General features: G+C 43.0%; 1 long non-coding RNA gene across 2 annotated transcripts; it reads left to right on the top strand.

Annotated features, from left to right (window-relative positions):
- The first annotated feature begins 42966 nt into the window (after positions 1-42966).
- LOC106149487 lies at positions 42967-82689 on the top strand. Of its 2 annotated transcripts, none has more exons than XR_001235709.1 (3): positions 42967-43061; positions 46707-46846; positions 82289-82689. It is a non-coding gene; the product is annotated as an uncharacterized LOC106149487 (long non-coding RNA). The 2 variants fall into 2 exon arrangements; XR_001235708.1 differs by lacking the exon at positions 82289-82689 and adding an exon at positions 65107-65228.
- The last annotated feature ends 44045 nt before the right edge of the window (positions 82690-126734 follow it).

Genomic DNA, 126734 nt, shown 5'->3' with positions numbered 1-126734 from the left:
TGGTTTTTCTCCGGTACCGGGAACCGAACTCACGACCTTGCGCTTGCCAGGCAGGCGCTTTTGCCGCTGAGCTAAATCCCCAGCCCCTCCTCCTGCTTCTTGCCACCAAACACTTAAACATGCATTCTGTGCACCAGGCAGTGGGTGGAGCCTGTTACACACGTTGCTGTTCTTCATCCCATGAAGCCTGAATGAAAAGTGCCGCTGGTACTGCTCATATAGATGATGAGGCTGTGGATGGACCCGGAGAGGCCCAGTACCTTCCCCCAGGACACCGAATAGATAAGCGCGGGGAGATGGAGACCTGACCACAAGACCAGAAAGTTTTCAAGGAGAAACATTGTGCAGAATATTACATGTCATCAGAGCACAGAGCCCTAGAGCCTTAAACGTATTATTTCAATATTATCTTCCATTTGGATCTCCTAAGGGTGTTCTCCTGTTCTTCTTTGTGAGGGTGTGCGGACAGAGGCAGACGTCCTGCTCCGATCCCAAGGTGTCCTGTGACTCCTTGGTGTGGAGCGGGAGTCACTGCAGGGACAGGGTCTGCAGAGCTGCTCCGGCTCCCTCCCTGCCTGCCCCATGCCCCCAGGAACTCTGCAAAGAATTTGCTTCTACCGCTCTGTCAATTTTCTCGGCCAGAAAAATGTTCCACCATGCATCTTTTGTTCTTTTTTCTGAGGCAGCTGTGGAGTTATAATTTACTGGCATGTAGAGAAAAGTGGATTTTTTTCATTGCAATTCCATTTTCCCCCTCCTTTGGGATTCTTGGAAAAACCTGATTAAAATGTCAGCCAGAAGAATGGCTGGTGATTCTTTAAAAGGACTGATTAAACTAGGATGACCCAAAGCACGAACAGGGGAAGAAAACTCTACGGGGATCTGAGTACAGAACTTCCTAGTTACTGGAGTATGGAGAAAAAAACAAGAAAGCAAGAAGAGGTTTTGATACAGAGGAAGGGTGACATTAAAATTATTATGATTAACATTAGTAATAATAGATGCCGCTTAAGTAATGCCTGACTCAAGCTCTGTACTGAACTCTTGTTTTATTGTCTCTAATATTCAAACTCGTCAGAATAGGTAGGACTGTTCTATTAGCCACAAGACACGAATTGGTCTCTTTTCCATTGCCAGTAACACAGTACCACAGACTGGCTGAGTTATAAAGAGAGGAGGGTTGTTCGGCCCAAGGTGGTTCTGAAGGTACAAAGTCTAGGTGCCATTGTATCTGGTGACCATGGTCTTGTTGCCAAGGCCCTAAGGTGGCGCAGAACATCCATGGCAAGAAACCCACCCTGATGACCTTACCTCATCCTAATAGCCTCACAAAGGCACCACCTGTAAACACCACAGTTGGGTTAAATTTCTACCCTCTAACTACCTCACCGTGAGGGTTGAGTCTCAACACAGGAGCACTGGAGGGACACATGCAAAACAGATCTAAATGACAGCATGAGCTTGAGGAGCGCCCCTCCCTTCATGTGGCCATGGCCTGTTCTCTGGGGTCTGGAGGTCATGCTGCAGGTGGATGCAGGGCCCGTAAGAGAGGGCAGATCAGTGCCACCCCAGGACAGGGCTGGGCAGGCCTGGAGGGTTCATTCCTCTACCTGGGACTTCAGCATGGACCTTCTGTGCTTTCCTGGCCATGGGCCCTTTGGTCCTAATCTCATAGTTGCTTCCCAGATCTCTTGCTAATTGTTTCCCACTTAACACTTTCCCTCTGAAGAGCAGCTGTGTAGAAATGCATGCATAGAATCCTTTGGCTCTCTGTAGAAAGGGAGACTTATTGACTTAGATGCAGTGTGTTAATGTTGCGTTATCTGAGAGTTGCTTTCTAGGTGTTGGACAATCCAGTGGGGTAGGTGTGGGGGTATAAAGTGGGACCACAGCATTTGGCCTCCTTAGCTCCCCCGAGGTTATCCATAGCCTACGCTGCACCCCATGCTACAGCATGGCAGGGAGGCCTATGGGACAGGCAGCCTGGGCTATTTAGCTGACTTGGGCCAGGCCTAGAGAGGGACCAACCCTACTAGCTTTCTTTCTACCTCCTTCCCTTCCTCCTTTTCTTCCTTCTATCATTCAAGACTCAGTATGGGTTAAACCGCAAGAATCTTGTCTTCCTTGATGCCAAATATACTCATTGTTTTTATGCATGAAGAACCATATTTTGTTACTCTTTATCCTGTTCTGCAGTAATAATCCTACTTGCTCATAGATTGTCGGCTACCGGTGGGTACCTGCAGCTTCCCTTTCCTGTGCCTGCCTTCCCTGCACCCCATCTTCACCCTGGTACAGATTACAATGCCAGCCATGCAGAGGTGCTCAGAGTATACTACTGAAAGACTGTGAAAGTCTCTCTTAAAAAAAAGAAAATCTTTGTTTTATTGTGCTCAGTTCTATAATAAAGCATACATTTTAGAAAATGAAGAACTGGTCCATTGCTGGAGATGATGATGTAGGTTAGGGAGCACAGAAGAGAAAATACCAGGAAGCAGATCAGTGACCTCAGGGACCATTGTCCAGCCCAATGTTGGGGCATTCCCTTAAAAAAATCCCCTGAGATGTCCCCACAATGGGGACGGGGTGGGATGGACAGATGGCAAGAATGGGCACCCAGAAGTCTTAGTTGTGGTGCAGCTGTGGGCTCCTTTCCAGAAACTGACTGCGTATTGGCAACAGGAGGCCAGTGTACAGTACCTGAAAAACCCAAGACTTAAAACCTCTCCTTTGTTCAGAAAGGACAGATTTCTGTTTTGTTTTTGTTTTGTCTTTTTGAGACAGGGTCTCGCTATGCAGTTCAGGCTGGCCTTGAGCTCACTTTGTAGCCCAGGGTGGTCTCAAATTCACAATGGTCCTCTTGCCTCAGCCTCCCGAGTGCTGGGATTACAGGCATGGGCCACCATGCCCAGTTTAAGGACAGATTTCTGTAAAAGCTCAGGGAGAAACCTGCCTCTCTTGGTTTTCAATAAAAATGCTATATTTGGAATTCCTATAGGATCCTATCCCTGGAATGGGATAGACCACCTTCTCTGCCCTGAAATTTTAGTTCCAGGGAGCAGAAGACTGACCACTTGTCTTAGTTACTTTCTTGTTGCTGGGACAAAACACTTGACACTGACAAGTTAAAGGAGAGGTATATTTCAGCTTATGGTTGTAGAGGTGTCAGTCCATGGTCAGTTGGTTCCAAGGCAGAGAGGCATGGCAAAACGACATGGCAGTGGAGAGACAGTCCATGGCATGGCAGGCAGGAAGCAGTGAGATGTCCTTCTCCTTTCCCTTTTTATTGGATCCAGGCTGCAAGCCTATTGACTGGTGCCACTCACACCCAGGGTCGGTCTCCCCTCCTTGGTTAAGTCCATCATCCACAGCTAGAACTATGCCAGACCAATCAGTAGACACCAGTCAGTATCACACACCAATGATCCAGTCACTCTCAAAAGCCCCTCATATGAGCGACGAGGCTTTGGGGAGAACATCTAGATACAAGCCATAACACCACTCTTGGTGCCTAACAGCCAGTGACCTTTGGGTCTCCAGACTATCATACAACTAAAACTATCACCTTCCAGGGCAGGGTGGAATAGGGCAGGAAATAACTGGCCTTTCCTGTAAATATTAGATTTAATAGAGAGTAGAATCTGAGGCTCTGTCCCCTGGGGCCTGCCATTTGCTTATTACTGTAAACAATAAGAGCAACAGTAATAAATAAAGAAATAAAGCCTTAATCAAAATATTTTGTTCCCTGGAGGGCAGTGGCAGTACTAATTTGTGTAGAACCTAGAACATGTATTCTTTTCTTTTTGGTGTTTGCTCAAGTACTCTTTCCGTCTCCTTATCATATATAAATCAAGATACTCCATAGAAGAAATCCCAACTATCAGTCATTCTCTTCCTCTTTATAATCTTCCCATGTTTTTGTTTTAAAGTCTACCCTGAAGGGAAGAATTGAAACTAATTTTAAGCAGACTCTTTAATGCAAAAATATACACAAGGGAACAAAGGGCAAGAATTTAAATTACGTGAGATGATGAAAATTTTTTCCAGATAATAGTTATTTGATAACACTCCTTGTCCTGAAGTTTCTCATTTGCAATTAAATGTGTGCTGCTTTTTTGTATTCAAAAGAAAATATTTCCAAATAGGCTCATGGGGTTTAAAAGATTCATGTTAGAAATGAAAATCAAACAAAAAATACTCCCTCAAAACACCAGCTACCAGAGTTAACACAGGGTATGGGGTGCATGATCTTGGTTCCTTAAACACGTGCTGACCTCTGGGAGTGCAGTTTAAAGGGTCTTACCATTTTGTCCTAATATCTCTGTGCTGGTTCGCAGGATTATGGCATTTCAGGATTGGTGGGAGCTTGGGTTAATAACAAGTCCATTTAAATATCTAGTGATTGAATCTTCTCTTCTGTATGTTTACCAAAAGGTCACTGGGCCTGTGTTTGAATCCCTCCAGGGCTGAGGAGTATACTACCCCTTCTGGTATCTCATTTCACCATCAGACAGCTCTACAGGAAGTTCCATAAGCTGAACAGAAATCAGTTCAAGTACTTTTATTGAGTGCATACTACATCCCATATATTTCTAAAGGTTTGGGAAATGGTCGTGAACAAATAGACTGAAGGCCTTGTGCCAGAGTGGTTGCAGCTGGGGTGTAGAGGGCAACATGGTGAGGTACGAGGTAGGAAAGGGCACGGGAGTGGTGCCACTTGGGGACACTGGGTTTTTACTATGAATGAGACGGGAGTCCTGGGAGGATGCCGAGCTGGGATTTGACTTCTGTTTTAAATGCTTTGCTTGCAAACAGACTGCCCAGGGGGATGAGCGGATTTCAGAGGAGACTCTTGAGCAGCAAGAAGATCATCTCACACCCGTTTCCCTGGATTCTTCTCCTCCTCACTCTGCGCCTCTCCGCGGACGATTGTGTCTGTCCCCCGAGCCTGCTCCTGAACTGGTCCCCGTCTCCTCTTTCTTCTTGCTGACCTGTGCTTATCAGAGCAACATCCAGGCCTGGAAATTCCTTGCTGTTTTTCAGGCCAGGAAATAAATTTCCATAGCTGAGAAGTGGTGTAGGGCTGCCGGGACGAAGGAAATAGAAGCCACAAGACAAAGTGAGCCCCGGGTGCCAAAGGTGCACAGAGCGGACGTTGCTTTGGTTTTCATGGGCAGTACGGAGCAGTGGATAAGAATTCGGGCTTCTGGATCGGTTTGCCTTCTTGTTCTGCCTATCACTCGTGTGACTTTGGGTGAATCACTCAGTCTTGCTGGGCTGTGTTTTTCCTAGCCATAAAATGGTGACAATCAAGCACTAATTTTATGAGGCCATTATTAGATGCAATACTGTATGCAAACCTTTTGGCTTGGAGCCTTACACAGAGTTGGCTCTTGGTAAATATTGGCTGTCATTTTGAAATATAAATTTATATATTGTCACAAAAATGAAATACGGTGTGTTCATTTGCGCTGCAAAGGATATTAAAGGATTTCTTTAGCAACAATTTCTACAGCGTCCTTGTGATATGCCCTAAGTGACTGAATTCCGGTTTGCATACTGTGTGTGAGCAGTATGACCTGCATGAAGCTTGGTTTACCCGTGTGATGCCCGCAAGGAGATGTCCCACATGACGGTAAGAAAGCATTGCACGTTTCCTGTCTACATGCAGATGCTGTGATAAACACGCCCACTCCCTCCACCTCTCCTTTCCCTCTCCCCTTCTTTCTCTCTGTCTCTCTCCTCGCAGACTCTGGACCATTGCAGTCTCAGCACTGGGTGATAATTTTTGAAAAGTCTTGTGGATAAGCCTCTCCTACTAGAAGTGATGCACTCTATTTTATTTGAATCAAAACCTGTAATAAATCAAAATACTTGTGTCTTGTATGTAAAGGACTTGAAAAGACCAGAAGCATTCAGTGTTATAGACAACCACAGGTTAGGAAGAGACCAGCGGCCATCCCTGTTCAACACTCCCTTTTCTTTCACAGCTATGCACTGTGGCTTACTGGGGAATGACCTGGAAGGGCCCTCAGCATGTAAGTGGGGCCTCGGGTTTCCTGTCCATGATTCTTTCTGCAGCTCAGGTTCCTGCTAAGGATTGGATTAAATCCAATGTTTTAGATTTGAAAAACTCAGGGCATGAGACTTTGCCTTCCCATGGTAATCTACCCCAGTAAGGGGGTTTTCCTTAAACATGGTTCAGTTCCCCTGGGAATAATTTTAGTACTCAAACTCAGGCCTGTTGCAGAACTGCCATGGTGCTGGAACATTCTAGACATGACCGAGAAGAGAAGACAGTGCAGAACACATCTCGTTTATTCCTCCTCTCGCCCCTACTTGAACTCCAAGTCTCCTTTCTTCCCGCGCTCTCCTCCTCTATTCAGTGCCTCTCCCAGTAGAATGGGAGTCCCAGGAGGGCCAAGACCTTTGTCTGTTTCACACCCTGGTGTAGGACAAGTGCCTGGCACAAAACAAGAGCTAAGTGGGTGCTTGCTGAGGGCGGAACCCTTTGACTGAGGGAGGGCTGACTGTGTGCCAGGTTCTCTTGGGGGGCCCCTGGGATTAAATTCAGAATTTAACAGGGTTTACAGTTATCCTGTCTTTCTCTGGCAGCATCAGAGGAAATCTTCCAATTAAAGAGCAGTCAGTTTCTCTCTCTAACCCTGACATCATTCGCTCCACTGTGCCCGCCCCGCCTTACCGTAGCACCACGGGCCACACACGAGTGTGAATGCACACTCACACACTTCGGGACCAGTCTGAAACAATTTGAAGCACTTATGTTTTCTTCTGTTTTCCACATACCTATTTCACACTGCTTTGCCTGGTACCTGAAATCTCCAACAATGGACTGATTCGCTGGGGTGAGGAGCATCTGTCATAGACCTATTTCAGATGACAGATCTTTCAACCAGAGACTCCAAGCATTCACTATTAGCAATACCAATACCTTTGCATTGTACTGCTTCTTCAGGTCAGTGATAGAAAAGAACAGAACATATGGGAGTGAAATGGGCATAAAACAGCTACACTGGGCAAGGAGAGAGGAGAGAAGGCTGAGAATGTCCTAGAACACTGCTACCTAAAGGGTGATTCAGGGATGGCTTCTGACTCTTCACGTGGTGAAGCAGCTTCAGGGTTACTTCTTAGTTAAGGTAAAAAAAAAATTTTTTTTTAATTACGACTTTCTAGTTGAAGGAAGCAGCGTTCTGATTTTCTCCTTAGTGCAAGCTCCTTATTTCATGACTCTGTGGCAAGCAGCTCATGGGCTGGGCATGTCACACAGCACCAGTCTAGAGGATGGGTGTGTTGCTTACTTTTCTCTTCTTGCTGAGACAAAATACCCAATGCCCAAAATGAAGGAAGGAAAAGTGTATTTAGCCCACAGTCTGTGGGGGTTTCAGTCCATAATCAGCTGGCTCCAAGGCAGGGTGGCATGGCACAAGGGCAACCGTTCCAGGTGGCAGAAGATAGCAAAAGCAGCAAGTCCAAAAAGGGGAAGAACAAGCCTCTTTTCCTCCCTTACCTTATAAGCAGGCTGCCCCCACCCAGCGGGCATGTAGTGCTCATATAATCTCCATGCCCTTCTTTTGCACAGGCTCAGGGTGATACAAAGTAAGATCCCTGGCCGCCTGCTGAGTCACCTAGTTAACCTTCTAAACTTCTCAAGTTGACGCAATGAACAACATCCCACAACAGGAAGGGCATGTCCTTTTCACCCCAGGATGCAGAACTGCTGAGTCACTTAGCCAAGCCTCTAGACTCCTCAATTTCACACAATGTATCAACCATAACAATGGGCCAGGCTGCCAGGCGGTCATAGGAGGACCAGTGAGAAAAGCCCCAGGCGATAGGGCAGCCTGAAGATTCTGCTCCTGGTCATGGAAAGAAACCACAGCGGAGCTCAAATCAGCTTCACGCACAACTGTAGCTAAAGACAGGCTTGACTTGAGGTTTTCTTTTTAAAAAATAAATTTTTTTGTTTGTATTTGCTGCAGCATCTTAGCAGATGCGAGCCGCACATGTCACTGAGCATCAGTGTGGTGCGTGGGAAGAACCAGGAGTCGGATCTGAAAGCGTTCAGGTCCATGGTTGCATTTAGGACCAGGTGATCTCAGGCAGTTCACTCCTCTGTCCCTTCGTGTGTAGACATCTGAATGGCAGAAGATACGGTGTGAAATTTTGTACAGCAGTTAGGTGTGGATCACACCTGAAAGCAGAGTTCTGGGTGCAGAGAGGCTTTCTCGAATAAGCAGCATCAGTGGTGTTTGCTCTCACAGTATCTCTCATACTCGCCCCAACAGCTCTGTGAGGAGGGCGCCATCGTAAGCCCGTTTCGTAGAGGAGGAAACGGGCTTCAGAGAGAAACCTGGAGAAGAAGTTAAATGCTCAGAGTTGGAGCTGAAACCAAGACGACACAGACGGGAAGAACGCGCGAAGGTGGTGCCCGCCACGGTCCCCAGCGCCTTCCTGGCTGCGCTTATGGCGGCGGAGTTGGCTGTGGGGCAGAGACTGCAGGAGCGCAGTCGTTCAGCCTCCACTGAGTGGACTGCAAAGCTGACCTGGGTAGGAAGATTCCAGCACAAATTTTAATATGGAAAAGAAAAAAAAAAAAGAAAAGTGAAAAAGGCAAGGTCCCTTTGGAAAGCTCCACAAAGGTCAGAGGGATTAAGCAAAACCTGGGAAATGTTCATTGTAAGTGAAGTAAGGAATAACGGGGGAGAAACTCCCGGGACTGCTTGTGTGATAGACGTGTGGCGCGTTCGCCTTTTCTCCTGCTTTGCTGCGAATGTGATTCCGAGAAGCGAGTTGGCAGGAGAAGGGGAAGCACCATGAAGCTGTATTCTGGAAGTGGGCCGATTATCTGTAAATGTTGTTTTACAGTGTCAGACTCATCCAAGTCACCAACTCAAGGTGCCTTGAAAAGATCAAGTAGATAAGGGGTGGCTAAAATTGATGGCTTACACGACTGTGGAAAATGGGTGCTCCTGGGGGCGTTTGCTTTCCGTGTTCTGTATAATTTAGACAAACTACTAACTCACTCTGGAGGACAAACTTAATTTTTAGTTTCCTTCGAAATGAAAATTAACCTTGAGGTAAATTCTTAGAATTTCTCAAGTAGAAATTAAAACCCTAGCACACGTTAGATAACTTTCCCAGAAAAAAATGATTGCACGCACTGTATAGTTTAAACATTTGATGCTACTTGAGTCAGAGAGGTTTACAAACTTCTCCACTGCTGGACTTCTCAGGGCCTCTAAGGTGCAGGTGCGGGCTCTGGGCTTTCCAGAGGGCGTGGACAGCACATTATCTGAACGTGCAACCTGCCCAGGACTTGTGCCCCGGCACTGAACACTTTCAGACATCTCACGAGAGTAGTGTTCTCTGGAATACAGTTTAGGAAATATTGATCCGCTCCAGCCCTCTTTATTTTATAGTTTAGGAAATCGAGTTTCGCAGACTTTATGGACTCTCCATTCAATATTTTATTCTTGTGTCTGCCTATGAGGTGTGATGGAGGGTAACACAATTATAAGTTTGTGAACACAGAGATACTGCTTGGTGTGATGAGCGTTACCTCCACCGTGGAATCCTGAAGTGCGTTTACCTGGAGTGTCTCCTGAGGCCTCCACTCAAAACATTTCCCAGCTTCTGGTGTATTTCCTCCCTCAGGTTTCCAGGCCTGCTGCACAACACGGTCGCCTGAGGGTTGTGGAGCGACAGCTGAGTGTGCTTTTGTGGCAGAAGGAGCACGAGGTTAGGTAGCAGTAACACTTTGGTTCTGTTACTCTGTACTGAGCACCACCAAGTTAAATGATTTTTTTTTTACAGTGCTGGGGATTGAACCCAGTGCCTTCTGCTGGCTGCGCAAGTGCTGTACCATTGAACAACTTCCCCAGCCCTGTGCTATTATTTTATTTTGAGCCAGGGTCTTATTAAGTTGTTCAGGCTGACCTCAAACTTGTGATCCTCCTGCCTCAGCCTCCTGAATAGCTAGGATTACAGGCATGTGCCATTGTGCCCAGTTGTATTGTTTAAACTCTGAGGATATCTTCACCTTGGTCATTAGAATAGGTCCCTCTTGGATTAAAGAAGATAATGTATATGGACGTCCTTTATAGGAGACTGTCTAGTTGGGTAGTCGCTGGAACTTGAGTACTTGGCTTTCAATGCTGCTGTTTATAAGCTTTTATACCTTGAGAAAATTATTATTGTTATTATTATGATTTTGAGGCACGGTCTCCCTATGTAGTTTAGGCTGGCCTTGGACTCACTATGTAGCCCAGCCTGGCCTTGAACTTGTGGCAATCCTCCTGCCCCAACCTCCCAAGTGCTGGGATCACAGGCGTGCACCACCACATCTGCAGAGAAAGTTATTGTAGTTGCTTTACTTTTAAAATGGGAATGTGTTGTGCTTTGGATTTTGAGTGTTCCCAAAGGCTCATGTGTTAAAGGGGTGTCTCTCAGCCTGTGCTGTGGGGGGGCGTGGCCTAGCGGGAGGTCTCTGGGTTGTTGGAGGTGTGACCATGAAGGGGATTGTGGGAGGGCAGTCTCTTCCTCTCTTCCTTTCTCTCTCTCGTTCTCTGGCCGTGAGGTAAGCGATTTGGTGTCACCACACACTGATGCCATACATGCTGTATCACCCAAAGCAACAGGGCTGACCAAACAGGGCTGAAAGTTCTAAAGCTGTGGGCCAAAAGAAACCCACTCTGTTTATGAGCTGATTAGCTCAGGTATTCGTTATAGTGATGGAAGCTGACAAACACCAAAGGTAGGTGTTACCACCTTCTAGGGTTGTGAGGGTGAATAAAACATGATTTGTACAGTGCTTGGAGGAACCTGACACATGGAGGATGTTTGGAAGTGCTACTCACTCTGAAACTTTCAGTTCCACAGCGGTTCCCTCTGGAGAGAATTCTTGATTTGTAAGGGGAGTAGATGAGGAAGCAAAGCAAAGGAAAGATAATTAAGAGGACAATACTTAAGAACAATTTCTTGGATAAAAATATTGCGTAGAATATTCCAAGCTACATTGACCAAACCCGGATTAGCATGACTAACGCTTGCTATGAGCTATCTACAGGCATGCAATAATCTGACACAAACTTAGCAGCTGAAAACATCTCACTTATTATCTCGCAGTTTCTGTAGCTGGGAAGCTGCACCTTTGTTTGTCCTAAGATCGCAGAGTCCCAGCTGGGGTTGGGGTCTCTTTTGAATGTGTGGCTGAGGGAGGATTTGCTTCGGGGCTCATGGAGTGGTTGGCAGCATTCAGATGTTTGTGGACTGCGAACCCACGGCTTGTGTTTCTTGAGGCGGGCTGGCCAGCTGTAGGCTGCCCTCAGTTCCCGGCGAAGCTGCTTGCTTCCTTGGAGCCAGCAAGGACAGAGTCTCCCAGAGAAATGGGGTGCAATCCTTTGCCACCTGAGCATATACCTGGTGACACCATGTCGCATTGTCTTTGCAGAGTGCTGTTGCCACCCTTGAGGGCTTCCATCCAATGCAGGCAGTTTCCAAAAAGCAAACCCCTCTTCAAAGGACCCAGGTTTAGGCAGAATATTCTCCTGAAGGCACTTGTAAAAGATGATATTTTTAGGAGAAAAGCAGCTTTGTTGGAATACGTGTAATCTCTCAGGATGACCCCTTCTAGGGGACAATACTTGTTCCAACCAGAATTTACATTTTATGCTGTTTTGGGCCAGTTATATTTTTTTCATCATCAAATTTGATCTATACCAAAACTGGAAGGATTTTTCTATGACTTCTCATTATCGAATGAGATCTAAAAAGATAAACCTGCCTATATATAAATTTCCTTGGCTTTGTGTGTTTAGGATTATGAATTCACCGAATAATAACACAGGTATTCACTCCTCCTTGGCTGGGTAGGCTGGTGGGAGTGTGTTAAGTAGTTCCAGCCAGGGCTTCTGTTATAATCCAGTACAATCGCCAGGCTTTGTTGCTCAGTGTTGCACTGACCGTGTCAGGCTCAACCTCATGATAATGATCTCGATGACAATGTCACAGAAGGCATCACAAAGACACCAAATCTTGATAAACACCTCTTGGAAAAGTCTGAGGGTGTAAAGTCAGCTTAACTTTGAAGTTTAAGGTTGCCGTAAAACTGACAGATCGTAGGGTATAAAAATCTCTTAATTTAGCCTGATGCAGGCAGAGTTTCAGTTCAGCTTGAACTGGGGAATATGCGAGCACAGCTGGCCACATGAAAAATGGAAGTGAGCGGAAGGATCTTGGCGAGTTCCTACTCCACAGAAGTCGCAGTGAGCCAATAATAAATTCATTCAGATGCTCAGAGAATTCTGTGGAAGAAAATCTTCTGTGAAGATTTTTCAAGACTCTGATCCATTCCCCAGGACTTGCAGTCATGTTATTGATTCATTATTTTCACTGCGTTTGAAGCATTATTCATCTATGACTTCGGTTTGTGGTTGAGTTCTATGGAGAATAAAATCTGCAAAGTGTTTCTCCTTGAACTTCATTTTTCTTTCGATGTTCCTGATAGGACCAACAAAACCTGGAGAGTTTTTGTCACAAGCAAGTGTAGGCTTATTTGTATTGAAATCTGACAGGCTCGTCGCTGAAACTTTCAGAGAAGAGCACACTGGCTGCTGAAGTAAACTTACAAGTGAATCAGAGATTTCTTATAGATATCATTTTGGCAGATTCGTATTTTTTTAAAAATCACACTCCTGGAATAAGTCAGCCCAGGACTCCAAAAGAGAAAAACTCTACCACTACCTGTAACAACAGAGTTGAACAATAGATTTCATCCTCCCATTAGATTTTACTCCTGTGTCTGCCCTTCACTTGAGGCGTGACCTTGGGAAGTTCATTTAACCTCAGACTCAAATATCATATAAAGAGCTTTTAAGATATAGACTCACGGAACTCCTAGGGAGGCAGAGAGGTGGAAACCTTTTATAAACAGAGTGTCAAATTTCTAACCTCTGATCTTCTGGTATTTTTAAGGGATATCGGAGGTCACTTCGTGTTGATTCCCATGTGCAGGGGTGACAGAAAAAGAACAGGGATGATAAAAAGATGAACAGAGAGTCCCAAACTGGCAGAGGGAAAGTGTTATTGATAAATTGAGCCACTTTTACTGAGCGTTTTAAAGTGCAGGGCACATTGCCAGGTACCGCAGGGAGGGCGAGGAGGATTAAGACATAGTTTCTACCTTAAAAAGGCTCATAGGGAGGGAGAAAAGAAGAGCTGATAAAGAAATAAAACAACCTCAGGCAAGGCAGGGTATGACTGCTGCCACAGGAAGATTCAGACCAGGTGTTATTAAAGTTTACCCAGAATGATGGTATCTAGTTTGGGGAGGAGGGGGCCAGGAAAATCTTTCATGGAAAGGTGACATTTGAAACGGACCTTGGAAGATGGAGAGGAGCATCCCTGATGAGAATGGAGGGAAGGAATGGAGGGAGATGGATAAGGGACTGCTTGGAGGTGGGAAAACGTGCGCCTTGGGAATAAAAGTGAATAGTTCCATTTGGCTGGCCCGTGGGTAAGTGTGATGCGATAGCAGGGAATGGGCTCGTGACTTTATCAAGCGCAAGGTGAGGACAGTGCAGATGGGTTATATGATTGGGCGTTCTCACTGAGGCTGCACACCAGACCTCTGCTACAAACTCGCTTTCATCTTCATGCCAATGGGATGCGTCTTCAGGATACACGGGTCATTAAGCAGTGTCTCGTCTTCTGCACGGTGTAGCCGCACAACCTTTCTCTGTGTAATGCAACGCTTTCTTACTGCATTAGAGGAATGTCTAACATTTTCATTATCCAACAACATCAAGCACCGTCCAACATTCATGTTGAGACCAGCACTGAAAAGTCTTCAAGGCCTCTGTGTGGAGAAAACCACGCTCTTTAGCACACCCATTAGAAAATGGCCTCCTTCTCAAAGGGACCGTTTGCAAACCTGGCTAAAAAATGTAGTACTTCTTTATTTTTATCATCCTGGTAGCTATCACTTTCACAACCCTTTTGGACTTTGCTATCCTTTAAATATTTGTCTTGAACCCTTTTAGAGGGTTTTTGTTTTGTTTTATTTTGTTATTGAATTCCCTGCCCGCTGCCTGTGTGATCAGAGGTCACATAATAGCATGTGAGGAGTAAGTGATTTTTATTCAATTTGCCTCATCCTTTCCAATTGCAGGCATAACTCTCATGAATTATTTAAACACCTATTATCCTAGAGTGAGTCCCGTATTGCTTCAAGTATTCACAAAGAAGGCTCTCAAAGCTTCCCTAAAGGAATCATAGTTGGATTAGTTACTTTCCTGTTGCTGGGGCAAAGTACCAACACCCACAACTTCAATGAGGAAAGGCTTACTGAAGCTCATGGTTTCAGTGGATTCAGTCTGTGGCTGGCTGGCTTCAGGACAGAAATGGGATGGCAGAAGAGCATGCAGAGGAGAGCTGTTCATATATGGTAGGCAGGAAGCAGAAGGAGAAGGGAGGCTGGGGACTAGAATACAGCCTTCAGGGTCATGCCTCCAGCGACCCACTTCCAGCCAGGCCTTACCTCCGAACAGCACACTCGGCTGCTGAACTCATCCCTGGACAAATCCACGGATGAGTATAGTGCATCCCCACAGTGTAATCACCTTCCAAACACAGGAGACTTTTGGGCCATTTTATGCCCACAGAACAGTAAACAACAATACTCAGGGGCAGTAAGTGAAGGGAAGGGGTGGTAACAGTCGTGGGCCTGAAGAGTTGGACAAAGTCCAGAACTGAGGGTTCTGCAGGCTGGTGGTCTTAAGGTCAACTCTATCATCTAGGCTCAATGGTCTCTAACTCAAAGTAGTTTTCAAGGAGGCCGGTTCACTAGGGAGTGAAGCAAAAGTATAACAACAGCAATAACAACAACCATCGTAAACTCGGAGGTATGATAGACACTGTGAAATGATAGGAAACCAATGAAGAGTAAAGGGCTTCTGGGATGTGGGAAAAGAGAAGGGAAAGAAGGAGAAATTTTGTATGTATGTATATATAGGATAGTTAACATGGTTGTTCTTCTGTCTTCTATTTCTATGCTGAAAGAAACTGTCAATGAGTCTTTGGTTGACCAGTATTGCATGTTTATATCTGTTTTCACGAGAAGCCACTTTGAAGATATCAATATGTAATACAACCACCATTGTTAATTCCCTACCACTTTGTTTGTAACTCTGTATTGTCTGTATTGTGCTTGTCATATGTTGTAAAATGTTGTATGTCTGTTAATGTTTCCCTCCTTTTATCTTTAAAAAAAAAAAAAAAAAAAAAAAAAAAAAAAAAAAAAAAAAAAACCATCGTAACAAGAAACACTTGGCAGCTGTTTTTTTTTCACCAGGAACTACATTAATCTCGAAAACATCCCATGATATGTTCTTATTTTCATGTTTCCGATGAGGAAACTGAAGTATTGAGACATTCAATTACCAATTCAAGGTCACATGGTAAGTGGTAGAGTGGACATGGGACAGGCAACATGGCCCCCAAGTTTAGTGTTGATCTTTGGCTGGAGAGCTGGCGTGATAAACATGGAGTAGATCTCCAGGGAGCATGTTGTGTCGTTGGCGGTGGGTGCTGCAGGGCTGTGCCCAGATCTCTTGCTTCCCCAGCTCCTGGGAGAGTTGGCAGCTGATGGCTCTCAGCTGAGTCCTTCTCTGTGCCTTGTGCTTGGCGGAAGAATGCCACCTCAAATAAGGGCATACTCCGTCCCATACTCTAGAACAGCTGGGATCTAAGGACATATCTGCGGCGAGAGTAGGGTATGAAGCTCTGGTCCTCTTGCCTGAAAACCGGACAGCTTTACAAGGCCATCTCCTGAGCCTGGTCACACTTTCTTCCCTCCTCTGCAGGTGTGGAGGCTGAAGACATCTGCTGCTATCCATGCCCAGCTTGGACCTCCAGCGTGGTAGAAAGCGCCTAGCTTCAGAGAGACTTGGCTTTCTGTCCTGGCTCTAACCCTTCCTCCCCGAGCATATATCTTGGGTAAATCACATGACCTTCCCTAGCTTCAGTTTTTTCATCTGTTAGGTGGAAATGGTATTCTGGGGTGATTGCTTGTACAGAATCCATTGTCCCCCACTTGGCACAGGCCAGGTCTGACACGTGACCTGGCATGCGGTATCTGCAGGAGCTCAGGAAAGGCAGGAGCCAAGAGGTTCTCTGGTGGAGGGTCACTGGGGCAAGTGCTTAGAAGGCGTTTGGCCTAAGGGGCGCTCCTAGCCCTCATCAGTGTGAGAACCACAGCCACAACTGTCAGTCAAATAGTGGCGCTTGCTGGTTTGCTTTGTGGGAAATTTCTAGGCTGGTTATGTGCTAACACTGTCATACACTTTTACAGATCTATTTTGATGTTCCTGTATATAAGCATATAGGAGCTGGGTATGGTGCACATCTATAATAATTGCAGATGCTTTAGGGGCTGAGGCACGACAACTGTTGTGAGTTCAGGGCCAGCCTGGCTTATACTGAGAGACTCTGTCTCAAAAAACAAAACAAGTCAAAATAAACAAAACTCATACTGAGTGGGCCTGCTCTTTGGTCAAACACACAGCTCTGGAGGGCCATGGAGACTGACCACAGCCGAGTGGATTTCACGAGGGCGGTGCTCTCTGCCAGTCACCTGCTGTGGACATGGGCACAATCAGCTCGGGAGAAGTGGAGCGCTTGAGAGGAGGAGCTTGTGCGCACTGCTCTCTCTGTGTGTGTGTGTGTGTGTGTGTGTGTGTGAACCCAGGGCCTTCACACTGAGCTACATCCCCATTTTAAAAAATTTTTATTTTGAGATGGGGTTTTGCTAAATTGCTAAGGTGCCCAGGCTGGGCTCAAATTTGTGATCCTCTTGCCTCGGCCTCCCAGGGTGCTATGATTACAGATGTGCACCATCGCACCTGGCTCCTTTGCATTTATCGTCTCCCTGCAGATGCTGTTTTGTATTTATGTTGCATGGCGCTGGTGGGATGTGTGTTGGTGTTCCTTTGCATGCCAATTTCCCTTAAAAAACTACTTATCTGACTAAATTGTGTTACAAACTACAATTTTAAAAAAAGCCTTCTTATCTTCCTGTTGTCCTCTTTCTGGAAGCAGGATGACCAGGAGATTTTAGCACCTGTCTGGAGCTCAATTCCCTGGGTGAAAAGAATTGTGCCCCTTCTTATATACTTGCTAATTATTAAAAGGGAGCTTGGTCAGCTGAGCTTGTAGTAAGAAGCCTGTCTTGCATTCTTGGTCGAGCCAGCTCACAGAAGCTTACGGTCCCCCGGGACGGTCATGGGCAGCAGAACCAGTTTGGCAGGTGCTTCTTCCTGCCTTTGCTTTCTGAGGATAGAATTCAAGCTATTTAACCAGAGGTCAGGAGAGTGGATGCTTACTTGGATAATGAACAAGTCTGCTGTGCTAAGCATCTGCAGAGCTTAGCTGCTGGGTCAGGGCAGACCGGGCCACGGCTGCAGCAGAAAGGAGAGGGGCGGTAGGGAGGGATTGCACTGATTATCTCACTGTCTTCCTACCCGGGTAGCTTGTGCCCACATATTAGCAATGAGAAACATCAGGATTCTCAGGAAAGTGTTGTTATGAAAAAGCTCACGGGGGTTCCTGGCTTGTCCTTCCCCATGCCCAGCTGTGAGAATCCCTATGAGAGCAAGTGAACTCTATATAGGATTGGAGGCCCTTTCTCCACTCTGCAGCTGGCTTGTCATGACCAAAGAATACAGACTATGGTGTGGAATGGGGAAAGCTATGGGAGAGAGGTGGATGGTCAAAGTATAGAAGTGACATGAGGAATCAGAAGACACATTTCCCTATATCTTGCTGCCCTATGCTAAGGTGCCTTGGGGGAGTGTGCCTCAACCTCAGCATGACTGACATTGAGCCCGGATGAATCTTTGTTGTTGGGGGCTTCCCTCTGTGTCATGGGGTGTTTAGCAGAATCCCTGGCCTGTACATAAAGAATGGCAAAATTCTTCCCCTCAGCTTGGTCAAAACCCTTAAAAATGTTTCCAGACACCATTCGAGGATCTATGCTTTTAATACCTTCATATATTCACATCTTTTGTTTGTGAGTCAAACGTTTTTGTTTTTGGCATATGATAATGTTAAAACATTTAATAATATTCCTACTTAGGTTAACATCATCTCTCCATGTAGTTACTTTATTTTTATTAGTCATTAAAGTATTACAAACTACTACTCAACAGAGTAATTGACGAGACATCCTATTTCTTCCCTTCTCTTTGATGAGGACTCTATTAGAAGGATTTTCTAGGTGATTGTAGCGGTTGATTAATTGTATCAACTTGAGAAGTTTAGAAGCTTAACTAAGTTGGCTCAGCATTTCTTCACCCTAGGGTGTAGAGGACCTGCTCTAGGGCAGCTGTCTGCACTCTAGGGTATAGAGGGCCCACCTGGCTTGTTGCCTGAATGATCTTTGCCTTCAGCTTAGATGTTGTCTCCTGGCTTCTAGTGCGGAATCTTTAGCTTCCACCTAGGATCCTTCCATCACAGACCCATCTGCCTCCTAACACTGGACACACTATGGCTAACCATCATAAGCTGACCTTGCAATTTCTTATACATTTGTATATCTTGTGTTATATCTGTTTCTCTAATAAAACCCTGACTGATACAGTGATGCAACTGGTCAGCCTCCTGGATGCAGATTAAAGCGGAGTGTTGCAATAGTAAGTTCCGTGATGAATTTCACAACTTATTAATAAATAAGCATCAATAGCAACAATCTGCGTCAGCACTGCTCGGGTGTAGGGCGATCAGACAAGTGCCCAGGGGCAGCATTTTCAGCGCGGACTCAGCCTCGTGTCAGCCCGCCCCAGTTCCCTGTCCTGCTCTGGATGGGGTTTTCTTCCCTCCTTCCAAACAACGTGGGCTGGGAAATGCAAAGTGCTTTACCCTAAACAAAACAAAACAGAGGAAAAGGAAGCCACTGGGAAAATAATAATAATAAAGTGACAGATTCCCAAGCTCTTGGACGCTGACCTTTCCAGTGAGCTCGGTCACCATCTCCTCCACACAGGGCCATTGAAAGCTGGTCAGCAGGAGGGCCCTGGCTGGCCGCAGGGATGCACAGACCCCCTCCGAGAGAACCGAAAGCCTTTGTGTCCAGGGAACAAACAGTGGTTAGCCTCTCAGCACTTAACTGCCGCAGCAAGGTGAAGGTTACTGGAGGAAGCTGAGCACAGTACTGCCGGCCTCGCCTGCGAAGGCCCCGTTATCAAGGCTGTTTGGTTAGCAGACAATGTCGCTCTTTTCTGAGGGGCGCTATTCTTCCTCCTGTCGTTCTTCCTTCCTTATCATGCGTACTCATTTCTGGGCACTCCTTTCCTCTGTGTATATGTGTGTGCACGTCCTCCCAGCACACACCAGTGTGCACACACACAGTCCGTGTTTCCTGTCCCCACACCAGGGAGATGGCGGAGGGCCCCACTTCTCCACAGGTCCTGTGTGTGCGAGATGGACCCTGCCGTATCAAATATCTTATCAGGACAGCTCAGCTACCAAAGAGCAAGACTTTGAAAGGATCTTTCAAAATTTCCTTTTAAATAGGACCGTTTCTCTCTGTGATGACAGTGTTCCACACCTTCCTCAGAAAAATTTGAATTTAAGGGGTTGGGGATTTCGCTCAGTGGCACGGTGCCTGCCTGGCAAGCGTGAGGTCGCGAGTTCGATTCCCGGTACCGGCAAAAAACAAAAAACAAAAAAAAGGAAAAATTTGAATTTAAACAAAAGGAAGTGGAAAGTAAGAAGAGGGAAGGGGGTGAGTGGTGGCTTATATGACAGAGAGAGACAGAGAGAGAGAGAAAGAGGGAGACAGAGAAAGAGGGAGACAGAGAATGAGAGAGACAGAGACACAAAGAGACACAGAGACGATGCCTGTTTTTCCCACAGAAAGCTGGCTCCCAGCATGCTCTGCTCAACTCCGCGTGGTACCCACTACGGTGTTTTGCAGTTGGCAGAGTTAAAGGCCCTGGAAGGCCTGCTTGCATCTTTTCTCCCTCTGTTATCCACACAGAGCCTAATGTGAAGTAAGAGCTCTATGCATTTTTGTTGACTGTTAAATGTTTTTATTTTAAGTTGTTACTTAAAATATGCTAATGAATGAAGAGGACTGGCCAGCAGCCAGGGGACCCTAGAATGCCATAGGTGATGATATTGCCACCCCTTGGGCTCTGACGGACCTGCGAGGTCTAAAAGTGGCAGAGCCGGGAGGCAAGCCCCTTCCTTTGCATCCTCATCCTTTTCTAATTATCATTTATAATCTCAAATCTTTCTGCTTAAGGTTTCTCAGAACAGTCTAACAATGCTTAATCATTTAAAATCAGTCTTGTCCCTTAACCTTTCAGGACCATTTGAACAGGAAGACAACACATCTTTATGTTTATGTATTTCCCCCCTTTTATTAGAATATGTTTATGACACGTAGTAAGGACATTCCTTATGAGGAAGCGGTACATAAAAAAATCACACTTGAGCCTTTTTTACATCCCCTTGACCTCCTCCCTCTCCTGTCTCCCACATCTCCAGGTCCCCTTCCATCCCCAATTCCTCTTTGTCCTTGGTCCGAAGCCCTGGCAATGTATCTTTTTCATTCTGGGGGGCCAAAGGTACAAGCAAACCAACAGACACGAGATACCCAGCCCATCACCTGGCTCTTCCAGGTCAGAGCACCTAGGCTCTAGATGCTGCTATTCACAGGTGAACCCAATGTTCAGTGACCGGGAACCTGGCTCTGAAATGTGTACCATTCCTTCACGGTGTTATTTCCAGAGTCCTTGTTCCCTGAGCTCAATTTGAGGTTCTTGCTCTTTGTGAAAATGCCACGCCATCACAAAACCTCCATCACTTTCTATCTGGCTGATAAATTATTACTATTAATACATGGATACTTTTTTTGAAAATCAACACATATTTATTCCAATATTTATTCTCCTCTTTTTCATTTAATAGCAGTTTTGGCTATTCATAAAAAGACCACACTGCCCTGCCTCCTTTGTAGCCCATGTGACTTGGTCTTGGCCAATAGGATGTGAGAGGAAGTAGTATGTGTAAATTTGGATTATGCCTTTAAAAGGAAAGAAATCTATCTACCTTTTCCTTTCCCTCCTACCTACTCCTGGAAACTCACTATACCAACAGCAATACAGAAACAAACTTTTCTGAGAAACAAACTTGGAGAGTTTGTGAGATAGGGAAACAAACTTTTTCTTTATTTTTTTGAGACAGTCTCAAACCTGCCTTAGCCTCCCAAATGTGGGGATTACAGATGTGCACCACCATACCTGACTATGAAATGTCTATCTTAGGCAAGCCCCTGTAGTTTTGTCCTTTGTTATAGAAGCTCAATTAATGCAACAAGGCTGACGAGTATAAACTAAAACTTTGGAATTTCTGCACCTTGTGTCCTCTGTTTATTGTCTATGGCATAACACACACAGAGGTCCTTCGGCCTGGGACCAAGTCTTATACCTTTTTTCTCATTTTGCAGGTTTGGCAGTGTAGCCACACTAAAACAGAAAAAGGAGGCACACGGGTTCTTATTTAAAGACACCCGTGTGAGCAAAGGGAAAGAATCACAGCACAGCACCGACCCTGCCGCTCACTCACGAGTATCGGTGTTCTCTTTTCCGGAGCACGCGGTAGGGTTGCATTTCCCAGTCTTCCCCGCAGGCAGCTGGGGGCACAGGATGGAGTTCTTTGATTCATTCTGTTAGATCAATAAACCTTCAAATCTTCTCGCCAGCCTTCATGTTGTTTGCCACTCTAAGTTTTTTGTTTTTTACTTCCTTCCTCACCCAGACTGACTTCCCTCGGGTCTCCCGGAATTGGTGCCCTCAGAATCGGCTTCACGCCTGCCCTGCACTGAGAGACCATTTTCCCTGCTCCCTCTAACCTAATCACAGTATTCCACCCATGTCCAGCATTCATCTCACAGGCCGTGTGTGGAGGAAACTGTGGATTCACAGAAGTAAGGCCATGCTACTACGCGTGCTTTCTGCCTCAGATTAATTCTTCCCTTGTTGCTTTCTGTGGTGGTGTTTTTTTGTTTGTTTGTTTGTTTGTTTTTTTGGATTTTTTCCAGTACCAGGAATCGAACTCACGACCTTGTGCTTGCCAGGCAGGCGCTGTGCCGCTGAGCTAAATCCCCAGCCCTCTGTGGTGGTGTTTTCATATACCTATTTCCAGCCTGCCTCGTCTGTGTGCCACATTTTGGGGGATGTATGCCTGAAAGAGCACAGGAATATCTTTTATGACATTCTGTTTTCTCTGACAGCATAATGCCAGCTGTGATCTTTGTTCTTGTGTGTTCTGCAGTGGTTCTTAGAGTGGGCGCATTTGTGCATTTCTAGCTCGGATGTCCCCTTCCATTGTCCGAAGCCTATTATAGCTTGCCTGTGGCAGTGGAGCTGAAACTCAAACATGTAAACACAACAGTGGGTGCTCCTTAGTAGGACAGCACTTGCGAAACTTGCAGCCTACGCGTGGTCCTAGAAGCTTACTTCTTTGTACAATAAAGGAGCCACATGTAAGGCGGTACTCCTAGTGATGCCCCATATATGGTTCTGAATGTTAGATGATTGTAACATAACTCCTTTAGCGCAAGGTTTGCCTAGATGTAGCTTAATTTTGTCAGAGAGTGGATCTTCTTAACTTGCTGTTAACAACAAAAAAAAAATCTCAATTTCTCCGTGTGGCTCAGATCAATTCTAGCTGCACTTTGGTTTCCAGACCACGCCCACTACATTCCCTTCATGCTCCTCTATTCACGATTGCTGGAATGTGCTCTGTATCAGTTAGGGAAATACAAGCTCATGTAACAAGTAGACCCCAAAATGCATAGTCATTCAACACTATCACTGTTGATGGAGCTGTGCAAAGTCAGTGGTTCTGATGGGTAAGACAGTTCTGCTCCCTGAGGTCAGTCAGAGAATCAGACTGATGCAGGCTCTGACACTGCAGCCCCTAGCGTTGCTCTGGTTGTCCTTTTCCAGCCAGAGAGGGCAGAGGGCTCACAGGATCCATGGGGCAGCTTTCTGGGACCAGGTTAATTCTCAAGGCAGGGAGTGAGCACTTCCATTGATGGGACTGGATCAGTTACCCTGAGAATAGGGTGTTGTAAGTTATGGTGACACCTCATGTTTTCTTCTCCTGCAGATATATACTGGCCTTTTATTTTTCTGTCATATTCTGATGGAGCAAAGGGCCCCGGCCCCCAGCTTGGACTTCAAGCTTTCAGCACTGTGCATCAAAATAAACCTCTAGTCTTTATGAATCACCCAGTCTCCAACATTCTGTGATAGCAACAGAAAGCAGGCTGAGACAGCCACACACCCTTCTAGGACTCTGTCCTTCTACTCACCAGCTTTACTAGCATACTTAATTTTGAAGATCCAGCTCAAAGCAGCCTCCGGGTCCCAGGCTCACAGCTGCACTGACTTTCTTCCTCAGCTTCCACTTGGAACCTGCTAGACCTGCTAATCAATTCTACCTGTGGGCTGGGGGCCTTCTTGACTTTACTTACTCAACTGTAAGCCCCCTTAGCACACCCTGGGAAGAAGCAGAGGCACACAGTCATGTGGGTCTGGGCTCAAATCAACTTTGCTATGGTTTAGCTATGAGACCCTGATCAAATCACTCCTTCTTCTCATTTTCCTCATTTTAAGAACCATGGTGGTACTGCATAAGGTAGTGAGGGTGAAGTATTATATACAAGATTCCCAGTGGGATCTTGTATATAATAGGTGCTCAATAAATGCTAATGTTGCTGCTTTTTGCCTCTTCCACAGTGATTTTCCCCTTTTTTGGTATTTTTTTTTCTTAAAAATGTATCTGAATGGAGCTCTCAGCTCCACGCCTGTATAACAGCAGAGGCCCAAGTCCAGAGTGTAAACGCCCAGAATAGTCTGCAGCAGAGTGCAGTGCAGAAGGAGCCGCTTGGAATGGCGTCAGGACTGTGACTGTACAGACGCGCACTAGCTCTGGGGCGCTCGCCCCGCTAACAAATTCTGTGAACTTCAGCCAAGCTGGCAGCTCCTCAGACAACCTCTGAGAATTTCTTTATACCAAGCAATAGCTGCTTCACTGCAGATAAGGCCAGAGGCACAAGGCAGGGTTCAAGCCAGGCTGTCACCAAGTGACCCACTTCAGCCTTCTCCAAAAGCTGCTGGGGCACCAGCGTGAGAAGAGACTGGGAAACTGGGTACCACAAGACTGGCCTCAAATATGGCTTGAAATGTCACAGAGGATTTCGCCTTGTCTAGATTTATTCTGATGCCCGCACCTGTTCAGGCGCTTTGGAAGTAACACACTAGCCTTGGGCCCCCTGCTGGGAGAAGGTGGGGAAAGGAGTCCACAGACCAGGCCGTGTGCACTTCTCACTGGGCTGCTGTTGTTCTTGCATCCCCAAGCACCCCCAGTTACCAGTGTACCACAGGGGCATGTGGCCCGGCGTAAGGAGCTGTGTGGCACAGGGATCGGGAGCGGAACCTTGGGGCCAGACCACGGGGTGTGAATGGCATCCTCACAGCCATTTGTTCAGCTTTGAGGTGTAACTGACAGAATTTTTTGTATTTAATATGTACCGTGTGATGTTTTCATATACATCGTGAAACTGTTAGCACAGTCAAGCTAATTGACAGGTCCATCCCTTCATATAGTTACGTGTGTGTGTGTGTGTGTGTGTGTACCTAAGATGTACTCTCTTATGTGGCTGAGATTACAGGCGTGCGCCACCGCACCTAGCGAAAACCCACTCTCTGCACACCTAGCTAAAACCCCCCACACCTAGCAAAAACCCTTAAAACTCTTAACAAATTGCAAGTGTACAGTACGTTGCTGTTAACTATGGCCATCATGCTATATATTAGGTCTCTAGAATTTATTCAGCCGGCCTGAAGGTTTGTACCCTAACTTCTTTTCATTTCCCCCATACTCAGCTCCTAGTAGCCACCAATGTAGTCTTCGTTTCTGTGACTTTGATCTTTTAAATATTCTACATGTTGAGATCATGCAGTGTTTATCTTTCTGTGTTTGGCTTATTAATATAATATTATCCTATCGCATTAATGTTATTGAACCTGATTCCAAGATTTCCTTCTGTTTTAAGTTTTAATAATATACCACTGTACGCATACGCTGAATTTTCTTTACCTTTGTGCCCATCAGTAGACGCTGAGGTTGTTTCTATAGCTCGGCTTTTGTCCCTAGTGCTGCGGTAAGTAAGCTTGGGAGTGGAGATATCTCTGACGTACTTTTTCTTAGCTATGAATACCCGGATAGGATGACTGGATCACACGGTGGCTCCAGTTTAAACTTTTGAAGGAGGTTCTGCACTGTTTTTCCATATTTATGTCCCAATTTACCTCCCCACCAGTGGTGGACCAGGACTCCCCACCCCATCCTTGCCAAACCTCATCTTTTTGATAATAACTATTTTAACAGGTGTGAGATGATATTTTATCATGATTCAGATCTGCAAGTCCCAGACAATTAGTGATGTCAAGCACTTTCCATGTACTTATTGGCTATTTCTGTGTCTTTGGAAACAGACTTATTCAGGTCCTTACCCCATTTTAAAGTTACATGGTTTTTTCTATATTTTGATCTGAGCCCCTTATTGCAGACAGTTTACAGAAATTTTTTCCTGTGCAATGGTTCCAGTCACATAACTTCATGTTAGCAACTTACTCTGTGCTTTGACTTCCTCCTGTGGAAAGTGTGCCGGTGGCGATCAAGGTGTGCATTGAATAATATTCACATATAACGACCTGAGGAAAACAATCCTTCCTTTCCTTGCTATGCTCCAGGGCAGGACTTACTACACCCTGTGGAGATGGGAGACTACATTTCTCAGCTGTTACCAAGGTAGGGGCCAGAACCACCAGCTTGGTGGGTTGAATGTGCTTCTGTGTGCAGGTCAAAGTCAGATCTCAAGAAGGGCTTTGTGGCTGGGAGCAGAGGTCAGAGAGAATTCACCAAAAGGAGCCAGAGTCCAGCTTGACCAGGAAAACAGACTTCTGAGGTTTGGGGAAGAGGGCGACCAGGTGCAGGCTTGTGGTTGGAGAGCAAATCTGTCCTGTCCCACGGTTCTGGCAGCATCTTCTTGCCTGGGGAGAAACAGTGTTTGTTTCAGAGACACCTCAGAGTCCGAGAAGTCCTGTGTTGCCATCCCTTGATGGGGCTCCCCTAGGAGGGGAGGCCCCTCCCACATCTCAGGGACTGCTGAGGACCCCCAGGGCACTGAGGACAGGGGGACTGGCTTGTGGAGTGACAGGTGAGGTATGGTCTGAGGAGGCATGGACAGAGGACTCTGGGTTGTTTGAAGCAGACACCAAAGCAGTGCGGTATGGAGGGTACTTCTTAGGAACTGGCCCTGTGGGAGGAAGGGGGAAGTAACAGGACGAGGCAGACAGAGAAGTTAAACCTTGGTGCGGGCCCCGTCGACCTTTGGCCAGCCTCTTTGGGGCTCTGTATGTCGTGTGGCCACAGGTTATGGGGAGCGGGCTGAATTGTCGGGCCTTTATGGCCTTGGATGGGCCGCTCGAGGAAAGGGTGGCCTCAGTGATGTAGCTCTGCCTCAAATGGAGGTAAAGTCTGGAGGAACCAACACTGAGACAAGTCCTCCCTGAAGGGCATGTGGGTGGGCATCTCCGTGTCCACTACAGCTCTTAGAGCCACCGAGGGGTTTCTCAGAGATTCCGGGGATGGTGGGGGTAGGAGCTCCGTGCCACCTGGTGTGCCTACTTTAGCCAGTTGGACTTGGGAGTTGACCAAACGCATGCAGTCAATATAACATGACCTTGTTCATACCCACATCCTGGTGAGGCCTGGGGACAGTCAAGTTTTATATATTGATTGGACAGTTTAGAATAAAAATAACAGACATTATAAAAAAAGACCCTAAAATTCTATCCCCTCTAGTCACTTGCTCCCTTCTGGTTTTTTCACGGATGTGCCTACAACTCTGAGGGAGTCTAGTTTTATCTGCGGCAGACTAATTCAGGGTGTTAGCCCTGCTGGTCTAGACATGGTGTGGGCAAAGCGGCCTGGGGTAATGAGCGGCGTGGGGGAGCCGGCAGATGCGACGTACATCACCGTGATCCAGGGCCCTAAATAGAGAATCAGCTGCAGGAAATAAATATTCTTAGAGTTCTGATGAGGAGCTCCACCCCTCTTCTGAGAAATTCATCTTTATGATTAAGTGGTAGTGCTGCTAGCGAGAGCAATGTTCTTAGTATCCTGCGCTAGTCTGTTTCTCTGGAGTCATCCGCACAATTTCCCTGGGCTTGTAAGTTTTTGCATGTTTGCCTCATAGCAAGCAGCTGCATTTTGGGTTGATTATTTGCATTTTAAAAAATAGGCTGCTCGCGCTGCATTAAATTTTTATAGCTACTGTGTTCATTGATCAGATCACTATGTTAGCAGTTACTATTCCAGCTGTATATTTTAATTACACTTGAACAATCAGCCTTTCTTAGTCCTTGAGTAATTTTCAGAGTTTAATTTGTCCCTTTGTCTAATTCTGACTTAAATTATTTCATTAGTGTTGGCAGTCCTGTATTATACACCCTTCCTGGTCTTTTTAAATCAATTTCCTGGGGTTTTAATTATGCAGAGCAGTCAATAAAAGTTCATGCCAACAAAAGAACTATCGAAGCAAGTGATCATGAAGAATATATGCCCATGAGATATATTTTATTAATGAACAATCTTAACATTTATGCCAAAACATTAACTAATTAATTCCTACCATACCCCGGAAGAATGGTCAGCAATTTTGTTTTTCATTTAGCTAATGATAAACTGGCACAGAGAGTCACGCAAACTTTTGAAAGATGCGCAGCAAGTTAGAGGGGAATTATTAGGTGTGTTTGGCTCATAGCAACATCAAAATAAATGATTTACTTGAAAACAAGCAGAATGCATTTACTTCAGAGGTATAACGTTGTCTGAACTGTGGGCTACATTTCGCCCCAAACCTGCCTTCCTGGGATCTACACAGGTTATTGTTTAAAGTTGAATTCAAATCAATGCCTTTAAAGGGCCATGAGCTGTGCGGTTGTCTATCCCTGTCTAGATCCTTGGCTTGGCCTTCTGGATTCTATTAGGCACCAGTTTCTTCAGCTAGAGATTAAGATGCAGTGTACCGAAGTTGGAAGGTTTCCGTAAAATTACTTGTTGAGATCAGTGTAGAACCTTAGTTTCATGGGCCCAGTCCAGAAGGCTTTTTTCCATGACTCTGAGCAGCCTCCATAGATTTTCTTCAAAGAATTAAAGCAAGACAAGTATTTCATTACTTCTTTTTGGATTATGGAAATAAGTCCTTAGTGCTATAAGACAGATACCCAGAGCATAGCGGCAGTTTGCCGGTGCTTAAAAAGCATGTTGATTTAGCGTGGCATAGAGAATGCTGGCTGCAAGGGTAGAGGCACAGTCTCTGTCTCGTGTCACTAACCGGAAGCTATTTGGCTCCACGGGCTTCAGGTTCCTACGGGTATTGTACTAGATGAGCTCTCAGTTCCCCTCCAGCCTCAGGACCCTATGATTCTTTCATGAACTTCAATAAAAGCATACACAGGAGGCAGAGCAAGATAAGCCATTGGATTAAAATGCCACTGTGCCAGGCAACCTCGTGGAAGCAGTTTTGAAACTGAGCTTTAATGTCCTCGCTCACCTTCCCAGTGGGATAGGAATTTCAGAAGTTTACTGCCCAGGGAAGTGGCGACTGGTAAATATGCACATTAATACTTGAAAGATCCAGGAAGAAACTCAGTGGAAAATTCAGAGGTCTCTAGACTTTCTGATCTCTTTGGGGGAGGGTACTGCTAAGTCACCATGTGAACTAAGACCGTGAACCTCTGGAGGAAAAGGCTCCTTTTCATTCATCTTGGCTTTTTGAGTGCCTGGTGCATTGTCTGGTATGCAGCAAGTGTTTGATAAATTTTGAATGAATTTCAGTATTCAGAGAAGGATCGTGGAATCTTAGTGTGGGAATCTCAGTGCTTTGCTAATGGCAGAAGTCCTCCCAGTGGTATCTGGAAACAGATGTTCAGCAGCTGCACTAATGTATCCAGGCATTCACTTCATGAATATTCCCTGAGTGTCTCCCATGCACCAGGAAGGAGGCTAGGAAACCATGGTGAACCCAGGGAGTTTTCTTGTCCAATTAACAGAGGCAGTCTAACCCTTCCTCCAGAGCTTCAGTGTGTACCGGATGGAAAAGTTAGTGTCTGGAAAAAAGGAATTAAAGAAAAATGTGAGCACGCAGGGGGAGTAACACTGCTGGAGGATAGGCCGGGCCTGGACACAGTCAGGAGTACAGTGTCGGGTATCTCCAGCCTCCATGAGTATCCCCTGCAGTGGAATCAAATCCATGCTATTTATTATCACATCTTCCACTCACAGATGCTTTGCTTCGGCCAAACAGAGCCTCTCAATACTTACGCACCGCATGTATTTTCTTCCTCTGGTTTTTCTTAGGTTTTTCTCTTGTTCTGTTTTATTTTATTTTTTGTCTTTTTGAGACAGGGTCTCGCTATGCAGTTCAGGCTGGCCTTGAGCTCACTTTGTAGCCCAGGCTGGCCTCGAACGCGCAGTGATCCTCCTGCCTCAGCCTCCCGAGTGCTGGGATTACAGGCGTGAGCCACCACGCCTGGCTTTCCCTTGTTTTGGAATTCCATTCCCACCGCCTAGACCCTTCACTCCTCGCTGACTGCGCCCTCCCTATCATTTAAGGCCCACCTACAGCTGCGTCCTCCACAAAGCATTCCTCATTCAGGGTGGTTCTCCAGCCCCTCACATCCTCCCGGCTGCAACTGCTGTCTTCCTACTTTAAGCTTCTATAGAACTTGATCTATGCTTCCTTTTCAGCCAGTGTCTGCTTTTAAATCGAATGTAATTATCATAGCCATTAAATGGTAATTACACTGGGCTAAGCTCCTTGGAAACAGTGTCCTTGTCTGTTATCTTTTTGAATCATCCACAGGCTAGGTTGAGTGTTTCGTAGTCAATGAGTATTAAATAAATAGGATAAACTGCTCCCAGAAAATACCAGATACAAACATCTAAACATGCCCATGGAAAACAGAGTCACCGTATAGGCCGACCTTAATAGAGTGTAACATTAAAAAAGAAAAAAAAAACCCACCTGTTTGGAATTCCAAAAACATTAGAAAAAGCAAATTCAATTATCAAGAAAGCAGTCTCTCAAAAATAAACAAGCAAATGAAATGCAAGCACAAAATTAAAAAGAATTTACATTCATAATGTACATGCAACTTCTTAAAACTGTCTTTTCCCATCGTTCTCTCTAAAACGCCTCACAGGCCTTCTCTGCCCCCACCGAGCACCCTGCACCCTGAGCACCCTGACCCTGGCTGGCTCTGAGGCTCCTGGGTCCTGGGCCCCAGTGCCTTTGCTCTTGCCAATGTCAGCATGGCCAGGCTCCCCACTTCCTCAGTTTCCCTCTCGTCCTTCCCCCATCAGGGTCACCAAAGCACAGGAGCTGATGGAGCCTGGCAAGCCAGGGTTCCTCAGGGTGACACGAGCTGGGAGTTCGGGGGCGGCCCCCTTCCTCATGAACGGAGGCTGTCACGGTGCATTTATTTTTATTTTTATTTTTTTTTTTTTTTTTTTGGTTTTTCTCCGGTACCGGGAACCGAACTCACGACCTTGCGCTTGCCAGGCAGGCGACGGTGCATTTAAATTCACCATCAAAACAGCCCCAGATGGGGTTTAAGGATGGATTTCCGAGGCAGGCTTGTCATCACTTCTTCACGGAAAAGGAGCATGTGAGTGGTTGCTCTGGGGTTGATGGCTCACAGTCTCCCCCAAGCCGGGCCCTTGACCAGTCTCAGAGCGAGGAAGGTGCGGCAGGGGTCAGGAAGAGGAAAGCTGGCCTTGGCACTGCTTGGCAGACGGCAGCTCCCCAGCTCTGAGGAGCCAGCGCCTCCTAAGCCATTTGTCCCTCGCGCTGACAGGAGGCTTCCCTCCCCTGGTAGGAGGTGACAGTAAGCATTTTTCAGCTCGTGCTTTCAAAATGTAACCAGTGTAGTGTTTTTTATTCCAGCGCTGCTTGGCTTGCTTCATTTGCTTTTATGACAGTGCGTGGGTACGATTAAATGACAATTTAATGTGTATAATAACTCATTTAAAGTTTCAGCTAGAGCCTGAATGAAGGTGATGGGGTTCCAGTGCATTTCTGAGCAAGCTGTAGAGTTTAAATCTAAGCCAGGGGGCAACTTAGAAAGATTTCTTATCTTGGCAGAAAAACAGTTTTAATTTCCGCAGTCTTTCTCTTCTCCTCAGCTCTTTGGTCCTGTACACATTTAGTTCTGAATCTCAATTGTGCAGGAAAAGAACCTGGGGATCTGGGCTTAATTTCTACCCAGTGTTTTAAAATTTCTTTGTGGTATTCAAAAGATATCTGAAAATTACCTCTGGGCGCCGAAACCTCTCTTGGCCCAAGGTTGAATGAACCAGCAACCGTCTGAGGGGCTCAGAGGTCGGGGACACAAACCACAGCTCTAGACTCCGTGTGCTCCCATCTCAGCAAGAGAATACACTTCGCCGCTCGTTTGCCTGTTTTGTGTCTTCTGAGGACGATCGGATGACTGACTTCTCCGCCATTACGGAGCGGTTGGTGCAGGAGAGCGGAGAATAGGAGATGCGTAGGTTTTCTGTTCTCAGCAGGGATCCCAGGCTAACCCCGGGAATTTGCCCTGAGTTTGCAAAGCTGATGGTGCGCTCCTTCACTGCCCGCTTCGTGACTGCTGTGGTCCCACCCGGGGCTCGTGGAGGGGAAGGGGCGCCTGGCCTCAGAGGTGTGTCTACTTCAAATGCACCCTGCACGTGAGAGCAGGCCGAAGGACCCCAGAGAAGCTTTTCCTAGGGCCGGAGCTCCTGGGTTTAAGACCTTAATAGTCTACTAGTGAACATTGTTGTTTGCGGATGAAAAGTCGTGGTTGTTTTCAGACTTTGACAAGGAAATTAACAGAGCACACCGTGTGACAGTTGATGTACAGAACTTCTGGCATTTCCATGGGTCCAGAGCTCAGCCAGGGCACTGGGTCCCCAGGAGGAAAGGCTGGTGGGGCTTCAGCGTGAGTGGAAGCAAAGCCCCCCACAGTTCGGAGCCATGTCTTTCCACCCTCCGCGCCCTCCATCCTGATTCTAGGATCCCTGAACTGTCTGTCCTCAGGAGCTGCTGCTAGCTTCCTTATCTTCTCTCAGCTGCATTTTAATTCCTAAGTGAGTCCTGGATGTGATTTGGAGCCCGCCTGTCATAACTACGTCCTGGTTTGACCAATTAGTAATTCCAGCGGAGCGATTTCAGCCCTCGCAGCAGGCTGTGTTTTCCTGCCAGGCAGAAGGGAGGAAGTCGGGTTTCCGAGGCTCATTTCCTTCCCCAGAGGGTATGTGAGCAAGCACAACCTGGAAGGTGCTGCGGGAGGGCTCCTGGTGGAGAGTGAGTGAGCAAAGACAAAGGCCACGTCTTTCTGCGGAAGCCTTTCAGCTCCAAGTGGAAATGGGTGTTTTAATTACACATCCTTTTTTGGTTTTGTTTACTTTGTTTTTCCCTACATGAAGAGGCAGTTAATTTCCACAAACACAGCAACCATATTTTGGAATGTCAAGTTTTACTTTGTTTGCATCTCAATGGCCATTTCCAAAATAGGGGCAAGGCGGCATAGTGGTGTGAACATTTTGAGAATAACAGGGTAGCCAGAGCAACAGTAGGGAACCACTTTATAGGGCAATCAGAGGGAGAGCTGAAATCACAACCTCTCATTTATCCACTGGTAATAATGCTGCAGGAATTACAGGGTGTTTTTCTCACAGGAGCATTTATTTCTATAGAACAGGACTAGATTTGAAAATGCATTTTGTGTTAGTAACCCCATTTCACCTGACTGGGAGACAAAGGACTTGAATACCACTTTTGTATTCGCTCGCTGCTGAGTGTACACAGTGTGATCAAAACATAAGTTGAATGTTTAAGTTAAAAAAATTACTACAGTAAAAGACACAGTGCCATTCATCTCCCTTAGGATATTACCCCTCACTTTGAATGTAATTATCCCATCATTCTTGCCACTTCTGAAGTAGCTCTTGACGTCCTCTTTCATGGGTATTTTCAGTTGCATGGTTGTGGCTGCCTTGATGTTCTGATTTGATTAAAAATGTTTACCTTTCATGGTCATCTTGACTTTGGGGAAGAGGCAGATGTCACGTGCCGCCAGGCCCGATGGATGAGGTGGACGAGGGCGTACGGTGGTGTTTTTATGAGCTGCCTTTCCACTGGATGGGGTTTGGTAGTGCATTCACTGTAATTCTGACCACAGCTTGTAAAGACACTCACGAAAGAGGACGTCCAGAACTGCTGCAGGGAGTGGCATGAATGATGGGATAATTGGGTCCAAAGTGGTTGGGAATGTTTTGAGAGGGATTAATGGCAATGCTTAATAATTTAAGCATTCACTGTATGTTTTGATCACCCCACCCTCGAGTTCTGTGTGCCCTCGCAGGTGGGGCAGGGTTAGGAGAGGGCAGGAGGAGTGTGAAAGCAGGTAGGTGGTGCCTGCTTTCCCAGTCCTCCGGCTCCTACTCCCATTTCTGTGTCCAATCCAGGCAATCAGAGCCCACCTGGTAGAAGAATGATGAAAAAAAAATCAAGGATCACAAGGGGGCCGTGATTCTTTGTCTTTATTGGTAGTGCCTAAATTTGACTTTGAAGGCTAAATTTCAACTCTTAAAAAAATCAACTTAATTTCAACCCTATCTTAGCAGAGTTAGCAGAATGTCACAGCTTAAATCAAGAGTATTTGCAGCGTGGCTTCAGGGCATGTGGAGCACTCTGGGGAGTCGTCAGTGCAGTGACTGAGATGGAATGCACAGGATGGACGCAAATCTAAGGAAAGGAGGGGGCGGGGCCAGGCAGGATGGAAGGGCGCTGGCTTAGTACAGAGGGTGCAGAAGGCCCTGGACAATGGAAAAATGGCTTCTAGACCAAGGATGCTTATTGTAAGGACAGAGTCTGCTGTTTGCTACCAGCAGAGTGGACAACAGGGAAGAGTGGGTGCTAAGCTGACGCAAAGGCAAGCAGAATCACCGAAATGGCACCCCGGCTTTGGCAGCAGGTTTGTTGACATTGACAGGCACTGATTGGGATCGTTTTCAGACTATCAGGCCCTGATCTCTGGTGGTCTAGGGCTTATGTGGGACAAGCAAGCAGAAAGGACAGAGGCAGAATGGCTTGTCAGGTGGGGACTGGTTCTTACAATATGCATCATAGTGAGAAGCTGTTTCTAAGAGACAGGAGCAACTAAATCTGGAGCAGGAGCTGCTACCTGGGCAACTAAGAAACTGAAGTATCCTGGCTGGAGGGGGGCGCTTTCTGCTGCACTCCAGCCTGTGCCTGAAGATGATGCCAGCCCCGAGGACAGGGTGCCTTCCCCCCTTTTCTTACTTTACAAAATGCTGCTCTGCCAAACTCTGCACGGAATACCTTTTTGCTTTTTGTCCCCAGGTCCTGGGTGTGCCGAGACCCTTGCGCACCCCGCCTGCCGTGAGTCCCATGGCACAGCCTGGGGCTGGCTCGAGGCCAGCGGGAAGGTTAATGGCAGTCCCTGTGGTCAGCTTGTCGTGTTAGCACCTGGAATTTGGTAAGCTGGCTGGTGAAGGATGTGCCTGAGCCGGGGAGGGCTCGGAGGAAGCAGGACACAGGGACGGACCTGGCACTGCTCTGCTCGGCCCTTTCTTTTGTCTGCAGATCTTCTGGTTATCTCCTGAAGCAGGGAAGCCACATTACAAAGAAAGGGGGAGTAAATTTCAGGAAAGTGATACTCTCGCACAAGAGAAATGTAATGTAAAATGGCCCCCAAAGTAAACGCGGAATGTGGAGTGTGTCTTTGGGCTGTCTTCAAGAAATGCGCTGCAATCCAGTTGCTACGGCTACGTAAGACTCATCTGATCCACAGGCCTTCTGTTCCACGGGGACTAAAACTGTTTTGTTTTCAAAGGGGAAAACGTATCTGTGTTTTCCCTCTTTGCTTTGTAAAATTGAATTGTGGAGAACTCATGAATAATAGAAAGAACACTAAGCGCTGTGAAATTAACACTGGCAGGAAGCAGAATTTCTAGAAGGGGAAAGTGCTGAAGGAAGGCTCCCTGTGCCGCCCCTCGGTCGGGGCCGGAAACAGGGACAGCTGAGCATGGGGAGGTGGAGTAAGTCTTGGAGGCCTGATGTGGCTCCTGCTTATCGCATGGTGCACATTTTCAAATGCTTTAAGTCAAATAGATTTTCTTTTCTCTTCTTTGAGAAAAGGTCTTGCTATATATTCCAGCCTGGCCTTGAACTGACTATAGATCCCAGGTTGGCCCCAAACTCACAGTGATCTTTCTGCCTCAGCCCCCTGAGTGCTGGCATTACAGGTTCTCTTATTTTGTGGAGAACATCAAGGGTGGGAGCTCTAGTGGTTGTAGTTCCACTGGAGACCGCGGGAGCAGCCATCTCATTTGCTAGTACTGACACCAACTAACTTTTACTGAACACTTACTATGTGCCGGGCAACTGTGATTTACGCGCCTCTCACGTCTTTGGTAGCTACTGCTATGGTTTGGTTGTGGTATGTCCCTCTCACATGGGCTCACCTATTGGAGGCTTGGCCCTTGGAGTGAGTGTTGAGGTGATGGGACATTTAAGGGGCGGGGCCTAGTGGCAGGCCTGTAGGTCATTGGTCCTTGCTTTTGGGGGAGTGGTTAATGAAGTTCCAGCGGGAACCCATTTTGGCTTCTGTCTAGCAACATGGTCCCTCCCCGTCATACACATCTCATCCTTGTGATGCCGTCCACCATAAGGAATGCACCCATGCTGGGCAAATACCAGCACATGTCCTTGCACCTCTTGAATGGTGAGGTTGTTTAGAGAGAATCTGTTTTCTTTATAAAGTCACCCAGTGTTAAGTATAGTAATGGTGTTAAGTATAGTAACCCAGTGTTAAGTATAGTATAGTACTCCCTGATGCAGTAGATACAGTGATATATCTACTTTATGGGTACAGAAATGGAGGGTAGGAAAGGCTGAGTAGGTAGCTAGTAAGATGGGGTTGGATATCTACCCCTGTCTGAATGACTCTGTTTGAAATCTTTTTTTAGGTCCTAATCATTGAGCCAGGGCCTTGCACATGCTAAGCTCGAGTTTAACGTAGCTCCCAGAGCTATGCTCCTGGCTCTGAATGACTGAATCTGTCAGCTTAACCCCCAGAGCGCTCCTTCCCCATGTGTCCCCTTGTCCCTAGTCTGCAGAGCCCTCCCGCCACTTCCTGCAGCGGCCCTGTGGCCCCTCTTCCATCTGCTTTTGCTGTCCCTCAGGCAGCGCCCTGTCTGGGGTGCCTTGCATCTCGTATCTCTCCAGGTTGCCTTGTGGTCACGTAGAAGAGGCTGGGGAAGGGGAGGTGCCCTGCAGAGTGGACTTCATGTGGATGAACAATCCTGTGGGCTATGTCCAGCCCGTAGCCACCACAGGATCTGGGGAAGTGCTTAAAATCTACAAAAAACTGCGCAAGGCGTGTGGTTGGCAAGGTGAGCCTGGAAGCAGACGTTCATTTGTGGATTGTTTACTGAGCACTTACTTTGCCAATCATGGGCTAAACGCTGTGTTTGAATCCCAGATTCACTACTTAGAGCTCCGGATCTTGGCGGATTTATCCAACCTCTTTAATGAGAAGAATAATAGTTACCTTTGGGCTGTTCTAAGTTAGGAGCTGGCACAAAGTAAGCGCTCAGTGCATGGCCTTATTAATAAAATTACAGAGGAGTGGTGTTTCTGGGCCAAAGCCTGCTTCCGTTGCTTCTCCTTAGGACTCGGCTTGCCAAGGTTTCAGCTGTCTGGTGTGCGGCCCGCTGAGGCCTGGGCAGTTAAGCTGAGCCATTAGCCTTGCAGAGGCCTCTTAGAGAGATAATGACTCAGCCCCAAGCAGTTCCTCATTCTCAGCATGGGGCCTACTCAGGTGGGACCCATTTCAGCCAGGGGCTTGTGCATCAGGCCATCAGATCCCTACCTGCTTCTTTACCTGTGGTAACTGCCTTCTCCTGACGGATAAGGAGTTTCCTGTCTATGACCAAAGGCATGGGTGGTTGCTTCAGAAATAGGGATCCATTTATTTTAAATAATGAAAAGAACCTCCACCTGTCCTTCTAGGCGTTAGTATCTCACCTCTGTGTAGTGCATAGTCTACCCCACGTTAGCACTTGAGGGTTCTCTGATGCCCTCAGTAACACTGCGCGGCTAATCGAATGTGATTCAGCTTATCGGTTTTCTATCAGCATTTACGGAGCATCTCACCCATCCACCTCCAGCCAGAGAAGAGTGTATATGCAGTAGGCCTGAGAAACCCTCCTTTCTGAAGCTGCTAAATCCGTTTGAAAATCAGCAGAGTTGGGTTTCCCTGGTGTGTCCTCTGAAACATAATGAAAGCCACTCTCTCTTTGCAGAAAAGAGTAAAAAGAACTTGAAACAGTGCTGTTTTTAAGAGTTTTTAATCTACAAAGCTGAATGCTTACTAAAAATAACTGCTTTAGGATGATCTGAGTTATTAGCAGGAAACACAGTGGGATCAGAACAGCTGAGTGAAGGTTAGACTCCATGAAAGAATTTCATTGTAAACCTTTTGTTTCAAAATGATGTAGACCGGTTAGAAGCTACAAAGAGGGCCCGTCCACCTTTCGCTAATGGTGCCACCTTAGCACCGATGTCAGCGTTGCATCGCTAAGAGTCGGGAGAGTATCCCAGAAGGTAGGTGTATGGCTGGGTCAGTGCAGACTCCGGCTCAGTGCGGACTCCAGCTCAGAGGCCTTTGTGCCCTCTATTGTGGCGGGGTGCTCTGGGCAGGGTCCTCTCCTCAGAGTCTCTGCGTGCGTGGCGGTCACCCCTCTTCCGTCTCCTTGCCCAATTCTGGCGTTCCTCAACGCCTTCCCCTGTCTCCTTTTTCATTTTTTGTACCGGTGTCCAGTTCATTCATTACCTCTTCCTGGGCTTAATCAGACTCTACATCTCCTTCTTTCCCTCAGGTAAGGCCTTTGACAGCGATAATTTTTTTCCAAATTGTTGACCGCTGAATCTTCAGGGGCTGGAAGTGTGCTCAGCACGCACTGGGCACTCAGCGTGTAGGTGCTGAATTGAGTGGGATCTTGGGTGGATTATTTAGTCTTTAATTTGTTAGGTTCCATTCTGGGTGTTCAGAGAGAACAACAAAAATAATATCCTCCCGTGTATCTGGACTTAAGGTTCTCAGACACTTTCGCATCTAAGTTGTTGAAAAGCAAGTATTAAAATATCCTGAGAGCAGCAAGAGTCTATTTGGGATTCCGAATAAGTCAAAATTTGGGGCTTGCTGTAAAGCCAACAGAAAGTAGAAATCTACATACCAAAAGAAATCTACATATAAATGAAAAACACATTAAATACCCAGATCAAAGGAGGAAAGGGGGCCTGGGAGGACAGAGCCGCGGGTCTGCAATCTCAACCTCTCCCCCAAGTCCCTTTCTGACCTGCAGGCAATTTGATAATGGCTGGGACTCATTCCTTTCCTTCTGGGGAAGATGACTTCCCCGGTCCCCACTTTATCATATTTTGTTGTTTTAGTCATTTGCTTTGAGGTCTTCGGGCTGCGGCTTGCTACTTGTAATGAGCGAAGGAAGGCACGCTGGCGCCTGTGAAACTTCCATTATTGTTAAAACTAATGCGGTGGCGCCGGGGCCCTCTCCTGGGGCTTCCCTATAGCCATTGCTTGTTATCCGGGATTTCAGTAAATATTCATAAATCTGCTATCATGGAAATTAAACAGAATGCCTCGAAATTACTTCGGGGGCATACGGGCCGGAGAGTGAACTCGGAGGATGCATTCCATTTGCCTGTTTGGAATGAAGCACGTGTTTTTTTGTCAGCAGACGACGACGTGCTCTACTCAGGAGGAGAACGCCAAGGAGCTCCGCGGAGGTCTTGGGGCGACCGTGCCCCGGGGGTGGCCGGCTCTCTCCATACTGGCGTTGCGCTTCTGCGGCTCTCATTAGTGAGAAGGGACTGCCGCCACCGACTGCACTTTAGACTACACTTCTCAAGACTGCAGTGACATCCCTTGCCTGTGAGCGGATTTTCTTCAGCCACTACACATTCACCGAGTGACTCCAGTGGGGGAGATGCCCTACATGTGAAAAAGCCCAGGAAGGCCCAGCTCCACCTGGAAAGAGGTGACAAACAAGGGGCTTCTGATGGGGCCCTTCTGCGGGACATACTTAACTGTCCGCTTGAGTCCTCCCTGCCCCGCCCCCTTTCATTGTCACTCTGTGCGCACATCTAGGTTCTGGGGTCAAGGGCAGGAAGATTCCAATGAATCTAGTAAATGCACGAAGCTGTCCTGAGCGGCAGTTTCTAGAGACAAACATCTGTTCTTGGAATCACTTAGAGGAGAGCTATGGTCTAGGAAATGAAATGCCTCAGCAGTATTTGCGGTTGTGGAAGATCAAGGTCAGGAGGGAAAAAGAACCCCGGAAGTTACTCTTGTCACTTATTTCAAAAGAGCTAATTCTTAGGGTTATTAGCTGCCTCAATTTACAACGTTATATACTCCTGAACACCAAATGCTCATTATCAAAAATTAAAGAAGCGTGGAACTGTGATTTGAGTTATGTTTTAGATAATAGACTTTGGAACACGCTTCCTGTTGTTAAGATTGACCCGACCTTATAATTAATAAAGTTGCTAGTGGGCACGGGATCCTAGGTGTAATACCTGCTCTCCCTGAGTACGAGGAAGGCAAGAAAAGCCTATGCTTTCATTGCCATTGTGGTGGTGGCCAAAACTGTACGGCAGGCAAAGCTAGGCTTTAGAGTCCACAGCCGCCACTCTGCTTGGACTCCACACATCCTAAGGTTTTAATGACGTGCTTTCTTAGAATCTCTCCCCAGGAAGAAAGCATAAGCATCCTTAGTTCAAAGGGCTGACGATACTTTAGTGGGTGTTGTTATGGTTTAGATCTAAAATGTCCCACAGCGAGTGTTCAGAGGTGGGGCTTTGGGCAGGTGACTGGGTCATGGGATCAGCGGGCTTGGTGGACTCATCCTTGGGTGAGATTATAGCTGACTGCGCGTTAGAAGATTGGGCCCGGTGGGCGGAGTGGTCACGGGGCTGTGCCTGTGGAGGGTCTCAGAGCCACACAGTCTATGCTATGTGCGCTTTGGTAGCTTGAGAGAAATAATGTAATGGATTTAAAGGAATTCAGAGAGAACTGTTCTAGTAGTGAATTTTTAGGCTTCTTCTATGTGTATGAGGGCTTGGGAGTTCAGTGGTGACATGCTGAGTCTGGAGTGAGGCTGGCTCACTGCAGTGACTCTAGCTGCTCTTCCTAGTGTTGTCTTTTCTTGTTCCAAGTTATGCTAAGAAAAAAACAAAACAAAAAACAATACAGAAAACCCCACACCAACCAACTAGCCAACCAGCAGACCAACCAACAGACCAAACGAAGCAACAGAACCTTCATTAAACATGGTCCTGTCACAACAGTTCTCTAATCAAGTATGCAGTTCCCTTTATATACTATCACGTTTGTCTGCTGTGGTCCTCTACCACACGTTTGTCTGCTGTGGTCCTCTACCCACACCTCTACCCACACATCTCCTTTACTCTTCTGGTGCCTTCGATTTTATTTTTCATGATCACATTTTCTGCAGTCCCCAGGACTTTATTCTTCAGTCAAATTCTTGCCCCATTGCAGACTTGCTTATGATGATTTCTGTGCTTCTTTCTTTCCTATTTCATCTCCAAAATGGTTTTTGTTTCCTGTCCTACCACAGGCCACAGGCCACAGACCACAGGCCACAGGCCACAGGCCACAGTCCACAAGCTTTTGCTTAACAAAATTTGGTTTACATTTTTTTGTTTTTTAGCAATTAGTGCTGAAGACTGAACTCAGACATGAACTCTACTACTAAGCTACTCCTCCAGCCTTAGTTTAGAATGTTCTGATCACATCTCTCGGGAAAGAGACTCACCAACCATTCCTAATCATTTTGGCAAGTATTTCTAACTGAAAAAACACTTTATTTCTAAATGAAAATCTTAACTTTACAGTTCAAACCTATTTGCTTTTTCCCCTTTCCTTCTTTTGCTTTCTTAGTTATGTTAGAAAGCTGTCCTCCTCTCCCACTTAAGGATGGGAGCTTTATAAACTTGCTGCCTGTTGTCTACTTTCTAAGACATCTACTCTTTAAAAAAATTATCTTCCAAGTGGATGTATTTTCTGACTTTTAGTTATTGTCTGCAACTTTCTCTTTCTAACAAACCCAGGTAGAAATACCACTTCCCACTGATTTTAAGACGCACCTTTCCTGTTGTATTTTAACATACTAAATTTCAACACTTAGCAGAATTCATCTAACAATTGATGATATCTTACCATTATCAGTGGCAATATTTTTTTTTTAATAAAGTGATCATCAAAAGGAAGATGTCTATCAAATGATCAAAAAAGGCAGGAGGAGTCCAAATAAAGGAGACTAAAGAGACACAACAATCAATGCAGCATGTGGTTTTCTTTCTTTTTTGGAGGAGATCCCAGAATTGGGAAAAAAGAAAAGCAAACAGAATAGCAATAAAAGAAAAAACAATTTTTTTGCTAACTAGGAGGAGCATGAACATAAACTCTAAATCTACATTAGTCTGTTCAGGGTGCCATAACAAAATACTGCACTGCAGACCTGTGGCTTAGACAAAAGAAGTTTATCCTGTAGTTCTGCAGGCTGGAAAGCCCAAGTTCAAGATTCTGCAGGATTTGGTTTTTTTGGGGGGATCTCTTCTTGGCTTGTAGACTGCTGCTTCCTTGCTGTGTCCTCAAATGGCCTCTTCACTGAGCTAAAGCCTTTGCACACGAGCGTTCATGTGTGCATGTGTGTGGGCAGGGTTATCAGCAAGAGAGAAAGAGGCAGCTGGACAAAGCTCTAGTGTCTCCTTATGAAAGGACACGAATCCTATCAGATCAGGGCCCCACTCTTGTCCTTCATTTAACCTTAACTACCTTCTCAAAGTCCAGCCTACAAAGACAGTGACAGGGAGTCAGGGCTTTAACACATGACTTTAAGGAGGAAAACACACGCTTTAGCCCACAGCAAACTATACATTAAGTACAACTGTAATATAATATTGACTTTCTCAGGTGTGGTAGTGATATTGTAGTTCTGCAGGAACTTGTTTTTGTTCTTTGGTGAACTTACCACAGTTTGGAAGTGTGATATCATGGTGTCTACCTGCAACTTATTTTCAATTTAGCAGAAAGGTATATTTGTATATATATTAACATATACATATATATGTACGTGCAGATGTGGCAACATTTTAATAATTGAAATGACCTAAAATGAATTTAAATAAAGGATAAGAATGTGCATCTTACCATAAGTTCAATTTTATGTTTGAAAATTTTCAAAATAAAAAGTTGGGGAAATAAATGAAAAAATAACGATGAACTCTTATCACTTAAAACATCTCAGAGCTGATGGCATTTGATAAATCTAACTAAAACAATTTTGTAAAATGTACTGTTGGCTTGCATTTGCTCCATTTGGACCCCAAGGTGTTGACCAAGACAGTCATATAAGATCTGCCAATTCAGATATTTCACTTGGAATGAGTTGTGCATTCTTGAACAAATAGCTGCTACATGTTCTATAATCATGAAAAATTGGACAATAGCAATACCCACTTCATATATTTGCCGTGAAAATTAGATGAGAATGTACACATCAATGTTCTGAGGTGTGTGGAGCTTAGTGACCAATAAGTATTAGTCAGCAGCATCACCATGGTCACTGTTGTGCTGGTCCTCTTTGTTTGAAAGGCAATAAACAATCCTTACAAGTTTAAGTGGAGAGATGAGATTGATTACAAGAGAGCCGAGGAAATTCAAAGCTAGGAACTGTAAGCAGGAGTCAGGGGAGAGCAAAGTCAGAACTGGACCCTGGCAGGACCTAAGGTAACCGGTCTGTGACCCCTCTCTCTCTGACACTTTCAGCTTCCCTCTCTGAGTTTGTTTTATTAATTCCTGTCCATAGATTAATTTTTTTCTGTTGTCTCATGCAGAGGTTGGGAGCAACATCTTTCTGACCCTGGGTCTGCGTGTCCCTCTGCTCACAAGACCAACAAGGTTTGGTTGGCGTTTGCAGTCACTTAGGGACCCATTCAGCACCCATTTCTCAAGTCCTGAGGGAAAACCTTGTCTAGTTTGGGCCGGGTGTCCGGATTGGTCAGTGGCTAGGGTGGGTGTCACCATGGTGTCTCTGCACCCCAGGAACCCTGGAGGAGGAGGAGGAGGCTGGGTGGGAGGAGGATCAGCCTGGAGGAGGAGGAGGAGGCAGAGGAAGAGGAGCAGGAGGAGGAGGAGGATACTCTGTCCCTGGGAGGGTGACAGTATACTTGCACACGCCTCCAGCCTCTGCTGTATGTCTTACTAGGGAGTGCTTCCTGCAGTCTGCTCTGTAGGATGCTTCTCCTTCCATGTCATTCCCTGTTCTCAGCACCACCAAACCCCTCAGGAGCCCAGCACTTGGTTTCTAGGAGGCCCCTGGAAGCGGGCTCATTCAGAGCAATAGGTGGCACATGGCAAAGCCTTAGTTATTAGAAGGAAGGAGGGCCAGGGACAAGGCTGGAAATGGAGATTTGGAAAGAGAAATGAGAGGACCTGTTAAGTTTAAAATCTGTGCTTTCTGGGAAACTTTGTGTTTTAACTATAATCACAGCTAAGCCTGTTTCTTTGCAATAAACTTTACTTGGATTCATGGACTCAGTGTTCATTAACATTCATGTGAAACTGCTGATTTTCCCCTTCTATTTTCACTAGCTCTGAGCTGCTTTTTGCAACTGTTTTCTTTCTCCTTAAAGAATTCTCTCATTAGAGCAGTTTCTGAGCTCAGTCTTCTGGGCGCCGTCACAGATAGAAAACCTTGCTCTCTCTGTTTGGACATTTTTCTAGCAGCCCCCCTTCCCTGGTTTCTCACTCTATAGGGCTGACTCAGGCAGGGGCTTCAAAGGACTCAGAGGCGAAGTGAACGGTAGACTCACAGAAATTTCCTAAAGATATTTTAAAACTAGGAAAAAGCGTTGGTAATATTTTTAAAAAGGTGAATAGTAATCCTTGAAAATGAATATTAGGAGTATCAGCCAGCCAAAGTCAAGAAATGCTCCCTGATGATAGATAAAAGCTCTTGAAGTAGTAATAATTAGGGTGCATTCATTCTTTTGGGGTGAAATTTTTAGGTCTTTTTATGATTTCAAAAGCGTAGGGATGGAATCTGTTAAACCAAATCCCTATTTGATGAAGGCAAGTGTACATCACATTTTCTTTATAACATGAATGTAAAAACTGTAAGTTATTTTGAGAAAGATATATGGTACATATGATTTAAGGCAGGCATTTTCTGAATTTCTGTGAACTCCCCAAATATCTCAGAAACAGTCACTATACATTTCAGGTGGTTTCACACACTGAGAAAATCACCCACCTGTAATCACACTTTTAATGAAAAACAGAGACTCCCTCAGACACCTTCAGAAAAAAGGAACTTACTGTGAAATACAAGAGTGTGTAGGGAAAGGAGCAGCAAACAAGAACAACAGAACTCTGGGAATGGATTCTGGGTAGTCTTTTTTATTGACCTCAAAAACTTATGTAGTGATTTTTTTTCATCCCCTCTCCAATTTACTGCCCTGCCATTCCAAACTAGTCAGTTATAGGCAACATGCCTGGCACGCACGGCCCAACATACATGCTCCTTGACTTATGATCGGATACATCCTGGTAAACCCAGGGTACACTGAAAACACTGGAAATTGAACCTGCATTTTAAAAGTAATTAATGTTATGAGTTATTAATTTTATTGAATGATTTTTGGGTAATAATTGCAGTACATCTATATAATGGGTAAAGAGCTAATCAGATAGTTAACATTTCTATCTCTTTAAACATTTTAAAATCAGTTTGATCAACATAATATTTATACATGCTTATGAAACACAGTATGACATCTCATGTATACTATGTATATTGGTTACATAGGGGTTATTAGTGTTTTTACCTCCTTATCAAAAACTTTGTTTTTGTTATTTTTTTTTAATTTTAAAAAGAATGGTAAAAAAAGATTGAGAAGCTCAATATTTCCTCCCTTCTAGTCATACAAAATATATAACAGGTTGTTGTGAACTGTAGTCACCCACTGCACTCCAGAATACAGTACTTCATCATTGGTCAGCAGTGCCATGAAAATCAAAACCACAGTGGCACAATGAAATATTATCATGCTCCAGTTAGAATGACTATTAAGAAAAAGACAAAACGCAAATGCCGATGAGGAATTAAAGAAAAGGGAACTCTTGTACATGATTAGTTAGAATATAAATTAGTATAGCCATTATGAAGGATAGTATGGAATTTTCTAAAAAAAGTAAAAATGAATCTATTGTATGATTCCGATATCCCACTTCATATATGCCCAAAAGAAATGTTATCAGCATATCAAATAGATACCTGCACCCTCATATTTATTGCTGCATTATTCAGAATAGCTAAGACATGGAATTAACCTAGAAGTTCATAAATGAGGAATGGATAAGAAAAATATGAGTAAGAAAATACATTATATATATATATATATATATATATATATATATATATATATTCAGCCATGTTTTGGTTAATGGAGGAAAGTTAAAGGAGGAAAGCTTTATTTGGCTCACAGTCTGTAGAGCTTTCAGTCCATAGTTGGCTGGCTCCAAGGCAGGGTAACATGGCAAAGGGGCATCGCAGAGGAGAAACAGTCCATGGCAGGGCAGGCAGAAGTCAGTGAAGCATCAAAGCAGCAAACCTTCCTTTCCCTTTTATCCCATCCAGGCTATAAGCCTTTTGGGTGGTGCCACCCACACCCAAGGTGGACCTTCCCATTATCCACACTATGCTAAACCAATCAGCAGACTAATTTAGTCATCTCACACCCTTAATCTAAATTCATACACCCTAGATCCAGCCACCTCCAAAAAGCCCTACTTATGAGCACATGAAACTTTGGGGGTTATCCCTAGATATAAGCCACAAAAAGCCACAAAAAAATATCCTATCATTAACTGGAGGACATTATATTAAGTGAAATAAGCCAGGCAGAATGACAAACATTGCATGTTCTCTCTCACATGTAGAAACTGGAAGAGTCAATCTGAATGTAGAGTGTGATTACCAGAGCCTGGGAAGGATGGTGGAGAAGTGACGTTGAGTCAGATAATGGGAACCAAAACACAGACGGAATGAAAATTCATTTTTCACTCCCCACCACTGAACACCATAACGTAGCAGCACAGTACACCATGGAGCACTAGCTGTCCACCCTCATGAGAGTTATGGTCTCCAGTATTACAAGAGAATACTAGACTGCCTATCAATAGCTGGGGGAAAGGTCAAAGTTCAACGTTCCAAGCATGGTTTCCACTGAATGCATAACACTTTTGCAATAGCACAAAGCCAAAAACAAACAAACAAAAAATCATAAAATGAACCACCTCAAGTTGGGGACCACTTATATTGTTTTCCTGTATTTATATTCCTTGTATCCTATTTTCTATCTCCTCCATTAGTAAAGAAACCATGATAGAACAGGAGTGAAATCGTGGGTGTCCTGGATGTGGCTTGTCTCAGTGCACGGGCAAATCTCAATCTATGAGATCAAAAGTGGAAAAGGAAAGAGCCCTGGATTCTACCTTATGGAAAGAATGAGGTAAGACTAAAAGCTTGCCCTGTTAGCACGATGAGGAAACATTACAGAACTCAAAGAAATGTGATTTGCTGGCTAGGAAATGGACAGATATTTTCCGTGGATCAAAGAGAACTGTCATCTGTGTCCTGGTTAAGTTTCCGTTGTTTGTATGTTCAGTTGCACTGAACGACCAACACTCCTTCAACCCCACATGAAAGAAAAAAAACAAGGAGATAAATGTCATAAATGACAAACTAGTCATCCATTCCATTCACTGTCATAAAGCCAGGGCTTGGGGTTCATTCACAGAGTAAACACCTGACCTTGGGCTCCTGAATTAGTGCACAGGTAGTATTCTTACTGCCAAAGACTGGCATATTAACAAACCTTTTCATTGGAAAGATGAGCACCCTTTAAAAGGAGGAATAAATAGTCTCTTGCTGGAGTTTAAGGGAGAGTGTGATCTTCATACTCTGTGTCCATCTATTCACTAACTGTCCTTATCAGGTATAATATATTCCTGTTGGTAGCCTGATTTAATTGGGCTTGTGGTAACTGATTCAATTGAGCACTTTAATTAGGTAATTATTTTGTTATAAGAGCCACTTTCCAGCATGCTAGAGAGAAGGAGTTTCCCATTTTTCTCAAGCTGAAAATGGAACCTAGATTCTTTTCTTTTATAACAAAGTGGAGTAAAAATGAACACCTAAAGAATTAGGCAGAGATTGCGCTGTGGAACCAAGAAAAATAAGCTTGACTTATGCAGTGATAGAGGTCAAGTGTGTTTTTGAGCAATGAAGATAGTATTGGTTTTTTCCCCAGACTGTGGGACCACTAGGTGTGTCCATGCTGTTCAGCCGAGCGATTACTTGTCTGCCTCAGTTCCCTCCATAAGTGTGCATTTTTTCTCAGACCCTATGTGTGTTAGCTAGCTTTTCCATTGCTGGGACACAATACTCAACACCCACAACTTAAAGAAAGCGAGGTTTAATTTAGCTCATGTTTTAAGGGGGTTCAGTCCATGGCTGACTGGCTCCAAGGCAGAAACATCATGGCAGAAGGACGTGACAGAGCAAAGCTGCTTAGTTCATGGCAGCTGGCAGGCAGAGTAGGGGAATAGTGCTGGAGAGAAAGGGGTGAGGGACCAAACACAGACCCAAGGCCATGCCCCCATGGGCCACCCAGACACACACACGTGTGCTCCTACCGGTCCCCAGCATGGATCCCAGAGCCATACTATGCAAGAAAACAACTTCTGGGAAGAGAAAGCAAGACAATAAAGAAATACTTTTGTCCCTTCATTCTGAGCAAATGTCCTTGGACCTAGGAATTTTTTCCCTAAGCAAATTTAATTAATTATCACCTGTTTTGAAAATTTATTATGAAAGTTAGTCATTTATTAACTTCAGTAAAAGGCTTTATCTGGAAAGAAGGCTCGGGCTTTGAAAATCCTTTCTGAGATGGCCCAGTTAGGATAAAAGCTTTCCTCTAATTCTCACATACTTGTGACATTCAACTTTACTATCTTTTGTTGGTTGGCAAGAGTGATTATAAATAATTTAAGGATACCTCAGATCAAACAAACAAATAATTAGAGTTGACATTAGGAAAGCCAACAAGACCCTAATTAATTTATTTGCTAATAGCTCTTCTCCACTGACAGACATTAGCCCAAATTGAGTTTTAAACTGTGACAAGGGCCACAAGATAAACATTTTCTTTCCCTAAACTCCTGATTCCCCGCCAGCCTCCCAGTCTTGCCATTCACCAGTCCTTGGGGGTTCAGGGTCTCTAACGGTTGAGGCTAATTCTGAATAGCTCCTATGTGAAACATAAGCTTCATCTAGAAGCTCTTTGCGGAATGGTCAATGTGATGACTGTGTTTTGTTTTAGAATTTTTCAGTTTTACCTTTTCTGCAAGGAAGGAAACATGGCTTAATTAAATCCTCATGGAAGCCAGGGCACGTGGTGAGTGAAACCTTCCCCAGTGGATGGTCAATAATGACAGTTCTGTTCTAGAAACCCAGGGGCCAGAGAAACCTGTAATCCAGTCCTCACTGTGTGACAAACTGCGCCAAGCCTAATGGCGCAAAACAACCAGCATTTTGTTATCTGTAACAACTTTGCGGGTTGGCTGAGCCCAGCCAGGTTTTTTTTTTTTTTTTCTGTTCCATTTGATGTCATCAGGGCTGTGACATCTGGAGCCTGGCAGGGCTGCAAACTCCAAACTGGAGCACATACAGGGGGCAGCAGCAGCTGGCCATCTGAGGGAGCTCCTGGGGGAATGACGGTGTCAGGTTTCCAGTTTGAGCCTTTTTTTCAGCGTTGAGGACTGAACCCAGGCCCTTTGCCCTGAGCTACAGCCTCAGCCCTTTTTAATTTTTTATCTTTTGTCTCACCAAGTCCCTGAGTTACCCAGGCTGGGCTTGAACTTGTGATCCTAATGCCTCAGCCTTCTAGACAGCTGGGACTGTAGGCATGTGCTACCATGCCTGGGCTATGGGGTTCTTACAGCACACTGGCTGGGTACAGGAGCAAGTGTTCTGCAGAGTGAGATGAGGAGGAACCCCATGTCTATCACACTCCTAGCAGTCACAGCACTTCCCTGGGCAGCCCTGAGTCAGTGTGGCTACACCAGGAAGCATGCGGAGGACCACCTTTGGCGACTGGGTACCACAAACATTTAAAGCGCTCGGGAAAGCTCTCCCTGTTGTTCTCTGTGACCTTCTTTCGTGGTACTGAAAGTGACCAGTTGGGCTCAGGGCTAAGTATTCTGGGCTGTCTCTTTAGGAACAGATTAGAGGTGAAAGCTGTTCTGAGAAGAAGCAATGTTACTACTCTTGAGTTTTGCTTTGTGTTAATCAGAGCCAACAGGTGGCCAGCTTCCCTCTCTCCAGGGAGCTTTTCTAGACATTTCCTCCCAGTTTATGATGGCTAGAGGAAGTCTCTGGCCAAGGGTGTGGGTTGGAATTCCAGCTCTTTCCATTACCTGCTGTGTGAATCTGGGCGAGAGAGTGGTCCTTTCACACCTTCATTTCCCCTTCTGCACGATGGAGCATCCATCTGAGCACACAGACTGTGACCAAGTTTTAGCCCAGTGTGTGGCATGGAAAGAGAGCTCAGAAGCCGGAGGTTACTGCTGCCCTGTCCTAGCAAGTGTGGGTGGAACCTAAGCATCCAGGAGCTGAGCTCAGAGTCTAGGATGCTGGCAGGTCACAGTCAGACAGGAGGGCATCTCCTAAGCCAATCCTCCGTCACTCAGGTGCAGATGTCACTGTGACACGTAGCCTCCCCTTTGTTCCTCTGGTGCTTGGGCCCTGTTTCGTGTCCATGCCATGAAGTTTGCTTCAGGTGCCAAAAGGGGCCGAAGTCGGAGAAGCCTGGGCAGCAGTGGGTGGAACCAGGCCAGGGACACAAGTAGCCAGATTCTGTCTCTGTGAGGACGTTAGGACATCAGAACCTCTTGGATGTGTGACCTGTGGGCTCTGAATTCTTTTAAATTATTTCACAGCTCCTGTATAGAAAATATGGGATAGTGGCTATTGTACACTGATCAGGAGTGCAGAGTGGCGATACTCGTGAACTGCGACACCCAGGGAGGCTAACTTGGGTGTTCCACGGCCTCTTGTCTCTAACATTCGTTGGGCGCAGGCTGCACTGTGTCTCAGTGCCCTGGGTTTCTTGTCTCCTCCAGCCTCATTGTTTCCACGTGCAGGGCCTTAGACAAACTCACTGGCCTCCTGTCCCACACATTATTCCTTTTTTATTTCTAATCCATACACGTCTGTAGTACACACGATTGTGTTCCTCGTGGGGAACTGGTATGTGCACATAACACATCTTAATTCTTTTTAACCCCCTTTCCCTGCCCCTTCTCCATCTCTTGGTCCCCTTCCCATTTGCAAAAGATCTACCACCCCATTTCCTATTACCTAGCTTTTATTTTGCTCATTATTTATATTTTGTGTTTCTTGTACAAGAGAAACCATGCTTTATTTAAGCTTGTGTGTCTGACTCATTTCACTTAACATTATGGTCCCAAGGTACTTCCATTTTCCCAAAGATGACTCAAATTTATCCTTCTTAATGGCAGAGTAGGACTTCATTGTGTATAAATACTATATTTTATTGATCTGTTCATTTGTGGGTAGGCATACAGACCACTTCCAAGATTTAGCTATTATAGATTGTGCTGCTATAAACATGGGTGTGCATGTATCACTGAAATATGATGTCTCTAACTCTTTAGGGAAGATATCCAGAAGAGAAATAGCGGGGTCAAATGGAATATCTAGTTTTAGGTTTTTACTGAATTCCCTAATGGGTGTACTAGTTTAGATTCCCACCAGCAATGTAAGGGTTCTACTCTCCCTGTAGTCTCACTAGCATTTGTTGTTATTTGATTTACTGATGGCCATTCTTTATGGAGCAAGATGGAACCTCAGTGTTGTTTTAATTTGTATTTCTCTAGTGGGCTGAGATATTGCATATTTTTTCTTATATTTATTGGCCACTTGTACTTTTTCTGAGAAGTGTCTATTCATTTAAATTGCCCATTTTTTGATTGTGTCTTATTTTGGACATCTTCATTTTTTGGAGTTCGTATTCTAGATATTAGTCCTCTGTCTGAGGAATAACTACTAAAATTTCTTTCCCATTCTGTAGGTTGTCTTTTCACTGTGTTGGTTGTTTTCTTTGCTATGGAGAAACCTATTAATTTTATGTACTCCTATTTGTTGATTCTTGGTGTTATTTTATGTACTCCTATTTGTTGATTCGTGGTGTTATTTCTGGTATAAGAATTCTGTGCAATTGTGGGTCTGTTCGGAAAGTTCTTGCCTACACCTATTTCTTCAAGTGTTTTAGCTATTTTATCTTCTGACAGATTAAGTGTTTCTGTTTTAACATTTAGATCCTTGATTCATTTTTCTTTTGGTTTAGTGCATGTTAGGAGATACGGGTCTAGATTCAATCTTCTGCATGTAGATAACCAGTTTTCTCAGCACTGTTTGCTAAAGAGGCGGTCTTTCTCTTCAATGTACATTTTTGGCCCCTTTGTCAAGGCTCAGATAGCCGAATGTACCTGGGTTGCTTATGTGTTCTCTGTTCTGTTCCATTTATCCGTATGTCTGTTTTTGTGCCAATGTCATGCTGGTTTCTTTTAATCACTGTAGCTTTGTAATACAACTTGAAATCTGGGACTATGATGCCTCCCACTTTGCTCTTGTTGCCCAGGATTGCTCTTGCTGTTCTGGGTCTCTCCTGGGTCCATATGAATTTTAGGATTCTTTTCTCTAGTTCTGCAAGGAATGCTGTTGGAATTTTGATTTGGATTGCATTCAATCTGTATATCAGTTTTGAGAGTATGGCTGTTTTTGCTATATTGGTTCTGCCTATCCAGGAACAGAGGGTATCTTTCCCTTATTGATGTTCTCTTTGATCTCCTTTTCAGAGTTCTGTTGTTTTCATTGTAAAGGAGCAAACTCAACTTCCTTGGGTGGGTTAATTCCTAAGTATTTTATTTTTCTAATGTTTTCTTCATTTCCTTCTCAGTGAGTTCATTGATGGTGTACAGAAATGCTATTGATTTTTGTGTGTTGATTTTGTATGCTTCCAAGTTGCTGAATTTGGCTCTTAATTCTAGGAGTCTTTTGGTAGAATTTTTGGGCTTTTATATGTAAAGAGTCATGTCATCTGCAAATAAGAATAATTTGACTTCTTCCTTTCTTGTACATATCTCCCTCCTTGCCCTCTCTCTTCCTCTCTCACTTCCTCTTTCTTTCTTTCTTTCTTTCTTTCTTTCTTTCTTTCTTTCTTTCTTTCTTTCTTTCCTTCTTTCTTTCACTTTGGTAAGGTTGGCTAAGGGTTGTCTATTTTGTTTATTCTTTTAAAGAACCAGCTATTAGATTCATTGATTCTTTTAAATTTTTAGTCTCAATTTCGTTAATTTCTTCTCTGATCTGCATAATTTCCTCCCTTGTACTAGCTTTGGATTTGGATTATTCTTGTTTTTTCAGGACCTTAAGGTGCATCATTAAGTTATTTATTTGGCTCTCTCTGTTTTTCTGATGTAGGCATTCACAGCTATAAACTTTCTCTTAGGACTGCTTTCATTGTGTCTCATAAATTCTGGTATATTGTACTGGCAATATCATTTGATTCTATTTTTTCTGTTTTCAAGACAGGATCACACTGTGTACTTCAGGCTGCCCTAAAACTCACTATGTAGCCCCAACTGGCCTTGAATTTGCAGCAATCCTCCCTCCTCAGCATCCAGAGTGCTAGGGTTATAGATAGGTGCCATCATGCCCGGCTATCATTTGATTCTAAGAACTAATTTCTTCCTTGATTTCTTCTGTGACTTATTGATTATTCAAGAATGTATTATTTAATTTCCATGTATTTGCATAATTTTTTTGGTATTGGTTTCTAGTTTCACTGTGGTATGATCTAGTGATATACAAGGGATAATTTGAATTCTTCCGCATTTACTTAAACATGCTTTTTGGCCAGTATGTGGCTAGAAATTTCCATGTGCTGCTGAGGAGAATGTGTATTCTTTTATTGTTTGGTGAACACTCTGTAGATATCTACTGAGTCCATTTGCTCAAAGCTTTGGTCAACACTGATATTTCTTTGTTAATATATTTGTCTAGTTGATCCATCTGTGACAGTGGAGTATGGAGGTGCTCCCCTATACGGTGGTACCTTGGTCTATGAACTTAATTCTTGCTATGATTCTGGTCACAAACTATTGGCTGGGAACAGAGTCACATTTCCCCATAAGGTCAGCATTGAACTATACCACTGAATTTGATTTTGTTCTTGTCCAATTCGGTTTGCAATGAGAGTCATGCGGAGAATTAAGTTTGTGAACTGAGGAGTCACTGTAAGTGTGTTGATGTTTACCCAACTGGTCCATGATTCTCAAAGGCAGAAACACCCTTAGCTCTTGGATATGTTCCCTCACTACCTGCATTATTTTAGGTAAAATGAGAAGAACCTTTGTTGCAGGTGTATATGTCCCACAGATCCCAACCTTCATATAGCTGGGCTTTCCCAAGGTCTTATGTGCACATAAGGGACAGGAAAGGTTCACAAATAATCTGGGTGACAGATGGAGAGAAACCCCTTTTAACAGGTGCCTGGTCCATAGTTATCAGTGCATCACCTTTACTTATCCATTGGTGCTGAACTAGGAGAAAGAGCAATGAATGCTATTTACTGGTTCCCTAGAACCACAATGGTGACATTGGTCACTCCCCAGCTGAGGTTGTCTGAGTGATCAAGATCCATGTGACTCAGGTGAAGTCATGTGCATGTTTCTTAAAAGAAAGACCTATTTCTTCAATGTCTGCATGTGAATATTAAAAGATTCCTTTTTTTCTGAAAAGCAAACACAGGACTCTTAAAAGCCTTGCTTCTTGCACAGTCACAGTATTTCAGAAGCTGAGACAGGTGTGTTTCTCATTACTCAGGCAACAAATATTTATTTAGCACCTTCTATGTGCCAAGCACCACCTTAGTTGTGGGAGCTGTCTCTGGGAAGCAAAAACAGATGGTGCCCCTACTCTTCCTGTTGGTCTTATATCCTACTAGTGGAGGCAGGAATGAGCCTAAAAATAAATCACACCAATTCTTGCTTATAATAACAAGCTGACACCAGAGTGATGAAGCAAGAGCATGTGATTCTGGGAGCCTAACGGAGGCCCTGGCCTAAACTGTATGTGGGATTTAGAGCTGGAAAAGTTATGGCTCAGAAATTGATGGCTGGGCTGAGCTGAGCTTGAGCACAAATAAGTAAGTGAATGAACTGAAGTTTGCTGGGTCTGTATACTCCCAGAGAAACAACTGATGGCCTTCATTTTATCTGATCATCTGTAGTATTCTATTCAGCCTTTCTGAATGTTCAGATACGGCCATAAGTTCAGCTGTACTTTCCAGCTACCTAGGCCAGATCTCCTCAATCTAAAGTAAGAACATATGCTGTGTCAGCTTTTTTTCCTTGAGTTGTTAATTCATTTTAAATTTATTAACTCATTCACTCTTCCAATCCACCCATCCATCCCTCTACTCACCCATGCATGCATGCATCCATCCACCCATCTGAACACACATTCTGCAAGTGCCTTTGTGTTCCCACTACCAATCTGGGAAAAGGAGTAGAGGAATATAAGAATGAAGTCATGGTTAATGCATATTTACTGTGTCTTTCACTAGGCTCCTAAACTCTGCTGCTTCTCTTCCTGCCCTTTCAAGTATTATGTTTATTTTCATTTCTGTCTCCTTAGCAAAACTCAGCTCCTGGGTCTCATTCTGTTTTGGATTCCCAGTGCTTAATATGTTGACTGGCATGTAGGTAATATTTAAGAAATACTTGTTAAATGAGTCAGTTCCACATATTACCATTACTGAAGGGCATAACACCAGATGCCAGGTGAAGGTAGCTGTTGTGTTGGGGTAACTGGTTTGATACTATGATATAAACTGATGGTGCATTGCCTGAAAGGGCGCAGATGGCCTCTGGTGAGACCCTGAGAGGCATGGTCAGGGGCCGTCGGGACTGATCCTGCTGCTGTTTTCCTAAGTGGATCCCTCAGCCAAACACAGTACTTCATCTTAGTGACTCTTGGAATGTTCCAGGGCGCCAAAGCAATAACCACACTGGTCAGCTCCTTGGGAAGGTTGATGGCATGAGACAGGTAAAGGATTCTGTTTCTTAGACACAAGTGCATTTTAAACCCAGGGTTGTAACCACTATAGCAACCTCCATGCTGGCATATCTCCGTTGTACACCACTTTGGGGCAGTAGATTCCAGAAGACTATAATGAAACACTCAAGGGTAAAGCAGATTTAAACTTTGCTCTTAGTTTCAGAAATAATTTCTATATATTTCACAGTTGAATTCTCTGGAAATAAAAGCTGTTTGAGAAGAATAATGAGGTACCTTGGGGAGATCTTTGAACTCTCAAAATAGACCTGTGAGATGCAGATGTAAAATGGGGCCTTGGTTTCTTCTCTCACAGGTACAATGCAAATTAAATGATTTCCATTTGTTTTTCCTGCTTTTTTAGCCACCGCTATAGCTTTATAATATCTTTGTGTTTCCTTTCTCCTTGCCTTCTATTGCTCTGAAGAGTTGAAATAGTTCTTGGCTGAGAAGTAAACTTAGGAATTACCTGACAGTCAAGTCAGGGGATAAGTAAATCACCATCCAGTCTGATCACAAAATCAAAATGTTTGTGATATGTCAGAACTTTAGCAAGTCAGCTGCTTCTTTTGAAAAATGTGTCTGTTCTCCTTCATGCTGGGGACAACCGAGCCATTCCAGGAATTTTGCTCAGATGTAAGACCAAAGTTTCAGTGTCTTCAGACTACAAATTGTGTCAAACATAACAGAACAGCTAGGCAGCATTAATGTCTTTTTATTTTTAAGAATCTTATTTCATAGTTTAATTCTCTATAGAATAGAGCCAATCTTGACGTCTTTGGCAACTCAAGTAGATAATGTAAAATTTGTCCTGAAATTTCAGGGAGTAAAAGTTTGTTTTCCAGGCCCTGAACCATTTATAATTTTCTGTTAATGTCACTAGACTTTGTCCTTATAGGTAGTCCTCAGAATAATGCTGTGTGTATATATACACATACTGTATATACATTTATTTGTATGCATATACTGTATAAACTCTTTCTACTCTGAGCTGTTCATCTGACCCTGGTTTCTTACTGATGTTCCCTCTTGACTTCAACTAATCTTGGCCGCAGAAGATAAACTGGCAATCCTTAAAACATATCTGTCGAACTTAAAGTCTTTCAAAAGTCAAAAGCAAAGATCCATGAAGAGATTTTAAAGAAGTATTTGAACATTAGGGCTGAGTGAGCATCTCCAAACCTGCTGAATCACTGCAAATCCCGGGCCTGTTTTTCCCTGAAGAGCTCAAACAGGGCTACCAATTTCCCTGCAAACTTCCAAAGAAGAGGGCTGTGTTGGCCTCTTAAATGTACAAATCCATTTCTGAGAATGGTGAGTTACTAGAACCTTAAAGAAATGCAGTTTCTCACAGGAAGTTTCCAAAATGGCTAAGGAGCATTCCTACACGTTTCCATATTGTACAGCTGCTAATCTGAGTTATGGTATCAATACTCTGACAAATCTGAAAATGAAGTAATAAATATGTGCTCTTTCTCTCCCCTATCCCTTCACACACACACCATTACCTGCACACAGGGTGGTGCACATGAATGCAGCGTCTACAGAGTGCTTTCCAAAACTTGGGTAGCAGTTACTGTGGGTGGGAGTTTTAAACAAAAATATTCCCATGGCTGCATGGAAAGGGCTACAAGATATTTTATTCAGAGATTTGTTGCCCTCTCGCAGCTTGCTTCTGTTTCAAACTTACAAATACCTTCAAACACAATATCAATATTATTGGGTTGTCCAATTAATTAATAACCACTTATGTTTTGTGCTAGTATATATCATTAAGTAGGGTTGGTTAATCCTCTAAAGACTGCTCTGTCTTGATGGCTTTATTTTAGCTCTAAAGACAAGGTGAAGGTCAACTAGATTTTGATGGGTGCAGCTGGGAGAGGAGCAGTCTTGTAACACCTTCCCTTTATAGCCTCCATCATCATTTTTCATCCGCAATGAATCAGATCACCCTGGAGCTCATTAGCCAGCCTTCCCAATGGCTTGGTCCGCTTCAGATGGACTGCTAGTTGCAGATCATGCGCGCTCAAATATCTCATCAATTCCACATAATTCCCCTAATTGAGAAACTTGTACTTTCATTGCATCTTCAAAAAGCAATTTCCTAATGACTTATTAAAATAATGCCATTTGCCAGCCTTTTAAAAAGCCTCGCTTCTGCATGGTGTCATGCTATAATTAGGAATACGGCATCAGTGATCAAGCTGAATGCCAATCTGAAGCACTTGCACAGCCTGAACAGACTTCTGTCACTAGTGGGGTATGGCACGTTCATTGTTCCTTGTTACCTGAACTTGGTAGCGATATCTAGATCTTGGGATTACCTTGAAATGTTGATGTCAGACTCCTGAAACCATGGCAACAGTTGGTTTAGAATCCCAGAGCTTTAAAAACCAAGATTTTGTTGTTGAATTTCTTTGCTTTTTTTTTTTTTTTCTTTCTTAACCCCTTGGTTCACAAACGCATGGGAAAACGGCACACAAGCCAGACTTGAATAAATTTTGTGTGCACTCACATTTCTGTAGCAAAGGGCAGGACACAGATGCAATTCTCTCCCCACAAGAGAAGGCAAGACTAATGTGTGCTTCCATAGCTGGTGGTCTAAAGGTTATAAACTCATTTGGGAGCAAGAAACTGTACCACATTGGAAAAATTCACTCGGTTTCCCAGGCTTGGAAATTACCCCTCTTGTATCCACTTGGACAAACAAAGAATTCAAATTCTACAGACAAAACAGTTTTTATATTGCCCGCTTCCTTCTCACCCCCATTCCCACTCCCCCAATCCAGGCCTGAGTCCGTAAGTCAGCTCCCTGCCTTTGCTCTATCACTTTTCCAACCCTCACACGCCCTCTGAGCGATGTCAGAGTGCTCTTGCCCTTTGACAACCAAGAGTCAGGATGCAGCCCCAACTTTACCATGAATTCAAGGCTTTCTGCTCAACAAACTGGTTGAGCCTGCCCTTTGAGGTCCATCTCTTCTGACTTCTCCCACTCACCCACGCAGTAGACCACCAGACCACGCATGTTTCCTGAGCAGAGCCTGCCATTTCTCTCCTTTCTTCTCTGCTGTCCTAGAAGTCAACCCTCCTCTTCCGGCCTGATGTCCATGGAAGCGTGCTTTAAGCATCAGTGAAATGTCTTCTCCTTCTAATGTTTTCTGATGCCCTACTCCTTCCTGTACTGGCCAGCAAAACCCTAGCCACGTTAGAATCAGAACCATGTTGTATTTCATTGTAGTTAATTATACATTCCCATTCTTACTGCTGAATTACAAAGTTTTAAGAAATTTTTTAACAGAAAAAAGTAAGAAATAACAATAAAACAGAGTTTGAAAACAGGCTAGTCGGACAGTAACAATAATCAACACATGGTGTGCTGTTATAGTCACAGTAGTTTTCCAGAGTACAAGATATAGGCATGAAACATTGTCCAGAGAATTACTAGCACAAAACTTTTCCCTCAGTGAACCAAGAGAAACCAGCTGTATCTTAATTTTCTTGTGTATATATATTTTTTCCTTTTTCCTTCCTTTCCCTTTCCCCCCAATCACAGTTTTTCTTTCCTTTTGAACAATTTCTTCCCTATTAACAGTGGAGAAGGGTTGCTTTTTCCCCACAGCCCTGTCAGTATTTGTTGTTGGTTGCTTTCTTCCTGATAGCCATTCTTTCTGGAGTGCGATGGATGAATTCTGAACTTTTTGGAGGCCAGAATTTGCCAGTACTATTTCTACCATTTAGCATAATGCAAGGCCTGTGACAAGCTTCCAGTGTGAGTTTTTGTTGAGATGAACTGAATTGTCACTGACACTGACTCTATGTCCACTCTTTACTGAAATAGCTCAAGAGAGAATAGTAAAGAATTAAGAAATGTTTTGGTTTTTTCTGTCTTTCTAGCCCTTCTTGTCAGTTCAACATGGCTCTGGTAGCATTGACCAGCATGTAGAGTCCTCGATGGCTGGCCCTCCTGCAGGACAATGCCCACACTTTTGGCACAGTCCAGAAAGGAGAGGGTAGGGAAGCATAAGAAAGCAAGTTAGGTTGGCATTTTGATGTCAGAACGACCTCGGGGACCCTGATGAATCATCCTTCCCACTGTCTCTTTTCTCTTTCTCCCTTGTGTCCTTGACAAACTTAGCATTTAATTTATTCACAGACTGTTACACTCAACCATGCCCGCAGATCCAGTGGAGATTCATTTCCCTTCTCCTTTTTGGAGAAGTCTTTTTTTTTCCTTCCTGGAATTTTCTAACCTTATGGCAAATAGGTGAGTTAATATTATTCCAGAGCAGTAGGCGGTCACCGTCTGTTACCAGTTTTCTGATCTCCAATATCCTGTGAAAATAGGAGAGCCTAAACTCTAGGGCTGCATTTTTTCCCTGGAGAACCCACGTATATATACTTATTAAAGGACCTCATTCATTTCACCCTGGAATCCTCGATGCTATATTGATCTACCTCAGGGGTCGGAAACTTGTCCAGCAGCAGCAAAAACTTCACCTCAAACTCTTCTCTGTTTATAATCTTTTTAATGGTTGTTGGACGATAGGCAGCCAGGGAACAACAGGCAAAGAAAACTCTGAGTGGGGTAGAGGCAGGAGCAGTAGAGACATCTCACATAGTTTTTCATCTAGGCTTCTGTACCTCTTAAAACCATCTTTTAAAAAATTCCTAGCTTTTCCTTGCTCATGAGCTCTAATTTATTTAAATATTTCTCACTTATTTCTTGACTCTAATCACTTATTCATTTAATCATCTACTTCAACAGAATTTAATTGAACACCTAGAATATTAGTCAAGGGGAATAATGGCAGCAACAATCTCAGTAGTTTAGCACAACACAGGTTTATTTCTTGTTCCCCTAAGTTAAGTGCAAATTTTGCTGCTGAGGCGGCTTACCCCCCCATGGGCAACCCAAGAATTTGGTGTTTTTTACCATGTGACATAGCTGTATGCAAAGATAGGAGTTCCTTGCCTCCAGCGTCATGTATGGAGGAAGACTTTGAAACCTTGGGGTGTCTTATGCTGGGCCGATAGACTTGTAGGTTATGCTCACGTTTCACTGAACAGAAGCCAGTTCTGTGTTTCCTTTTTGCAGGCTGGGAGCAAATGGAGGATATAAATGTATTTTAATTTCATATTCAGGAAGAAGAGGAGAACCAATGAATAGAATGCTAGACATTTTGCTAAGTATTAGACAGTAAACAAAAGTGAAAAAGAAATAATGCTGAGGGTCAGGAGTCCAAGGGACACATCAACAGAAAATGAAATATAATGCAGTAGCAACAGTTATTCAGTGTTTACTCTCCTCCAGACACTATGCTATGCCTTTCAATTAATTTACTCTCTACAACAGCTGTGTAAGGTAGGTACGTTCATCATTTTTGTTTTGCAGGCAGGAAATAGGCACAACAGTCGAAGGGACTTGTTCAGAGCCACGTCACAGATAAATGACAGCCAGACCTAGGCAGTCTTATCTCCAAAGAGTCAGCGCTTGGGTCACAGCATCACATTGTCGTACCATGCTTGGGAGCTTTACATTGCACTGGGGATCTCAGGGAAGCCGCCTGGCTGCTGGCTTAGGGAGGGGCTTTCTGCACTAGGCGATCCCTGAACTGAGGTCTAATGGCTAAGTTGGAATTATCCAGTTTGGGGGCAGGAAGAACTCCGGTAGAAGAAACAGGAAGAGCAAAGCTAGAACAGTGACAAATATGTTGGCATTTCCCAGCATCCATAAGCAGTTGGATACCCTGGGTCAAGGCCCAGGCTGGCAGTGGGGAGAGATGCACTGCCGAGGAAGATGAGGCCAGGTCGCCAAGAGCATCTGCTGCAGCACCAAGGGGCTAAGAATTCATCCTCAGTGACAAGAGCTTTGAAAGGTTTCAGTTAGTGGCCTTAGTGAATCGAATCTGCATTTGATCTGTATCCCACTGGTGGTTGTGTGAAGGGTGGTTGGTGTGAGCGTGTGGCTGAGGGAGGAGCTGAGAGGCTCTTTAGGAGTTCAAGAAGGTCAAACTAAACAACAAAACAAAATGAAACTTGTTTTCATTTTTATCCCTTGGGGCTATAAAATAATAGCAAATATTTGAATATCATTTTCCACATGCAATACACAACACTCATTTATTACCACAGCAGCCGTGTGAAGGGGTTCTTTTATGATCCTCAGCATACAGACAAGGAGATCCGGGCACCGAGACTCAACCCTCTGCATTGCAGTTCCAGAACCTTGCAGGTAAAGGCCCGTGTAGACTGCCCACCGCATGAAGCGCTTTGTACCTTCCATTAAAGACGCAGACATCCGGATGGGTATACAGGGGAGACAGAGGAGGAGGAGGGACTGCAGCGAGGTCAGCAAGGAGTGAGCCAATTACTGGCACAGAGACCATCCAGCGTGCCAGAGGGCATCTTGGAAGCAAGGTCGAGGGGTCAGCTGTGCTTACAGATGAAAAAACCATAGAACAGAAAAGGAAGGGCTCAGCCAGGATCCTGAAAGCAGTCCTTTACAGAGAGGCTGTGCACCCAATTAGCTGCTCCTGGTGTCCCTGCTCCTCATCGTTGTCTCTGTGTTTGATCCATACCTGCGAAGTTATTGAGAGAGATCAGCATTTTCCCGGAATCAGAGGAGTTTTGGATCAATATAAAATGTAGCATCTTCCCAGCCTGCTTCACAGTGTTTATCAACAAGCACTTTAGATCAGTAGAAAACTTGGGTAGCTTTAGAATGTACATGTTCTTGGTAAGAGTGGGAGCCATTCCTCATGGCTTGCTGATGAATTATCCTCACAGATTTCATGTCTTCTAAAAAGATGCGCGGCACATCTGGTGGTGTTTGGGAGAGGCTCTGTTCTCTGAAGTCTCTCTTTGGGCCACCTTGTTTCATCTCCTATAATCCAGGGTATGCAGCCCACCCCCCCGTCCATAGTGAGGGCTGACTATGTAATTTATGGGGCTCTTGGTACTATGAAAATGTAGGGTCTCTTTTTAAAAAAAAAATTAATGAGAATTTTCTTATTAGTATATGTTTCTGATATTCTTTGTGTCTTTTTCTGAGGAAAAAAAAATAGTGCTGGACTTGAACCCAGGTCCTTGCCCATACAGTCCGAGTGAAGACGGAAACAGCTTGGTGTGAAATTCGGGAGGGTCTGGTGTGACTGCCTTGGTCACACGCCACGGAGAAGGTCCAACACTCAGCTCTGTGGTTTTCCAAAAGCAACCTCTGGAGTGTGTAGTTCTGCTGATGCCCATGTTAGTGTTTACATCTATCCAAAATCTTAGCTTCTTGGGGCACCTCGTTTGAAGTCTTCCTCAGTTTCCCTCATTACACAGGACATCACAGTCAATGGCTCTGAGAGAAGTTGGCCCTTTCCTTGGAATGCAGGCTGTCCGTCTGGGTCAGATCCTGTGTCCTCTCTGCCTTGTGGCCTCTGGGTGCACAGGCAAGGCTACTGTTAAAGGGAAAGGACCACAGCTCGGCGGTCTTTTTGTTTTAAGAAAATGACAGAAGAATGCAAAGAAAATATATTTTCTGTCTTAGTTACTTTTTTCTAGTTGCTGAGACAAAATACCAAAATGAAGGAAGGAAAGGTTTATTTAGCTCACAGTTTGTGGAGGTTTCACTTCATAATCAGCTGGCTCCAAGGCAGGGTGGCATGGCACAGGGGCAACACTTCAAGGCGGCAGAAGACAGCAAAAGCAGCAAGAGCAAAAGGAGGGGAGAGCAAGCCTTTTTTTTATCCCTTACATTGTATGCCGGCTATCTGCCCACGCCCACACAGTCCCAGTGCCCTCCTCTTGCACAGACTCAGGATGACTACAAAGTAAGGACCCTGGCTCCCTGCTGAGTCACTTAGTTACCCTTCTAGACTCCTCAAGTTGACACAATATATCAACCATAACATTTTCAATATACACAACTGTCACAGGATGTGTCCAAAAGATAGAAAATCCCTATAAATCAATATAAAAAAGATGAGTCAAATAGAAAAATGGGCAAAAGACTTGGTTAAGCATTCTGGTAATCTGAGCATCTTCACTGAAGATGACAATATGTAATATAACAACAGTTGTTAACTTCCTATCGCCCTGTTTTGAAATTCTGTATTGTTTTTATAGTTTTTGTGTTGTTTTGTTTTTACCTTGGTTGTTGTTATTTTGTTTCATTTTCTCTTTAAAATAAAGAAAAGCAGAAAAAAGTCACGAGTATCCAATAATCTTACAAAACTATGCTCTGCCCATGCGTGTTTAGAGAAAGGTAAATTAGAACTACACGGAGATATCCTTTGGTGTTTTTCAGGCCAGCAAGTTGAGGGTTGTCAACAGAATAGTCTCCCTTATCCATGGCTTCACTTTCTATTACTTCAGTTACCAGTATTTAGCCATCATCTGAAAGTATTAAATGAAAAAATGACGGCAAACTACAATTTGGAAGAGTTAAATCACACACTGTTTTCAATATCATGGTAAAGTCAGGTGCATCTCGCTGTGGACGGGAGTCATTGTTCCGTGCAGTGTATCCACACTGGGTGATTCCATCTGTGGTGTTGAGGGGTAAGCTGCTTAGTAACCACCTCAGCTGGTTATCAGATTCATGGCTGCAGTATCACAGTGCTTATGTTCAAGTAACCCCTATTTCAGTTAATAATGACCCTAATGAGCAAAAAGTAGCAACACAGGCAATTTGGATATGCCAAACAGAATCTGTAAAGTGCTCCCTTTAAGTGAAGAGGTGAAAGTTCTCTGCTTTAACAAGGAAAGAAAAAAATCATATGCTGAGGTTGCTATGTTCTATGGTAAGAATGAATCCTCTGTTCATGAAATTATGAAGAAGGGGAGAAAATCACGCTAGTTTTGCTGTAGCATCTCAAACTGCAAACGTTACATGGTGCACGGTAGGTGCTTAGTAAAGATGCAAAAGGCTTTAAATTAGTGCGTGTGTGTACAGGAGAAATACACAGTATATGCAGGTTTTGGTAATTTCTGCTTTTTCATGCCTCCGCTGGGGGTCTTGAAATGTAACCCCTGTGGATAAGGGGGCACCTGTACTACTTTGTTTTAGTGGAAACACAAATCAGTGGGAACTTGAAAATCGGCCCAACTACTTTGGGAACAGTGTCCTTAGTAAAAATGGTGTGTCTAGCCTATAAGCCAGTGTGTGTCCCTTAACCTAGACACTTGTGCTCACCAGGAGACAACTAGTAGCCTAGGGAGAGTTACCTGGATATTTGCTAGAAATGCAGTGAGCACTGCCCCAGGATCTGCAGGTGAGTCCTGTGCACAGCCCAGGTTGGAGAGCTCTGCTCTTGGGCCCTGTTTATTAGGTGTTCTTGGCAGAGCTGTGCTTAGAAGGCCAGAGAGCACAGAATACATTTTACAACATAACAGCACAGCAAGGTGAAGCACAACACAAAATTTTCATACAACAATAGCTACCAGGTGACTTGCATTACATTCTGACATCTTGCATTCAAGTTTAAACTGTTGGTTGAGACTCACTAAATCGGCCCCACTATTGGTTGGGTCTTGTCTAAAAAGCAGTGTTGTAAAGAAACTCTAACACATCTTCTCTGGCAGGCACAGGAAGGATGATGTTGAAAGCAATGTACATGTCAAGGAATACTCACAGCCTGGATTCTACACAGCAGTGACGATGAATAAACCACCGTTGTTTGCATGGACAAGGACCCATCTCAAAGACGCAAGGTTGAGTGAAACACACACACACACAGACACACACACAAATGTGAAACCAATTCAAGTTGCAGAAGAGTGCATGTAATATAATCCCTTTGTGCCAAGTCACAAAGCATGAGAAATCATACAGTATTTCTTAGAAGCACACACATACGTGAAGCCATGAAACAAGTAAGAGATTGACTACTGCGTAGTGCAGAGTGGCAGAGGGATTGGGGTTAGAAGGAGCACAGAAGGGGCATGAGATGATGCTCAGGTCCTTTAAGTGGTGATAGCTCCCTGAGTGTGCTTTCACTGCCATTCTTCACCCCTTCACGTGGAAAACATTCTGTTACACGTACTTAATATCACCACCCCCAACAGCAAAGATAAAGGAAAGGCTGGACATCAGAGCAATACGAACATAGCTTCCTGAAAACATATTTTTAAAGATAAGTTCTTATTTTTTAAAAACAAAAGTAAATTGGTCTAAAAAACAAACTCACCTCTTCACCACATGGCTTGCGGGATACGATGAAAGCGCTGAAGTTGATTTAGTAATCACACCGCAGCATAAATATCCCTTTAATCACTGTGTTGGTCAAAATATTTAATTGCAGTCCTTTATTATTCCAGTGCAATGTAAGAAAAACATGGTTCTGTTGATGACAATTATGCTCTCATATTACAATGGGGGCAGATGTCTGCTCTTAATCCGAGGAATTATCTGCATTTCAATGTCACAAAGATCCTTCACAGTAATTAATAACAGACTGTGTAAGTGGACCCTTTCACCCCCATGACAAATTTAACCAAACTGGTGATACATAACCGTCTCTAAACCCATACACCATATGCTCCGTGTAGCATTCCTTTAGGGCTGGCCACTAACTAGTCGGGATTTATTAGGGCCTTATCCTTTACTGAGTCTTTATTATTTATTCTTTACCAGCTCTGAAGAGCAGGGCTTGACTGCTACTCCCATTTTGCAGGGCAGGCAGTGAGAGGTGAGGTGATTTGCCAAAGGTGGATGAATGAGACAGTGGCAGGCCTGAAATTAAAGCCCACAGTCCCAGCTGGTAATTTAGAGTCCAGACCTCTGAGCGGGTGCTGGCTGTGCCTTCATCACCTGCTTTCATCCGAGGCTGCTGAAGCATCGCGTAAACAGAAATCCGTTTCCTCCTGGTCTCTATCACACCACTTAGCCTCCACCTTGCCTTTATGTTTCTTTTTTCTTCCTTAAATCTTCCATCTGTGGGAAGGACTAGAGTCCTTGATAGAGCTGTGAGCTCCCTGAGAGCAGGAAACAGGTTTTCCTCCTCTTGTGGTGTCCGTTCTCTTTGACAGCACAGTGGGAGGCGTGCGGGTTAGCCCTCTGTCTGAAGTCATTGTACCCTCATCCCCTACTCTGACCCTCTGTAAATTAGGTGGCCAAAACACAGGATTTCAATTTGTTTTACAAAGTGAAATTTTGCCTTTACCAAGTGATCCGTGTTTGGACTTCTTTTGAAATATGGCTTAACTTAACAAAATTCGATTTTGATATTATTTCATGTGTAAACATTTGGCAGGCATGTTCTATGAAAGACAAACCACAGGGGATCATTTCTCCACTGTGAATATGTGCTTGGGAAACTAGAACTGTGTAGGGTGGCATCAGTCTTTGTCAACTCTCATCTTGTTTCTTGTTTAAGTAATTGTGTCTGGCCTGTATGATTTCCAGATTGGTAAGGAAAATGAAGGAAAGGAAAAAGGAACGGAATTTACCAATGGATGATAGGGATAAATTATTGTGACTGTATTCATCTTCAGTTTGGATTATTCTAAAGTCATTTAAAAGGATTAGTTATGCAAGGTGATTTCTGTCTTTCCCTCTTTGTTTCCCTCTTTCCTTCTTTGAGCCTTTTCTCTAAAGTTTTCTGTTTTGTTTGGTTTGGAGACTCCTAAGCATCAGATTCATTCACCTCGGCTGGCAAATTGCACAGCCTCCCTTAGCAGGGCTGATTTGCACTGACAGACATATCACCTGACAGCCATTTGGAGTTGTCAGTCTCTGTATGTAGTGGTTATTAAAGATTTGACTACCACCCTTCCCTTGCCATTTGGGATATGAGCTGACTGCATATTTTAATTCTTTTCTATCCACATGTTCTTACTGAAACTTGCTCTTCAGTTCCACTCTGGGTTTCTGGATTAGAAGATGGACAAGGCGCAGTAGGCTGTTATTGTTTCTGACTGTCCGTTAGCTGTTGATTGTACTTCTTGCAGTAGCTCCCAGATGTTGTAGGGGGACCCTCTCTTCAGGAGAGCTGATTCGATCCCTGACCTGTGTTCCAGGCCTGATCCTGTTGATTCAGGGTTGTTGCCATGAATAAGATGCCCTGAATTATTTCCTGGGACCACTGGTTTCAAAATAGACCTTCACTTCCATTGGTCTTACAGGCAGGAAGATGGAGAGGATGGGCGGCTGCAGGCATCGTGCGAACATGTGCATTCTGTGGAAGGAGAGGCAGTAGGACCAGGGGGTGCAGAGGAAGAGAAGCCTGGGCCCTATGTTCTCAGCCAAACCCTCGCATCCAGCTTTTCTTCAAGCCAGTTCTACTCCTGGGACTTTTATTTAATTAACAGATCAGTTTTAGACCAGTGTCATGTTCACAGAAAAACTGAGCAGAAAGAACAAAGATTTCCCAAATACACCCTGACCCCGCAAATACACAAGCTAACTGGCATGAAGGGCCCTCATCAGAGTTGTACCTCTGCCGCAGTCTCTGAAACAGCACCACACATCATTATCACTCTGAGTCCACTGATTTTTTTTTTTTTTTTTCCCTACCTCCATAGTTGTTTTACCTTTTCCGGCATGCTACGTAATTGGAATCAGACAGTATGTAGCCACATTTGACTTCTTTCCCTTAGAGGTATGCATTTAAGATTCCTTCACCTCTTTTCATGGCTCTGTAGCTTGTTTCTTTTCAGCACTGGGTAATATTCCATCGTTTGAATGTATCACAGTTTCTAAATCCCATCACCCACTGCAGGACATTTGAGTTGCTTCCAAGCTTTGGCCGTTGTGAGTAGATCTGCTGTAACTATCCATGGTTAGGTTTTTGTGGGTACCTCGGTCTCCTGGAGTTGTTAGTCCTAACTCTCACTCTTTTCTTGAACCATTTTGGGTTGGGTTTCATACGACAAGTAAGTGAAAGATCCTAAGGCTAAACTGAGGCAGGATTTGAAATGGTCTAAGATCTCCTCACTGTCTCTTTCCATTTTGCTCCACATCAGGTGCCCAAGATCTCCCTTCCTTCCCTTTACTAAAGTAGGAGGGAAGTGCAGTCTATGTGTGATGACTGTCATCTTTTGACTGAATTATGTTTACAACCCTCAAAATTTGTTTATCTTTAGACAAGTTGTTCCATTTTTCCTCTCCCACCAACTAGCAGGATGGCTCAGATTTAGAAAATGGATCATATCATTTCTGGGCTTTTTAAACTGTGTGCACTTGCCCATGGCACGCTGCTGTTCCTGGGATAAAGTTCAGCCATCCAACAAGGTCCGAGACCTGGGGAGATCTGGCCTCCTTCTCTCAGTGTCCATCTCTTAATCTTTGTTCCAGCCTACCCCTGCTTTTGTCAGTTCCACGACAATTTCGGTTCCTCTGAGTCTTTGCCCATGCTGTTCTCTTTGCCTTGTGGTCTACATGCCCCAGCCCGTCTCCTCCTACTCAACCAACTCATCTTCATCCTTCGATTCTTAACTCAGATGTCACTTCCTTTAGAAGACTGTCTGGAATTCCATGAGCTGGGTTAACTCTTTTCCTCATATGTACCCCATACTGTGTTTGCTGAGCATTCACTATCACATTGAATTATTGTGATATTCCAGCTGCTCTGGAGGCAAATTTTGAAGTGAACCATTTCTTAGAGCCAAGGTTCAAATGCACAGGGTTCAGGAGTGATATGGCTAGATGGCTGGGTTGAATGTTCTGCATCTACTACAGGGAGATCGGGATGAACTGAGGTGATCCTTAGGGCTGAAGGGAAGAGGAGAGAATATGAAAGTAGCAAGGAAGTAGGAAGGAAAGAAAACTGTATGATAAGTATTTTTCTGGGTCTTTTTGTGAGATGTATTGCTCCTATGAAATGAACAAGATCCTCTTCATTTTCCAAAAGAAGCTGAGAAATGTGAACAGTTAAACCAAGTCCAATAATCAGCACAAAGCAGAGTTGGTAGGGTTGTCAGGTTTAGGAAACCAAAATTCAGGACACTTGGCTAAAGTCTGAATTTCAGTTGAATGACTGTCTTGGCCCCTTTGTACTGCTATAACCAAATACCACAGACTTGGCAATTTATAAATAATAGAAATTTATTCCCCATGGTTCCAAAGGCTGGGAAGGCAAAGATCAAGGCGGTGGCTGATGAGGGTTGCTCTCATCTGCTTTAAGATGGTGTGTGTTGCCCCATCCTCCAAAGGGGAGGAATTCTGTGTCCTCACCTGGGAGAAGAACCAAAGAGCAAGAAAGCCAAACACTTTCATATAAAGGCCCTAATTTCATCCATGAGGGAGAAGCTGACATGACCTAACCAATCCCTAAAATGACCCACCTCTTCATACCACTGCAATAGTCAAACCATACCAACAACAAATGCTGAGTAGGAATGCATTCCAATTATCCATTGTTTATCTGAAATTCCAAATTTAACTGGGTGTCCGTTATTTTACTGACCAAGCCTAGAAGGTGGGCACTTTCTACTACATGAAAGGCAAGTGATTCCACAAGTAGGATAACACACTCTGATCTAATCCTTAGTTGAGAATATTAATGAAGAAATATCAGTGGGCAGGCCAGTGTGTCAAGGTGACTGTGGGAATTTACAATTCTTACATCCCCAACAGCAGTAAAAGCGGAGACATCGTATACCATATTTCCAGAAGAGTCATACCTCTAACCTGTACTTTCATTTTGAGAAATTTAGGAAACAGCTACCTTAAATCCCTTTGGATAATATAAGGTGACAATTATTCATCAATTAAAATATTATAAACTATTGAAAATGCTTTTTGAAAAGATGCTCATAATTTATAAATGTGTACACCCTCCAAAATGGACATAAGAACAGGTAGTTAATTATATCCACTGCATGGAATATTTTGCAAGTGTGAAGAATGATGATGACAAAGACTTTGATAATATGAAGAAATGTGTATGCTCCGAGCTAGGAAATAATCGTGCATGCAGGGCAATCACCGCTGTTTGAAAGGCTAAAAACAAAGAATGAGTGAATGCTAATACTTAAGAAAAAGATGTACAAGAAATGCGTCAAATGTGGAAAGTGGTTTTCTTTTGGTTGCAGGTGATTGTGTTTTCTCACTTCAATGTTTTGGCATTTTTCAGTTTCTATCAGTGGTGTGTATTATGTTGGCAGTGAAACCCTCAGCATTTTATTTTAAAAGAGAGGAAGAAGACGCTGATATTTGTTGTATTATCTGTTTTCTCTAGGAGATATAAATTTTTAGCATTATATTTGGCACATAGCGGAGTCTAAATACTTCTTGAATGAATAAATAGGGACAAGGAGTATGGCAGTATTCTTTCTGACTGTATTCTCTGTAACTAATTAAAGAGAGCTGAATAAATGGGGATTTAGCTCCTGGTGGTTTGGGATACGCTTCTAGTCTCCCTGGGACTCAGTTTTCTCACCTGTAAATTGAGAGCTTGGATTATCACCTCCCTGGTGGTTTCCTGGAGCTGAAATATTTGGTGATTATTTCATTATGCAGGCGAGGCTCAGACTGTCAGCGAGGGACGGGAAGGCACTGCTGATCTTGTGATTCCAGGCTACTTCCTAGCTCAAGATACTCCTACTTTAGGATCAAGCAAGCCTTTTATGATGGACTATTTTGAGACTTCAGTATTGTCCAGTTTTACAGGGATCACTCAGGATTAAATTGACTGCTTTCTGCATTTCAAAGATTTTATTTTATGCCACTCCAATGCTTCCTGAGTTATTGCTTTGTTCTGTAATGGTAGCAGTTGCCGGCCTATTTTAGGACTGCTGGCTCTTCGTGTCTCCAGAGAGTTGGCTGAACAGTCTGCTATGTCCATGCTGTTTGTGAAAGCCAGCGTGTTGAGAGGACCTGTGTGTTCTAATGTTGTTACTATTGTTATTTTGTATTTAGATAAGCACAGAGATAGTTCATACAAAGGCAAACTACCGAGGAAGAAAAAGCATCCAGAAACCTTCTACCTTCATTTGAGGAACATTCATAGATAAAATGGAAATGCCTTTAGCTGAGCTGGAGGCAGGGAGGGAGATTCTGTGTTCAACAATTTTTATAGCAGGTAAAGTCTTTCTTATTTTTAAGCTTTCCCCCCGCATCCGCAGCTTTTCCCCAGTTCTTTATTCCAGGAGATGTTTAGTAGCTATTTGCCAGCCTTAGAGCAGCAGCTCCTAAAATGTTTGTTTTTAAAAATGGATCCTCCCATTTCCTGGTTTTTTTTTTTTTTTTTTGGGTACTTTTTCTCAAAGCTTCTTCATTTCCTTGATGAAAATTTCAATTATCACATGAATGGTTTACTCTGCAAGGAAAACAAGAGTGCTCCCTAACTGCATAAGCGAATTCTGTTTAAAACGGGAGCCAGGTGAAATGCTACAGGCCCAAGGTTAAATCCGCTGTGGAGTCGCCAAAGCAGCGCACTGTACGATAGCTTTCGCCACGTTCTCCGGGGTTTACTCCCTAACGCCGCCCGAAGTTCACACAGAGATGAGGACACCGGGGAAAGGTACTGAATACCTGAAGAAGGAGATACACAAAATAATGAAAGAAAAAAACCCTCATTTCTCTAATCCTAAATTTAAAATACTCGTGCAAGAAAACAACAGTAATGTGGTCTTATAAGAACAACACCCCGTTTTATTGATAGAACTTCCCAGTCAACACCAGCGCCCCCTCTCCGCCATTCGTACCTGACTGAGGTGTGCGGAGCTTTTTCCTTTCACCAAAGCGTATTGATTTTGGCAAAAACGCCGTCATTTCAGAAAGAAAGGAGGAATATCAGGTATTGAGCCAGCGCAAACATTCGTGCAACTGGATACTTGTCTATTCCTGTCCTCACTCTCCGCGATTGGTTTGGGCTGCAGTTGTTAGAAACCGAATACAAAGGAGGAGGCGGCATCAATACCGATCGCAGGAGCCGTTTCTCCGTCTCATCACCAGCAAATTGAGGGGAAAAATAAAAGTGAGAGACTCTGTCTCTACCTGCTCTCATAAGGACGTGAATGTGGAAATTCATCCATCGAAGGAGGGGTGGAAAGATGTTCTTCAGTTCAGCTGGAGGGCTACAAAGCTCATAGGTTTTTAAGAGAAAAACACAGAATGAAGAGCAAGTGAGAGAGTGTGCTTTTAATAGGGTAGCAGTAGAGCAGCAGTTTGTGCATCTCCTCATGATTATTTCATGTGATGCCCTCCCCGGCCCATGCTTGTGACAGGCGCAGGGCTCTACACTCCTGCACACACCTGCAGTTTCATGCCTTTCGCTTTGCACGTGTGCTTCTCCCTCCCACAAGTTTTCACGTGCCCGTCTCCAGCCCATACTCGAAGGCTTGGTTGAACTATCAGTCATCTATGAAGTCTTTCAGATCTGTTCAGGCAGTGAGGACTGCATTCACTCTGTCCTCTTACCACGATGTGCATTTTTAGGAGAATACTCATAGTGTGATTAGTTATTTTTTTCTATCTTTTCTGCTGAACTAAGCTTCTTGAGAACATGCTATTGTGCTAAGCAATTCTTTTCCATAAAGCACTGAGAACAAAGCAGGCACCTAACTCCCACCTGTTTCATTTTCTCTTGGATGACAGTGGAGGACAGAATGTTTCTTTCCCTTCTTTTTAGTGCAGAGTCTTAGTTATGGTAAAGAGCAGTGACTTTGCCTAACCTGCATGTAAGCTGATCTATAGGAGTTATCCATAGGAACATAGCTTTGTCTTTATTTGTAAACTCCAGAAGATATTTAAAAAGCTAAGCTTTCTCATACGGTGGACTGTAGGATTCTTCCTCTGTCTGACGAAAACACCTTTGAATGGCATTCATGATCTTGAGGACATTGCAAACTATCTCCAAGGAAGGAATGAGACAAAAGTAGAACCTGGGAATTGAAAGAAATGGGAGGATCCAGAGAAATCAAGAACCCCTGGAAGGTCTTCTGATGAGTTCCTAAGATGACTGAGAAAGATGACTGATAGAAAAGAGCAGGCAGGTTTGTTACACCACCTGTGTTCATGGCCCTCACAGGTAGGACGGTCTCCTTTGGGAACGAGCTGCTCCTCGGATGGGAGTCCAGGAGGCTCTGTCTGGTGTTTTTCCTTCTCTTCCCTGTCCCATCACATCCGGGGTCCCACTTTGTCTTTTCTACTTCCTTTCTATGCTGAGGGTCCCAAATTCAATTTCCAGGTGCAACCCTGGCTTGGGTGGGCTGATCACTACTGTGCTCTAAGAAGTAAGCGTGGGTCTCACTGGTGTGGTCTGCGGCCCCCTCACTACCCGTGTCCGTAGCACGGGGGAAAAGGCTGAGGTTGAAATTTTCACCAGTCCAAACCACTGTGGAAATCAGTTTGGAGATTCCTCCAAAAACTAGGTCTAGAGGTCCCATTCAACCCAGCTATTCCCCTGCTGGGTATTTTCCCAGAAGATCTAAAAACATCATATCACAGAGATATATGTGCACCTATGTTCATAGCAGCACAATTTGTAATTGCTCACTTGTGGAAGCAACCCAAATGTCCATCTACCAAGGATTGGATAAGAAAATTGTGGTACTTTTATATAATGGAATATGACTCAGCTATAAAGAAAGATAAACTCGAGGCTTTTATAGGTAAATGGTCACAACTAGAGACCATACTCATAAGTGAAATAAAGCAGACATACAGGTGCAAGCACCGCATTGTTTCACTAGTGTAAAACCTGAAAGAGTTAATTTAAACTAGGAGGTATGACAGACATTGTGAAATGATAGGAAAGCACTCAAGGGTAAAGGATAATTGGGGTGGGGGAAAAGAGAAGGGAAAGAAGGAGAAATTTTGTATGTATGTATATACAGGATAGTTAACATAGTTGTTCTACTGTCTTCTATTTCTTTGCTGAAAGAAACTGTCAGTGAGTCCTTGATTGATCACTATTGCATGTCTCTATCTGTTTTCATGAGAAACCACTTTGAAGATATCAATATGTAATACAACAAGCATTGTTAATTTCCTACCACTTTGTTTGTAACTCCATATTGTCTGTACTGTTCTTTTGCTATTTTGTAAAAGGTTGTCTGTCTGTTAATGTTTTTCTCCTTTTATTTTTAAAATAAAAAAATGAAAAAAAAAATTTCACCAGTGCAGTAAAAAGAGACCACACCTGTGTTTGTGGACTGTGATTCATAGTTCCTGGCTCTGTAAATATTTATTTTTTTCAGATTATGCAGGAAACACATGTCCATTATAAGCATATTAAGAATATGCACAAGCATGAAACACTTAGCAAAAATTCTATCATTATTTTATTCAACTTTTGAGGTATAAAAGGTAAATAAGTAGAAGTTTTCTTTAATGCTACCCAATCCAGATTTTATTTTAACATGGTTAAATATATAAATTATTTAATATACATATTTATTTTTATAATTGAACAATTCCAAAACATCGAGTGCCCTGAGTGTGGAACGCTATGGATCTACGAAGGGGTGTGTGTGCTATAGTAGCTTTGATTCTTACCCTTAAGGAATCAATTACCCACACACGTGTCAGAAATACAGACATGAAAGAGATATTATTTTCAAAAGAAATGTATATAATTTCAGCCTAAACGGAATTATTTCTCAGGAATGGGTTAAGATTTTGGAGAAAAGAAATTATCTTTTCTTTTCTTCAGGCCCTCCAGTGACATTTAGTACTTTATAATACCTTTGAAGTGACTGCATTGAATCATGTACTCAGAAATCTAATCAACTCAAATATTATATGGTGTTAGAAAGAAAATGAAAAATATCATTTTTCTAGAAAAGCTATAGGCATCAGCCATTACCTTCCCTGCCTAATCTGCCTTCTGAGAAGCGTGGTGTGTGACCCAGCATGGAGAATGGTTGGAAAAACAAGCCCTTGTATGGGACTGAGAGGAAGTGGGTAAATACAGCTGTCTTTCACCTCATGAAAATAAGTAACACTTCCTCCTTCCCTTGCTTTGGTTTAGGCTTGACCGACCATGAAAGGGGGGAGTTTTCCTCTTCCTTTTGGAGTAGCATTTATGAACCTTTATTTTTTTATTTTTATTTTTTTTTATTTTTTGGTTTTTCTCTGGTACCGGGAACCGAACTCACGACCTTGCGCTTGCCAGGCAGACGCTTTGCCGCTGAGCTAAATCCCCAGCCCTGCATTTATGAACCTTTAAATGGGAGTTGCTCTATCTGCTTCTCCACCACGGCCTGGGGCCTGGCTGCCATCTCCTGTGTCTGCGCTGCACGGACCCTGGGCTGCCACTCGGGACGTGCTGTCCTATTTCTGGCACTGCCTCTGGCTTGCCGTGGCGACCTGGTGTAGATCAGTCACACCTTGCGTCTCCCTGACCGCAGGGCAGCTGCTGACACGCTCTCCTCTGTCTGCCATGTCACAACCAGTCTCTTGTTGCAGCTTGAGAACAAGACAGAGCCGTGTCACCTGTCAGAGGGATCAGGAGCTCGGCTTCTCATTCTCTCTAATATGATGGAGTCTCCTTGGGTAGGTCTGCCGGAGGCTCCGGAGCAGATGATGTGATTGTAACTTTGCCTAATTAAAAACAGAACAGAACACAACAAAAAACCCAAACCCTGTAAAAGATTCCCAAAACGCTCAGGTGAAGTTTTGGGAAGCTTTAATACTTTGACATTTGGTCTTCTTGGATATATATATATATATATATATAGTAGTAAAATGAGACAAGTTTGAAAATTCTTGGCATCATAAAACTTGAGGATCAGAAAAAATTTGTAATTAATCAAGAACTGGCTACTCATCAGAATCAGCCAGGGAACTTTTCATAAGAATATAGATTCTCATACTCCAACCTAAACATATGAATTCCAAAGGCTCAAGCATCTGCGTTTTAAAGACATTCCTCAGAAAATTCTGATTCTCAGTTGGGTTTGGAAACTATAGATCAAGTGCACTTGAAGTGGGGCCTCCGGGTCTCTTTCAGTGCATTTGATTACAGCTGTCCCTTGGTATGGGTGGGGCTTAATTCCAGCCACCTCCTGACAATTCCAAAATCTACAGCTGCTCAAGTCCCCTACATAAAGTGGAGTAGAATCTGCAGATAATCTAGGCACATCCTCTTGGTTACTTGAAATTAATGCTATATTATTTGTAATGCCCCAAACAATACCAATGTTATATAAGTAATTGTTATACTATTTGTCATATAACTTATTTTTGTAGAATAATCACAAGGAAATTCCATTAGCGCAGATAATTTTTTCCGCAAATATTTTGCTCCCTCCAATTCCTTGGTGGAACCCATGAATCAGGTGCCCATAGCAGGGAGCACTGGCTGCACTTGCAGATTTGGGGCAGTCCTTGTCAGAGACAGAGTCAGTTCTATATTGGAGTTGTTTGGGAAATTAATGATTATTACCTCCTTTGATTAGGAATGAAAACACTAATTGCTACAACCGCGGGGAGGTATTAATATTTATTAGACGCTTTCTGTGTACCAGATACTGTTATCAGGGACCATCTGTCCTGGTTTGCCTGGTAGTATTCCAGTTTTAGCAGAGTCCTAAATCTGGGATGTTTGGTTCTCTAGGTGTTTTTCATACATTGTCCTCTTTCCTTCTCAAGGTCAGGCTGTGAGATAGTGACTTTTTTTTTTTTTTTTTTACTTCATTTAACATTTGAGGGAACTGAGGTACAAATAATTCAGGCAGCTTGCCCAAGGTAAATTGGGGTTTAATTTAAGACCCTTTTCTTTGTCATCATTCATTTTTTATCTTCAATCAGTGGCAGATTCTATCATGGGTGTGACAGGCCTCTGTTTTTTTTTTTTTTTTAGTTTTGGTTTTTCTCCGGTACCGGGAACCGAACTCACGACCTTGCGCTTGCCAGGCAGGCACTTTTGCCGCTGAGCTAAATCCCCAGCCCCTTAATTATAACTAATGTTGAGTTCTTACTCTTTTTTTTTTTTTTTTTTTTTTTTTCCGGTACCAGGAATCAAACTCACGACCTTGCGCTTGCTGGGCAGGCGCTGTGCCACTGAGCCAAATCCCCAGCCGACAGGCCTCTTAAATAGTTCTGTTGTTGTTTTCTGATCGGTTTAATACCGACCTTTTGGGGTGACAAAATCCAGTCTTGATATTGTGTTGTGGGAATTAAAATGGAGTCTTCGTGTGACTTTTTGTTCATTTAGGCCAAACCATTCTGCTGCAAGATAAGCAGGGTGCAACGGTCTCAAAGAAGAGAAGCCACTCAGGCAGACCGGAGGCGCAGGGCGGAGAAGCGCGCTGAGAGTCAGCTGGTGGCTCGGCTGCTGCCTTAGGCAGGGCTCGTGATGCGATTGTGTATGGCCTCCAGTCTGCTTGCTACCATCAGTCAGTAGTGTCTTGGCCTGTTCTCAATTACCCAACCCTCACTGCCTTAAGAAATATCACAGAGCAATTGGAATGCTGACTGCATATTTTATGGTTAATGTATTATTGCTATTATTATTTTTGGAGGTATTATAGTGATACTGTGGTTATGTTAAGAAATGTAGGAGTCTATTGCTCTCTCTCTGTTTTTATTCTCTGAGACAGTGTCTTGACATGTTGCGTAGGCTGGTTTCGAACTTGTGATCCTCCTTCTTCAGCCTCCTGCATAGCTGGAATTACAGGTGTGTGGCACAACCTCTGGCTATGAAATAAGGAGTGCCTTAGAGATCTATACCATAATACTTATGGATGAAATAAATTGCCACCTGGATTTGCTTTAAAATAATCCAGTGGAGGAAAAGGGGAATCTGGCAACATGTAGATGAGACAAGATTTGCAGTATATTGATAATTATTGAACAGGGTATGGCTATGTGGAGGCTCCTTTTCCTCTTCTCTCTACTTCTGGCTTATTTAAAAATTTCTATGGCAAAAATTTAAAGGACAAGGCCCCAAGGTGGAGTCAGAGAGGAGTCCTGCTCTGCCTCAGTGTAATCACAAAGCACCATAGCATTCAAAGGGTCTTTGGCCTTAAAATTTCACTGGCGATGTTTCCTTTACTCTGTGTGCCTTTCCTATCATGCTGAGGAGACTTTAGAAGGCGCTGCATTAAATATGACTTTACTGTAAAAATGCCCTTGTGAAATGAGCATTTCCTCTGTGAGAAGAAAGGACCGTGCCTGGGGAAAGTGGTCAGGGATAAACATCTGCACCTGGCCGCTGGCTTCAGGGCAGGACACTGGCCGGGCAGAGATGGACCTGCCAGGAGCCAGGAGGGGTTGGCGTGGGGTTTAAAGGAAAGGACCTCGATTCTGGTATGAGTTATTCTGCTTTCTGCCAGCTTCAGGCCTCTCACACCAGATTTCCTATCTCCACCTACAGCTCATCTCATCTCTGCTAAGTGATTTTCTTTTTCTCCTCATTCCTTAAAAATTTATTTGCTTCCAGACACCTGATTAAAGCCACTCTCCTCTGGCTGTCCGCCTTAATCTGTCAGCATTTTCCATTATCCACCTCTCTCAGCTGACACTCTGTGCTTAATTGGCGCTATGGTAGGGGGAAAGAGACAGAAAGCTTTAGTTAATGCTAGGAGCAGGCTGAGCTTTCAATCTTAACACTGCGTACCCGGGAGTAGTGGGTTTCAGTTCGTCCTTTAATTTTCTCAAGTGTCTTTTATTCCCAGGTGACTTCTCTGTTTGCTGTATGTAGCAGCTTGGCCACTGACAGCCAGAGGGAAGGCCTTTGCCTGGGAGACCAGATTCTTCACCTAAATTTAACCCCATATTTCAATAGTTTTCTAAACAGAACAGCTCTTAGGAGAGGAAAGTAACACTGTGAAATATATCAATTGCAAACATCCTTAGAAATAATCTTGTCTACTCCCTTATTTTAGAGATTTAAAATTAGGCCAAAATCTTTGAATGAGTTGTCTAGGTTAGAAATCTACTTAGTACAACACATTTCTCCTACTTCCATTAAAAATTGATTCAGTATATTCAGTATATGCATTTTAAAATTCACTTTTTGAATAAAGATTTTTGTTATGAGTTAGTGTGGGACATTAAAAGAAGTACACATCTTACATATTTATTTTACTCACCCCCCTTGTTTTGTTTTTCTTGAGGCAGGGTCTCACTGTGTAATGCAGGCTGGTCTTGAACTCACTTACTAGCCCAGGTTGGCCTTGAACTTATGGTCATTCTCCTGCCTCAGCCTTCTGAGTGCTGGGATTAGAGGTGTGTCCCACCACGCCCGGCTGTTTCACCTTGATGTATGAAATATACCTTCATTTGCAGACATTTTGTGTAGGCTGTCCAAGTTGGCATTTCTATACATCCATAGTGTATTATCACTGATCTCAACTTTCTTTGAAGGAACTTGAGTGAAATGTATAGCTATTTGTTAAGTAGTCTAACTGCAAAATTCCTACAAAGTCTTAATGTTCTCTAATCCTTTTATGGTTTTTGTAATTCATGGCTAATTTGATAGCAATATTTTTGGCAACTCACCTTTATTGAATTTTTCCAAGGAATTGAAGCTGTTTCTATAGAAATAGTAAGTCTTTCTCTTTACCTACATATTGTATCAGTTACCTTAATACGGAACTAAATTACTGAGTTAGAATGACATGTATGCAGGCAGCGGTGGGCTTAGGAACCAGGATAATTGACTCTTAGTAAGCATAACAAATGGTAGGAGCAGAAGTGCAAAGGTACACCAGGGATTCACCTGCTTGCCAAGGGGGAACATTAGTCAGTAGGTCAGCACCAGTAATGAAGAGCTTCAATTTATCTGGTCAGATGGTGAAGTGGGAGCCATTTAATAGGCCATTTCAATTTTTAAAATTTTTGCTTTTGACTGACACACAGTTGTGCATGTTTATGGGGTACAATGTGATGTTTTGATTCATGTATACATTGTGTAATGATCAAATTAGGGTGCCCAGCCTATCTATCATCTTAAACATCTACTACTTCTTTGTGGAAAGAACTCTCAGAATTTTCTCATCTAGCTGCGTACTTTGAAATAAACCCCACATTGTTGTAAAGAGTATTCATCTAAGTCAGGACTTATTCATTATGTTAAATGAAACACGCCAGGCACAGAAAGACAAATACCCCATGGTCTTGGCCACTGGTGGAATCTAAACCTGTTGCTGTCACAGAGGTTGACAGTAGATAGTAGTTACTGGAAGCTTTTTGGGGAGAGGTGGATCCACAGCTACAATGTTGCTGTTAGGTAAGAGATTTTTGTTTTTTGTTTTTTGTTTTTCCGGTACCAGGAATTGAACTCACGACCTTGTGCTTGCCAGGCAGGCACTGTGCCACTGAGCTAAATCCCCAGCCCTGAGATTGTTTTTTAACAGGTGTTTTCTACTGAGGTGCTTTGGGCCTTGTGTCCTAATTGGGAAGTGCCTGACCCATCTTCCCTGGCCTTGCGGACCCTGACTACGCTTTTATACTCCTCTTCAGACCCATGTCCCAGATGACTGGAGTTAGCTCACACTTCTGGCTTTGTGAAACCTTTTTGCTTGGAAACACTTGGGTATTTCTATGTTGGTACTCTAAACTCAAGTATGTGTCACTTTTTTTGGTCATGTGTTTTTCAGACTGTTCTCCACTTTTGCGGGGGAACAGTTTAGTTCACTTGTGAGCAGACTTCTGGGAGAATTTTCTCGGTAAATAGCTGACTCAGGAGGAAGAGCCAGGACCTTTGCAGGGAGGGCTGTTGAGGACTGTGAGCCCTGAGGCTTGTTTGCAGGAAGGCAGACCTGGGAGTCTGCGAGGACAGTCTCTTTTGCTTATGCCCACCTGCGTGAAAAGAATCTTGGCTCTAACATGCTCCCAACCCAGCACATTACTCCCACATTACCTTGGAAGTACTCCAAGTTAGCATTGCTTTTTGTCTCTCTGGAAGCCAAGTTTTAATTCTACTTCCTATTATCCTATTACTCTGTCTCTTGGACATTCTTCCTTTGATATAGATCTGTCAGGCCCCTTTGTAAAAATGTAAACCTATTACATTCCCTTTATTCACCCTGGCACTAATGTCCTGACTTCAAATAAATGTCCTGAAGCTCTGTTGGCTGGCCTTTACAGGGCAGCGCATTTTAGAGTCACTTTCCATCCACTGTCCTCTTCTACTTTGTTTAAGATGTAAAATGAGGGCAAAGAACCACAGAGCTTAACTAATGGCCTGCAATTTCCTGCTGTCTCTACACCTTTTTTATGACATTAATTCATTGCCACTTCTCTGACCTGTGGAATCTCTTCTGGATAGAAATGATGAGGAGTTAAAATAAAGTTAAAAAAATACCAATTTGATTCAATAGTCTGGTCAGAGTTCTTGTCATTGCCTCTTTGGGACAGGATATGCTATTGTAATCATTTTAACAACCACTCTCTTTTTTAAAACACATATCTTAATTTCTCATCTCCTCTACCTGAAGGTTAGGGTTTTGATTTAGTTTCCTCCGGTTGGAAGAGAAGTGCTTACAGTCATCTAAATTGCCCATCTCTGCTGACTTCTCTGTTTTGTCAATTTTTTCCCCAAACATACCTTTATGGTACAATTACTGAGAAAAACATTCAATTTCAGTTTTATGTTTTAACATTATCATTTGACACTGCTGGAGTTTGGCAAAGGTGTTTAGTTAGTATTTATCAGTCGGATTATTTGTATTGCAAGTAATAGAAGCCTATTCTAGTTCATTTAAGCACAATAGCAATTTATTGAAAGATACAAAGGGAGTCAGAAATCTAGGGGAAGGATTCAGAAAAATAGCAGTGTGTTAATTAGCTATTGCAGCAATAACACTGCATAGTAAATCACCTGAAAATCTAGGGGCTTAAAACAGTGAGCATTTGTCATTATTCTCCTAGGTCTGCCTATGGACTGCAGGTGCTGAACTCTGGGGAGCTTGGCTGATGTGGCTTCCAAGATAGCTTGTCCTGATTCTTGTGACATGGGGACATAACCTTCTATGGCAAAGATGGAGCTAAGTTTTGGATGCTGAGATGAGGAGATCATCCTGGCCTAAGTGCATCACAAATGCCCCATCAAGGGAGGAAGGGGGGATGGACACCAGAGCAGAAGGTGATCTGAGACAGTGGTGGAAGACTTGAAGATGCCGTGCTGCTGCTGGCTTTGAAGACAGAGGGAGGTGTCTTGAGCCAAGAAACACAGCTCCTTGAGCTGGAAATAATTCTCCCTGAGACCTCTGAAGGGAACATGGCTTTGGTATGTTGGTTTGAGCTTAATGAAACTGGTTTTGAGTCTCCAAATCTCTGGAAAATAAATCCATGTTGTTTCAAACTGCCAACGTTGTGGTACTGTGTTACAGCACCCGCAGGAGCCAGCACGGCTGCGCACTCTGTGTTGGGTGGTGGGTAGGTTGGGCTCAGGCCCCGTTGTGAGTTGGACTTCAGTGTGCTCCATGTTCTTTCTGGGACCGGGGAAAGGCGGAGAGCTGATGGTGTGTGCTCTCCTTAAATCTCTGGAGAGTAATTGTCAAGCTAAACCACACAGGCACACTGAAGGCCTCTGTGCATCACACTGGCTAGTGTTCTTTTGTGAAGGCAAGTCACAGGGCCAGGTTCAACAGCAATGAGGTGGGGAAGCACATTTAACCGACACAGAGAAAAGCAGGGCGAGGTGAGGAAATGTTTGCCCAGCCACAGCCAAAGCAGTCCACACCCCCAGGACTAGCCTCGCTGTGGTTACAAGACACTGGAATCTGCCATTCCTGGCTGCTGTGCACAGGGCGCCACCATTACCTCTTAGTGATGGCTAAGCAGCCTCTTGCTTGCTCTTCCTCCTCCTTTCCTCTCGGTCTTCTTCAAATCATCTGACTCGAGTCAATGGCGCAGGTATGCACATTTGATTGGCCCAGTCTAGGTCAGTGCCTGGCATTTTCAGCTTCCACGCTGGGGGATAAGACCTGCCTTCTGCGGAGCCTCACACAGGGGAGCTTCTAGGGTGAGTACATCCAGGTCACGGCAAGTGACTCACTTGCCTTGGAGGTGGCACGAGCTGTGCTTCGGTTGTGCAGCTTCTTCCGGGTGAGGGTCACGTCAGGACGGTTGCCTTTCCCCAGGGCCTGCCTTTACTGTCCTGGCCTGTGCTTGGCACATTCATCATTTCCTTCCTTCCATGGATGCGCTGAGACGTTTTCTCCTGCATCTCAGTGTAACGCTAGACAGCGGGAAGGTTTGTTCTCTGCGGAATGTAGTAGGAAAGACAAGCTGGGCAGGACCAGACACAGTCCAGGGGCTGGTGCTGGCGTCATTAGGTGGGTACTTTGATGTCTGCTTGCCCGCTGTGTCTGTTCCCCAGCTGATTCTAATACATGGCATGAGGGTGCGACAGGTGGCCTCCAACTCTTCTATATTATTTGAAAGAGAGTTGGGGAATGAAGCTTAAAGGAGAGTTGGCATCCAGAACCCTCAGCTTTAGCTCTGTCTTATTGCCCTATTTTCCTGTCCTATGACATGGTTTATTTTTATTACATGCATGGTTGAAATCCAAATATCAAAAATGACATGAGATGGGCAGATGACAAGTAGGGGAAGCCACACCATGAGAAACCTAATGTGTACAGTCCTCTGAGAGGGCTCAGGTAGGCAGGCTGTGGGAATGACACATCTCCGGGAGCTGGCACCGATCTGTCATGCCCTGCCACTTGCTCGTTCAGGGTCCTTTGCTGTGGACCACGCAGGCTTCCCTGAGGGGTCCCCCAGCTTTCTCAGCATCAGAGAGCCAGGACACCCAGGTAGAGCAGTCCAGACAGCAGCCTCTTCCTGGCCTTTCCAGAGTGGCGAGAGTTATTTCTGTCCAGTGCAGCGAGAGGGTAAATGGACAAAAGAATCATCAGGGCAAGGTTAATTCCTTCAGCACCTTCCCCACATGACCCAGCCCACATGGCTTTTCAGGTCTGACCATCCTGGGCAAATATGAGATGAAGGTCCACTTCCCAGAGGTTTGGAGAGCACAGAAAATGTAAAACCTTCACTTAAAGTGTACTCACTCTGTAATCCAGAGAAAATAGAGTGGGAAACACGCTCAGCTGTGTGTGTAGTCTTAGTGGGATTTTCCCCAAGTGAATCCTATAGATCAGAGCAAAGATGTGACCCAAGAATAAAGACACCTGATATTAAGTGGATGGAGACTTGATATAAAAAACCAGACCTACACAGGAGTCCATAAAAATGACATAGATACTGAATTTTTTTTTTCCTGCTCAGCACCCATTTTCTGGGTTTTTGAGGTCTTTCTTGGGAGAACCATTCCTCCTGCACCCTCATTCTCTCTGGTTTGGCCGGACTGACTTTACTATCTGGATGTTGAAAGTTGGTTCATGACCTAGGTTGTCCAATAAGATAAAATCTCATGAGAGTGGACAGAATAATTGCAGGTCCTATATGTGGATGAGGGGAAAGTCTCCCTGGAAAGGAGCCATAAAGAGAAACAAAATCAAGAGTTGAAGAGCATAATGATCAAGTACTAACAATTTAAGGTGTGTCCCTGGATTCAGCCATGCCTGAAGACCCACAGTCTTTGGACTTTTTAGTTTATTTAAACCAATAAATTCCATCTTTTTATTCAACTTTAGATTTAGATTTAGATTTTTCTTTAGTGTTATGTTTTTGATATATATATCCAGGAGGTCCTACTCACACAAAAAGCAGACCACAGATAAGAAGAGAGGTACTGAAACAACCACTAGAAGGAGCGCAGTCTGAGGTTGTTACCTCTGGTAAACCTTTCTGGGGCTCTTTCTTCCCTCACCTGGGAAATATAGCTGAAGTTGAAACGTTAATTATTTTACTGAGCAGGTAAAATATTACGCGGCCATATGACTAGCATAGCTTTGTAGTATGTAGGTGGTTGACCTATGTTCTCATTGGAGGGCTCTGTTCATAGAATCTTTCCTCTGAGACTAGTATCCTTTATGCTGTTGGATTAGCCTCCCTACAACTTTTGAGTGAGGTGGGTAAAACAGTACTAAGAGGACCAGGGTGACTATTTCTCCTACGGCAGAAACATATTCAGTATTTGACACAAGAAGGGGCCCTGCCAAACCAAGCCATTCTTAGAACCGATGCTTTGACTTCTTAAGAAATGTTCAAGGCGGATTTAAATGAGTCACTGTTAGGTGTTCCAGGGCTAAATGCACATGATGCCCACTAAATATTTAGTGCACGGTTGCATGTTTGGGGTGGATTGTACTTGTACTGAGCCCTTTGTCTTAAATCAATAACCCTTTAAGAGGGAGATTCCCAGAACATTTTTCCCTCATTACTGCTGAAGAATATTTAAAGTTGGTATTTCTTCTACCTAACAACACTTTTTTTTTTAAACAAAAATAGACATTTTTGTATGACTACTATTATTTTTCTATAAAATTCTGTGTTTTTGTATTTTAGGCACAAGATTTTTGGTTTAGTTTTTTTTTTTTTTTTGTTTGACTTTTCATGTTTCTTTTTATTTTTTGAGTTTACACGTACTATTTGTACATATTCATGGGGTATAGTGATAATTCCACACATGTATACAATGTGCAAGGATCAAATCAAGGTAAGTAGCAGTTTTATTTCCTCAAACTTTTTATGTTTCTTTAAATGATTAACTTCTTCCTCCTGAAAAGTCAATATTATTCATGGTTGAGATTGTATTTTAAATGTTAATGCATTCTGCCTCCTTCCTTCTTGTTTGTCATGGTAATTCTTTCACTGCACAGAGGATCTGAAATAGATTTAGATATAATTGGGTCACAGATTATTAAATAACCAGTCTCTCTACTTAGTCTTGAAAAGTTTGTCAAGCACAGTTCTTTTTTTTATTTTAAAGAGAAAAGAACAAAAACAAAATAACAGCCTGGTATGGTGGCGCACGCCTGTAATCCTAGCACTTGGGAGGCTGAGGCTGCAGGGTTGTTGTGTGTTCCAGCAGCCTGGGCTACAAAATGAGCTCAAGGCCAGCCTGAACTGCATAGGGAGACCTTGTCTCAAAAAGACAAACAAAAACAAACAAAACCCCCCCAAACCCCAAAAAAATCCCAAAGACAAAAACAAAACAACACAAAAACTATAAAAACAATACAGAATTTTAAAACAAGATGATAGAAAATCAACAATGGTTGTTGTATTACTTATTGTTATCTTCAAAGTAGTTGCTCAGATTACCAGATATAGGTATGCAAGATTGATTAAACAATTAAACATTAACTGTTCCTTTCAGTAAACCAAAAGAAATTAGTAGTACAATTATCTTAGCTATCTTGTGTGTGTATGTGTGTATATATATTTCCCTCCCTTCTTTCTTTCTTTTCTCCTTTCTCTCATCCCAGTTTTTCCTTCCTATTAAGCAGTTTCTTTCCCTTTCACAATATCTCTTGTACCTTTTGGTTTTATTTACTTTTTCAGGTTCCTACTTTAGTAGGGAGACAATATGGTGTTTACACATGAGGGTCTGATGTATTCACTTATGAGTATGGTCTCTAGTTGCATCCATTTACCTATAAAAGCCTTGAGTTTACCTTTCTTTATAGCTGAGTGATGTTCCATTGTATAAAAACACATTTTTCTTATACACTCCTCAGTTGATGGGCATGTAGATTGTTTCCAAAATTTTGCTATGACAAATTGTGCTGTTGTGAACATGGGTACACATATATCATTGTGGTATGATGTTTTTAATTCTGGGAAAACACTCGGAAGAGAAATGCTGGGTTAGATGGGACCTCTATTCCTAATTTTTTGAGGAATCTCCAGACTGATTTCCAAAGTGGTTGCACCAGTCTACATTGCCACCAAGAGTGGAGAGGAATTCCTTTCTCCCCCACAGCCTCTCCAGCATTTGTTGTTGGTTGATTTCTTGATGATAGCCATTCTTACTGATGAAAACGTCCTTACTTCCAAAATTGTTATACAGATTTAATGCAATCCCAATCAAAATACAATTAACATACCTCACAGAAGAGAGAAAATATTCCTAAAATTCATCTGGAACCAGAAGACATCTAGAATAACAAAGGAAATCCTGGGCAACAAATGCAAGTCAAGAGGCATCCCAATCCCTGACTTGAAATTGTACTACAAAGCTATTGTGATAAAATCAGCATGGTACTGGAAAAAAAAGGTGAGATGAAATCTCAGTGTTGTTTTAATTTACATCTCTTGAGTGACCAGTGATGTTGAACATTTTTTCATGTATTTCTTCATCTGCAACGTGCATATTCATCTCAGATGCCCATTTTTGGACTGGGTCTTTGAATTTAGGGGGTCTGAGTTTTTTCAGTTCTTTATATATTCTAGATATAAGTCCTTTCTCTGAGGGACAGTTGGCTAAAATGTTTTCCCACTCTGTGAGTTTTCTTTTCACTCTACTGGTGATTTCTTTTGAAGTACAAAAGCTTTTTAATAGTATGAGATCCCAGTTGTTGATTCTTTGAAGTTTTTCCCATGCAGTTTGCATTTCTATGCCTATGTCTTCAAGATTTTTACCTACTTTCTCTTCCAGGACACTTAGTGTTCCCGCTTTAATATTTAAATCTTTGATCCATTTTGATATCACCATGGTGATATAGGTCTAGTTTTAGTCCTCAGCATGTAGAGAGCTAATTTTTTTCAGAACCATTTATCAAAGAGGCCGTCTTTCTTCCAGTGAACATATTTGGCCCCTTCATCAAAGATAAGGCAGCTGAGTGTATTTGTAATTGTATCTGCATTTTAAAATCTGTTCCACTGTTCTTCAGGTCTATTTTTTTTTTTTTTTTGCCAGTACCATGCTGATTTTATCACAATAGCTTTGTAGTACAATTTCAAGTTAGGGATTGTGACGCCTCCTGACTTGTATTTGTTGCCCAGGATTTCCTTTGTTATTCTAGATGTCTTCTGGTTCCAGATGAATTTTAGGAATATTTTCTCTCTTCTGTGAGGTATGTTAATCGTATTTTGATTGGGATTGCATTAAATCTGTACAACAATTTTGGAAGTGAGGCCATTTTCATTATGTTGGCCCTTCCTATCCATGAGCAGAGGATATCTTTCCATTTTTTGATGCTCTGTTCAATCTCCTTTTCAGAGTACTCTAATTTTGCATATATAAATCTTTTACTTCCTTTGTTAGATTGATTGCTAAGTATTTCATTTTTTTTGGATGCTATTGTGAAAGGTGTGGTTTTCCTCATTTCTGTCTCAGTATGTTTACTGTTTGTGTACAAACACATTTCTTTTTTGCCCATCTTTGCAGGACATTTCTGCTTACTGAAATTCAGTGAGTGGAAATATGTTCATGACTGAAATTATTCAATGGTAGATATCTCTTATTTGTACCTCCTCCTGGAAGCCCTTTATAATCCCCAAAGCAGATTAATAATTCTTCATATATTTTCACCATTTTAAAATATTTTTCTTTGGCCCTCACACACAGTGGTCTGGATCTCTTCAATCATTCCTTGCTTCTGTACCAAGCTCCCTGACTGTCTCCCTTCCCCTCTCCTCCCCTCCCTTCCTTTATTCCTGCCTTCTTTTCTTTGTTCCTCCACCCCCACTTTCTTTCCTTTCTTTGTTTTTCTTCCTTCTATATAAATTTAAATAAATATTCTGGAACTGATTTAACATCAGATGCTGTATTATTTGTTTTTGTCATTGGGACAAAATACCTGACTCTTGTAACTTAAAGGAAGAGAGAAGTAATTTGACTCAGGGTTTCAGGGAGTTCAATCCATGGTCAGCTGGTTCCAGGGTGTAAACATTATGGCTAAAGGGCATGGCAGAGGGAAGCTGTTCACCTCAGAGTGAATAAAGGAGAAAGCCAGAGATGAGTGACAGAGAAGAAAGGCCCAGGGACCAGATAGAGCCCCAAGGTCATGCCCCTGTGACCCACCCAGACACATCCATTACTAATCTCTGCATCCAGATTAACCATCACAGCTGCCCCTGGTCTGCAAATTCTTGGTCATTTACTTGGACTTACTGTAGAAGGGCTCCAGTCCACCTTTGCTTTTTACATTTTCTTTATTTTATTTGATTCATGCAGTTTAAGATCTCTGGATCATTTTTTGTCTTTTTTGTTACACACACACACACACACACATGCACAGACACTAACAGTGATGTAGAAACACGGCCTATCTTTTAGGACGCAGAGCAGTGAGTGAGATTCCTGGCCATGTCCTCCGTCAGCTCTTAGAGGTCTCTTTCCAGAGCTTTATCTTGCTGTTGTTCTAAGCAGGCGGAGGAGGGAGAACTCAGTGCAGTGCTTTAAGCGGAGGTTTCGGCTGCAGACTGTTGAGCTGAGGCCTCACTTTGCCACTAAGGTATGCAGCCTTAGACAAGTTTCTTGATTTCTCTGCACTTAACTTTCCACTTTCAAATGAAAAGATATTAATAGCCAGTAGACTGAAAAATTAGGAGGTTTCAAGTCAATACTGGATTAAAAACTGTTGAAGATATTTTATACATGCTTGGTGTTATGATGTGCCAACTACGTCCAATAGCTGGAAGAAGGTTAATATTTTTATCTCTAGCAAAATGCCTAATCTTCAAAACAACTATTAAAATGATCCAATCATGCAATGAATCATTAAGGCGAGGAGTAAAGGAATGTGTAATTTTTTTGGCTTTTTGAGATGGTTTCCCTATACAGTTCAGGCTGGCAGTGAACTTATTTTGTACCCCAGGCTGCCCTCAAACTTGCAGCAATTCTCCTGCCTCAGCCTCCCTAGTGTTGGGATTACAGGCCACCATGCCCAGACTAGGACTGTGTAATTTCAAAGGGACTCAGGTACATATCACTGGCAACAAGAGCAAAAATATTGAAAATTTATTTCTATGTATTTAGGAACATGTTATTGACTGTTAAAAGATCATGGATTTATGTATGTACTGGGAGAAGGGATGATTTCCTTATCTACTGCTGCACAATAATCATCCCCAAATTAGAAGCCACCATGATTTTATTGACTCATGGGTTCCATGTCAGGACACAGAGTGGGTGACTCATCTCTATCGCATAATAAGCAGAGACTTGGCTGGGTCTGGGTCTCACCTGGAACAACTCAAAGTGGCTGGGACTGGGGTCATTGCTCCTTCCTCACATGCTTGGTAATGGGTGGGTTGGAGTGGGTGGAAGGCTTGACTCAGCTGAGACTGCTGACGGACTTGCCTAGCTATGTCTCTCCATGTGGCCTGGACCCTGCCGCAGGGTGCTGGCCTCAGCGTAGCCAGACTCCCTACTTGGCCACTCAGGGCCCATGATGACTGTGATCGTTACGTACTGCAAACATGTTGATAAAAATAAAAAAAAGAAAACAAGGAGGAAGGAGCATGCCCCTTATTGAGCTAGCCCCAGCAAAGCCCTTGTACCTCTCCCTCCATGCTCTAGACACTGAGGTAGTCACAAGCCACATGTCAGTGAGAGAAACAGCTTTCCTTAGTGCACTAGAAGGGACCAGAGAAAAAGTGAGTGTCATGACGTTCTCGTTGCGCCTGCAGTTACCAGGAGAGGTGGTCTTATTTATTCACATGAAAATAGGAATAGAAGGTGGAGCATTGAGTACAAGGAAGTTCTGTTAGTAAAGAATGTCTACTGGCAAAATATGGTGTCCATCCTGACTGTGTTAGTCAGCTTTCTGACCTATAACAGATGCCTAAGGTAACCGACTGTTACAGAGAAAGGGTTACTTTGGCTCACAGTGTTGGAGCTTTGGGCCAGGACCAGTTGGGCCTGTTGCTTTCTGGCCTGCAGTGAGGCGGGCTGTCACAGCTGGGAGTGTGAGACAGAACTGCTCACCTTGTGGCTGAGATGCAGAAGGAAAAGAGGAAGGAAGGGGCCAGGGTTCCACAGTGCCCTTCAGCAGCACACGCGCAGTGACCTGAAGAGACCCGCTAGCCATCCTCCTAAAGGCACTTCCATCTCCTGATAGCACCATGGGCAGGCGGCCAAGCCTTTGGGTATCTGGGGACGCTTTCCCAGGCTGTAGCAAGGACTCTTTCTGATTTATTTCTCATTTCTAGAGCATTCTCCCATTGTCTGATGTGTAACATTTGCTTTGTAGAAAATGCAAAAAGAACATAGAAATATAAGGCTGAAGAGCTTTGCCGCCATAACCCTCCCATAAACGGTTCTACACCGAAAGGGAAGTACTTTTAGGGGTGTGACATATTTATTTCTCTCACCTTTTTAACTATGATAATTTTTGTATAGTTTGCATAATATTGTGTGTATCATGTTATATTTCTCAGTTTTCAATTTAACATTTTGGTAGAAGCATTCTTCTTCTTGTACTTATCTATAACCATTTCTTTTTATATCTCTATTTTTATTAAGTTCTTAAAGGAAAAATTTAAGTTTAAAACAATACATGCTCTTGTTAATTTCCTACCTCTTTGTTTGTAACTCCGTATTGTCTGTACTGTTCTTTTGCTATTTTGTAAAAGGTTGTCTGTCAGTGTTTTCCTCCTTTTATTTTTAAAATTAAAAAAAAAACAAAACAATACATGCTCATGATGAGACATTAAAATATGCAGATGCTTCAAATTAAAAGCTTATAAATGCAAGTTATTGATTTATAAATTGATAAACAGCTAACATTTAAAGAACATAATTTAGTAAATTTTGAGCTTTCTTTTAGCATTTTAAGTTTTCTTTTACTTAGATAAATCTTTATCCAGGTTTTCCAATAATAGATGATATAAAAATGTTGCAATAAACATCTCTAAATGTGAAATCATGGTCATGCATAGTTGTCAAAGCTTTTCTGAGTGGCAGAGACATAGGTGAAAATGTTGGCTCAAAGAATAATCATTTAAAATCTTGATAGAGAATGTCTGTCATATTTGTGATACTATGTTTTAATAGTTGTGTAATATTCCCACATATGGATGTAATATTTTGCTTAGGCATTTCATCAGTATTGGACATTTAGGTTTTCTTTGGTTTTTCTGAATGATAATATTCATCATGCATGATATCCTCACAACGAAAACTTTGTCACCACTACCTTAGGGTTGATGTTTAGAAAGGCAATTAATTGTTATATGAACATTTTAAAGACCGCTTGCTTATATTGCTAACTTGCTTTTTGGAAATATCCTAGCGGTTTATACACCTGTACCTGCAAGTCTTTGAACCAGAGATCAGGCTAAAATGTTGCTATAAAATATTATGGCTGTTTTTAATTTCCCACACTTAGGTTAATAGTATCTTGTGAAAAAAAAAAAAAAAAGCCAGCATTCAGCTAGGAAGTGAATACTTTTCACATGGTCCATGTGTTAAAGTTCTGTGGAACTCCTGTGAAGAACGTCCTTCTGGTCCCTTGGCTCTTGCTTGCTGTTCTGCAGAGTGAGGACACACAGTAGCAGGATGAGTGGTGGTCGGGTCATTGCCTTGCTTGGATCTGCCACATGTGAATATGAAGCAGGAAGTCTCAGCTCTAGAGACACTTCTCTTCTCCAGAGGGAAAAATGTTAGAAATGGTTTCTAGACATTGCCCTCATACTTGCAACTAGATTTCCAAAAACCTTTAAGGTGATATTTTATCATTTTGTGTTATTTTACTTTTTACTTGTCATTAGAGTAAAACAATACCCCAAGACAAGTGACTTTGAATCTTCTGAGAGAAATGTTCTAAGTCGAGGATATAAATGGAAGACTGGATTTCATAATCACCCTATATCATGACTTGTTCTTTTTTAAAATTTTATTTTAAAGAAAAAAAAAACAACAAAATTTCCAAACAAGGTAATAGGAGAGTAACAATGGTTAATACATTGTGTATTGTTATCTTTAAATTAGTTAGTCAGAGTATAAGGTATAGGCATTTAATTGTCTAAGCAATATTAACAAAAATATTGCTTTTTCCCTTCTTTCTTTTCTTCTTTTTCTTTCCTTTTGAACAGTTTCTTCCCATTTTACAATATCTATTATACATTTTGGATCTTATTTACCTTTTCACCTCACACTAGGGAGACAATACGATTTTATACATGTGCATCTGGTTTATTTCACTTATGAGTATGGTCTTGAGTTGCATCCGTTTACCTATAAAAGTCTCCAGTTTATTCTTTATGGCTGAGCAGTACTCCACTATATAAAAAGACCACATCTTTTTATCCATTCTTCAGTTAATGGGCATTTGGGTTGTTTCCAAGATCTAGCTATGACAAGTTGTGCTTTTATAAATATGGGTGCATGTATATCACTGTGGTATGATGTTTTTAATTTTTCTGGGAAAATACCCAGCGGAGGAATAGCTGGGTCAGGTGGGACCTCTAATCCTAGTTTTTTGAGGAAACTCCACAGTGATTTCCACCGTGGTTGCACCAGTCTACACTCCCACCAGAAGTGGAGAAGGGTTCCCTTTTTTCCACAGCCCCACCAGCATTTGTTATTGGTTGATTTCTTTATGATGGCTATTCTTTTTTGGGTGAAATGGAATCTCAGTGTTTTAACTTGCATGTCTCAAATGACCAGTGATGTTAAATATTTTTTCATATATTTATTTACCATTTGTATTTCTTCATCTGAGCAATGTGTATTCCTCTCAGATGTCCATTTTTGGATTGGGTCTTTAAATTTGGGAGGTCTGATTTATATGTTCTTGATAGTAATCCTTTGTCTGAAGAATAGGTGGTGAACGTTTTTTTCCTACATTGTGGGTTATCTCTTCACTTTGTTGGTGGTTTCCTTTGTGGTAAAAAAACTTTTAAATTAGATGAGATCCCAGTTGTTGATTCTTTAGTTCCTGTGCAATCAGGGTTTTATTCATAAAGTCTTTACCTATACCAGCGTCTTCAATAGTTTTACCCATTCTATCTCCCAGCAGATTTAATGTTTCTGTTTTAATATTTAGATCTTTGATCCTTTTTGAATTTAGTTTAGTGTATGGTGGGAGATATGGGCCCAGTTTTAATCTTTGGCATGTACAAAGCCAGTATTTCCAGCAGCATTTATTAAAGAGGCTATTTTTCTTCCAGTGAATGTGTTTGGCAGCTTTGTCAAAGATAAGGTGGTTTTCACTGTGGACACCATCTCTGCAGTTATCTGAGAAATTATTTCTAATGTGATTTTTTTCTAGAGCCTCATTATATTGCTTTGTTGTTACCACCTCAGAGCAGCCAGGTGGGTGGCTTTCAGATTGTCCCATCTCACTGCCCCCTGAGTTTGCCTTTGGTGAACTGGATGTTTGGGCTTGCATCTTGTTTAAGTTCTCTTTCTTTCTTCTTTCTTCTTTCTTCTTTCTTCTTTCTTCTTTCTTTCTTTCTTTCTTTCTTTCTTTCTTTCTTTCTTTCTTTCTTTCTCTTTCTTTCTCTCTCTCTCTTTCTTTCTCTCTTTCTCTCTTTTTCTTTCTTCTCTCTTTTTCTTCTTTCTTCTTTCTTTTTTCTCTCTTTATCTCTCTCTTTTTTTTCTTTCTTTCTTTCTTTCTTTCTTTTTCTTTCTTTTTCTTTCTTTCTCTCTCTCTTTCTCTCTCTCTTTTTCTTTCTTCTCTCTTTTTTCTTCTTTCTTTCTCTTTTTCTCTCTTTCTCTCTCTCTCTTTTTCTCTTTCTTCCTTTCTTTTTCTCTTTCTTTCTTTCTTTCTTTCTTTCTTTCTTTCTTTCTTTCTTTCTTTCTTTCTTTCTTTCTTCTTTCTTTCTCTAATTCCTAAGGTGATGTTTGTAAACTGCCTATGGTGGATTGCTTTATTGCTAGTATTTAGAACTTTTAGGAAATGACTACTTCTCTGAGGTGTTTTCCAGTAGTAGTTCATTTTTGGATTTGGGGTCTGTTGCAAGATACTACCTCTTCAATTTTTGTTGGTGATGAGAAGTTTCTACTTGCTTGGCCCAGCCCTTGGGTCTTTGGCACTCTACTGCAGTATTTTCTATGACCTTTAGTCAATCTCAGTCTTGGAATACCAGGAAGAGTAGCTGTTTAGTATAATCATGTCACTGTTGGCTAATGTGGTACCATCATCAATAACAATACCATCAAACAAAGCCTAGAAAATGACAAACTGAGGTAAACATTAATTTGCCACCTTTAACCTTATGAACTAGATTTGTGGTTATATAATAAAATCTAAAACAAACCAGAAAATTATATGCAGTATATAAATCCTTAATATGTCAATTTTACCCTCAGGAATTAAAATTTAACAGGGGTTAATGAGAAAACAGAGAAGTAGAAGAATAGATTAGAAGTAAGGCTGGAGAACAAGGGGGATTCCACTAATTTGGGGAAACTGTTTCAGAAGAGTGGAGGGAAAGAGAACAGGAAGAGATAAAAAGAAGAACAGAACAGAACAACAACCACAAAGAGGCTAGAAACATGCCCATACTCACAGAAAAACAAGATCAAACAATGAAGGAGAAAAACCAAAACCAAAACCACAACAACAGCAAAAAAAATAAATGAGAGAGGGGAAAAAAAAAGAAATAGTCCACTTCTAAGTTTATCTCTGCTGCCACTGGTAGACAGTGCATGGGGACAGAGTCCAGATCCATGTTGATTTATCCCAGCAAGCCAGTAGTAGCTTTTTTTCAGGGTAGTGGATAATCTCTGAGCCAAACCTTCTGGCCAAGACCAGGCTCATTCGACTTGCAGCTGTCATTGCACCTTTCATGGGACTGAGCCCAGCTAGGAGCACCTAGATGGAGCCAGCAGCTCCTCTAAATTCTGAGCTCAGCCAGCCCCTCTCCAAGATGGCTCCCAGCCCATCACTCTCTCCTATGGGATGACTGAGCTCTCAGCACTCACCCCAGCTAGTGTAGTCCTTCACATCCCCTGCTGCTTTTCTCTGTAGAGGCCTTTGGGGTTGCCAGCAGTCACTGTGTGTCCGCAGGTTTCAATCCCTCCACTTGCTTAGTGAGTCATGTCTCAGGGAGAAGGTGCTGCTAGCTACCTTTTTCTTCATTGAAGTTTCTCTCTACATTCTCTCCATGGACTTCAATTTGTGTTTCAGGTCCTTCCTGGGTCCAGGCAACCTGCTTCCATCTTTCTTGTCTTCTTTGAGTTGCTATATTGGTATCTGGACAACTCTCAGAGAGGCCTTTTCTCTGTTGCTTACCACTCTACCATCTTGGTGCTCCTCCAAGACTTTTTTTGTCTTTCTTTTGAAACAGGGTCTCACTAGGTAGTTCAGGCTGACCTTGAGCTCATTATGTAGCCCAGGCTGAACTTGGCTACATAGTGAAATCATGGCAATCCTCCTGGATTACAAACGCCACCACATTCAACTTTTTTTTTTTTTTTGAGACAAAGTCTTGTGTTTGTACTGCAGGTACTTTCTCTCACCTTGAACTAATTATGTAGCCCAGATTAGCCTCAAACTCATGGCCATCTGTCTGCCTCAGCCTCTAGCATACTGGGGTTACAGATGTGATTGGTGAATTTAATATTCTACACTAATTTTTGAAGTCTGATGAGTTTTTACACTTTTCTGCTCTTTCTTGTGGTGGTGGGAGAGGCACGACCCGAGGTACCCAACCCCTCACTGTCCTCACTGGAAATGCATTGATGTGTTTTTAAATCTATCTTACTGTGCATGGTTAATTTTACTCATTTTGGGTTTGTATTTGTGGTTAATTTTAAAATTAGATGTACATATCCTTGAATGCAGGAATTATTTCTTATCCAGAAAGTGCTGAAATAGCACATGGAACATATTGGGTTTTCCTTCCATTTATTTGCTATTCTTTTATTGACTACATATTCTGTGTTCTGTGACACACACTGTGCTAGTTTTGGAGATTCTGCAAAAACAAACAGACAAACCAACAAGGTTTGTACTTATCAGGTATTCCCATGAGGCCTTATATTTCCCAGCCTCCAGTGCAGTTGGCCAGGGTCGTGGGACCAGTCTGGCCAGTGGCTGGGAATGTGCTACTCCCATTCTCTTGCACCCTGATGTGGCACCCTGGGAACCAAACGTTGAGCAGATAGTAACATGATGTGAATCTGGAGCTCTGAGTCATGAACAGGGCGAGCTGAGAGCCTCTACCACCCTCATCAGGCTTTGTGTGAGAGAAAAATAAACTTTGTTGCTGTAAGCCATGATTTTGGACTCTTTTCCTACAATCAAACCTGTTCTAGCTTGAGACACTGCTCTTAAGCAGGTCATGCAGTTGTCATGAGTGCATGTATGGTTAACTTTTGGATATATGCTGGGAAATAGAGTGACGTGTGGGGCTGGAGGTGCTCTGTGGATGAGAGTGAAATCTGACTGGTTTCTCTGGGCGTTGGGCTTGGCTTTAACTGCCTCTGAGTTTGGGTAAAAGTACTCAGCCTCACAGGGCAGGACTAGCTATTTCTCCTGCTCTAACTACAGTTCTGTTTTGTAAGCAGCTGTGAGATCAGGAGAAACAGAGAAATAAGGACGGTCACATCTTTATCAAAAGAAGTACTTTTCTGTGACTTACTGGCCTGACCCTCACAACGCTACACTTCAAGTAGCAGATGGAGGCAAGAAGGGCCATTATCCCCTGGCTCATACATAAATTTTTCAGTCTGTCTTCAGGGAAACACAAGAATTTGTCACAATGCTTTCATTACTCTCATGAAGGATATCTTCCCTTTAGAAAGAGAGCCCTCAGTACTCTCCAGTTCGCACTAAACCTTCTGTGTTGGATATTGCAGCTCAGGGCAATCTTTTCTTAAAAGTCTTTCCAATTCTTTGCACAAAGTTATCAACTTCCCCTTACATGCTCTTTCCCCACCACAGATACACTTCTGTTCTACTTATTATGTGGTGTTTTATCATCTAAACAGGTGGTTCTGCTCTACTGTATTGCACATTCCAAATCAAGAAGGTCTTTTCTTCATTATATCCTCTGTGTCTAAACCAGAGCCCAGCACTCCATAGCCACTTAATAAACAACTCTTAAATAACAGAATGATAAGCAAGCAAATCCTTTAGTGTTGCTCAGTGCTTCCTGGTAAACAGGACTTGGAAATGAACAAGATGGTGCTACCACTCAAATCAATTTGCTGTTGCTCTAATCTCCCACCCCTTTCTTTTCTTTTAAGAGATGCACCATTCCCATGTGACTTCCCATGCTTTTACATTACAGAAATCAGCTCTAGCTTCTTAGCTTGTTTTGCAATGGAATTAGGAGGTTTAATGCATTCATATTGCTAAAGAGCTTGGGATCTGCTTAGGAAAGTCACTTTAGAATGCCTAAGTGCTGGTATCATAATATTTATGGAGAACTGATGAATAGAATTCTTAAAATAGTCTTGCTCATTGTGGTATCACTGAAAACATGCTATGCTAAATCCCATTTGTCTTGGATATAGGATTTCCAGAAGATGAATGGAAAGAGGAAATTAGTGGATTTTGCAGTGGATTGCATAAGAAGAAATGGTTTCGATGAAGGTCTCTTTTCTTAAAGGGGCAAATGCTAGGAAATTTCCTTTAGCAATAACTATGCGACCCTGGTAATTACAAGTGTAATAAGCAGGCAAGTCCCATAGTCTGCCAGCCAGAGTCGGTGAGGACCACCTGGCCTTGAAGTCTGTCCTGAGACAACAGAAAAACCGTGGAGGCTCCTGCCCAGAGCCCCTGAGGTCAGGCCTCCCATTTATGGTTATCCCATTCCCTGTGGGATAGGATGCTTCATTCTTTTTTGTGGGAAGTTGGATGGCCTTTGGTATTTGTGTCAGGCATTGGTTAAAAACAAAACAAAACAAAACAGAGCAGACACAAACATCTTCCAGACAATGCTGGTTAAGGTGGACCTCACATCTTCATCTGGGAGAACTTGGAGAAGCCAGACGGAAGACTGGACAGGCTGACAAATATCAGGGCACCTCTGTGAGTGACACTGTTCTCTTCTTTATCTTTCTCCAGTTGCCCCATGAAAACTGGCAATATACACATTTACACACGTGAGAAAACTGTGGGCATGATTGAATCATAAATGAAACAACTTGTAAACTTTAATTTAGTTGCATTTTTTTCTTGGAAAGATTGGAAGTGAAAAGACTATTTGTATGTAGTTTATCTGTTCACAATTTTAGCAGTTTGTCTGAATTTCTATTCTGCAATCATCTACTACTCTTTAGAAACTTTTCATGTCATGTTAAAAAAAACTCTCACAACCATAAAAAGAGCAGAAGTAGATACTGCTATTTTGTAAGGACTTGGTATCATTATTTCAGCACATCAGAAACCCTCTACATATAGCATGATTTCTCCTGAAATGATACAAATATTAGAATATTTCAGCAAGGAATAGCATTGTCATAAGCATTTCATTTTAAAAGAGAATCTGAACCTTTAATTTCTCATTTCTCTTCTTTCTAAGGTGCTAAGTAGGGCAAGTTTGATGTTGATACTTATAAGAGCACAATTCCCTTACTAAAACAGCAGCATAGCCTTCTGGGTAATATGGCAAATTACAATTTAAGAGGACTGGGTTCTTTCAAACTCAATGGCTGCCTGACCTTGGTTATCCCATTTACCCTCTCTGAGCCTCAAGTTCCTCATCTATAAAGCTGGACTCATAATGATCTTGCATTACACACTCCTCTGAGGATTATAAAGGAAAGGAAGTACACAAACTGGGAAATTTTTATTCTTTATAGTCTTCAACTGAGGGTTCCTAGCAGATCAATGAGGGGATACAGAGTAGGACTTTAGAAAGAATGGTTAAACTAAAAGTTGTGCAGAAAGTAAATATTTATATATTAGCTTATGTAACCCTATTATTTTCCAATATGTATTTGGAAGGTTTTCACAGGAAAGAACAAATGGCTCAAATTCATAGGAATTTCATTTGTGAATCCTGAACCTTTAATTTCTCACTTCTTTTTTTCTAAAGTTTGAGGTGAGGACAGTTTGTTATCAATACCTACCAGAGCACAATTCCCCTGATATTCAACTTCAGGGAGAATTTTTCTTTGGTCAACAATTTGGTCAGACTATTTTTAATTCTCCCACTCACTGGTAAGCTGTTACATGACCACACTATAAGACTGCATCTACATTCAAAAAGCCACTGGACACTACTTACCTCGATGCATGACCTCACTGTGACACTGAAGTTTGGCTGGGCTGTGACTCCGCTAGAGTTGATTAGTAAAGAGGAACTGAGTGGAGGTGTGTTTTTGGAGGAGACATGGTCTTCATTTAGCACAGTCACAGTTCCTGTTATCCATGGATGTTGATTCTCAGAACTAGACCAAAAGGACATTCTTATAATGAAATCAACAAGCATCCTATAATCTTTGGAGACCACCACAACCTCACCTTTAGAATAGACTGTTGTCTATGTTGATCAAATTCTCTTAAACTAAATGTGATCAAGGTGAGAGATGAATCATTTAAAGAGAATAAATTAATTTAAACCAAAAAGATTTAATAGGGCCTTCTGGGTCATATGAGATAACAAATTGCAAGCAGGTGTTTGTATTGTTGATCTATTAACAGTTATGGGTAAGAAATAGCTTCAGATACTGGAATGTTAGTAATTAAGCAACCTATGTAGGAAAAACCACTCAATCAAAGTAAGGGAAAAGAAGAATAAAAAGATGGTACTTTGAGGATTAAAGATCTTGTGGGTAATGAAACTATTTAGGCTATTAATTGGCTAAAGCATGGCAGAAGTACTGGGTAGAAGGATTTAAAAAGTTACAGGAAAGACAAAAGAAAATACAGTGAATGGAAAACAAGTTAGAGTTTATGACTTATGAAAGACCGATAGAAGTATATTGAGAATTGCTGAGAATGTTTTGTATTATCTGATGATGGAAAAATTGCTTTAACTGTGTATTTAATGCAGTCCTATTTTATAACAAAAACTGGTAGCATTACCTTTTCTGTGTGCAGAAAATGATGTAGTGCTGTATCCTATCATCAAGGGCTCCTGACATCAGTGATGCCTTGGCTTTGGGGCAGTGGTGGTGGAGACTGTGGCGAAGGGTTGGCTGATGGTTATGTTTAGAAGAGAGAGGATGAGCTTTCTGATCTTTTCTGCTCAAAATTCTTGGCTTTATGTAAATTTCCATACGCCACTTTTCAGGACATAATTACATTTGGTTTCCTTGACTAACAAATCACACAAGAGAAGCTCATCAGATGGGAGCAGAGGTATTTCAAAGCCTAGAAATGCACAACTCATTCCCACAATCACACTTCTTCTATGAGCTTTTGGTGCCCTATTGCCAATTCCAGCAGCACAAACTTCGTACAGCTGACATTTTCTGACTCAACTCTTGCTATAATTGAAATTACTTTATTAAACAAGCTCGAATCATTTCAATTACTTTGTGGCCTGGAGAGCTGGTGGTGTACATGATGACTGCATGCTGATTAAATTAGAACTCGTACACCCTGGAAGAGATGTGCATACCAGAAAATGGCTTTCTCTTTCTTCAATATAAAAAAGCTACCTCTAATTCATATTCACTGAATATATCCCTTTGGGTTGTATATTAATATTCATAAGATAAACCACATAGCTAAAGCAGAAGATTAAAGTCAAGTCTCTTAATAAAGAAGCAAGAGTAATGACTACAGTAAAATCTCCAAAATGCCATTATCCCCCCGAAGAGTGAACACTACTACTGTACATGTGCTGAAGTCGAGCAAGAGAACAATAAAAAATGAATTACTGCAGTGATTTGGATTTTAGGATCCGCTGGAGAGGAATGAGCAAACACAAACACTTAGGCCAGTGGAAAAGAGTATCAGGATCAGACGATGTACAAAGCAGCAACTTAAGAATGGTGTTTACAACGCACTCTATTTTGTTAAGAGAATAGCTTTGCATTACAGGAGAGAGCACTGAACTTGTTTCCATTAAACAGACTGTGTGGTTTTCTCTCAGATTTAGTATTGAATTCTGAATGTTGGGGATAAATACATCACTCATCAGAGCTGCCCACATAATTCCTTCCAGTTTATCGACTGTACTTCTCCATGTTGTCCACCCGTGCTAGTCTTGGTGAGCAGGAGAAGAAGCATCAGCGTGGGCCAGCCCCCTGTTTTTCTCCTTCCCTTCCTCCCATAGACATCTTCTGAGGGCCCACTTACTGCTGGCTGCTTTTTTAGGTGCTTCCTGCCCTTATGAAGCCCATATTTCACCAGTAGAGCAAAACCTAGGGTCTAAATCCATTGCAAATTTCAGACAGTGGGCAGTGGTATGAGAAAACACTGGTAACGGCCCAGGATGACTGGCTTTGAGGTATCGGGGTGGTGCCATCTTAGATAGGGAGGTTGGGGAAGGCCTCTCTCTAGGGAGGGGGATTAGAGAAGAGAATACTTGCATGTTAGCACTATTATCATAATAACAATGCACTTGCATATCATGCTTTACATGATATGGAGCACTTTCAAAAAATATAATGTTGAATCTTCATATCAATTTTGTGCAACCAGAATTATGATCTCAATTTTCTAAATAAAACTAAGACTGCCTGAGTGGCTTGTTCCAAATTAGGTAGCCAAGGTATGGCAGGATGTAGGTCCGTGGCTTGTAGTACAGAGATAACTTTACTATGACAAGGAAGATTAGGGGATTTAAACAAAATCTAAAACCTTGCTGTCATAAAAATATTAATTTTGCGTGGTTCCTTTCAGAGCATGTGTATGCATGAATGCATGTAGAGATTAAAAAAGATTTAAACTCTTTCAAAAGTTTATTACTAAGTATATTAACATTTGATCAAAACCAATTCATAAAGGAACTGTGAGTGTCATTTCTATAATTTACAACTAGGATGTGCCCTTCACATCCCAGGTCCTAAGTGAACCCTACAAGTTAGATCATTTCAAGCACCTTCTAGCAGGTTACAGGTAGAGGGTAAAATGGCAGGCTCTGTTCAGGCCTGTATTTCTCACAGCCATGAAGAAGAGGATAAGAGAATGAGGTCCCTGATATAATGTACTGGCAAAGCACATGTTTCTGTAATTGGATCAATTTAACAATGTGATTTAAGTGTTCTTTTATTTGAAATACTCTGTACTTTGCATGGCGGCCATCAATTTCTACTTTTGTATATTTTTAAAAAAATCATAGGTGCCATACTGCACTAAATGGCTTGATTGTCAAAACATCCCTTTGTCTCAGAAAGCTTATCTTGCTTGTTCTAGAGCTTGAACCACCTGTATTCTCATTTCTATTTTCTTCAAGGGTCCTTTTCTATCAAAATGAACATGAGTAGCCAGGTGTGGTGGTGCATGACTATAATCCCGGCACTCTGAGCGGCTGAGGCGGGGGATCACCTGGGCCAGTTGGCAATTTAGTGAGGTCCTGTGTCAAAATAGGTAAAAAGGGTGGTGTATTGTTCAGTACAAAAACACTTAGTTCAATTCCCAGTATTGCAAAGAAACAAGACACGACATCGAGGCAGAGGGCACATCATACCCAGGCCTGGAGACTGACAGTGACCGAACAGAGAGACAAAGAGGAGGAGCGGGCAGCTTGTGGACAGAGGCATCATCCCAAAGAGGGTCAGTGCCACGGGGTGTGCAAGCTTCGTCCTTAGGATGAGAGGACCATGAATGGCTCTGGGCAGGCCACAGACAAATTTCCTTAGTTCCTCAAATCACTTTGTTGGTCCCATTGTCTTTTTAAACTTCCTGTCCTGTGGACTGTGTGAGAAAGTGCTTGTGTTCACTGTGTGGGGAGGTGTTTTGTGCTCAGCTCTAAAAAGTATTAATAAGTAGAGCCAAAGCCATTTCCTCTTCCCTCCTGAGCACAGTTTGTACTGTTTCTGGGGGAATTTGACAAGTGTTGAGCATCTATATTCATGTTTTCAAATGTGTCGGGATTCAGTGCATTCACAATTGAGTGTTGCAGCGTTTATCCCAACTTTTTATTTTTCATTTTTTTATCCCACCCTTTCAGAGGCCTCCACTTTCCCTTCTTCCATCGTCTCATCTCACTCTCAGAACGCAGCAGTTAAAGTCAGTGCCGCACCAACACTGGGAAGTAACAGAGACTTCTCTGTTGTCATTTGGAGTCACACTGTGCTAAGTCATAGTTGTGAAGAAAATTGGAAAGCTAGATTTCAGGGTTGAACACTGGCTCTGCAGTAGGCACCTTCCTGTGGAGATTGATATCTGTTTTTTTTGAGGCAAAGAGGGATTAGTAAAGTATATTGGACTGTGTGTTAGAGGACTCGAGGCCTCACAATGCTATAATGGTTTTATTTCAAAATAAAAGTCATAGTGATGCAAGGTGATAGTTACTGTTGTGGTTTGTGCCTGGATGTCCCCTTAAAGCCTCATGCAGTCATAGGGTGGGCTTCTAGAGTTTATGATTGATTCATGATCCAATGCTGGGATTATGGGCATGAGCGGTACATCTGCCCTGAGTAGGCAGCTTTCATAAAATATAAAAGAGGGAAAGAGGTTCCCTTGTTGCTGCTCCTCCCTTTTGCTCTTGCTGCTTTTGCTGTTTTCTGCTGTCATGAACTGTTGCCCCTCTGCCATGTGCCACCCTACCTTGGAGCCAGCCAAGTATGGACTGAAACCTTCACAAACTGTGGGCTAAATAAACTTTTCCTTCCTTAATTCTGGGCATCGGGTATTTAGCCTCAGCAACAACACAGAAGTAACTGAGACAGAATTTGGTACCTGAGAAGTGGGGTCATTGCTGTGACTGTGCCTGACCCTGTGGTTCAAGAGCCTTTGGGAATAGCTTGTGGGGAGAGTTTGGAAAGGTTCAGAGATGTCGCCTGAAAGAGTAGAGCTGGAAAGTCTTAGGCTGTTCTGTGTGGGAGAGTCTGGTCAGAGCTAAGAAGACCAGAAGGCTGCTAGAAATCCTGCCAGTAAAGACCAGTTTTGGGAGGTTTCTGCTGGTGAGAAGGACTGAATTGGGTGTTGGACTCCAGACGATGTGTGTTATGGCTTGGCAGAAATTTTGTCTGCATTTTGCTTGTCCAGAGACTTTGCCTGAGACTGAGATTAAGGGCAGCAGACTGATTAATCTGGCAAAAGAAAGTTCAGGCAGTCAAATGTCAGGGCTGTGGCATGGCTATTGTTGGGGGGCTTTAACCAGATTTATGTTGAGACTCAAGAACAAAGAGCCCAGCAGGATGACTTAAAATGCTGTGAGTTTGGCCAGGAAAAATGCTCCAGTAAAGCTGTGTACTGTAAAGATACAGCTGAGGAGATCTGGATTGCTGAGAAGGAACAGGAGAATAGAAAAAATGTCCTGAGGGCATCACAAGAAGTAGCAAGTCTCCACCCTTTGCAGCCTGAAAAAAAAAAAAAAAAAATTAAAGGCTTCGCTTTGAGAAGAAAGCTACAGAGCACCGTATTCCAGAATGGCAGCAGCCACACTATGTTCCAGAATGATGGCGGCTGCACCAGGTTCCATAATGGTGGTAGCTGCACCATGTTCCAGAATGGCAGTGGCATAGAGAATTTGTTCTTCAGAATCAGGTTCAGAGTTCTCAGTGATCCAGACACCTGACCCCTACAACCAAGAGAGAAGAAAGCCTGGCTACTGCTCTAGCTGGCAGTGGACCTTGGCATCATTCTTGTGGCACTGGTTTTAGGTGCATGCAGAATGCAAGACTTTGGAGGTTGAACAGGCTTCTACCCAGATTTCAGAAGATGTGAGAGGCCAGGCAATGTGCTCCTGAGAGGACAATATGGGAAGCTGTGAGGGTGAAGCCAAAGGTGCAGTGGAGACCCCAGAAGTTCGGAGAAGCCAGGCCTGTGGATTGTCTGAGGAAAAGTGCAAAGAGGGAGCAGAAGGGGCCCAAGAGAGAAGCCTGCAGTTACAACCAACAGAAATGCCGTAGAGGTGGAGCTCACAATTTGTCACAGATTGCCTTGGATGTTGAATATGGAATTACAGGACTTAATGTTTGCCCTGCTGGATTTTGGACTTGCTTTTGTCCCAATGCTTTGTATCCCCCTTTTTGTACCGTTGGGAATGGTAATGTTTATCTTATACCATTGAATGTTAGAAGTGTTTAACTTTTCATTTGTATAGGAGCTCACAGATAAGAGTTTGCCTTACATCTTGGAGGAGACTTGGGACTTGGACTTTTCAGCAATCCTGAAACTGTTAGGACTTTGGCAAATATTAGAGATATACTAAAACAACTTTTGCATAAGAGGATGTACATGAGTCTTTGAGGGGCAGGGGAAGAATGTTATGGTTTGTGTCTAGATGTTCCCCCAAAGTCTCATGCAGTCATGGGCCAGGCTCTTAGTTTTTGATTGATTCATGGTCCAATGCTGGGATTACAGGTGTGAATGCAATTTTGTCTCAGCAATGAGGAAAAAGTAACCAAGACAGCCTCATGTCTATATATGATTATATACCTGGACAGTCCTAATTTATGAAAGAACTCTGGATCATTCCAAGGTGAAACTATCAAAGGGCAAGAGGTTAAGAATCTTGTTCCAGGGGGCTGGGGATTTAGCTCAGCGGCAAACGCGCCTGCCTGGCAAGCGCAAGGTCGTGAGTTCGGTTCCCGGTACCGGAGAAAAACCAAAAAAAAAAAAAAAAAAAAAAAGAATCTTGTTCCAGATTGCACACAGGAGAGGGACCTGGCTTTGAACCAGGTGATCCATCTTCTCAGACACTGCTTCTGACCATGTCCCTCAACCCCTTTCCTTCAACAAACCAACTTTAGGCAAATTAAGATCTCAATCTTCAGTATAATATTGAAGTTGGGTTAAATTACCTCAAAACCTACTTACATTCTGTAAATAATCTTCCTTTATGACAAATTATTAGCAGTGCTGCTATTTATATAAGGTCATTATTTATGTTTGGTTTTCAATAACCCTTTTATAGGAAACACTAAGGAATCAAGTCAGATGGGTAGGCTATAGTGAGTGATAGGACAGGAATCTTTAAAATTTCAGACAACTGCTGGGAGTGGTGGTGCATGCCTGTACTCCCAGCATTTGGGAGGCTGAGGCAGTAGGATTAAAATTTCAAGGCCAGCTTGTACAACATTATTAAGTTTAATGGCAGCATGGACTAGTAGTGATACCCTGTCTCAAAAAAGACAAAAACAAAAAACAAACAAACAAAACAAAATAATATAACCACAACAAAAAATTTACAGAGCACGGAGCCTGACGTAGCTGGATGTGGATCCCAACTGTGACACTCACTAGATGCGACAATGTGAAAAAGACCCTTAGGTTTTCGAAGCTCCAGTTCCTTTATCTGTAAAACTTGTATGATGATGCCTGCAGAGTTGTGTCAAAATTAGAGACAGTTTACAGTTACAGGGAATTTCAGGTTATCATGGGTATTCAACACATTTTATCATCATCATCAACAGCATCAGAATGCATAACATTGATGGTATGGTATTAATGATAGAAGGATATGCTATATTTCCACGGTTGTCTGCTAAGAAATGCTGAACAAAAATAATTAGTTCATTCTCACTGGGTGAGAACTGGGTACATTCATTGATCCAATAAGACACCTATTTTATGGCAATTTTTAGACCACGGATTTACAAAAACAAAGTCTCCACGATCACATAACCTGTGAGCAAGTGTAATGAAAGTGAGTAATCCACTATAAATCATGTCTGTGTGGCGAGGGCAGCGGAGAACACGGAAGCGAGGTACGAGGAGAGAGTGTGGGTTTGGGGTGGGGGTGGACTCTCTCATTAGGTGACATCGAGCAGCGATCTACAGGGCGGAACGGACCGGTGGAGCTGACACTTGGGGAAGGACCACCCAGGGGAGGGAGCAGCATGTTGCAAGGCCCCGAGGTGAAATGTGCTTTGATGCTTCAAGAAGAGCAAGAGAACAGCAGGCCTGGAGTGCTGTGCGCTCGCGAGCTTTAGGAGGCGGCTTGAAGCGGCAGCGAGTGCACGGTGTGTCCAGCCCTGAGGGCTGTGAGGTTTTGGCCTTTTCTCTGAGTGAGACTGAAGCCAGGAGTGACACTTAAGAACACGGGCATAACCCGACTTATATTTTTCTCTGGGAGCAGCATTGAGCATAAGTTGCAAGAGTAGAAACAGAGAGATATATCAGGAGGTTATTAGAACAAATGGGATAATCTCACAATGGTCTTTTTTAACAGTTCAGATCATTTTAACAAAAGAGTGGCAGTGGAAGAGACAAGAAGTTGCAGAATCTTGGGTAAATTTCCAAAGTCAAACTGATATGCTTTGCGGATAAATTAGTACACGTGAGTGGGGGAGGAATAAAAGATTGTTCGTGAGAAACTGGAAGGATGGAGTTGACATTTGCTGAGGAGGAGATGAGTGTGGGAAGAGTAAGTTTGGTGGTGGTGGTGGGGGGCTACAAATCAGCAGTTCCACTTTGAATATATTGAACTGGGCCATACTGAAAGATTTCAAATGGAGATGCCAAACAGTTTTCGAGCAAGTAGTCTGTTGTTCAAGGAGAAAAGAAGTGTAGAGAGAGAAATGTAGGAGACAGTAGAACTGGATGTGCTTAGACGTGGGCCTGGATGTGCTCTCCCACGAAGTGCTGGTGGACAAGAAGGTCAAGGCCCGAACCCTGGGTTGTGCCAGTGTTTGGGTGTTAGGAAGATGTGAGGAACTGGCGAAGGAGACTCATGAGCAGGCAGTGAGGGAGGAGAGCGGGCAGAGGTGAGGTGGAGCTGGGAAGTGAGTGCTTCGGTGAGAAAGTGTGCTGAATACTACGGATCGGGAGGGGGCCGGTGGACTTCACGTCATGGAAATGGCTGTTTGCTTTGACAAGGCGGTTGCAGGGGAGTTGGGGACTTAAATCCTGATTGTAGCAGGTTCAGGAAAAGGGAAAAAGGACATTTAGAATGTTTTGGAGGAGATTTGCTGTTGAGGGAAATAGAGACTTGGACGAAAATTTGTGGGGGGAACACTGGAGGTCAAGGGACTATTTTAAAGATGGAAAGTGGTATAGTTTTTTATATACTGCATACTGATGGGAATGATGGGAATGAGGTAAAACATTGTTTCAGCACAGAGAAACACCAGACTGAAGGGTAGAAATTGGAAGCTTTCACCCATCGAGTGACCGTCTGACTGACTGAGGCAGTTATATAGAGGCAGAAATGAGGATTCTTGGATGATTTTCCAGTCTTTCACCCATTTATCAAAGGATATTAGAAACATTTTTCAAACTAACTTATTTATGTAATGGGGAAGCAATGTGCTTTTACTTCTAAGTAACAGAACATTTCTAGTTTTGTTTTAGCCGATCAGGGAAACGGTGATTTCTTCTGCCAATAACATTCTAAGTCAAGGAAGGTCAGGAGGCACAGCAAAGCACAAAGCAAAGAATTTGAAGATGGAGTCAAACTCCGGATGCGAGCTCTCTGCTTTTTACTACTGGTATCTGTGCAACTTGGGGCAAGACCTTTAGGTTTCTGAGCTTCAAAACTCCCCTGTATAATCACAGTACTGGTGATGTTGATGTTTCAGGTTATTGTGATAACCTGATGCACCCGCCTGGAAAAGCTGCGTACTTGCTGGTGTACACAGACAGGCTTCTGGGCGCCAGCTGTGCACCTGTGCCATAGCCTCACCACCGCTGTTCTAGGGCCTCGGTAGTGAAAACCACCGCTGTGGTTTGGACTCATCCTCCAAAGACCCACGTGTTAGAGGCTTGGGTGTCAGCCTGCGGCACTCCTGGGAGGCGGTGGGATCTTCGGCGGAGAGGAGTTAGGTAAGCGGGGGTGTGTCCCTGAGCGGATACCCGGATGCTGGTCTCTTCCTCTTTCCTTTTGCTGCTCAGTTTTCAGGAGATGAAGACTTTCTCCACCACAGGCCCAAAGCAACGGGGTCAAGTGATCCCAGACCGAAACCTGCGAAAGCATGAACCAGAAGATATCTTTCCTTCTTGAAACCGATTTACCTCGGGTACTGCGTCACCGTGCTGCAGAGTGGACTAACAGTCACGACTAGGTGGCTCGCACAGCAGGTTCTGGAGGCAACACGTTCAGTATCAACGTGCCGGGCAATGCAGCATCTAGGAAGGCCTCTTTCTGGCTTGCAGCTGGCTGTCTTCTTGTTGCTTTCTCACACGACCTTTTCTCTGTGTGTGCATAGAGAGGAGGGGAGAAGAAACGCTGCCATCTCTCCTTTTCGTTTAAAGGCACATGTCCTATTGAAAAACAGCCCACTTTTATGACTCCAAATATAGTCACGTTGGAGGATTAGGGCTTTCACGCATGAATAGGGGCACAATTCAGTCTAAAGGAAGCAGAGTGTGCTGGTGGCTTACCAAGCTGTCTTCTTTCTTGAGCAGCAAACCACAGCTCAACAGCTCTTAACATCTCTCCTGAGGCCGGGATGTTGCCATGTCCACCCGACAATGTGCCTGCTATTTCCGTGCTGTTCTCAGAAACGGGCGCACTGAGCTGTCTCAAGTGCAAGGGCCCCCATTTGGGCAGAGTGGGCTTGCGAATGGAGGGCGTCAGGGGGTTCTTTGTAAGGGCTTCACAAGAATTGGAAATATGTTTTCTTCTGAAAACGAGGGAGAGAGCCTTCCAGAAATCAGTGCTTTTTGAAGACGTTTCCATCAGTGGTGAACAGGGAGTAAGGAACTGAAATGTAAGCACCATTTGTGGTTTGGGTTCTGCTTTCTTTTCTTTCCACTGTGGAACGCGGTGCCATGGGCACTGGTCCTTCGTAGGAGGAGGAGGTGCCTTCGTTCACATGGCTGTGAACTACGCAGTATGCTGGTAAATGGCACTGAAATCAGTGCATTCAGGAGGAGAAACACTTGGGCGAAACCTGTCACAAGCAAGAAGGAGAACATATCCTTATGTTTTAAACACTGCAGAAATTGTGTTCTGTGATTGATGGAGTTAAGTTTAGATAATTTCATTTGTCCCTCACAAATGCCATTTCTCAAAGTTGCACTTCCTTTCGATTTTAATTTTCCCTGTCCTATCCTCATCTTCATTTTCTGTTTGCCCTTAATCCCTTAATACTTGCTTCTTATCTTTGCTTGACTGTGCGGAATACTTAATATTTGGAGAAACTCTTTTTCAATTAGGTCTGCTATCTGTCAGGGAACAGTAAATAAGCATAGTATTATAGATTAGATTCTAAAAAGGCTATTTAAGTCACATTGGTGTGATTCATATTAATATTTGAGATGCCAAGGGGCTTCTGCAGCTCTGGAACTACTCAGAGGAGACTGTAATGTCTTAATCCCTGAAATGTGGATGAGGAAAGAGAGGACACTTTCTCTTTTACATGAGCAAAACTTGTTTTTACAAGGGCACCCAGAGTTGTGGGAACACAAAGCAAAAAGAGTGGAAGACACTTGATGTTTGGGGGTATATTTCCTATTTGCCTGCTCAGATTTCTCAAGTAATGACAACACCTACCCCCTTTAAAATCCATTGAGGCTTCCACACAAGCAATTGCAAACTATTTTTAAACAAGCCAGGGCCAGAGTATTAAACATGGCCAATAGCTATAAATCCTGGAGAAATAGAGTATGAGAAAAGCTGCAGATATTTATGCAGTGGTTTTGGTTCCAAAATCCCCATATCTTAAGGCATTTGAATATTTTTGGTTTACAAAGTACATCTACTTTTTTTTAACGTTAGCAATGTCTACATTTTTATAACTCCTACTAAGGTATCTTGTGTTCATTACCGTCTCCATAAAAGCTCGTGATTTGGTGGCAGTGGTACACTTTATGAGCTGTCATGGGATATGTTACGTATTATGTTAAAGCAAGCAGGGAGACGATGAAAAACAAATCATAAAGTTGTCCATTTTCCTAGACAATTTTACATCTGTTTTCCTCATTTTTTAACATTCTAGATGATATATATGTTTGGCATAGTAAGATGGTTGTGCTGTTTTTTCATGCTTGGTGCAATTAAGAACTATGATCTTATCAAAATGTACATTTTTACGGATTTTCTTTTTAACCAAATATAGTAAAGAGAAGACTGAAATGCTCATTTTTGACTATGCCATGGACAACCTCTATAACTCTGAGCCATTTCTGAGCTTCTTTCTCTGTCAGAAAGGAATAATATTGCTAAGTTCTGTAGATCCAGATAAAACATAGACTGTAAGATATAACACAGTGAGGCGATGTTATTGGTACTTCTCAAATTGCCTCTGTGGGTGACTGCTGGGTGCAGTCTTCATTGTAAATTAACACATCGGTATTTTAGCTTATAAATCCATCCATGCAGCACAATCCCAGTTGGATCTGGTACTCCTTAAGAAAACTGGGTGCAAATGAAAGGAACATCATATGGAAAGCTAAACCTAAAGACTTTGATCCAGTTGTGAAGGTATCCTGTACTTTTGCACATAAATGATCACCATCACCAAAATTAAAAGTTAAATATTAAATTGTGATCAAGTGTTTATAATGAATATGATAGTTAAATAGTTAATGGCTTCACTTATAGAAATCTTTAAAATCTATCATAAAAACTTAAATTACAACAGACAAAAAGAACAAAGGACATGAATAGGTAATTTATTAAGCCATAAAATTAATGATTATAAGTGAGAAAAAGCCAAATTTAATTAGCTACCACAGAAATACAAGTTAAATTCAAATACCATTCCTCTTTATCATGGAAAGATTAAAAATATAGTATTTAATATTTGATCATATATTTAACACTAACGATTGCCGTAGCACCTTCATGATGGTGCCCAGATAGTACAAGATGGAAAACTTCTTTGGAGACATGCATTTCGGAAAGTGGACAAATGTATCATGCTATTACTGCCATGCTGGGCAACGTGGCCCAGAGACAGGAGACGGATTTTGGATTGTCCACCTCAGCTTGGATTCTCAGCACTAGCTTGACCTTGCCTCCAGCTTGACTCTAAGAAGCTTGCTAGTTTCTTAAACTTTCTGAGCTTCTTATTTTTCGTCTATAAAATGAGGATCATGGCTAATTTGTATTTATTGCGAAGATGCAGTGAAATAAAAAAATGCTTCTAGAAGAAAGTAGCTGCTTGAGAAAGTAGGTATCACAGAGGCAGACATAGAGCTGAGGTTACCAGAGGCTGAGAAAGATGGGGCTAGGGGAGGTGGGCAATGGATAGTTGGGGGTAAAGGGGTGTAGTCGCGTAAGAGGAATAACTTCTAGGTTCCGTAGCGTGGTAGTGTACCTACGGTTCACCACAGTTAATTGTATATTTCTTTTTTTTTTTTTTGATATCGGGAATCAAACTCAGGACCTTGTGCTTGCCAGGCAGGCACTGTGCCACCGAGCTAAATCCCTGGCCCTAATTGTATATTTCAAAATAGCTAATAAAGAGGATTTTGGAGGCTCTCAACACAAAGAAAGGGTACGTGTTTGAGGTGATGGAAATGGCAATATCTCAAAGTGATCACTATATATTATAAACATGCATCGAAACATCATACTGTATCTCATAAATATATATAATTATTATTCAATTAAAAATAAAAAATGCAAAAGTAACTACTTAATAAATGATACCTATTATATTATTTTAGATTTTTAAACATAGTTTCAAACTCAAAATTTTAAAATTTGTGTTTTGTAATGTTAACGGTTTGATGACTCAGAGTATGGGGTCAGATATAAATATTGGTGTGGAGCTGGCCAACCCCAGATTGCTTTGACAGGATGATTCCAGATGCCTCTGACTTCTCTGCAGTGGGGAACATTTTCTTTTTCCCATAACAGACAACTTGGACCTGTTTTTCTTTCCTTCAGAAATCTATATTGGATTTTGCAGCATGGCACATAAAACCCCTGCAGAGCAGAATGAGACATACAGAGGAGACAGAAAGCAGAAAACGGAGAGAAGCATCTTGCAAAAGAAAAAGAACCCCATAGAATAAAAACCCCAGATTCCCCCTTAAACAGGCCTATTCTATGGTGAATACACACAGGAGGGCCACCCCATGTACTGCAGAAACAAACCAGGAATAAGTCACTCTGAATAACAGCAGTTGACAAACCTGTTGTGCTTAAGATACACAGCATCAGCTGAAGACAGAGACCTTGTATGACTGAAGACAGAGAGATGACAAGCAAGGCTCTCATACAGGTAAGCAACATCCACATATGGTCTTAGAAAAGACTGGAGCTGAAACAAGAGGACAAGACTGGGTCAGAAAAGTGCCTGGCAGCCTCTGCCAGGAAGCAGTTTCTCTAACTGTGCAGTTAGGAGCAAGGGAAATTAACAGGAGAATAAACCTGCAAAATGCTTATAGTTGATTCAGTGGATGTATAGTCTTCTTATTTACTAGCTCAATAGTACCCCAATCTGAAAACACCAGGGTTGTAGGTCCCTCTCATTCCAAATGTGTCTTCTCCTGTATTCCCAGGAGACTTTACAGAATGGTAATCAGCTGAAGGAAGTCAGCAGAATCAAGTTCTATCCATCATCTTCTTCCTCTCCAGTGTCACTCTCTGCCTGTGCACATCTGGTGCTGCAGGCCCTTTGGAGACGCACTGATGCTGGCCCTGACATCACGAGGATACTAGCGTCCTTGTGGAGGGTGATATCTCTGTATACTACCAAAGCCTCAGGTTCTGCAGCACCAGGTCAGAGCTGGGTCCCAGCAGAGGCTGGGGACAGAGCACATTCCTCATCTCAGTCATGCTCTCCCGGGTCTCTAGAGTAGATCTCCCCGTGCCTATCTGTAGCATCGTTGTGAATCCAAATCTAGTCTAAGGGAGCCCGGTGTGCAAAAATGTCACTCTGGTCATCGTGTCTTCTGTGTCTCCTACACCATCAGAGCATCTGTTGTCCTGTGTGAATACAACCGTTCCTCCCTCTCCTCACTTCGCAGCTGATAGTGGCCCTGCAGGAGACCAAAGATACTGCGTGTGAGCAAGGAGTGTGTCAGCAGGCCACGAGCTTGCATCCTGAAGGCCGCCTGCTGAGTTAACTCTCGCCAAGACTCTCATTCATTCCACAGCATCAGAAGCAGTCTTTCCCAATCTGTTATCCTCCCTTTCGCTGTAAAGTTTTCAAGAAAAGAACCTGCACTGTAACAGAGCAAATGAGGTAAACCCAATTGGAAATGCACGGCCCACTTCCTGAGCTGGTTGGCAAGTCTGATGTGTTTGGCCCCTTCTCAAAGGGGCAGAGAAAGCTTGCTGGGGGCTGGGTGTGCTTCTTTACCTCCCTGTGCTTCTGTGTAGCTTATGCTTCCTGATGTTACCTTTTTCATAGAAGTTTTCTTTGGTTAACACCAAGCAGTTTCTCATTTCCTTCCTCCTTTGATGTACGATCTTTCAAATATTCATAAATGTTTTCCCTGCCTTTTCTGTTGTGAACCCAGGTGCTTAGCTTCAGTCCTTCAATCACACTGGTTTTACTCCCTGGTTCTTTCCCAGCGTGTGACAGTTGGAGATGCTATAGCTTGGCTCCGGGAATAAGGAAGTAGAGAGTCTGGTCATAGACCCTTGGGACACACAGTTACAGCAGTGACAGTGACAACGTGGCCAAACTGACCCTCTACCATTTCCTTAGGCCTGAACTCCAGTCTAGATTTTCCTGGTCATCCTTTGTCAGAAAGAGCAAGACTGGAGTATTTTGGTGCAGGCTTTTTGTTTATTTGCTTTTAGGTGGGATGAAACATTATGGCTAGGAATGTTCTGTGCTGGAGTCGACAGGAGTTTGAGAGTAGGCATACGAATGGACATAGAGCTGCACAGGGCCAGCTCCATAGCCTTGGTAAGTGGCTTAAGGCCCACGAGTTCGTTTCTTTCATTGACACATGTTGGTAATGTGGGGGATGGAAATGAAATGATTGAACATGGCTGTGGTCATCCTGAGCACACAGTAGATGTAAAACAGAAAGATTTGTCCCCATCATACACTTTCAACCTGGAGGAACCCAAATTTACTGCTTCTGCCACTAACCAGCCATGGGACCTTCTGCTAAGGTTCAGCAGGCTTTCTGTAAAGGGCCAGGTAGTAAACATTACAGGCTTTGTGGACCACTGTTGCAGCCATTCAGTTGTGCCCCTGTGCTGAAAGCAGCTATATGCTCTACATAAACAAAAGGCTGTAATTGTGTTCCAATGAAACTTTATGTCTTAGTCTGTGTAGACTGCTATAACAAAATGATATAAACTGGGTGGCTTATAAGTGACAGGAATTTATTTCTTATGGTTCTGGAGGCCTCAAAGTCCAAGATAAACTCACCAGCAGCTTCAGGATATGGTGAAGGCCCATTTCCTAGTTCACAGGTAGTGCTTGGTTGATGTGTCCCACATGGTGGAAGTATGTAGCTGGCTCTTCTGTAAGGAAACCAATCCCATTTTGGGGGGTCCACTCACATGACCTGATTACTTCTTGCAAGCCTTATCTCCTAACACCATTAGTGGGGTGATTAGGCTTCAACAAATGAATTCAGGGGGGCATGAACATTTGGGTTAGAGCACTTTGTGTACTTGAAATTTTATATCATTTTTATATGTCTCACAACAGTCTTCTTTTGATTCATTCTTAGCTTTTAGGCCAAATAAAAACCAGGTAGTAAGCTTATTTGGCCCAACTTTGTTGGTCCTCTTGTTTAGTTTAGCACTTTACCTCCCTGATTCTCATCATTTTCTCCTGTGAACTGAGTTGGTGTGTATTTCAATGAGGCAAAGCATTTGACATATACTAAATGTTCAATAAATTGCTGTTGCTGTTGTGTTATTCTTATTAACATTAAAAAGTGGAGATCCATATGCTGTAATGGTCAGTATTTCTACTACTTAATGTGATTATGGTACCTTTCCTGAGTTTGTCTTATCCAGAGTAGTTGAATGAAATGCAATTTAAAAAGTCATTGATAAGCTTCTCATCTGTTGTGTAGTAACACATTTACCTGGTATTTCTCTTGGGTTCTTGCCAGGGAGGTTTTGACTCTTGGAGTTTTCCAGTTGATAAGAGAAGCATTGATACTGATTGTGGACCCCTGGCATCACACTTGACTAGCTGGTAGTTCCTAATCTCAGCAGGGGGTTTGGCCATGCCTGAAGACCAAGGCGTGTGACCGAAGGGCCTGGGCTTTGGGCCATGTGGCTGATGGTGGCCCAGCAACCATGACCTTGAGGAAGCGAGAGAGGCTGGAGGTCAAGTACAATTTCAAGGCCAGTGATTCTCTGCTTGTTAATCAAACATCAGTGCACAGAGAGGACAGAGCCTGAGGCCAAAGAAGCTTTGCCTTTGGGACTTACCTTTTCATTTAGCCTGTGCTCACTTGTATTATTCTGACTGGGTTAAGGAATGCATAGAGAACTGGAAAAGTATTATTTCTGGGTGTCATTATGGGACCCCAGGACTTTTATCAGAGGTCTCCATCTTTTCAGGCCTTCATCCTTAGACTGTAAATTATACCACAAATTTTTCTGGTTCTGAGGCCTTTGGAGTTGGGCTTAGCCATGTTACTGGCTTTCCTGATGCTGTCACAGAGCTTCTCAGCTTCTGTAATTGTGTGAGCCAGTTTTCCTAATAAACCCCTCTCATTTAATCTATATTTATAGACATGTATATATTCTATTGGTTTTGTCTTGAGGAGAGAACTCTGACTGATATAGTAAGGGTAATACTTTCCTGTGTTCTCTAAGTCATTCTAGCAAACTACACAAGCTGTGGGAATTGTGGGGACTCTTGAATTTGTCAACAGTTGGCAAAGTGTTGGGTGGCCTGGCAACCCTGGAGCTTGTGACTGGTGTCTGAAGTGAGGCTTATCTTGTAGGGAACTACCAGGACTTGAGAAGTCCATAGCAACTTTGGATAGCAACTACAGGCACTAAATGTTTGAAATGTATTGCATCACCTAATCTGAAATCTAAGACATTTACCTATTATGTCTAATTAGTGAAAGCTATGAAATAAGGCAAGCTTTGAAAGCACTCTTTGTGCTGGTGTTCTAAAAATCTACAGGGCCATATATGTGCACCCATGTTTATAGCAGTGCAATTTGTCATAGCTAAATCTTAGAAACAACCAGAATGCCCATCAACAGAGGAATGGATAAAAAAGATATGGTATTTTTATACAGTGAAGTATTACTCAGCTACAAAAAAAGATAAACTTGAGGTTTTTATAGGTAAATGGGTACAATTAGAGACCATAGTCATAAATGAAATAAATCAGACCCGCACATGTAAACATTATATTGTCTCCCTAGTGTAAGAACCTGAAAGAGTAAATAAAACCCAAAAGGCACAATAGGTATTGTGAAAGGGAAAGAAATTGCTCAAAGAAAGAACAACTGAGATGAAGGAAAGGAGAAAAGAAAGAAAGAAAGGCAAAAATATATATGTATATACAAGAATAGCTGGGATAATTGTACTGGTGATGTCCACTGGTTTATTGAAGGGAATAGTTAATGCTTAAATGTTTTTCTTGCTTAAATCTGGTAATCTGAACAACTAATTTTAAGACAACAATATGCAATATAAGAACCATTGTTGAATTCCTACCATCTTGTTTAGTGAAGCTCTGTATCATTTCTAATTGTTTTATTACTTTTTATTCTCTTTAATCTGGTAATCTGAGTAACTTCATTGAAGATAACAATATGAAATATAACACCACTGTATCACCTTGTTTTGAAATCCTGTATTGTTTTCATTGTGTTATTTTTTGTCTTTGTTGCTGTTATTTTGTTATTTTTTTCTCTTTAAAATAAAAGAAATAGTGTCAAAGGTGATGATGTTAGATTCATTTAAAGCTATGTTCCTGCTCTGAAGAAAACAATGTGAAAAAGGAGGGTATACATTTTGTATGAAAAGTACCTGTGACCAATAAGAAATAAGTGTGCGGATACTTATTCAACATGTCTAGTGTTGCCCCGCCAGAAACACATAACAATACAGGGTACTTAGTTGAATTTAGATGTTAGAGTACAAAACAAGTGATTGTATAGCATAAGTTTGCTCCAAATGGTGCATGGGATCTGCCAAACAGGAAGGAGACTGTTGCTGCTTCACACTCTTGTTCCCACCTTGCCCCATGTCTTAGTCGCTTTCTCATGGCTGAGACAAAATCCCTGAGACCCTCACAACTTAAAGAGGGAGGGGTTTCTTGTGCCCTCATTCTCTAGAGGTTCCAGTCCGTAGTTGGCAGGAAGCCATGGCGGAAGAGCCCAGTGGAAAAAGCTGCTCCTATGGCAGCCAGGAAGCCGAGCGCAAAAGGAGGAGTTGGGGAGGAAGACAGAACCTTCTAGACCATGTCTCCAGTGGCCCACCTCTTCCGGCCAGACCCCACCTCCTAACAGCACATTTAGGTATAAGGTCATCCATGGATGAATCTGTGATATAGTCACTTCCCCCAAAGCCCTGCCTCTGATCACGTGTGGTTTGTGGGAATGTCTAGATACAAAACATAACTCCATGAAAGAAGAACCACTGAGAGTCCTTCTACCCATCTCCATGGTTAGCCCCATGCCAAGTTCAAGGGAATTTGAACTTGAACTTATTAGCGGGAAACCTGTTCACTCTGTTAGGGGCAGGAGTGCACTCTGGCACCATGGGGTGATGAAAGGCACTGCCTCCTCATGAACCAGCTTGTACTGACCCTTCCTAACCTCTTGCACTTTGTCTCTGTTGTTGGTAAGTTGGTCAGAGGCCCTGGCTCACTGGACAGGAGGACAGGGAGCCTTTTTGACTTAGGTAGAAGGAGCTTCCTTCGGGTGATGTGGAGTAGGATTCATTCCCCATGTCGTTCAATTCAGCTTTTACCTAGCAGGTGTCTGGGCCCCTCAGCTGCTTACACAAAGGCATTTAGCGTCACAGCTGACCAGACTGCTTGTGCATCCCTCCCTTGGCCAGACTCCAGAGGGGATGAGGGTCAGAGTGGGACGGAGGCAGAGGGCCTTAGTCTCTTGACGTGCATGTCTACAAACCTAATATCAAAGCTTTATAATAACAGAGTAGGAATTATTTTATTCTTCTATTTTATTTTAGAGGTGAAAAAGTGAGGTTCTGAAGTATAGTAGAGCCCCTCCACCTTCTCTTCTTCTCATCTCCGTCCTCAAGTAAGTTATCCTAAATCACACAGCTGAGAAGTGGTGGAGCCAGAATTTGAGCCCAAGTCAGCTGGCCATGGAGGTTATGCTCTTGCTCACTGTAGTGGTTAGGGTTCTCTAGAGGAACAGGAGCAGTAGAAAATACATGCATAATTGTGCAAGGGGATCTATTAGGTAGGCTGACAGGATCAGAAGCTGTCTACATGCTGGACAGCTGGAGGATTCAGTACCTGCTCAGCCCAGGAAAATGGAAGCTGCAGAACAGGAGGGGTGAGGGATGCAGCAGCAGTCCAAGGCTGAAGGCCTGGAAGCTCTCTGCAGAGTCACCTGTGTGAGTCTGGGTTAGAAGCTGAAGGAACTGGAGACCCTTTCCAAAGGGGATGATGAAGACTGAGCTCTTCAGAAATGGACTTCCGTTTTCTTTCCCTTTTTCATTCCATCCAGGCTACAAGGCAGCTGATCGGTGCCACACATATCTGGGGCGGGTCTTCCTCCTTGGTTTGCTGGCTGACATGTGAATCACCCACAGACACACCCAGAACTGTGCTTCACTAATCTAAGTGTGTCTTAATCCATTTAAGTTGATGTCTCCTGATTAATGATCACACTCACTAAGCTATATTGCTTCTTAGAAAAATTGTGATATTGGCATAGCACACACCTGTGTTAGGGGACTTACTCCTCACAGCTATCCTATAGTAGACATTGTTATTAATCTATTTTATAAATGACAAAATTAAAGTATGGAGAAGTTCAGTACTTTCCTAAGGGTACCAAGCTAATAAGTAGCAGAACTAGGTTTTGAACCCAGAGCTCAGTGCTTTATAAGAGAATCATGCCAGTTTTTAAAAACTTGAATGAGGAGGGAATTTCAGGGGAAAGACATATAACAGGAAGGTAGACTCAGTTCTCATGTTGTTCAGTAGTCTGGGGTCACCAGCCCACCCTTGAACTTCCCTGGGCTTGTCTCTCTCTCTCTGAAAGAGGAAGAGAAGACAACAGTCATGGTGTGGAGCAAAAGTAGATTTATTGCAGCACAGCCAAAGTAAAGGTATTGCAGAAGTGGTCCAAAGCCAGTTGGAGGAGTGGGGGGTCCAGAGCTGGATGACCACTGGACGTAGGGCAGTGGTCCTTTCTTTATGAGATAGGGGCTGTCTCCACCCACCCAGAAGGTCTGCACCTCATTGGCTCATGGGCTCCTTGCTGAGGGTACAGGTCATACAGTGAGCCTGGTGATTACAACATACAGTTTAGGGACATTTCAGGGTGTTCACACCACAAAGCAAGTAAGGGGAGCAGCTTGGGAGCCAGTTCAAGGCTGTCTCTTCAGAAGGGAAACCACAAAGTGTCTCTTTTCATAGTCATAGACTTCTTGTCTCCTACCCTCTACAAGGGCCCATGTCCCTTACTCTAGCCCTATGTAGGGTCCCATCTTTCCTTATTCTCCGAGGCTACAGGCTGGACATGGCTATTCCCTGTGGAAAAAAGGGAGAGAATCAGGAGTCACTCCTACGCCCCCCAGAGAGAAACCACAAATAATTTGTGGATGGAGAGAGAGTCCCCAGGTTGCTAGTGATCAGCATTGTAATAGTAAATCACTCATCTTCAAGAGAAAGTGTGTCAAGGTGTCCCTTTTCAACTTAGGGCTCTTACAGGGTTTCAAGTGCCTGGTGCTTTGTTTGTTTCCGCTTCTCCAGGCAGCGAAGAGGCAGACCAGCCTGCAGTTTTGCTAAAGCTGGCCATTCTGGAGGTTGTTCAGATGTGTGATGGTGTATTCTGTCCTGAAATCATTATGCTGAATGGTATCTTCTCTGCCACATCATTTTCACTTTCTGTTTACAGACACAAGGGGAGCAAACCTTACTTTTACAGAACCGCAACTTTTCTCAACAAGCTTTTACTGTGAAGGGGAGAGATAAGCTTTTTTTTTTTTTTTTTTTAATACATCTTTAATCATTCCATTTTGGGAGAGAAAGAATAAACTATAAATACCTTTCACATGGGTGTGTGCACTGGTAATTATTCCTTTAAAAAGAGTAATAAACAACAAAGCATGCCAGCGGGGTGCACAGAGGTGTGCTGGCAGCGTGAGATCTGGGGACTGGAAGCTTGTTATCAGGTGAGGAATTAAGAAGCAGAAGCTCACAGCTCATTCAACTCCACATGAGCACATTGCCGGCTCCCCTCCTGCAGGGATGCACTGCGCGGAGTCAAGGTGGGGACAGTGATCTATGGGCTCCTGGTGATTGGATCCTCACTCCTTTTCTGTGCTTCTCACTCCTGCTGTGTTCAGGGGCTGGTGACAGCTGAGCAGAGCTGCAGTCCTACTGGGAAGAATTCTGCACTGGGCCTGTCTGTGCACGGCGGTCCCAAGAGTTGGTGCCAAGATCGGCTTCGGTTAGAAGTGGTAGATCCAGGGTGTGGGAAGAAGGCGGGGGCTGAATGGACTAGGGATTGGCTCTGTTCCCACCCTGCTTTTCTCCTCCCCGCTGCTCCTCTTCTTGTGTCCCCCGTCTGTTAATTGGTTACCTTGTCCCAGTGTCATCTCTGTTGCTGGCCCAGCTGAGCCCAGAATCATGTTCTAGTTCTTTCTCCTTGTTCTCCAAGTCCAACTAGCTGGCTCAGTCTGACATTTGACCCAGGCAACATTTTTTTTTCCAGAAGAGACCAACCCTCCCACAGTTGAATTTGCCCAACGCTGGACTGTCACGAGATGATTTCATGAAGAGAGTTCCCTAAGCTATTTCTCTAACATCATTGAGGGGCTCTCCTATTGAATAAGAATGCAGATTCCAGAATGATTTCTCAAGGTTGTGGATCTTACACTTTGCTGGATATCTGAATCACCTGGTGTTTTTAAAATTCCTTATGTCCAAATTATGCTCCATACCAATGAAATCAGAATTTCATGAGATTGGACACTGGCACTGATACTTTTTTATAGCTCCCCAAATGAATCCAGTGTGTAGCCATGTCCAAAATCACCATTATAAGTCACATATCTGGTTCTGTTTCTCTTGGCAAAATCCACTTATGCATCTCTTAAATTGGCTTAAATTGGTTTTGTAGGCCTTTATGATAGGATCCTAATCAATGCTTTTGATTCTACCTTGCAATAATCTAATTACAGTTCTGTGGTCTCAGCTTACTCACCATTCTTTACATATGCTCTGCTCTTTCTTGTCTCAGTGACTTTCTCCATGCTTTTCTTCTTGTAGGATTGCTATTCTGCCATTCATTGATTTAGTCAGTATTGTCATTGTCTGTTATGTGCTAGACAATGGTAATACAACAGTCAGTTTCTGATCCTCTGAGCCTGGCTTGGTGTCCAGCAACTCAGTTCAATTCAGTTCAGACTCTTACTCCTAGAGTTATCATCGACTCCCTAAGTAAGGAGTTCTTTCCCATCAAATTGTCCCTACTTCAGGGCTACTCACACAACCCACATGTATATACAGACCAATCAGCTATTAATTCAAGATGCTCTCTCTCCCTCTTCCTCTCTTTCCCTAATTAAGCAGAGATGATGAGGAAAGAGTTCACAAATAAGATTTTATTATCCCAGTTAAGATCCTTAGAGTAAGCAGTCATGATTCAAACTAATAGGTAAAGGTATCTTGTTAGCACATTCTCTATGTATACCTACCTTGAAAAATATGTCAATGTCATGACCGCAGCAAGAAAGGTCTCTAGTAGGTTGATACTGTGCTTAATTATAGATACCACATTCATCATGTCCATAGGCTTCTCCCAGGTGGAACCCTCTGCGGAGCTATTTCTCTCTAGGTTTAGATGAGTGAATAATGAAAGAGGTAAAGTTGCTCCTCACTCCTCCTCCTCTTCTAGTTCTATGCCTCCTTCCCTGCCCCCCATTCATCTTTGCACTGCAGAATCTGAACAGAATATCTTACTTCTTTCTTAATTTATTACAGCATTTAAGGAAGCAAATGAGACCTTTTCTTTTTTATCACCGAATTCCTACAACTATGCTTGCGTGTGCAGGGTGCTCCATCTTCCTCGTGGCATTGCCTTCCAGCGGAGCGCTGTGGCTCTCCTTTGTCCAAAGTCAAACTGTAAATCTAGTTATTTTATAACAATATTGAATGAAATGAAAATCTCTGAAGTTTCTCCTCTCTGTCTCAACATTTGGTTGAGAAAAATGAAGTTGCCATTGTTTGAGCTGATGAAGATTAAATGGACTGCCTTGGAATTTAATTGAGTCTCTGTTTGAATAATACCCGTAGTGGGTCCTACTGCAATGTTTGGTGATTAATGGTGAGAAGGAACAACAGTAACATCTGGCCCAAAGCTGTTCTTGGCTTAGAAGGTGTTCGTTCCTTTGAGAAAAAGGATTCTCTGCATCATTGTCCAAATAATCATTAGCAGACAGATCAGCTGAAACATTTTAATTAAAATTTCAAAATGCAGGGGAAGAAAAGGTTCTTAACACTCTTATATAACTAAGTTAAAGTGAAAACTCTGCTATCGAAAAGGAACATAATTTCCTACTTTCTCAGAGGAAGCGAAGGGAAGGGGCCTCATGAAGGAGTATCTATTTGCTCACAGATAGATGCACAAAAAGGGAGAATATGGACATAGAATTATTTCAGTCACCTGTTTAACTATCATTACAGGATATGTTTAAGAGAACTTTGAAGAATCATAGATTTGAATGTTAGTTTTCAAATCTGGTTTTCATCATATAATTATTTATGAACTAAATGTAATAAATACTGATCATGGAAAGGATCATAAATAATTAAAATGATAGAAAAATAAAAGCAGAAGAGTCTTTTGGGAGACTTTGTTTCTAAATGTTGGCTAACTGTACTGCAATTATTACAAAATATTTGAGTAAATAAAAGACTCCGGCATCTGTTCTTATTATAACAAGAAAGGGTGAGATAGTTAATCAAATACATTAACAAATTACTTGAAAAAGGCTATCTTCACTGAAGATATTTTAACCTAGTGGTTAGATAAAAAACAAGGAATATATTTAGCAGATTTAGAAGAGATGTAGTTCTGAGAAGATGTTAGAGCTATAAAGATTATAAAATAATGAATGCAAATACACTAGGATACAAAGATGTATTTATTTTAAAATAATATCCATGTTTAGAAGTTTCATTTCATACAGTAAAGAAATAACACTGGTCCAAATGAAAACAATCCCTAGAGAAAAATGAGCCAATATCTGTTGGAAAGATGTTTTTCATCCAGGTTGTTATATATTATTCTTGTTTTGGCCAGCTAGCTTACTACTCTTTGTTAAAATGCATATGCACTACTGTGTTAGCTTTCCATTACTGTTGCAAAATACCTGAGATAATGAACTTTAAAAGAAGAAAGGTTTATCTTGGGTCACAGTGTTAGAGGCTTTAGTGCATAGTCAGTTGTTCTGCTGGCTCTGGGTATGTGATGAGCCAGTAAATTATGGTGGGGATGTTTGGCAGAGGGAGCTGTTTAACCCATGTCTGGGAGGTATAAGGAGGGGTGGGGCTGGGATCCTCATGTGCTCTTCGAGGGCACACGCTCCAGTGATCTGACTCCCTCCACTGGGTCTCCCTCTTCACAGTTCCATCACCTCACAACAGCAGTAGAAGCTGTGATCCAGGACTTAACACATGGACCTTTAGAAAACATTTACCCAATCCATAGCAGTTACCAGCAGCACAAGTAGCTGGATGGAATTTAGACCATTCAGTAACCTGGAAATAGTTTGCAGAATCTCTGTCTACCTTAGTGTATGAGTTCTCCTCAACTACACGATAGGATTTGTCTTTTTTCTTTGTCTTTGTTGTGCTGGAAACCTCACATATTTTCTGCCCAAGGTAAAGATAGTTGGTTGAAATAGAATGAGAATTTCAATGACTATAGAATATAGAAATAATAGTTTAATAAGACCAGAGTATGTATTCTCAGAGCATGCAAATATGTGTAATTCCTCTGTATGGCTGGAATCTGCTGTAAATATATTCTCATTCAGCAAATAGTCTTGAGCTTCTGCTGTCTATAAGTGCTGTGGAAGTGGAGCTTTTGTAAGTGAGGAGGGAAAGAAGGGTTAAAGGGAGGAGAGAGGAATGGGGAAAAATTAAGATATATTATGCATAGATACAGATTCTCCAAGGTGAATGTGATCATTATGTGTGACAAACACATACTACTAAGAAATAAATACATTTTATTTTATTTTATTTTATCTTAAAGATAAAAGGAGGGAAACATTAACAGACATACATTTTACAACATATCACAAGCACAGTACAGACAATGCAGAGTTACAAACAAAGTGGTAGGGAATTAACAATGGTTGATGTATTACATATTGATATCTTCAAAGTGGCTTCTCATGAAAACAGATATAAACATGCAATACTGGTCAACCAAAGACTCATTGACAGTTTCTTTCAGCATAGAAATAGAAGACAGAAGAACAACCATGTTAA

The sequence above is a fragment of the Chinchilla lanigera genome, unplaced genomic scaffold (assembly GCF_000276665.1).
Source record: "Chinchilla lanigera isolate Chin_1 unplaced genomic scaffold, ChiLan1.0 scaffold00046, whole genome shotgun sequence".
Classification (NCBI taxonomy): Eukaryota; Metazoa; Chordata; class Mammalia; order Rodentia; family Chinchillidae; genus Chinchilla; species Chinchilla lanigera.
This window is presented reverse-complemented; position numbering and strand designations above follow the sequence as displayed.